At 36.0% G+C, this 144,179-nt stretch overlaps 3 protein-coding genes across 11 annotated transcripts; 2 read left to right on the plus strand and 1 right to left on the minus strand.

Annotated features, from left to right (window-relative positions):
- Window positions 1-9,727: 9,727 nt before the first annotated feature.
- MKP1 (mitogen-activated protein kinase phosphatase 1) lies at window positions 9,728-29,954 on the plus strand. Its single transcript, XM_011628178.3, has 2 exons — window positions 9,728-12,106; window positions 29,455-29,954. The coding sequence occupies exons 1-2, from the start codon at window positions 9,809-9,811 to the stop codon at window positions 29,524-29,526; spliced, it is 2,370 nt and encodes a 789-aa protein (XP_011626480.1). The 5' UTR covers window positions 9,728-9,808; the 3' UTR covers window positions 29,527-29,954.
- A 14,170-nt stretch (window positions 29,955-44,124) lies between these two features.
- Window positions 44,125-86,885, minus strand: LOC18442737 (sphere organelles protein-like protein). Of its 5 annotated transcripts, XR_016056742.1 has the most exons (14): window positions 86,614-86,885; window positions 84,395-84,459; window positions 74,788-75,051; window positions 72,675-72,980; window positions 68,196-68,262; window positions 58,549-58,626; window positions 57,254-57,401; window positions 48,631-48,718; window positions 48,377-48,417; window positions 45,844-46,047; window positions 45,438-45,509; window positions 45,188-45,340; window positions 44,900-45,080; window positions 44,125-44,500 (listed from the first exon to the last, which is right to left on the minus strand). XR_016056742.1 is itself a non-coding variant. In XM_006852952.4 (13 exons), exons 1-13 carry the CDS (start codon window positions 86,803-86,805, stop codon window positions 44,304-44,306), a joined length of 1,968 nt encoding a protein of 655 aa, XP_006853014.1. In that variant the 5' UTR covers window positions 86,806-86,885; the 3' UTR covers window positions 44,125-44,303. The 5 variants fall into 5 exon arrangements, 4 of the variants coding, with proteins under 4 accessions (XP_006853014.1, XP_020528219.1, XP_088724684.1 ...); XM_006852952.4 differs by lacking the exon at window positions 48,631-48,718; XM_020672560.2 differs by lacking the exon at window positions 48,631-48,718 and having other exon boundaries at window positions 44,125-44,515.
- Window positions 86,886-128,395: 41,510 nt separating this feature from the next.
- On the plus strand, window positions 128,396-141,818 carry LOC18442738 (putative methyltransferase PMT9). 5 transcript variants are annotated; one of them, XM_088868561.1, is made up of 8 exons: window positions 128,396-128,588; window positions 128,733-129,210; window positions 129,310-129,474; window positions 129,845-130,027; window positions 130,130-130,753; window positions 131,768-131,880; window positions 131,976-132,196; window positions 141,241-141,818. In XM_088868561.1, exons 5-8 carry the CDS (start codon window positions 130,159-130,161, stop codon window positions 141,557-141,559), a joined length of 1,248 nt encoding a protein of 415 aa, XP_088724687.1. In that variant the 5' UTR covers window positions 128,396-128,588; window positions 128,733-129,210; window positions 129,310-129,474; window positions 129,845-130,027; window positions 130,130-130,158; the 3' UTR covers window positions 141,560-141,818. The 5 variants fall into 5 exon arrangements, with proteins under 5 accessions (XP_088724687.1, XP_020528217.2, XP_088724685.1 ...); XM_020672558.2 differs by having other exon boundaries at window positions 130,159-130,753; XM_088868559.1 differs by lacking the exon at window positions 141,241-141,818 and adding an exon at window positions 140,072-140,322 and having other exon boundaries at window positions 130,159-130,753.
- The last annotated feature ends 2,361 nt before the right edge of the window (window positions 141,819-144,179 follow it).

Here is a 144,179-nt window from a genome sequence, read left to right on the forward strand (position 1 = left end):
CAATGATTTAATGTATACATACGATAACAACAACTCATAATCTTATAGTACATTATCTTGGGAAAATTACAAAAACCTCCCGAAATCATACTTTGTAGACAACTTACCTTAGATTTTTATTTTTTTTTTAGCAATTTTTACTCCAATTTTAACTTTCCCAGCAAATAGCCCCAAGTAAAAAAAAAAAGATAAAATGAAGACCAAAATACCCTTAGAAAAGCATTCAATCCAACACAAAATGGGCACGGTCCAGTACTTTGCTCCTTAAAAGTATGCAATGCGGCACTTTGGGCACGCAGTCTGGCACTTTGGGCTTTTGGAAAGTCTACGGTTCGACACAAAATATGAGCGGTTTGGCACTTTGGGCTTCTGGGGGCAGCACAAAATGGGGGCGGCCTAGCACTATGGACATTTTTGTCAAAAAAATATCATTTTTTAGGAAAAATTACATAAATATCCGTTTTAGTTTCCGTTATTACTACAATCCGAATACTTTCTGTTATTTGGACTTCATAACAATTTTTTAAAAAAAAATATGAATCTCCCCATTTTCAGTTTTTTGAAAACTGAAATCAGGCCAATTTCAGTTTTTGAAAAACTAAAAATTTTAAAATTTCGGTTTTTCAAAAATCAAAAACTTTAAATTTTCGATTTTTTAAAAACCGAATTTCTTTATTTTCCAGTATTTTAAATTTTTGATTAGGGATATTACGTAATACTTCTCTTCTATTGGGGTTAAGGTTTCCGCATTTTAGTTTTTACTAGGTTTGATTTGGGTTTTTAATTGTTCTTTTTATTTTCTATCACGGTGTTTGAGGGGTTAGGGTTGCTGCATTGTTATTTTGAATCTCCATTATGTCTGAATTCTCACTACTTAAATTCAATTAGGTTCCACTTTTATTGTTCACTAATCCTCTTATGTCCTTCCTTTTCTCAAATATGTTGTGCATTTACTGAGTAAATTTTTCTCCAAGCTTTTTATCCTAGGGTTCTAGTATTTCAGCTATTCATGGCTGCTTGACTTCACTTGCTTGATGCCTTTCAATTATTATTATTTTTTTAATAATCATAATCCTTACCATTTTCCCGCTTTAACTTACAGGTGTTCGTATTAGAAAAGGAACTACGAGATGTCAAGTCGTGGAAAGGGGGCGTATCTGCGGTCTAAAAAACCCGCGGGGTTCTAAAGATTTTTCTGGAAAATGTTTTTCGAGATGTTGTGACCTATTACTATGTGGACTGCGACCGCCATTTTAAAGTTTTCGGTCCTTGAAAAACCAAAATTTTAAAATTTTTGGTTTTTCAAAAACTGAAAATAGGTAGTTTGATCTTTTTAAAAAAAAAAATTTATGAAGCCCAAAAAAAAGACATATGAGTAATAATGGAAAGTATTTTTAATTTTGTAGTAATGAAAACTAAAATATGGGTTTATATCGGTACTATAAAAAATGCTATTTTTTTACAATCTTTCAAAAAAGTCATATTTTTTATGGATTTTGAAATTTGGAGATCTTTTGAAAGAAAAAAAAAACCATGTTTTAATTGGAGACTTGCTCAATGCGGTCCGGAAAAGTAATATCAAAGATGGTTTAATTTTCAGAGAATCTGATCTAAACTTTTACAAAGTTAAAATCAAAATTTATTTTTAAGGGAGTACTCATCAATGATTATAAAAATAAATTTCAAAAGTTCGAATTAAGAAAGTCCTCCTAAGGAGGTTTTTTGCTAGAGGGTGTAGATATACAGCATGCTCTTGCAAGAGCACACTGTACACGCTCAATGCATCATGACACTAGGCACACATGTACAGAAAGAGCCCCGGATGAAGAATACGTCCATTGCTGAAGAGGAAGTGGGTCTGTTGTTAATACATAGTGGATTATGATATTTGCATCATAGTATATTTTTCCAAGCTAAAACCATGTGCTCACCATTTACATTTGGTACAAGAAAGACCACAATCTTTCTTGTATGTAAAATGTGAAATCTAACGTTTCCGGCGTGTCGTAAAGTTTTGCAAAATTTTGTAGATTTTGAACCTAATCAAAAGCACAAACCCAACCCCATGATTTTAGCCTAATCAAAGGCACAACCCCAACCGCTTGATTTTAAATTTAAAGGCCAAAGTTCATTATGACAAACAAAGTAAATGGCCTCATTTGTACTTGCCCTTTATTTAACTTCAATGAAAGCAGTATATGGCGTACAAACATCCATTCCTTTGGGACACATACCTATCAAAGCAGAAAAATTACTTGCCGTACCAAAGCAAAAGAATTAATTGTTTCCAACATTATAGTATTTGACTTAATGTTTTAGCACAAAACATGTTATTTTCTCTTTCCTACTCTTATATTACTAAACGTGCATTTTATATGTTATGTCTTAGTCGGATTAATTTTAAAATCTTGAGATTTTAGATCATCTCTCCAAAGTTTTAATTTTGTGTTGACGTTGTTTCGGGCCTTATCGATCAAAATTGTGTTGTCTGCAAACAACATACACCACAGTACCTCATCTTGTATGTATCTAATAAAGTCGTCCATAACTAAAACAAAGAGGTAAGAGTTCAATATTGATCCTTGATGTAGACTTATTATCACTAAAAACTCATCCACCTCTCTACTAATTGTTAGCACACTAGTTAGTATTCCCTCGTATATATATCTCATCAAGTCGATATAGTATCTGTAGATTCATTTTTTTTCCAACACCCACCAAATCAAATCTCAAGGTAGTCTATCATAGGATATCTCTAGATCAACAAAGACCATGTGGAGGTCTTTTTCATATGGTCCTAAACTTCTCAATCAATTACCTGTGTAGAAAAATGGTATCAGTTTTTTACCTATCTGGCATAAAACTAAATTGATTTTCTGATACACTAATTTTATCTTAAATCTAGTCGTAAAGGTAAATCATTCATAATATTAGAGATTTCTCTAAAGTTTTGGAGGTTTTTAGAGGTTTTAAAGATGAGAATGGGTTCCAAAGGGACTATATTCATAGTTTTAGGGATGTGTCTTATTTTTTAGGCTTATAATTAGAATTTTAAAGAAGTATGGTGCAAATTATGCGAAATTCTGGCTTAACTGGCTAAGTAGCGTTTGGAAGCTTGTGAAATGTTTTTTTTTTTTTTTTTCCTGATGTTTTAAGGCCGAACATAGAGAATTGGCCATTTATGAGGGCCATGGAAATTTCTCCATTGCTCCTTGCAAGATGATGACCTCAGCTTAAGGACCTTTCTTGATGATGTAAGGGCCTTGCTATTTTGGCGTGAACTTCCTTGAGAGAACACCTTTACTATGACAATAGGTGCCAAATGACTCGGTCTAAGTACCCTTGCTTGAATGTGTAAACCTTGACTATCTTCTTCAAGGCATGATAGGCCTCTAAACTCAATTGGGCTTTTAAGACATTTCTCATCCAATGCTTCTAGCCTTCAGTCAAATGCAATCCTCCATGTAGATTTAGTGATGAACAAACCCTAAGGGATGGCATGTAGATCTCAAAATGTAGCACCACTCCTCTGCAAGACACGAGCGAGTAGGTTGTGGCTAATTGTAAAACCAATGTTAAAAAGTGCGACTTGGACTGAGTAATCGGTCCTAGCCCAAGCCAATTACTCGGGCCGAGTTTGAATAACTTGGTTGATTAGTGTCCAGTACCATAGCAGCAAAAAAAAAACTTAAAAAATATAAAAATATTCAAAAAACTAGGAAATGTATTGTCAGAATAAAGATTAAGCAACACACTTCAAAAAGATGGTAAAAAAAGTAGTGAAAATATAAATTAAAAAAAAAAAAAAGAAGTTGTGATTGGGGGTATCTTTTAAATAATAAGAAAAAGATGAGAAAATGTAAAAGAACATATCTCAATCTTTGCCAAAATGATAGAAAACATAAAAAATGACTTATCTCAAATGATTCCTTATGTTGTAGAATTTTTTTATCTGTTTTTTTTAATTTTTTTAATATCCCCGAGTTAGGCACCATCAGCGTACAAAATTGATTGGACAACGGTCCTACAAGGGAGCATGTATTTGGACTGGTACGGCTAGATATATCTGCATGCCTTATCCATTTCATTTGAATGACTTACACCTACATGGCTTCCCTCATTTCATTTGCATGACTTACACCTACATGGCTTCATTCAGTCCAACTTCCAATATCCCGCGGATGCCCGGCCTATTGTCAGCCCCGATTGTAAGTGCTCGTTGGAGTGCATTTGTAAAAGGGTGCGGTTTGTGAGGCTCTAAGCAATCAAAATAAAGCGCACCTTCAAATAGTATTGAGAAATGTGGTTTCAATACTATAAATTTTTGTTATAGTGAATTTTTTTTATATTTGGACATCAAAACAACCTCTTTTAGTGAATTTTTGAGATGGACTCTAATTTGATTGTTTAGAACCTCGGCTCTATATAAACTTTTCCTTTATAAAATTGAAACACTTACAAGCCTAGCAAGCACTCTTGAATGGAAATTCATAACACATGGTTTTCCAAGAGGTGACAATAAGCCCGGTTGCCCAGCGTAGCTTGGTCAAACCAGCCCTGAAAAACTATAGTCCTAGGCTATAAATATGGCCGAGGATCATGCTGACCCAAGGCAAGAGAGGCCTGGCCCATTTGAGCTAGGTGTAGCTCTTATTTTTTTTATCTGTTTACCTTTGGTTTTCTTTAATTTTACCCCGCCCTGGTGCGGTCACAATAGGGCAAAGGCTGGGTTTGGGCCAACCCTCAAGGGAATAGAGCTGGGCTGGGCCTAGCCCTTTGCCAGCCTTATTTGTCCCTAGTGTGTAGGCAACCCTAAGCTAGGTTGCGGCTTGGACCACTGGCCGTAACCCACGGGTCTGGTTTGGCTGACTCGGGCCTGGTTGAGCTTGTATTTACAACGTGGAACCTAGGTTTGGCGTGGCCTAATAACTCAACCTAGGACCACGAAGTTAATTATAAGATGGAGCTCATCTGAGCCTCGCTAGTTAAGAAAAGGACAAAATAAAAAGAAAAAGAAAAATGGAAATGTTGGTTTTGAATTTGAGTTGTAAGGTTAAAATGATCAACACTGACCAAGGACATCCATGTCCTAGTGTTCTACAATAACATTTATATTGGGAAAAAGTTTATATAAGGTTTCAACCTTATATCATACAGATAAGGTGCACCTGAAACCCCATTAGAGAAGGTTGTTCCTATTGTGGACAAATTGATCATCTCAACATCGAGATTCATAGCCATGAAAAAAAAAAGATTTGTAGTCCTAAAACTAGTTCGTCTTTTTACACATTATCTGAACTGTCTATTTTCAATATTTTTAAATCTATATAGATCTGCTTGATCATAAATTTTATAATTGGGGGGCAAAAATAGATTTTCATATCATTGTAAGGGTTTGCAGCACCAAAACTACATATTCAGGATAGTTTTGACGCGCACCTTATACAAACCTTACCCTTTATATAGTCAAGCAACTATGAACCTGGTGTGGCCCATTGGACATATGACGCATTCTCAGGACTGACCTCATAACCGCATCTATCAATCCATCACGGCCTGGTTTCTAGGCCGCCTGTCGCTATTTCAAGCGTAAATTTAAGGCAAGACGGTGCTCAACAAGTTTCTATTAGAACTTAGATCTAGCCCGCCTGGCATGCTCGAACCCTCAAGCCAAACCTAGCCCACTTGCAGCTCGGTCATTCAATAATGTACTATACGCAAGATGTGTTGGAATCCAACACACATCTATAGTCACAAGGGTTACCACCATCAGTCCAATTAGTGGATCAATGTTAGAGGGAGACCAATTAGAACCACCACCGAATTTTGATGTGTCCTTCCTGACCCCCTTCTACCTCCTTATCCCACATTTTATGGGATATTAATGAACCTCATGGCCATGGATTTCTTGACGGAAGCTGATAAGCCCCGTGATCATAGATGTTCTTATGGATGCTGAGTTAAATAAAAGAGAATTTATAAAAAAAAATATATCTTAATTTTTGGATTATTGGAAATAAATCCTAAACTTTTAAAACATCATATATATCCTTTTTTTTCACTTTTTGTGTTTTTTAATCAAAATGGCCTTCATGATAGTCTTAGAACCATGAACACATCACGGTAGATTTACTTCCATGATGATCATGGATGGTTTAATGTTTTGAGGCATTATGGCCTTCAAACAATCATGATGGTTGTTTAGAGGTATCATGACACTTAAAAAATAGTGATGGTCGTTAAGGCATCAAGGCACTTAAAAAGTTGTGATCCTAGGTAAGGGTTATAACAATTAAATTAGAATTTTGACAATCCAATAAACTATCATGGTTTTTTAAGTGTGGTGATGCTTCAAAACTACCTTTGACTTACAAACCGCCATGACCATCACAATCGTGATGCCTTCACAGTTCTAAGACTACTGTGAAGGCTATTTTCGTCTACTCACTCAAAAAAAAGGCCCTGAATGAGGTTTTGAAAAGTTTGGGGTTTATTTTCAATAATTCAAAGATTAAGGTACATTTTTTTAATTTCCCTAAATAAAAGAAATTTGTTCTACACTATTCGAAATTTTGGGAAACGAACAAAAATATCTCTCAAAGTTATGGATATTTCTAAAATACTAAAACCTCGCATTATTTATACTCTTACGCATTTTCTTGCATTTTTTGTTTAATGACTACATTGCCCTATTTACGATGCAAATCGAATAGATCTTCAGAGAAAGATCCCTCAGATCCGTACTACAAACTGATTTTTTAAAAATGATAGAGAGTGCCGAAAATTAAATTTTGATATGAGGCCAGATCTACTAAAAAACGAATAGATCCGCTCTCAGATCAGTGGCAGAGCCAATATCGATCCAAAAAGCACGAAAGATTGAATAAAATAAAAATAAAATCCTAGATCCAACAAAATAACTGAAAAAATAAAGGAAAAGGGGATGAAAAATCTAAAAGCACAAAATATTGGATGAAATAAGAATAAAATCTTAGATCTAACAAAATAACTGAAAAAAAAAAAGGAAAAGAGGATGAGAAATCCAAAAGCACGAAATATTAAATGAAATAAGAATAAAATCCTAGATCAAACAAAATAACCGAAAAATAAAAGAAAAGATGATGATGAGGAAAATACCTGGCTAGGGACGCTCGAGGCTTCAATGTCTTACCTGTATCAGAACCACGGCTGTGTACGTATGTCATCTGTTATTCTCTCTTCAAACTTGACCAAATCTTGGCTTGGTTGAAGTAGAGTTTTGCTAATCTAGGCTAAAAGTTGATTTCAAAGAAAGGGGACGGCTAGCGCTTAAGGTTGCTTATCTAGGTCTAGGGTTATTCTCTGGCTTTCAGATTTACCGCCCGATGGGTTAACAAAATCCACCCTAAATGGGTCACAAAATGTGTTTATATAAAGACTCAAATCATACTAAAATGGATATATATTTGCCAGCCAAATTTACATTTTGGGGTAAAAGAGAGCCCAAATCTGACCAAAATTAGCAATTACGTTTTTGTGATATTGCCTACAAAAAATCAGGCAAAAATAAGTTGTTTTGCTATTTTTACTTGATTTATTACTAAAACAATGATCTTATAGGATTTTGGATCACAGAATAGAGATCACAGACTATGATGGTCTATAGTTGGGGTGTTTACTGGGACAATGTGGTCTTAAGGGTTCAAGAGTATTACATAATTTGCCGGTTTTTAAAAATGTTGTGTCTACATGCCCTCATCTCAGATTAGATATAATTCATAGAGCTACAAAGCACCACGGTTTTCATACAAACCATGGTGCGCCACATACATTGTTAGAGTTGAAGGGTGCCTAAGGCACCATCATGGATATATTAGGTCCATGGCGGCACCACAATGGACCTACTAGCCTGAAGGTGCCTAACACACCATCATATACCTGCTAGATATGTGGTTGCTGAACGCTCCTCCACCTTCCAAGAGATGTGACGGTGCCAAAGGCATTGTAATAGTACCGCCAAAGACCTGCTCAAACCATGGTGGTGCCAAAGGGTCCTATGAGCGGGGAGATGCTTGGGGGTGTGGGTTTAAACAACCTCCACGGTTCTATAAGAATTGTAGGTGCTTTTGTAGCGCTACAGATGTATTAAATATGTGATGAGGACAATATAGTCATCAAACAAAAACATTGGAGGAAAAATGGGTATGAGTGTAATTTATATGAGGTTATAGCATTTTAGTAGGGTATAGATTTTAGTATTTTAGTCTATTAGTATATTTTAATAAAGGGAAAAGTTTATATAAGGTTGCTACCTTAAAATGTGGAATTACAGATGCACCTAAAAAATCTATTGGAAATGGTTGTTTTAATATTAAAAGACCCTCTAATTGATCATCTTGAAATCGAGATGTACAAATGTATAAAAAAAAAGATTTTGAGTTCTAACAATAGTGCATCTTGCAACACATTATCTAGGCCGTCAATTATCAAGATTTTCACATGTTTATAGATCTACATGATTTTAACCATTTTTGAAGTTTAAAATTTTATAATTAGATATGAAAATATATTTTTAGATAATCCTAAGAATTTTTTCCCCCAAAATTACATGTTATTATAAAATTTGAAAATGTGTCTTAAGTGGATTGTTTAATGTTGCAACCTTATAGAAACCGCACTGTTTAGTAAATCATATTATTTGATATCAAATATAATAATATGTGACGTGTTACAAATTTGAGATTTTTTTTTAATATTTTGACATAGTTAATCCTACACCTTCAGCCACACCAATTTCAAATCACGTCCTTTGATTTCAAAATTGAAGGCGGTTTTGGCTCGTTCTAGTTTTGGTTGATTTGGGTGGAACCGGTCAAGTATTTTTTAAAAAAAATTATATAAAATATCAAAAAATAAAAGATTTTGTTTGTAATGTATTTGTTAATGTTTTTTATCATGTTGAAAACGATTGGAAATTGTTTTGGCCTTTAATATTTATTTTTATATTTTTTTTGATCTTTTTAAAAATTTCAAAATTATCTTTGGGCACAAATCAATTGTTTAATATATATATATATATTTTTTATTTTTAACTTTTTATTTGGATATGTTTTGTTTAATCATAATTTAAATATATTTTTTAAAGTTTTTTAAGATTTTTTAAACCATCGGAAACTTGTTCGATTAAACGGGTTTATTTACCGATTCGGTCCGGCCCCATATCCGGTTAATCATTCATGTTCGATTTTTCTTACGGTTGTAACGTCCTCGTCCATGTACAAAAACTGATTTGGTTTAAGGCCAGGGCATTGCCAATTACGCCGTTGGGGTCCCACTTGGGATGTTTTTGCACCGCATTACGGCGGGCGCCTTTGAACTCTCTTTCCACTATTTCCATCTCTCACTTGCTCCATTGACCTGCTTACGCTCCTTCCGATTTCCAAACTAACTATGGTTAGTTAATTTCCCCCTTCCTTCCTCTCTGGAACGGGCCTCCTAGGGTTTGTTCATTTCTTCCCGTTCTCATCCATCCTCTGAACCCCACCCTTCTTCTCTGCCCTCTCTCTCTCTCTCTTTCTCTCTCTTCCTCCCGCCCCTTTTCTCTCATTTTCTTGATTTTCCCTCTCTCAAACCTCGCTCTTACATTTTCCTTCTCTCTTTTTAGCCCTAATTGCCGCTTCTCTCTCTGCCTCGCCAATTCTCTCTCTACAGGCAAACAAAGGTCGGATGGCGCAGTTTTTGTGTTGGTGGTCCAAGGGGCCTGTACTCGTACAGGGGGAGACAGCTCTAAATTAGGGTTTTTGGGGAGGGAAGGGGTGCTCTTGCTGGGATGGTGGGTGAAGAGAGAGATGGTAAAGACCATCAACTCCCTGCCCGCAAAACTTTCTGGCGTTCTGCCTCGTGGTCGTCCTCCCGCTCTACCCCTCCCTGCCCCCTCTCCCTCGACCCCAACGTAAGGCGCTCCCACAGCAACAACAACAACAGCAACTGCAAAGGTCGCTCTCTTCTCCCCCCGCTCCAACCCCTCTCAATCTCTCGCAAATGCCCCGACGAGTGGCCCAAGGCTGGCTCTGATGACCTGGGTGAGTGGCCCCAACCGCAAACACCTGGCGCCCCTAAACCTTCTGAACCTAATCGGCCTGCTAAGGCTGATTTTGAGCTTCGCCGGGATAAATTGGCCTTCTTTGACAAGGAGTGCTCCCGAGTTGCAGAGCATGTGTACCTTGGCAGCGATGCCGTTGCCAAGAACCGCGAGATCCTTAGGCAGAATGGTATCACGCATGTCCTCAACTGTGTTGGCTTTGTCTGCCCGGAGTACTTTAGGTCGGACCTAGTTTACAAGACTCTGTGGCTCCAGGACACACCCTCAGAGGACATCACCAGCATCTTGTATGATGTATTCGACTACTTTGAGGACGTGAGGTTGCAGGGGGGGCGGGTGCTGGTGCACTGCTGCCAGGGAGTGTCCAGGTCGACGGCCCTTGTGATTGCGTACCTCATGTGGCGCGATGGCCAGAGCTTCGAGGATGCCTTCCAGTTCGTGAAGGCAGCAAGAGGAGTCACCAACCCAAACATGGGCTTCGCATGCCAACTCCTCCAATGCCAGAAGCGTGTGCACGCTGTGCCTCTCAGTCCCAATTCTGTCCTACGCATGTATAGAATGGCTCCTCACTCCCCTTATGATCCATTGCACCTGGTGCCGAAGATGCTGGAGAGCCCGGTGGCATCGGCCCTTGACTCGAGGGGTGCTTTCATCGTGCATGTGCCATGGGCGATCTATGTGTGGGTCGGGTGCGTGTGTGATGATGTGATGGCAAGGGATGCAAAGGCAGCTGCATTTCAGGTTGTGCGATACGAGAGAGCAAGGGGCCCAATTGTTGTCATTGAAGAAGGAGAGGAGCCTGCTGAGTTTTGGGATGCACTCTTGAGAGGGCCAGTTTTGGCTGATGATTCAGACTTGAGACCAACTGTTGGAGAGGGTGTGGCTTTGTCATCGCAGAGGGAACATGTAGAAATGGTGAAGAAGTTCCCTATGGGGGCGAAGAAGGTGGACTCTTATGATGTGGATTTTGAGATATTTCGGAGGGCATTAACAGGCGGTTTTGTGCCTCCATTTCCATTATCAGGAAATGGTTCTGAAACCCGGCTTCCAGAGAGAGAAAATGGGTGGGGCAAGCTCAGGCGTAAGTTCGTTAGCGGGAATGTTAAAGAGTTGGGGTACGGATCAAGAATGAGCAGGTCACTAGACATTGATTCCTGTAAGGAAGAGGATGAACAGTCTCTCTCTGTGGATCCCCTTTCATTGGCTTCGCCGCCCTATCTGTCACCGAGTTCCTTCTCTACAGATTCAAGTTCAAGCTTGAAGGCTGATAGTTCGAAGTCACCCTCACCCTCTGAGTCTTCTCGTTCATCGACAGTGTCTCCTGCTTCATCGAATTGGTCTGATTATTCATTCCTTTCTTCGCAGTCCTCACCTACGATATCAGGTTTAGTGGAGCCTCTTGCTTCGAGGCACCCTCCAAAGCCTATTGCAAAGTCTGCTTCTCTTCCGCCATCAAAAGGAAACCTCCTATCTCTTGCAGCGAGAAGGGGAAGCCTTTCTCCGCCACTGATTTTGCCTCAATTGATTGATGAATCTTCTCGGTGTCTCTTCAGGGCAGAACGCTCTCTTTCTCTCTCCTCTTTTGAGGAGGACATGCCAAATAGAAGTTGTCAGTTTGATTTCAAAGGATTTGATAACTCTAGGAGAAGAGATTGGGATTTGGGAGCCAAAGAATTGGGTTCCAATGGAGACCAGGTGGTAGGTTTGACTCATCAGAAAGAGTTTAGTTTAAATCTAACAACACCAATATTATTACGATGGCCTGCTATCGAAAAAGTCGAAAGATTTGATATGGGTTTACTTGAATCAATGATGGTATTTCTTTTGTTAGTTCCAAATGTACAGTCAGGTGAACTTAAGCCTGAGTTGCTGTATGTCTGGGTAGGACGTGACATTGGAAATGTTAAAGAGGAGTTTCATTCAACTAGTGACTGGTCTTCATGTCACGAGGGTGAGATCAATTGGAAGGAGGTTGGCTGTAGTTTCATCACTCAGATGGGATTCCCAAGAGAGATTCCTGTACAGGTATGTATGCATGATGAAGCTATCAAGATACTATGTTTTCGTAAGTTCTGGTAAGATATGCTCATTAGGCATTCAAGATTCTGAGTTTTCATAAAGTACCGGTCTGACATAACCATTAAACATACGTTTTGGCTTTTGAAATTACCATTTCATTATTCTGGACTATCAATCATTTGTTTGATCATTGAAAGTTTGAGGAATTTTGCTTCTCCTTGCTTTTAAAAGTTGTTTGGTATGCACAGATATTGCATAGATTGCTGTTGAATTTACTTATGCATCCATTTATTTGAGTAATGCATTTTTGTATTGTCTTTTTTCCTCTGCATATGGTGAACGACTGAATGTAGCAACTTGTTGACAATGTTTAACACAAAATTACTAGCTGAATAGAGTCAAATGACCAATCAGGTGATTGACGTTGATTGTTTGTACGTATCTCATGTTATATCATATTTCCAGATATCACCATAGCATATCATGCTGATTAGCTGGTTATTTTGGTGAATTCCGGGGAATTGCTTAGGCATTTAAGCTCCCCTCTATCTGAAACTTCAAGTGCACTTCATTAGCTGCTAATTATTAAAAGTAATTCTGGAGCTTTTCTCACACGAGGCTGGAATTTAGTTGGAGCAAGTCTAGAACCGCATGCATCACATAGATATGCTCTTCCTGGATTATTTTTGTCATCAGAGTGAGTTTTAGTACTTACTTCCCTTAATTAAAGGCTGGCATTACTCTATATGGCCTATTGTTTCTCTTGTGGTGTCCTGTAAGCATGTCCCATAGATTTCCTTTTTTCTTTCTTGTGATGATATGTGCCTTGGATTTGTTACACTAGCTGCCTAAAAGAGGAGTGAAGTGGTACATTTGTCTCCTCATGTCTCCCGGTTTTAGGGTGAGTCCGTCATACTTGTATGAGAAATTCTCGATTGAACATAATCTTGTAATCCTTGTTGCAAAAGTTTACATTTGTCAGGATAAGGTGAGCTAACAAATTAGATTCCTTACAATGCCTATGATTAAATGGAGTATTCACAACGAGTTGTCATTTGTAGAAGTGTGTTTCCTAATTAAATGGAGTATTCACAACAAGTTGTCATTTGTAGAAGTGTGTTTCCTCCTTGAATTTGCCCACTTTGTAGCTAATAAGTGATAGATTTTCAATTCAGAAGACTAATTGCAATAGTCCTACAATGATAATGTGGGAATCAAGGTTGGAAAGTTGGTCCGCCTAGGCTGCCAGAGGTCTTGGGCACATCGCCCAGGCCTTGTTGCGCAGAATGGGGCCATGTCACAATGCACGCACCTAGGCAGGTCGCCTAGGTTCCTGCCTAGGCAGCTGCAAAAATTTAGAGAGGGGAGAAAATGGACCTCAAGTAGGGGCATATTTAGTCTTTTTGCCCCTCAAACCTTTGTATTAAAAGCATGGGTGTCATTTACACCCCCTCCCCCCCTCCCCCCCTCCCCCCCTCCCCCCCCCCCCAAACCAAAAAAAAAAAAAGAAAAAAGAAAAAAAAAAAAAAAAAAAAAAAACTTGGAGAACGAATTTCAAACCAAAAACACGTTCAAATCCAGATTTCTTGTGAGAAATCCAAGATTGAACATTGAACAAAATAAAAAAAATTCAATTTCTTGCAAAATAGAAAGGCATTTGCACCCAAACCTTTTGGGGCTGAAGTGGCTGTGAAAAAAGGCTTTTGAAGCGGTTGTGAAAAGAGGTTTTTGGCAACCATAACTCACCATTTTGAAGCTTGAAGGATTCCGTTTAAGAGGTTAGAGATTTTCAAGTTTTGGATTAGGGCTTTATGAGCAATTATATATTTCTTATGAGATATTTATACATATTATGTTTTTTCTTTTTAGTTTGTGGTATTTATGATTTGTTTTATCTTTAGAATGTAGATTCATATGGTTTTGATGTGTTTTAGACTTGTTTACAAATTTGGATTAGGATTTTAACTTTGTTTACAAATTTGGGGTTTGACTATTTGGTACAATTTATGATTACGAATGCATGGATTTACTCTTTGTTTCTTTTTTTTTTTTTTTTGACATTGGGTATTTTTAACTCATATCTAGGGGGGTTTGGTATTTAACCAAACCACTAAAAAACAAATTGACATTTGGGTGCCCATGTCTCTGGGTGCCCGACTGGATAGTTGCCTAGGCACCTAGAGGCCCCTCATCTCCAAGATGCTGCCAAGCGAGTTTTCCAACTTTGGTGGGAATTTAGTGATGATGAAACTTGAAAGCACTAGGTGAGGTATGTTCTTTCAATTCCCTGCAACATGGAAAAAAAATTGTTTTGCTTGCTGTGAACAAATTTTTTATGGTCAATTCGGGAATGCTGGTTGCTGAACTTTAGCTCGCTGGGCTACTATATGCAGTACCTTTTTGGCTAAAGTTGTTTCAGATGCTTGGGAGGAGTGCTTATATTATGTCACGAGAGCAATATACTTTGGGCACTGATGGTTTCTTAGGTCTTTTCATTAATATGTCTGTAGTTGGAGGTGGGAGCGGGTTCAAGAGTGGGATCGGTTCGGGGAACGTGGAACGCGGAACCGCCATATGGTGGAAGTTCCCTGGGGTTAGGATCGACATCCATACATTCAACAAGTTAATGAGCTAGATCCAAGGATACCTTGGAGCGATATCCCATGTCATTGGGATCAAGGTCTTGACTTGGAAGGATGTAAGCTCCACTATACATAAAATGAAATCAATTAATAGTACGTGATAAAATTAAGATCAAGCTATGCCCACTTGATCCATTATCATAAACCTTAGCTTATTGCCCAGTATTTCGAGACTCGACAGTGGTCACTTGTACTCGGCCGAGGTCATTCGGACTCGGCCTAGATCAATACACCTTAGCTTATTACCTAGTGTTTTGATACTAGACCGAGGTCACTCGGACTTGGCGGAGTTACTCGGCCTCGTTCTATGGTTGAGGCGAGTCTTTTTTCGAGTAAGTTGTACATCATGTATGTATCAATAATATATATAATATGTGAATTTTTATGTTGAATACGTTCAAATCGCCTGTTGGGCCCACTTGATCCATTATCATACACCTTAGCTTATTACCTAGTGTTTCGAGACTAGACCAAGGTCACTCAGACTTGGCGGAGTTATTCGACCTCGCGCTATGGTTGAGGCGAGTTTTTTTTCGAGTAAGTTGTACATCATGTATCAATAATATATATAATATGTGAATTTTTATGTTGAATACGTTCAAATCACCTGTTGGGTAGAATGTGTGGCTACTGCACGTCATGTTGTAGGTTCCAATCTCCTTGTGAACATTGCCTGATGTTTGTTTTGTACTTGGCCCTTTTTTTTACAAGATACAAAAACAGTTCCAAAACTCAAGTTTGGGGATCGAGCTCGAGATCTCTCGGACTGAGAGGCAAGCAAGGGCAGTAAAGATAATAAGTATGCCATCTTGGTTTTTATGTAAATATATTGCAGGTCGTAGATATATTAGATTTTTTTCTTGTTTTTTTATTTTTTTAACTTGGCTTGGATTGGGGCGAGTTAGTCAGACTCGTTTGAGTAACTCGCCTCAGCCTAGGGCTGAGTACCTTGGCGGTGCCAACTCTTAGAACACTGTTATTACCAATGCCATAGTTATAGTATTCCAATTTACTACAATAATACAATTTAAATATGGTAAATTGACTTACTATGATATTAAATTTTAGTTTTTTAATATCATAATTCTAGCATACCACGATGTGATATGTGTCGTAGTTTATCGTATTCTAAAGAAATAAATCTATAATACCGAGGAGCAATAGTTCAATTAATGCTATAGCTCCGGAGGGCTACAAGCATGTAGACTGAGATCCCATTTTATAGGGAGCGAGATGCTTGCTTCTCTGAACCTAGCTCCCTCTAAGATCCCTTAGAGGAACCGTGGGATTGAGTTCCCAAGGTGGGACTGTGGCCTTACCCCCAAGGTTCTTGCAACTATGGATATGTCAATTTGTTTGAGGTTTTACACATGTTGTTTCATTAGTACATGTCAAATATGTTTAAATTGAAAAAGAGTTTATATGTAATAACAAGTTCTTATATGCTTTACTTAATATTGGGTGTGTGTGTGTCTATATATATATATATATATATATATATATATATATATATATATATATATATATATAGGTGTATATATAGGGTGTGGTTTGCATAAGGTTGCAACCTTAAACAATCAATTTAAGTGCACCCCCAGAATTTTTCATGAGATGCAATTTTGGTGTTGAAAATTCTAGGATGGTGTGAGAATCTATTTTTATCTCAAATTATAAAATTTTAAGCTCGAAAATTGTTTCAAATCAAGCAGATCTGTAAAACACATGAAAATCTTGAAAATGGACGGTCCGGATGATGTGTTATAAGATGTACTATTTTTAGGACTTGAAATATCTTTTTTTCTCCATATCCATACATCTCAATGTCGAGATAATCAATTAGATGTTTTCTAACATCAAAACAAACTTTTGCGAAGGATTTTAAAGGTGCTCCTTAAATTCTACATTTTAAGGTGTCAACCTTACATAAATGTTTCCATACATATATAACAACATACCCATAGGATGAGTGTAGAGATAAAGATGTTGAGATGGATGAGTGGCAGGACAAGAAGGGATAGAATTCAAAATCAATGCATTCGAGAGAACTTAGGTGTGACTCCAATAGGTGATAAGATGAGAGAAAATAGACTTAGGTGGGTTGGCCATGTGCAACGCAGACCCAGTTGTGAGGAGGTGTGAGTTGGTTCAAGTGGAAGGCTAAAAAAGGGCAAGGGGTAGGCCCAAGAGGACATGGTTGGAAGTAGTGAGAACATATGTGGACTTATGGCCTCATTGAGGGTATGACCCTTAATAGAGCAGAATGGCGGACCAGGATTTGTATAGCCGATCCCTAATAGTTGGGAAAAGGCTCTGATATATATATATATATATATATATAGGAAGCCACTATGCAACGCCTATATGTGAAATGCTACAGTGGTTTCGCCTATAGGCACATCGCCATCCGATTTTTTCGGTCGGCAAGGATTAAAGACCGCCACGGTCTGAGCATGTCCGTGGCGTGGTGAAACACTATTCAAAATCGCCTATAGGTGTTTTTAAGAGTTTTCCATATATATATATATTTATATATATATATTTGTCTTTTGGATAAGAAAATGGATTTTTATGGAATTTTAGCCTGGTGTGCCTTAGAATGTTGTTGTTGGGAGCTTTGCATCTAAATTCTTTGTGGCAAGTATCATAATTTCTATCGTTAATTTGTTGATACCAGTTAATTTATACATTGCTTGTGAGTCCTTTTGATGGACATGTGCTTTTATGGGTAGTCTAAATCAATAGTTGGATTGAAAGAGTTAAATGTGGTTAAAAACAATTAGAATTTTCATGGTGCTTCATGATCCTGATGCACTGAAGATGGGGGGTCTTATAATTAAAAAAGAAAAGATATGGGAGCTTTAGCAATGTTCTTGACAAAGTTATCTGACTTTGTGCCAAGTATGCACTATTTTGTCACCTATTGAGAGCTTCTGATTATTCTTAGACATGTACTCAGCTGACCTGGCCTCAATGTGAGTGATGTATTTAGGGGTAGATAGATTTGTGAGCATATTTAAGAAAGCCTTCTAAAACTGATTTTGGAATCGTTGCCTCTAGTGTTGGACAGTGAACTTGGTAGTTGGGGTCACTCCCCATTATTTTTTCAATGATATGGCATGGCTTGGTGCCTTAATGATTTGGTAAGATACTGGTGAATCTATGGTTTTTCTGTTTTTTTACTTCTTTTTTTATTTTATTTTTATTTTTTTATGATTAACTGTTGGATGTCTTTTGGATGAATGAGCATGAGATTCTTTAAAAAGATCAGTTGTTAAAATTAAATCTTAAGAGTATATTAGGGAAGGCATCAATAGTGTGGGAGCCTGTCAAAATTGGTTTTGTCTACCACCACCACCCTAGGCAAAGGATTGGGATCCACAGTGCTCCAACAGCATCATGAAGTTGAAACTTAAAAGAATTGGCGTCCCCTCTCAACCTTGTTGGAAAATTTAGTCAGGCTCCCCAAAAGGATATGCACTTTCTATTTATTCTGTCTGAAGTCTATAATTACTCAGCTAGCTTAAAGTTGCTTATTCCTGATCCATCTGCCTTGGGTTGGATTGTCCTCAGTTTAGTGGAGGTTGCTGTGTGGTATCCATGACATTGGTAAGTTGTTCTTTCTTATACGTAGATAAGGGTTTATGTATTTCATCTTCATGGTGTATACTATAGGTGCTTTTCCATATCTCATCAGAGATCTTGACTTTCCACTTCCCATGTGTACATGTCCCTGGCTTCCCATTTGTGCAGGCTGTTGGATGGGATGACTGCAGTTGGCAAGGTTCTTCTTAGCAATCACCTTGGATCCTTCTTTCTTCAATTTCTCAAATTATTTGTCTTTTTGTGGGGATGCAGAGTTAACTCTGGACCATTTGTTCCTGCATTATGGTTTTGTTTGAGAGAATTGTAACATCTTTCTTGACTCCATCTCGTGGTTTATCATAAGCTTGTGTTGTGGTAATGCTGGTGACTTGGATCAAAGAGCAGATTTGGGCCAGAACTCGCAAAGTGTCTAACATAAAGTGCCTAGGAAGTGGGAGCTGTAAGTTATACAAGTGCCTAACCAGTGGAAGTGGTCTAGAGTTACTGCTGCCTTCGACGTGGCAAGCATCAATTCTGCAGTAGGAGCGTGACACCTGTCACAAGATTTTGATGATCATGTGGAAAACTCTCGCTACTAATAAAAAAAATTGACTAAGCTTCCAAAAGGGATTGATGATATCGGTAGGTATGACTGAAGTGACAGATGCGTGGAGTAAAGCTAGCTGGTCACATGTCAACATGAGACTTGTTGATGTCAAGAATCAAGTTGCTCAAGGAAGGTGGCCAATTCATTCATAAGATGGTTGTGGCGTTGTGGGGTCATAGCTGCCGGGATCTCCTAACCTAGATGGCAATGCCGGTCCAGAATCTTGCTCCGACGCTCGAGGAAAGGGATCTTGATTTTAAATTTTGGAATCTCGATCGCACTATTAGGGTTATCAATTCCCATGTTCAGGACCAAGATAACAACCAACTACTGATTTTATTTATTCCCATTAGCAATGTAGCTATACATTTAATAGAGTAAATAGAGTTGCATTGCTACTTGACTAGAAATAAAGTAATCTGTACTTTATGGAGTATATATACTATATATACTCTTCAAGGATGGCAGCAAGATCTCCAAGTGGTTGGGATCGAGATTCCTAAAAGGTTGGGATCAAGATCCCTAACAATTGTGGACCTTGATATGTGCATTTTACCGATGCCGCCTCCTATCATGGGGATCTTCTAGCCTTTCGCAATCTCCGACTCCCGAACTGAATCTGGATCCCAACAACTATCTATGGGGTTTGTGATATTGAAGCTGAAAGTGAAGTAGGTAGTTGTCACTTGTTTCCCACAATAGGTTGGAGGTCTTAATTGGTGCTCTTAGGATCATCTTCTTGTTGGATGACCACTTTGTTGGGTAGATGGCTCTTTCCCTAAGAATTGACTAGTTATTGTCAATCTTCTAGGGGCAATCCTCCTTTGTCAGACTTGTGTCTCTTGCTCTCTTTCATACGTTCTTCTGGTAATACAATCCCAAAGCAACTTCTTGGAGCTCTTCACATGTTCCGAGGTCTTAAAACAATGCTTCTTTAGGCAAATACCCCAATGTGGGAAAGAACTTTACGAATTGCTTTTTAATCGGTTGCACATATATAGGACTAGATACCTAGTTGATTGAATATTTTCATCAGAAAAAAAACACTAATTGATTGACATCTTCTTGCGTGCGTTGCACATCATACTTTGAGGCTTACTCCTTTCTTCATGGGGCACATTCCTTATGAGAAATGGATGAATTATAATTACTCAAAATTGTCTCTAGGTGTGGGATTGGAATTGGAGCACAGATGATTTTTCATGTGGATTTCCAAGGATCCTCATGGGAATGTAGATTGTGGAAGTGGGTATGACCTCCAAGTACAAGGTTCTTGCAATTGAGGGTTATCATGATATCTTTTGGGTAGTGGTTTGGGTCTTTTCGCTCCTCCTTTGTTATTCGCATATTTCCAGTTATTTTATCACTCGTCAAAACCACTCATATATTGCTTATTATAGTCAGGAGTGCATGTTTATTTGGATCGATGAATTCTTCATTTGGCCATTGGGTGGATATGGGTGCTATGGTTCATTTGAAGCTTCATACAAAAGCGAAGTTTTTGGAAATGGTGAAGTTAGAAGTGGGAAATTCTTTGGGTTTTGGGATTGGCACAACTTCATCTTCCCTATTTGGATTAGAGTTTGGCTAAGGCTTGCCTTTTATTTCTTCCTCACTGAGGCAAGGAGAACCTTTGCGATTGTTCAATGTCACCTAATTGTGGGAACCATAAGTCATCTATGTATGGATTGTGGATTCAAAGGGCATGGCTTGGGGCATTGTTTTGGTGAGTAGGTCTAATCTCAACCTGGCAAGGGTACTTACAAACCCTAATATGTGGTTGGCACCATAGTTACTCGAAGGGATTCGGAAACCAAATCGATTTTGGAATCGGAAGCGTGGAATCGCTGCCGGCTGGAAGATTCCTGTTTTAGGATTTGACTTCCGTACAAGAGGAATCGTGGGGGGATGAGATTCTAATTTTCAAGAATCAAGATTCGACCAAAATAAAATCAAATGAGATTCCTAGCTCTTTGGAATTGAGTTTCCCATTGAGTTGGAGACTTGGAATCGATCAATATTGACTCGAGATTCCTTCATTTGTCGAATTGAGATTTCGACATTTTTGAAATCGAGAGGGAACTAAGAGGGAAACAATACATGTCTTAGTGCCATTCATTGACTAACATGCCATAAATACATGTTTACATTATTTGTATTACATTATTACTAACATCTTGGAGTTGCAATCCCCCCCCCCCCCGATTGGATCAATACAATGCATGCTTAAAGAAGTATGTAGGGAACGTGGACCACCATTTTGGTTTCTATTGGTCATTTCATGCCAAAAATGATGGCTACACCTTGTAGCTTGAGAGTGAGTGTCTACCTCGAGTAGTTTGATGCCTTCAAAATTTCTAAAACATCACTAAAAAAAAAGCAAACAGAAAAATAAAGGGGGCGAAAGTGGTCGAATTTCGCTAAATGTGAGAAACACTTTCAACAACTGTAGCATTGAGATTCACCAATTGCAGAATTGAGAATCAATAAATATTTTTTTTTTGATAAACGTTAAGAAGCAGGCGAATGGAGCCAAGAGAGAGAGACTAAAGTGACTTCCAGTGGATAGAAACCAAGTCGCCGCAAACTTCCGCCACTTTCCTGAAAGTTGAGGGGGACCGTGCATGGAGAGAGGGACATGGTCAAGGATAAGCCAGAATCGCTGTTTTCTGAAGGACCCTTGAGAGGGGGACCACGCTTGAAGCAAGTAGGAAGCTCCTTGGAAGGTGGCTAAAGAAGGTTCGTGAAGGGCACGCGAGCCGTACTCAGGGGACGGGAAGGAGAAGAGGAGATCTCCACTAGAGATGCGTCTGGAAGTGAGAGAAGGTTCCCCCCAAATGCGTTTTGTCCATCGTTTAATGCCTCTTACATCGTCGCGTTTGGGTTGAAAACTGGCCACCAAGTGGGAAGCGAGTTTTTGCTTGAGCTGGACAGTTGCATCAGTGGGGGTTGAGATAATGCAAGGAAGGAAGGGGGAGGGAGAAAAAGAAATGGAACTCCTCCCTGGTAGATTAGGAGTGGCGAGGGGAGCAGAGGTATGAATTGTAGAGGTCACCGCCTTGGAGAAAGTGGCCTTGGGAGGTCGCTTAGTCGCTTCACTTGGATGCTTAGGACCCTCAGTAGGAGAGCGGGGGCCGTCGGGAGAGGAGGACTGGAATCTAGGAAGCGGGGGGAAGGTTTTGGGGTAGAGAGCGTAGATCTGGTCCCAACTGAGAGGAGGAAGGGAAGGAGGACGACGACGGCTCATTTTTTTTTGTTTCTATCAAGAATCAATAAATATTGGAACTGAGATTCTGTAAGTGTTGGAATCGAGATTCCTAAAATAAGGAATCGAGATTCTAGACTTCTCGGAATTGGGTTCTATGAAGATTCCTTGCTGGAATCACTGAATTGGGGTTTCGAATCAGAATTGTGACCTTCAATGAGAGATTCCGGTAACTGTGTTTGGCCCTAAATTTTTGTGGAGACTTTAGGGTACGCATGTGTTTGTTCTAGAGTCATGGCAAAAATAGTGAATATTAGGAGGATCATATAGTCCTATGTGACTTTAAGAGAGTCCATTGTTTGTGCGCTTATTGATGACAAGCTTTGTAAGTAAATTCCATAAGTTCTAGGTACTTGATAATGCTTTATCGGCTGAACTAGGTATTAGTCACCCATTGTAAGTGAGATATCAAGGTTCCAACTTAACCAACCTAAAAAGATTGATCAGTGATCAATTTGAAGAATTTTAGTTCAATTGTTTTGACTCACTTGAATTTTTAGTTGACCCGCAACTTGGAAATGTTTCCGGGTATACAAACTTATTTTTTTATTTTTTTTTCCAAGTGTCATACTGTGGTTGTTTTAGGTCATTCGAAACACTCATGATTGCTCCTAGGTATGGTACTGCCATAGAAAGCTCTTCTTCACCTTTGAAAAGGTTTACATGTGCAGACTCAGGATCATGTCATCGTGTCATTGATAAGCTTGGGTCCTTCAAGAATTGATTCAATACTAAGTTGTCTGTTTCTATGTTGTAGTTTTCAGACTATGGTGCAAAGTGTAAACAATTGTTCTAAAAGTCCTATTCATTTTAGTCCCAGCCAAAACTTTTGCCAACTTGGAGTTCTTCCTTCAAAAGATTGCAATAAAAATAATGGAGAAGATTCCATTAGCCAACAGGCTGATAGCTATGATATCGGCTAGCTTCAAAACACACAGGTAGAGAGGATTATGGCTGAACTTTTGCACATCTTTGATTCAAAAAATCAGCAATTTTTTTAAAAAAAAATCAATTTCGATCTCTTGAAGTCCTATAGCAACTGTCCACCACCAAATGGAGGACCGATGTTCAAAAGATTCTTTACTTTCTTTTGTACAAATTCTTTTAACAATTATTTTTTCTATTGATCTCCTCAATGAGATATTCATATGTGCAAAATTTGGGATCCAATGAACCCCCACGTTTCATAGTGACTTATGCTACAACATGAGCGAACTTCCTTATATAATCTATTTCAATACTAGTAGTTGGAGAAGTGCAAAAAATAAATATGATGTGTTTTGTATAATTTAAAGGAAAAGTAATTGGTGGGGCCCCTGCCTCAGCCGAAAACCCCCTTCATTTCTCTATATCATGATGATGATCATCATAAGAGCTTTTTTCCAACTAATTGGGGTTGGCTACACGAATCCTGGTTTGCCATTTTGCTCTATCAAGGCCATACACTAGTGAGATCATAAGTCTTGATATCTTTTCTCACTACTTCTAACCATGTCTTTTTGGGCCTACCTTTGCCTTTTTTGAGCTTTCCACTTGAACTAATTCGTACCTCTTAACAGGTGTTGTATTTTGTTTGTGTTGCACATGGTCAGCCTGCCTGCCTAGGTCTACTATCTGTCATCTTATCGCCTATTGGTGCCACACCTAAATTCTTCTACATGTATTCATTTCGAATTCTATCCCTTCTTGTCTTGCTACTCATCCATCTCAACATCCTCTTCTCAACTACACTTATTCTATGGGTATGTTGTTTCTTGACTGCCCAACCTTCCGCCCCATAAAGCAAAGCTGGTCTCACAGGTGTCCCCTATAGTACTTGCCATTCAGCTTCATTGGTATGCGGTGATCATATAAAACTCCGGTTCCACATCTGCACTTCGCTCGCCCAGCTCTAATTCTATGTGCAACATCTTATTTAAACTCTCCATTTTCTCGGATTATCAATCCAAAATATTGAGTGTTTTGGTATTTTTTGATCGTTAATCTTAACTTCTTTCTCATCTCTACACCTATTATTTTTAAACTTGCATTAGTTATAGCAAAGTTTTATGTTGGCGGCCTACCTAACACAGCCCACCCCTTTTACCCAGTCTTGGGACGGCTTAAGGGAATGTTTAAGGTCCTTACCTTTCTTAGACCACTTCATTACTCTATAGCTTGGATGATTAAAAACTGAAAAGCATGCAAATCCATTCCCTTGACCTCTGTAATCAAGGTCTTGAAAGGCTGAAAGACAAAATGAATTTGGAGCTCTGAATGTGTTGTGTCTGGAATGCCATCTTAACATGTGATTTGGATCGTCCATTTCAATGGACCCTAGGTGAGTTAGATATGCACATCCTAGGTGCGCTCCAAATCCATTTTTCTGGTGGAAATTGATTTGCAAGGGAATATAATGGTTTTTGGATCCTCAATCCATCAAAAAGAAGGATTTTTGTAAGTCTTATTCTAACACTGCCCTAATTTAAAATTAGTCCTTGATACATACAAGGCATTTATATGTCTTGTTTGGTATTTAGTTAAAGGATTATGTTAGGGTACACATACATGTGAGCATTTACTAAATGTACACAACATTTTTGGACATTAATTACCCTTGCTTTGCAGTATAAAGTTTTTTGAGCAAGGGTATTTTTCTTCATTAGGAGGGGTAAGATAGATATTTCTTTAAAAATTTAGTGGCATTTAATGCTCCATGTGGGTGATGTCACACACCATGTGAATACTGTTATTCTCCACTATAAGTAATTAATGCTCTTCTTTCTATCATGAATTTCTACGTCGCCCTTGAATAATTACGTAAAATACCCCTAGACGAAAAGTTGCTACATTATAGGGTAAGGGTATTGAGTGTCCAAAAATGTTGAGTACATTGAGTAAATACTCATATGTATGAGTACCTTAACACACCTTATTTAAATAGTTATAAAATAAGATAATTGATTACAATTTTTTTTTAAAGTTCTCAATTGGAATTTATTATCTAGCAAAGGTGCTTTTGCTGCAGATTTACTCCTAAGTTTTGCCATTTTGGAGGGTGATGTTTATGAAAAAATAAAAAAAATGTGAAGCGAGTGACTCATGTGAGTCGGACTTGATTTTGTAAAATTAGGGTAGTCCTAAGGTTTGGGCTTTTGTATCACCTTGCAATTCAAAGCTCGAAGTCGACCCACGTAGGATCGTGCTTCATTCACTGGTGTGGAAACATAACATGTAAAAACTATAATTTTTACTTACCCATGGAAGATTAGAAAGTTCTTAATAGTTTATTCCCAATATTTATAGATGGGAAATTATCAGAATTATACTTTAATTTTTGGTTTATTAGAAAAAAACCTACTTTCCTAAACCTCGTCCATACCTTTTTTTTCACTTTTCATATATTTTGACCAAAATAGCCTTCATGGTAATCGTATAACCGTGAAGGCATCATGGTACTTAAAATACTGTGATGACCATGAGAGGAATCACGTTACTTAAAATACTATAATGACCACAGGTTGTATCACGGTATTTAACTACCGTGATAGTTTCAATGCTTTGAAGAGGTATTTTATCACGGTCTTTTAACTACCGTGATGGTCTATCACGGTTTTTTTTTAGGAGGTATTTTATCACTAGAAATGTACTTTGCCTAGGTGGGGGTGCATAAATAAGCAGTGATGCTTGAACAGAAGGCGGTTTTTGCATTGACGGGGCGCTGTAAACAAGTGGCTGGCTTTGCAGTGGTGGGGTTCTTTGAGTAGGTGGCGGTGCTTGAACGGTAGGCAGCTTTTGGGCTAACTGTGGAAGAGGGGCATAACTAGGTGGCTGAACCAAAGGTGGCTTTTACTCTGGTGCAGGGCTATAAGCAGACAATGACACTTGAATAGGAAGTGGTTTTTGAACACGTCAAGGTGCAAAGGTAGGAGGTGGTGCCTTACCTCCAGGTGGGTTTTGAATTGGTGGAAGACTGTAACTTGGTGGCTCCAATGGAGGTTGTTCTTGCCTCAATGGAGGAGGATGAAAAGGGCCAGGTCTTGAAATGGAGGGACTCTTTGCTCTATAGGAAGGTTATGAAATACCTCCTCAAAAATACCGTGATAAAATGCACCAATAGTGATGGCTTGAGACCACTGCTGTAGTTAAATACCATGATAAAATACTTCTTCAAAACATTGAGACCATCTTGATAGTTAAAATACTATGTACACCATGTGGTCATCACTGTATTTTAAGTAGCTTTATATCTCTCATGTTTATCATGGTATTTTAAGTACCGTGATGCTTTCACAATCATACGACTACCGTGAAGGCTATTTTGGTTAAAAAAAAAAGAGGAAAAGTGAAAAAAAAGCGTGTGGACGAAGTTTAGGAAAGTATGAGGGTTTTTTTTCTAATAAGCCAAAAATTAAGGTATATTTCTGATAATTTCCCTTTATATATTTGTGATTAAAAGACTGCCATTCTGGTCAGGAAGCTCTTAGCAGTTCTTGGTCTAAATCGGCAATTAAGTTACTATATAATATATCATCACCGTCATCCGAGCCTTATCACAACTATTTAGGGTCTGCTTCCGCCATTTTGGATTGAGATTAATGATAAGGATGTGGCAATAGTTTTATGCTGGCTACCAACCGAACACAACCCCACTCCTTTCTCATTTGGGCTTGGGGTTGCTATGGCAGGTTTAGTTGCTATGTATTGTTTTGGGTAAGTAGTTACTACGTATTATATAACATATAGATCATACCGAAAAGCCTAAATGGTTCCATTGGCTAGAGCGCTCTGACCTTTGCCATACGTTTGAAGGTTTAGGGCCCCTAGCCTACTCTTCTCTTTAAACTTTTTATATGCATACCATATATCATATAATATAATATATTTAAATAGATTAAACCTTAAAAAGAAAGGGAGGACTCAAACCTTTAATCTTGTGATTGTTAAACCACAAGGTCTAGACAATTGGATTCTTCAAGTCATTTGTAGTAGTTTATATTATATAGCATATATATGTTTTTTTTTTCATGTTTCCTGCTTGCTGATCTAGCCAATCTGGATCAGGATCGATGGATGGGCGACCCACCCCACCTATCCGTTTTTTAAAGCAATGCTATATATTAAGCAATGAAGAATGATTAGGTGCGCCTTATGTTGTTCGCATGTGTGCTGCACATCTCTTTTATGAATATTCAGTGGTGGAGAACTAAACAATGGGTGTGGCCCCCAATAAGCAGCAGCCTCTGTTGCGTTCGTCTCCATCATTATGGGGATCGAAAATGGACATGATTCAGGTGCTTCTGATGTGCCTTAATATCTGTTGTCTACTCTTTTATTTATAATGTCAAATGGTAGTTGTCGGGATCTCCCAACATAGGTCGCGATCCTGCTCCAGAACCTTGCTCCAACACTCTAGGAAAGGGATCTTTAAGGAATCTCGGTTTTTAAATCATTTTGGGATCTCAATCCTAAGGGTGGCAATGGACACGGGACCCACCAGGCATACCCGACACGGTTTCGGGTATGGGTCCGACATTTGGGCCTGACGGGTTGGGTCCGGGTCCAAAACCTGGACCCGAACACTATTTGGGTCCGGGTCCAAAACCTAGACCCGAACACTATTCGCGTTCGGGTCCAATTGGATCCGACCTGTACCCGTAAACTATTGGAGATAAAATACTCTAAACCCTATTCGTTTGGGTGTATTAAGGATCATATACAATAAGAACTTGTAGTCATCTTTTTCTATTAAATGACAAATCAGACGGCTTAAAATCTAGTGGCAAGTGATTGTGACCTTGTTGGCAATAACATGGGTATATGATTGTAAAGAAAGGCGAAAAAACAAAAAACTCATAGTGAGGGTAGCAATGGACCCGAGGTCTTGACGGGTATAGGTATGGGTCCAACTTTTGGACCCAACGGGTCAGGTCCGGGTCCAAAACCTGGACACTATTCGGGTTTGGGTCCGGGTTCAGCTGGCCCCGACCCGTTTCCACCCCCACTCAATGCCCACTATGAAGGATCCCGATTCCTTCTTTTAGGGATCTTGATCCCAACCTTAAAGACCAAGATAAGAACCAAAATTGATGATTTTCTTAATTTATAGCCAGCTAACACAACTATACTTTAAATATAGTTGCATTACTTGCTGGCCATGAATAAAGAGATTCCTACTTAAAATATGATATAGTCCTAGACTATATACTCTTTAAGGTTGGGAGTAAGATCCCCGAAGATCGAGATTATCAAGATTTCAAAGGCTGGGATCAAGATACCCAAAAGGTTGTGATCTCTATCTCTTGACATTTGGGGATCTAGACCCCTAACCTATGCATTGTACAGACCGCGCTCCGAACCATAGGGATCTTCTGGCATTTCATGATCCCCCATTCCCAATCTAGATCCCGCTCCCCATCTCAACAACTATTATTGTCACATTCTGTTACAATTGTTTTATCTTTTCTTGTAATGTTGTATCTCTGATCATTAAGTTTTGGATATGGGATATTTTCATTTCTAACCCAATATGTTATACAGTATCTTTCAGTATGTTATACACATATACATCTGTATCCAGATAATAGTGGTGTAAACTAGATGTGTTCCCTTATATGTTTTAGTCAGTAATGAGTGTCAACATAGTTACTGCGAAGTGAACCTATTTACTTGTGGTGGTCAATGTTTTGTGAAATTGTAAACATGCAGTTGGACTACTGCATCCCCTGAGGAAGTGTGGAGACCCCCACATTCATGTTCGTACATTACATATATAGAAGAGCCAGATTATGGCTTATGATGGGGAGTTAAACTCAAAATCTGTATTTCCGCAAAAAGCAAGAAATATTCCTTGGTGTATGCTTTGGAGAACTGATCCATGGACGATTAGAAGTCAATATGTGGGCTGGGAAAAGATCCCATTTGCTAAGAATGTTATGGTAGTAGAGCCTTTCACTCCCAAACTAACATGCGCGTGAGTGAGAGAGAGAGAGAGAGGTTTCAGGTTTGATAGTCGACTGCTGCTTGGCTTCAGGTTTGATAGTTGACTGCTGCTTATTCTCTCGCAAAAATTATGCGCCAGTTGTTTTATCCTTTCTCTTAGTAGTGTTTGTGTTACCCATACTCCAGCCAGTTAAGTTAGTTTAGGCATTGGCTCTCTGTTGTCACTTTCATGGTGGCATCTATTCATAGGTGGTGTATCTGTGCTTTTGAGATCTATACTGCACACGGGGAACTGAAAAAGGAAATAGTTGTAATGTATCTTTTATTTGGTGAACAGGTAGTCAGACAGGCAGAAGAGCCAGAGGAGTTTCTTAACCATCTCAAGTCTCTTGCATCGTCAAGCTCATGAAAGCAGCATGGCATGAAGACAGAAAACGAAACAAAATGCCGCTCTTGAGGATCGGCGGGGCCGTTCTTTGTCCTTTTTGCCTGTTTCATTTTGAGCTCACAGGGGTAATGTATCTTTCCTATAATATGCTTTATTCTAGGAACCCTGTGGGGCCCAAACATGTACAGTTTAGCAGTATTCATAGACCTTATGTAGGACCCAGCTGAGAAAGAAAGAACAGGTCACTGATGTGGATTAAGAAAATTGGTAAGCAAACAAGGCAAAAATTGTTGAATATATAGTGGAGTTGAAAGCGAAAGTCTTCCAAGTGTAAGGAGAGAACCGATGCCAAAGTGGTGTCGGTGACTGTTACTCCAACAAATCAGAATTGTAGTTATATTCTAACTTCATCCTTCATCCTTCATCCATTTAAAGAAATGCTTTCTGCCTCTCTTTGAATTATGATGGTTTGAGAGCTGGGGAGTGTGCTTTGGTGGGTTTCTATGACGCTTGTCATTAGAAGTCAGAAGCAGTGATAACAGCAAAATACAGATTTTCAACTCTCATTCTATTTCATCAAATTTTATCTTGCTATTGCAACTGATATGTCAAATTGGATGATTAATGGACTGCTTACACATTGGGTTAAATGGACTGCATGCGCATAATTCCATTGATTGGATGGTTCTTTTAATTGAGTGATCCTTCTAGAAATATGAAAAAGGACTGCTGCTAAGCTGAGAGTGAACGCGCCTCATTATTTTCAGTAAAAATTGGAGTAATATGATAGGCTGTGTCATGGAAATTCAATGTGTGTTTATGGTTTTTTGCATCTTGAAACGAAGCGCGTAAGTGATACTTGAATGATTTTGAGATTTCTTTTTAACCTTTCTTCCACTTTTTAAACTTTGTGAAATTTTACTATAAAAATACTTGGGGTCACTTACCGCGCTTTCAGATATTGTAAAAAGATCCCTTTGTCCCCTGGAAAATGTCATCTCACGGTAATTTTAAATGCCATTTTTTGACACGTATATGTGTCTTTATAACAAAGATAATAAGTATCATATAGTCTTAGAAGGTTCATATGACTTGATTGTAGTTCCTAATTGAACATTCAAAAGTGTGGTCTTTTTTTACCATTTTTGATACATCGAGCTGGTTTTGGGATGATATGGATCTCGGGTTGGTTTTCCACTAAATCTTAATTTTTTGTTTCTTTTAAAGCTTCTCTAATGTTTTTAGATTCCCCTAAATGTCCACCTCATCGATCTCTTTTTTAATTTTATTTTTTTAAAATATTTTTTGAATCACTTAATTGAACGAATTTAGACTGGTTGGATTGTGGAACTAGCTATCCAACACCCACAAATTATATAAATTCTTTTGGTTGAACGTCTTATGATATGAACTTCACCTGTTATTCTATTATCATGAACTCACGAGTTAAGTAATCTAACACAATAATTTTCAATGAAGTGAGCCTCTTGAACATGCCTTATTTCAAATCAAAGATCATTTACGCTCAAAATAAAATAAAATAAAATCAATGCTTACTTATTATCCATGGAAGGTCAAATTTTCAAAGCCTGGGTTAAGACTAAAAATTAAGGCCCATGTAGCTTATCCGGAAGAAAACATAAAAGTGTGCTTTGATGGTCTAAAGTAGGCCGTAGACCAGCGGTGGTCTTATCCATTTATTTTTTGGTGACAAATGATGTATTCCGTCCACAGGTTGTGGACGCTTGGGATTGAACAAACCTTCCTCCAACAGCCAAAAATAAATTTAATTTTTTGTTTTATAGTTTTATTTAAAAATGATATTAAGCTGAAATTTGGGTCATAGTTTTTTTTTTTTGTAAGTAGAATTGAATAAAAATATCGGTTAAAATAAATTTAGAGGTATTTTGATTATTTATGATTTAAAATATTTTTAAAATATTTTTATTTACTTAACTCCATGAAAATAACATATATGTCAAAATTCAGATAAATATTTATTTAAATAAAAAATAAAATAAAATATAAAAATAATTTTTAGCTATTTAATTGGGTCATGAGTTGAATGCTTGTGCACCGTTCCACCCGTCCACATGATGTGACAGGATACTTATCCAAGATGGAAAAACAATGACGGTATTATGATTTGATACTCCAGGACTGAAGTGTATGGACAGAGACAGCATCTTCCTATTTTCAACAACAAAAATAAAAAGAGTAGGAAGTAACACGTCATACTAAGCATAAAAACAAAATGCAGGAGCCGCAAAGTTTGACTCGAATTCAATTAAGGGTGCGGTTTGTATCGATCCTAAGCTCTAAACATTGGAGCCTACCTTCAAATAGTGTTTGGGAGATGTGGTTTCATTATCGGAAATCTTTGTAATAGCTGTAAAATATATTTTTATATTTATTTATAAAATTTAAAGTTAAAAAAATAATGTAGATCATCATATCTACAAAAACTTGAAAATCTTGAAAAAGCACCGTAAAAATATACGTTACAAAATATACTATTTTCAATACTCGAAATCTATTTATTTTTCATGTCTATGCATCTTGATGTCGAGAAGATCAATTTGAAGACATTTAAGTATCAAAACAATATCTTCCAACAAAATTATTGAGGTAGGCTCAAGTTTGATTGTTGTCTAGATTCATTTTATACACAGAGATTGTGCCATCTTAAGGCTTGCAAATGACGGACGAAGGTCAACATACAGAGAGAAATAAGGCTAGCAACGGCCAGTCAGTCCAACCCTACTCAAGCCACAAAATGTGAGCACAAGGTCAAGCTTGACCTGGCCTGGGCAAGGACCACGACAACGTTACCCAACCGGGCCCCGACTGGTTCCTTTTCCCTTATTGTTTCTTTTACTTTCTCCATTACGACTATTAGTCCGGCTCTATGAGGCCCCCGACACTGGGCCAGGGCCTTTTCAAGTCCGGTCCAAGGGACCAAGCCAGGCTTGGCTTAGGCCCAACCCATTGCCAGCCTTAGAAGCAAACTCGTCTAGAGCTCAAAACAAACTTTCTTATTCATTTCTTTGAAAACATTTATTCACATATCTATCTAGACAAATGCAATTATATTCCCCAACACAAAAGATACTAGATGTCGCCAAGGAGAAAAGAGAAAAAATAGCCCATATATCTACGGAAAAAATTATATAAAGTTTCAACGTATACTATAAAAAAATCCAATACAAAAAAGTGTTTTGAAGTCGAAAACTTTTCAATTGATTATCTCGACCTATATATATATATATATATATATATATATATATATATATATATAATACGAGACATATTTGCATTGTTTAATTTATAAGGAGTAGCTACACTTTCATAAAGGACCATTTGGTTTTGAGAGGTTGATTCTTCGTACTCATTGTCTGTTTCTGTGGGAGTTTTTGATGGTGCTCCCTTGATTTTGAGGCTTTTTTCAGGAAGATGGATTGAAGTAATCGGTTTTCCCTCTGTTGTATTAAATACAGTATATTGAGATTCAAGTGTTTGAAGATGAAATTCTGGTATAGGAATAGAGTATTGGTGTAAAATATCTTTTAACCATGTGAAGAAACAAGTACTTTTGTTTCCTTGTTTTCGGTATTTGTTATATTTTTTATGAAATAAAGATATTAATTTTGGTTCAAATGTATCAAGATACCATTCTCTTATATCTGTATTTTCAACAGATAAATAGTCATTTTCAATATATTGATTATCGAATTGTTCTTGAAGTTGTAAGACTTGAAGGAAGTCAGATTCTTCAGGTTCTTGTTGGGCTTGTTTATATTGTGGAATAATAATATTATCTGGTGTTCTTCTTAATCCATCAATTTGTAGTCTCTGAGGAGTATTACTTGTGGAGGAAGGAATCCTTAGATGTGGACTATGGGTATACGTAGTAACAGATTGTCTTGAAGGTTCAATTTTGGGAGAAAATTGAGGAACAACGATAGAATCTACTATGGTAGTAGGAATAGTAGTTCTATTATTAGTAAATTGGATTTCGATATTTCCATCTGTATGTTCTATAATTTTATCTGGAATATTTTGTATAGATGTTTGGGATGGTTGGTTTTCATTATGAATAGACCATGATTCTGGTAAGATAATGTCTGACCAGGATATTGTTTTTGGTATGATGGTATTGGATCTTTCTATATTGGTTTGGAAAAATATAGTCTGTCCTCGTGTGTCTACTTGAAGTACATTAGGACATAATGTATTCATTACTTTGTAATAAATACGATAGACAATGGCTATATTTTGGGAACCTAACATCATATCAAATCCTTGAGTTTTCAAGTTTAGACTTAAAACATTTAAAATATTTGGATCTGTAAGTGATACAGAATAATTAGGAAAAAAATTAAAATAAATTGGTCCACTACATAGGCTAGATTCAACCATTCCGAGTAATGAGTTAGAAAATCTATTATGTCTAGTGTCACGTAGACATACCAGGATAGAATTAATAAGTCCTAAACGTGTTAAAGGTTTAACTGCAATTTGTATTAAACCTATATGGAGATATTTATAATTTTTTGTTTTATGAACTTGTAATATTTTATTAGATAATAATTGGAAATCCTCTTGGTTACTTGTAACAGATAGAGTCTGTTTTGCTATTTTGATAGCATATCCGATTTTAAGATCAAAAGTACCTTTTTTATAAACATCAGATATTGGAACCTTTGGTATGTTTCAATTTTGAATTTGGGCTTCTATATCATTTATGATAATTTCTTATTTATTTTTAATTATTAGAGTACTACTAGTTGAACTAATTGCTTTATCTGATAGATTCTTAATAAATTATTTCATTATTAGGTTGCGGTTGAGTGTTATCTAGACAGTCTTCTGTGACTACCTCTTATGTCTCTTTCGACCTCAGCGGCTCTCCTGGCCTTAACGGTCTTTAGACTGGGTGTCTGAGCGTCTCTAACCTTAATGCTCGGACCAACTTTATCTAATGGATTAATTTAATAAGTTTCTTTAGATACAATAACTAGTGACAACTATTAATTCTCTAAACAGGGTGTGGCTTTGATACCAATTTTGGTGCAAGATCTACCGTAATAAAATGTCTAGCATTTATCTTAAAAACGTAAAGATAGCAGAGTTATAAATTATTAATTGTTGTAAAATCGAAACATAATACAAGAAAACACATATGAGAATTAAAGCAGAAATCCAAGATATATCAAGAATAATCCAAGACGTATGAATGAGATTGTGAAGTTTAAAAGTAAATACAAATTTCAACTGCATCATATATTAGGAAAGAAACAGTCTAACTTACTGTTTGCATATACATAAACTGGCAAAGTATTTCCACTTGGAAGGATAGTAAGAAGGTAGAGAGGAAATATTACAATCACACATTTACGAAAGTATAAAGAGGTTATCGACTTTGATGTACAGACGGTTGAAGAGAATAAACCTACTATCTACAGAAAATAGAAAAGCAAAGGAGAAGAAAGAAAAGGAGAGAAGAAAGATGAGAAAGTAATATGAGTCATTATGCTTGCTATTGATGCTTCCTGAGTAGTCCCTGCGAAGCCTGTTGTTTTCAAAGGTGAGAAGGAGTATTTATATGCAGAAGGAGAGGCTCAGTGCCTTCGTTCTGAAGGAAAAGATGTGGCTAAGGAGGGTGCCGTATCGAAGACGGTAGCTGAGGTGAGACACTTGGCTGAGAGAGATGCCGTGGTGTAGAGGGTAACATGAAGTGGGACACGTGGCTGGCGTTTGGTGAAGGTTGCGCGTCGGTGAGGGGACACGTGGACGGTTGTGCGTCGGTGAGGGTGACAGTGCATCTTACTGTGGTGGCGGTAGCGTACGTGCGAAGGGAAAATAGGTCATGTGAAAGACACGTGGGCAGGAAAAGAGGTCTGATGTGACCCCAAATTAGTCACATCGGGATATTACTGTGCAAGGGTCTTGTCTCGACTGCTTTATACTGTGCAATGGCATCTTCTTTTGGAGCGAAGGGGACAAAGGGAATCATTTGCTGAGTGAAGTCCTAATAAAGGAAAAGGGAATCTTTCTTTTATAGGGATGCCGATATGGTCGTTGTCGACTTGGGCCTATCGGATCGGGTTATGCATTTGGATCTTGACTAAAATCTTCGAGAAGAGGGTTTCCTGATTGCACTGTTTCTTCTGATGTAGTTGGTCCTGGATTTGAAGAGGCAAAGATCTGCAAGAGATTTTCTTCGAGCTCTTCGAGAGTGGCATTTGGATGGGATAGTCTCATTTTTTTAAGATATGCAGAAAATGTGGGAAGGCTGACAGTATTATTTTCCTGGGTTTGAATTATGTCAACTTGAGGAGGCATACGTTTGAGTGTCAAAGAAGAGGGTTTAGTATTGTAAATATCCCACCATTTGATTTTGATGGTTTTACCAAGGCGAGGGACATATTTAAAATTATTGGTATTATTTTCAGAAAGAGTGTAATCCCATTTTAGAATCCATGAGATTTGATAGATAGCCATAAAGTATAGGTGATAATCATCTTGGGAAGTGCATGTATTATGAATGGAAAATTTTTCTTGAAAGGCTTGAAATTCATCTGGTAATATTTGAGTATGTGATCCCCATATCAGGAATCAATATCGGAACCAGCTAGGGAACCGTTCCAAGATAGGGAATTTAAATTGGACATACCAAGAATGAGTATTATTTGGATTTTGATATGCAAAGACCTTATGCCAGGCCTTAATATACTCAGCATACTTATAATATTTGTATTGAAATTCAGGATTGGCTAACTTTTTACCTTGCATAGGGTTATTACCCCAATCTTCATAAGATAATAGTTTTTTAATTTGTAACTTAGAATATGCATATAGTTTAGTATTGCCTTGATAGAAATGTACGATGGATACTGAACCAGTTTTCATGAGTACAACCTCGTACCATTCACGAGTCTTGGCTCCATTGGTAGGGTTCAAGTGATTAGTGAGATATAAGGGGGCTAATTTATTTGGGTCAATATTGATATGCTTGTAGCATATGGGTATATCAGCCAGAAATGCGGTTTCAACATATACTAACTTAGAAACAGAGGGAGTTTGTCTATTTGGGTATGCGGCTGGAGTGAATGCCGGATTAGGAGTTGGACTTTAAGGAAGAGTATGGATAAAATGTTCAGGCACATTTGTTGATCTCATAGGTGACATGCGTGTAAGTAGTACTACTCAGGAAGCATCAATAGCAAGCATAATGACTCATATTACTTTCTCATCTTTCTTCTCTCTTCTTCTTTCTTCTCCTGTGCTTTTCTATTTTCTGTAGATAGTAGGTTTATTCTCTTCAACCGTCTGTACATCAAAATCGGTAACCTCTTTATATTTCGTAAATGTGTGATTGTAATATTTCCTCTCTACCTTCTTACTATCCTTCCGAGTGGAAATACTTTGCCAGTTTATGTATATGCAAACAGTAAGTTAGACTGTTTCTTTCCTAATATATGATGCAGTTGAAATTTGTATTTACTTTTAAACTTCACAATCTCACTCATACGTCTTGGATTATTCTTGATATATCTTGGATTTCTGCTTTAATTCTCATATGTGTGTTCTTGTATTATGTTTCGATTTTACAACAATTGATAATTTATAACTCTGCTCTCTTTACGTTTTTAAGATAAATGCTAGACATTTTATTTGGGTAGATCTTGCGCCAAAATTATAAATATATATATATATATATATATATATATAAGCAATGATCCAATGCAATGGTTGTATTATAGTATAATGGAACGACACTTCTAAAAAACCACGTTTGTGGTATTTTTATGACCCTAAATTTTGCAGACACTCTCTTCATCTCAATAATCAATAAAAAAAAAAGAAGTTCAATTTGAACTCTAGATATAGTCAAAATGAATCCCTACCAAAAACGAATCTAGACTATTCATTTTGTGAATTTCAAGATCTTAGCTTTTATAAACTCAAAAACATTTTTTTCTTTTTTAACATTGTTTATCTAATGATAATAAAGCCATCCAAAAAAAGTGGAAATGAAAAAATCCTTCTAAGGCCTAGATCTAAGCATCTCACCAAAATGAATGGCCTATATTAATTGAGCTTAAAAAATACTTTATAGATTGTGTTTTCAATTTTTTTTTTTTTTTTTTTTGTGATTGTTCATTAGAATGAAAAGAGTGTATATTTCAAATTTTGGATCAAACAAATGGCAATAAGATGGTTTTTAAGGTCATTGCATCATATTAATATACAACGGTTGCATGAAATCATTTTTCTACATCTAATAATAATAAAGCCATCCAAAAAATTTGGTAATGAAAAATCCTTGTAAGGTCCAGATCTAAGCATCTCACCAAAATGAACGGCTTGTGTTAATTGGGCTTAAAAAATACTTTCTAGATTGTGTTTTTAATTTTTTATTTTCTTGTGATTGTTCATTATAATGAAAAGAGTATATATTTCAAAATTTAGATCAAACAAATGGTCATAAGATGGTTTTTTAAGGTCTTTTCAAGTGATTTGGATTTGTACAAAAAAATGAAAATTTAAATACGAAATAAGATTGTGATTTTTAGATCGGCCCAGATTCAATTTGGACCATTGACTGACACTGTAGTAGTCAGCCTGTGGGCTGACATGATCCTTTCCGTATGTATATATATATATATATATTGTTTATGTACTTTATTTGATTTGGATTTATATTTATCTTTTTTACATTTTTTCTTTTTCTTATATAACTTTTCAGATGTATTTTTCCTATCTATATGGTATCCAAATTGTTCACAGAAATCACCAAGTTCTTTACGCTTGGTAATTTGTTGTTTATCTAACTGTCTTTTGAGTTTAAGATCAATACATAAAACTAATCCTTCAGCACATATTTCTGCTGAGAGTTTTCCAAGTGTATAGGCGGAATATAATATAATAGTGATAATAATACTGACAATCACCTATACTTTGTGGCACTATATCAACTCCCATGGATTATGAAATGGGAATATACCATCTCTGTTAATAATATAGCCGACCATACCTACATTCCAAGACTGGGCAAAACCATCTCAGTCAAGTGGTGGGACATCTTTAATATGGATCCCACAACCTTAGTTCCCAAAAGAATACCTCCACAAAAACCTATATATAATCCCAGTCCAAGTGACCATAATACAGCCAATACTTCATTTGACTTTCCTACGTATTTACGAAATATGCTCCAAGCAAACCCAAATGCTTCCAAAGAAATGTTAGAACAACAAATGAAGGAGATCTTTACAGAAGCAGGAAGAAAACCGGTCTCATCAAATGAAACCATACAATCTTCACCATTACACACCAATAAATATTTCCCACTTGAAGAAGCAGACCCAGAAGAAGAAGAAACAGACCCAGAAGAGGAAGACCTCAATGAATTCAGCCAAAGACGATAAAGATGCTACACAGTACCAGGTCACCTCAAAGATATTATATGCCCTTCACATACGACAAAAGAATGATGCCTTTCACTGTGCTGCCGACATATACGACAAATGATTGATGCCCTTCACTGTAGCCGCCGACATAAGAAGACAAAATGCCACTATTCAAAGATGCCTTTTCACTGTAGCCACCGACATAAGAAGACAAAATGTCGCTGTACAAAGATGCCTCTTTAAGCATCTTCTTTTCCTTTTTTGTCTTTTTCCTTTTTTGCTTTATGTCTTTTCCTCTTCCTTTTAGTCTCATCAAGTCATCTCACTTCTTTACTTCCTTACGAAGTAACCTCCTCCTGCCTATAAAAGGGAAGCCTCTCCCTCATTCTAAGCAGGTCTCTCTCCGAGCTTCTTCCCTCTCATACTCCGCTCTATTCTCTCTCTCTCTGCTCTCCCTCTCTCTCTCTCTCTCTCTGCTCTCTCTTCATCTGCAAGCTCATTTCATCCCTCTGCTCTCTCATCTCCTTGCTCTCTACGCAAGACCATCGCAGCTGTCTCAACCTCACAGCAAGAACCTGCTTCATGCTATCCAGGTTTTCCCTATCTTTTTGATATATCAAACCAGGTTCTCACCTATCTTATTATCTCAGTTTTAGTAGTTTACAATCTTGAGAAAAAGACATCCGTATACCATTTATAATGGGATAATGTAGGACAACGAAGATTAGATAGCAGATCTTCTGATCTTGCTGCTAATAATGCCGTACTGCCTACAAAATGAAGTGTAATGGTATATATTAAGGTGTTTACTGCATCACTTTCAGTATAAATTATTTCTTGATTTTGTTCATTCCTGGCGGTCCATTGTCTTGTATTAGTAAGAATTTTATTTTGGGTTTCATCATCGACATAGAAATCCCACCATCCTCTTAATTAGCCTGTAAATCCATTGACTATTGCTTTAGCAACCTCTTGATCTGGATTGCCTGCCATTTTGTTTGCAAAAACAAACATTGTCATGTGTCTCATGACATATAATATTTTTAATTTAGATAAACCATCTATTGTCCAATTAACTATTGATCTTCCTGAATAAGAAACAGCTTGTTGTATGGCATCTTCTTCAAGCTGGACATCAACAGGTGTAGGTCTTTTATAATATAGTAAAGCGGTAATTGGTTTCCAAGTTTTACCATAGGTTATTCTATTTATGTCAATAGGTGTAGTATCCATAAAAGCATTTTCTTGGTTTTGTATGGTGTCTTCGATAATTGGTTCTTCTTTCTAGAGCATCATTGTTTCATGCTCTGGTATTTTTGATTTTCTTTTATCTGAAGATTCTGGTAATGGAACAGGTATATTTGGCATAGGAATACTGAGTTTGGGAGAAGGAATTCCTTTTATGTCTAATTGAGCTAATTTGGCTATTAACTGATCCATTAAGGTTTTATTATTGTCACCAATATGAAATTTATTTTTATTAAGTTCTGGAGGTGGTTTAAACATGACTGCTTTAGGAAGGGAATGAGTTACCTCCTTCGAAACTAATCTTTCTATACGTTCTGCTTGTTTTCCTAAAGACTGCATATATAAATTAGTATAATTATTTTGTTCCACAATATGGGGAATAAGCTCTTGCTTTTTACCTATTTCTTTGGGTAAGACTTTATATGGTGTGGCTATTATATCATATAAAGATTGTGGTGGTTCTCCTTTACTTGATGGGGTTACTCCTTTGAGTATTATACTTTTTTCAGGAGGGTGTGTACTAGCAGTAGTAGTACCATTCGTGCGGATATATATTTTTTCTTCTAAAGTTTGAAGATTATCGAATGAAGGAATATTAATTTTATATTGCATACATATTTATCTTAACTTGATAAAAAATCATTTTGTTTCTCTTTCTTTTTTGAGAAATTTATTGTATTTTTTATGAAGTAATTCTATTAACCTAGGTTGGAAGGTTTGAAGATACCATTTCGTAATATTTTGATTTTCTAAAGAAAGATAATCTTTTTTAAGATAATCAATATTAAGTTTCGTCTTTTTTCGTTCTAATTTAGCGGCTAAATATGTTGCTATATATTCATCATCATATGTATTATTAGTATTTATCTCTTCTTCTGTATCATCTTCTATTTGTAATGTAAGTATTTGAAATTCCTCTATATTAGGTTTAGAAATGTATGTAGGAAGAACTACATGATCAGCCGTTCTTCTTACTCCTTGTAGTTGAAAATCTGAAGATGGTGTAGGTTGTGAAGCAGAAGGAAGTATGATGACATCAGGAGTAGTATGACAGGATTTTCTAGGAGGTATTAATGGTTTTTTATTTTTTTTCCTATTAATATCTATATCATCCTTGACCCTAGATTGTTAGAATTTTATTTCAATATTTCCATCGGGATGTTCGATTATTTGGTTTGGAATATTATTTCTAGGTGCTTCTTGGGGTTGGTTTGCATGTTGTAATGCCCAAGATTGAGGTAAAGTAATATCGGACCAAGTAATTGTTTTGGGTACAATTGTATGTGATTTTTCTATATTTGTTTGAAATAATATAGTTTGATCTTTTTTATCAACTTGCATAGTATTAGGACAAAGGGTATGGCATACCCGGTGGGACATAATGGAATTATAGTATATTCTGCCTATACACTTGGAGAACTCTCAGCAGAAATATGTGCTGAAGGATTAGCTTTATGTACTGATCTTAAACTCAAAAGACAGTTAGATAAACAACAAATTACCAAGCGTAAAGAACTTGGTGATTTCTGTGAACAATTTGGATACCATATAGATAGGAAAAATACACCTGAAAAGTTATATAAGAAAAAAATATATATAAAAAAGATAAATATAAATCCAAATCAAATATATATATATATATATATATATATATATATATATATATATATATATATATATATATATATATATATATATATAGTACAAAACACCTATAGGCGAAAATAAATAGTGATTTCGCCTACCCTCATCACCGTCTAAAGTTCATCATACGGTCACGATTATCCAACAGTATTTCATAATTCGCCTATAGGCACATTGGGAAGACTCTTCCATATATATATATATATATATATATATATATATGGAAGAGTCTTCCCAACGCCTATACGTGAAAATTAACAGTGATTTCGTCTATCCTCATCACCATCCAAACTTCATTGCATGACAAAAATTAACAGTGATTTCACTTACCCTCATCACGATCCAAACTTTATCGCACGGTCACAGTTGTTCGATAGTGTTTTAATTTCCATTTGTTTTTACTAATCGGAATTATCTGAAATTTGGAGCGTGTGTACATCTTAATGAGGCACACCTAATTAAAATATAAAAAAATAATTCATAAAATACAAATTGACCAAAATATCCCCATAAATTTTCAAGGGGTATTTTGGTCAATTTATATTTTACAATTTTTTTTCATATTTTTATTAGGTGCATCTCACTAAGATATACACATGCTCCAAATTTCAAGTAATTTGGATTTGTAAAAAAAAAAAATGAAAAATGAAACACTACCGAACAATAGTGATCGTGTGATGAAGTTTGAATGGTGAAGAGGGTAAGCGAAATCACTGTTCATTTTCATCTATAGGTTCATCGCACGTTCACAGTTGTCCGGTAGTGTTTCATTTTTCATTTTTTTTTTACTAATAAGAATGATCTGAAATTTGGAGCATATGTACGCCTTAGTGAGGCGCACCTAATAAAAATATGAAAAAATAATAATTTGTAAACTATAAATTGACCAAAACATCCCTATAAATTTTGGGGTATTTTGGTCCATTTATATTTTACAAATTATTATTTTTTCATATTTTTATTAGGTGCGCCTTACTAAGATGTACATATACTCTAAATTTCAAGTAATTTGAATTTGTAAAAAAAAAAAATGAAAACATAAAAAACTACCAGACAACTGTGACCGAGCGATGAAATTTGGATAGCGATGAGGTTAAGGTGAAATCACTGTTCATTTTTTTTCATATATATATATATATATATATATATATATATATATATATATATATATATATATATATATATATATAGTAATGATCCTATAAGACCCTCCCCCACTCATATGTGTAGGACCCCAAAAAATCACCATTAAAATTGACACAGATCTCTAAAAAAATCAAATCCCACACCCATATCAAATAAACCTTGAGGCTTGAGCTATACACTCAACCCAGTGATTGAACATGACCGGTTTTCAATATCTTGGAAACCCTGATATGATGAAATTGAAAGCCGTTACAAGAAAGATTATTTGGTTCGAGAAAAAAGAGTTCCTTGAAGCCTTTCTCTACCATAGTAATTGTGGCCTCAGTCTCCACTGGTTCAGCGTAAAAGAGGGTGGCTTTCATTCAAAGAGGGTGGGTTTCACTCAAGTTGACCCCACATGAAAATGAATATTAAATTGTTTGGATTCACACTAATAGATCTGAACAGAAATGTAGGAAAAGTGTGTATTTCCCAGTTAGGAGTTTCCTGGAAAAAATGGTCATATGTTCTGATTCCAAATGAACCTACAAATGCACATAAAAAATCCAGAACTCGTGGCTTAAACTGCCTTTTCCCCTGTGGAATCATTCAGGAACAAGAAGAAGACAGTCGCTCTGCAATCGTGGAATTAGATGTACTAACATCAAAATATACTATTACTTGTTAGTTCACACCGGGGGTTCTAGACTCGACCGATGTGACTTGGACACGGCTTAGTTACTCGGCCTACCGTGTTTCGATTTTCTATATATCTTATTATTCATGACTTTACTTAGCCTGCGTCTAAGTAGTCTTTTGGCCATCATACACGGCACCGCAACCTCACATCCTCCGTCCGAGGCCTCTCATGCACGAACTCTGTTTTAAATTAAAAAAATAGACCTCTTTTATGTTTTATTAAAAAGAGCAACGTACTACTGTACTAACGTGCAAGGGACAGGAATTGAGGCCACGATACTCTTAAATTAATGTTAAGATTAGGTATTTTATTATATATAAACTTTATCTGCTATCATTATTCTCTTTGAACTCGTTCGCCTTGGCCAGGGTCCGAGTACCTTGACCACATTGATTTTTTTAACATAAGTTCACATGAATAAATCCTTTCTTCATGCAAGATGATTATGTAACACATAAAACATACGTAAAGAGCAAGATGCAAACATTGGTAGAGAACAGATTACATCAAATATAATAAGAGCAGGCCATAACTAAAATTTACAAAACACTGGGAACACTACAAAATTCCCATTCTTCCTATATGAGAAACAGCATAATGGATTTAACTGGTCTCAACAACTGCGCCCAAACATATTGGCGAAAAGTTCTCGGCATTTTCTACTGTCAACATGTCAGATGGTTCTGTGCCCTCAGGAAAGAAATTGTAGGGCCCAGTGCACTGCTCCTTAAGGCCTTATAGGACCATGCATTTCTCTGGGTTGTCTCTTTTGGGACCCCATTCTCCCTATGCAACAGTTGTGCCTTTTTCTCCTTCAATGCCTGAGTTATTTCATCCCAAACCTTTGTCTGCTCGCCATTCTCTGTGAAAGGAATGACTACACGGCTGAAGTAAATTCCATTCTATGTAACCAGCCTCATATTGAAACAAAATTTAAGAAGCCATGGAACTTGCAAACTTAACATACAATATGAATTAAGCAAGGGTTCAATATCAATACTTGCATACTGCAGGCACTCACACAAGCATCACTCATTGGGAGAGCTTATGAGCAGTTGGGGGGTTGAGAGAGAGAGATTAGCCAAGAGACACTCTAAATGACTCACTCCATGCATACTATAGTATTTACATTTCAAGAACCTTGAAATTTTAATATATTTAGATAGCATGTACTTAAATCATACTTAAGCTGTAGACAGGACCGTTCAGTTTCACAAGGCTAAAATTAAAAAAAATTCAGTATATTTTCAGAGATGTATACCATGGACAGGAGAAGGAAAATCTTCAACTCTATGTCCGGAATTCGTAACTGAGACAGCTGCTTTGTTGTTCACAGCATCCTTGTCTGTTGCCCCACTAAGAATTTGATCCTTTGGCTTTTGTAGTTGATCTGATCTTTGATGATTGAGCAGGCGGACATCAACAAGGGATGTAAACTCAATCTGTAACATGCATCAAAGCATCTTTTATTAGTCAAAATTGTATATCACAAAATGTCTCTATTGCTTTCTCGCAATCAAGAGTTTCCTACGAACAAACCACTAAGTACCTCTAATGAGCCATCTTCATTATAATTTGAGGAAGAATAAGATGGAAAACCATCATCTTCCTCTGTTTTATTTTCACCTAATACGATTGGATGCTCCAGAAGAGGCAATAATTTCACCTTTCCTGATGATGGAACACAGGAGAACTTCCCTACCTATTTAGCATAAGCACACAGACATGTAAGAACCCAGATTATGTGCATAAAGCACAAAAACCTAATCAGCTAATATGTAGATGCACAAATACAGTACCCGGAAAGGAGAAAGCTCAGGGCACCATGAAGAAGACAATTCTACCAGACGATATGCAATGACATCACCTTCCTGCAACCAAATGAAAGTTAGAGTAGGTTCTGCCATTTTCTACTTTGAATTACCTCGATAAAATATCATACCAACCATCCATGTGTGCTTTAAAGGAGAATATGGGAACATGAGCTTCAGGTTCAGGTCAACTTTGCAAAGGATTATTTTATAAGTTTCTAGAGATAATCTAAAATGTGTCGAATACTATTATCTGGAACTAAGATTCAAATGACAGTGGTAGTGCTAATTAGAAAGTTCTGGGGATGGATGCAGGTAATAAGGACATGTTGACTAGAGAACTGAAAAAAGCTTCTGACCACAACATTTTATAAAGCATGTGTAGTTCACATACCTGAGGAAAGCGAGTTATGGGCTCAAGCTTTTCAAAGTCCACAAGTTCTTGTGTTGGCTCACCTTCAACATTCATCTCTCTCTCTCCTGAATCCTGCCAATCATTCAGGTTATCCCAGACCTTTTCTTTATGTGCTTGTCCATTCTCCTTGCCCCACTTCTGACCCTTCTTCTTGCTAGTTATTCCATTCCACTGAAGAACTCCCTAATGCACCAAAAAGATATATTAAGGAATCTATGTGCTATTTGAGTCATCCATATTATCCTCATGACAAAAGATGTTACTTGCCAATGTCACAAAGGGCATATGTAACTATGCCTATCATGTATCAGGTGACAAGAATATACTCCTTGGAAGTCCATCATGAAAAAGTTTCTATTATATATGGTGGAGAACTCCCTCCAACATTTCATATATGGAAAAAGTTTCTACCATATATGGTGAACTCCCTCCAGCATTTCATATATGGGAAATCAAAGTTCAACGCTATCATGCCAAAGTTATCTGAAAAAAAATGGATAACAGAAAATGGATCTGAACAAGTTGCCAGATGATTGTTTCAATCGGGAGGATAAGCAGTACATACAAGTTACAACACTTTGACTATAACCTATTGTATTGTACTTTTTGTATTCATGCTTAATGCATCACCTACGAAGCATTTCTGAGTTTGTTACACAATGAATGAACTTATAGGGATGCAGGGAAGATGCATATTTGTTTCCAAGAACGTATTTGCCTATGGAGTTACACTAGTACCAATCTAATTTCTTAAAGTGCGAAAAACTCAACATTTGGAATATATTATAAGAATATAAAAGTAAATGAGAGGGATACTAGCACACTTATGCCAAAAGAAAGAAAACAATAAAAACTTAAGAAGAATATGGAGAAGGCACAACAAATTTGCTACAATTTTTAGCATGTTTGAAACATAAAAACCAGCTTAGACTACTTTCCTTAGTCATGACTTTTTCACCAGAGGAATAATCAGAATGATCATCACAAATGGCCTCTTTCCATAACTTTTTCTGAGGATTCCAGGGACAGAATTTCCTACAAACAATTTTCGCACTTGAGATCTAATTATTCCTAAGTTCCTCATTGAAGCTTAATCGAGACTTCCCCTTGTTTATTTCTCCATTAGAAACACAAAACATATTTCCAGCATTTGCAATTTCACAGGCTTATAAGAGAATATTTTATTTCCTCTTCAGTTGTAACATTTCTTCTCCATATTTCCCCTATTTATAATGGAAAAATATCTGTCTGTCCACATCATCTGGACAGGTCCCATGGTGGAGATTTCACAAGGCCAAATCCAACGGCGAAGAATTAGTCTCATAGTTTATTTTTTACTTTTTATTCAAGTAAGATATTTATCTAAATGTTGTATTTTTATAAATATAACTAAATAAAATAATCGAAAATATTTTAAATAGAAAAATGACCAAAATAGCACTAAATTCATTTTGACCAAGTTTTTATTTAAAATATATTTTTTTTATATAATTTTTATTTAATTCTACTTATAAAAATGAAGCTAAGGACCAAATTTCGTATTAATATATTTTAAATAAAAACAAAAAATAAAAACAGAACTCAATTTTGGCCATTGGATGGGGTTGGTTCAATCTAAACTATTAAAAGGTGCTTGTGCACCACAGCCTGTGGATGCAATACCAACCTATTTATAATTTCCTCTAATTCCCATGATCATCGAACTTGATGGCAGCAGCTTCCTTTCTAGAAGGGTCAAATCGTTTTAATGATCTGCGAACTTCTCCAGAGTTATCTGAATGTAATCCGTTCCATATCATAATATCAAATCCCTATTCTCAGTGCTGCAGAGAAATTCTGCTAAATTATTGCTCTATCTTAAATATATGACTTAAGTCACTATGACGACTTTCTTTAAAGCCGATCATATCCACTTAGTCTTTCAAAGTTCTGGCACAAATTCACTCTCTCACTCTTACTAAATTACTGAAAAACCTAATATGCCAGTTTGAAATCATACATCGCAGAAATAGATCACAATCCATCAGTCAGCACTTTCAGTAAATTGAACCTCTCTGTGAACGGCTACAAACCACACAACATTTCTCAATGCCAGTAAAGTGCCTTTTAATCTCATGAGACTCAGTCATGCTAAACAAACTTTTGGATGCTTCAATCACCATTCATTTTCTAACTAGTGCCAATTTATGGCCTTGCATCAACATGGAACCACTATCTTTGCATTTGGATGATGTTTTTGAACAACTATTGCAGAGTGACTTGGGTATAAATAACTTCATGGTTTTTCATTGATAAAGTTTACTCTCTGGTTCATTTTCAATAGATGTGAGAAACCTCCAAACTGAAGTTGATACAAATCTCTCTCTGAAAGCCATGGGACTCAAATGACCTCATAAAACAAATGGAAAAAAGTGGGTAATATTACATCCGGATAATGACCTATCATGCAGGGAATGGGTAACGTTACAGCAGTAGAAGAGAAAAACCTAATAGCCAAAGGATGGAAGCATACCATTGTTTCTTGAACCTGTCGATCCTCTGGATCTGCAGTAACTGGATAGAAAATGCATCACAAGGTTAGACAGTTTCCACAATACAACAAGCAAATCAAGGACTTTAATCAGATCACCATCAACACATATTAGAGTCACAGCATTTCCACTAGCATACAAGAACATATCTGCTCCATAAGACTAACACAATAATTCATAAAACCTTTGATTTTATGACATACATATGCATAGAGGTACGGGAAATCACGTTTACTTGTAAACAGTAGATCAGTTCACCCTGCAGTCTAAACAGCTGTTCTGCCTGTTTAGTTGACTTTTATAGTTCTCCAGAATTTAGTAGTCTGAAAAGAGAGAATAGGAATACAAAAGTAATATGATACCTAGCCAAAGTAATTGAAATCCATAAATTCTTGCAAGTTAACACACACTTCTATGAGATTATTATCATATAATAGCAGTTTAATATGCAGTCCTATGTGATCTTAGGCATATCATCATCATCATAGCCCTTTCCCAATTAATTGGGGGATCTTAGGCATATACGTTTGGAATTTTAAAGTTAAATACATCGCCATTACGGGATAGCAATTAATCAACATACTCAAAATGTAAGCAGCAACTTGTTACCTGAGACATAAGCAAGCAGACTGCATCAGTGACCAACTCTTGTCTACCATATACATATAACACGGTAAAGTAAATAAGAAGCAGATACAATTTCCAGATACTCCTGTTAAGGCAGCTATTTAGGGTTTGGGCCATGTGTTTTAACATGAAAATACGAGGCCATTTGCACTATTCAGATTCCAGCAAAGATAGTTCCTTTCACAAGCAGTGGACAATATTCGAAAATGAACAACAGAAAACACTCAAAATCATATGGGACCCCATCTAAGAAATATAGGAACCAACGTGACTGCATACAAATGTAGCTTGGGATTAAGTATGCGTATATTTGGGAGCTCCTTGCTTGGTATTGCTCTTCACGTTAAGAGATCCATTCATTCCAGTCTGCATGTTGTCTCCACATTCTGTAAAGAAAGGAAGATCAGGTCCACTGCCGAAGTCCTACTTAGTGAGGACTCAGGACTTACGATGGGGGTCAATCCTGAGTTGAGGTGCCAAGGCAGACATTCCAAAGCAGAGAGTGAGATTCCTATGGATATGATACGATGATACAGATCTCACAAGATCCCAGATCCATCAATTCCTGAATATATTTCTGAGCAAATCCACCAGTGACTACAATGTCACAAGGCAGAACACAAGGGCACAAAACTTAGGAATGTGTGAAATAAACAAGCCTGCTTTATTTTTCCCTGCCAGTAAGTTAGTTATTTCATGCTTCAACTAACTTTTACAGGATCTATGAGCATGCTGCATAGATAATTCAAGGAACAGAAGGAACTAGTAATGAATCATTGGTGAGGACACAAGGAGGAGGCTTGAAGGGCTTGGCATGGATATGAAGTTAGTTAGACTTTCATCACCCTAATCCCTTACAGGGATTTGAAGACACCCCTTGTAATCCTGTAGGTTGCATGCAAGAAAAGACCCTAATCCCTTACAGGGATTTGAAGACACCCCTTGTAATCCTGTAGGTTGCATGCAAGAAAAGAATGAGGTCTTGCAAAAGATAAGATTGCAAGATTATCGGCCAAATGATGAATTAAGAAATTCACCATGCTTCATCAAATTTCCCATTTAGAGTCTGTGGTTTTTGAGCTCCTCTCTCATAGCATTTCCAGTCTCATGTGCTATGGTTTTTGAGCTCCTCTGTGGGGTGCAAGTACTTGGACTCTAAGGTCATGATAGCATGGCGGGGGAAGGGGGGGGGGGGGGGGGGGGGCGGGGGTGCTTGAAACTATGAAATTGGGATTATACCTGGTGTTGAAATTAGTATAATACTTTCGCCCCTGGGTAATTCTGGAACCAAGGAAACTGTTCATATCCTTGTATATTACCATCGCTGTGGGCCTATCAAAATTGAGGAACTCGAGGAACACTTAGCCGACATAAAGAGATGGACATATCCTTTGGGCAAAAGATATGTTACTAAAGTTGAGCAAGTTGAAAGTTCTAAGCAAATGGGAGCATGTTGAAAGGATGCTGAAAGTATGGTTGCTTTGTTGGACCTGCTTATGCTAAAGGAAATGAACTTTTGGTAGAGGAAGTGGTCCCACTAATATGTCAAACTGGGGGTGTGGCTGCTGTTGCACATTCATGGGATTTGAAGAATTCCATTTACGTAACCAGGAGTTTGAGAGTGGTTGTCTTGATACAATGGAAGTCTATAGGAGTGGTGCCTAATTAGCTGCATTAGGTGACTTGGCAAAAGTCGAAGTTTTGCCGTTCAAACTTGAAAGATGTGGCCGTTCTAACTGGTAACCACCAGGTTAGATTGGAATCGACCACTGGTCAATTCCGATTTCAGCCGGTTTTGGAGACCGACAGAGTATTTTAAAAAAACAACTTTAAAAAATTATAAAAAAATCCCAAAAAATAAGGGATTTAATTTGTAATGTATTTTTTAATGATTTTCATCATTTTGGAAAACATTGGAAATTGTTTTGCCCATTAATATGTATTTTTACATTTTCCCATCTTTTTTGGAAAATTTCAAAAATACCCCAGAGCACAAATAGATTCTTTAAAATTCATTTTTTTTCATTAATTTTCAACTTCATTTGGATGTGCTTTGTTTAATCATTCTTTGAATATATTTTTCATATTTTATTAGATTTGTTTTTGTATTTTTTTAACACTTTTTTGACCGCCCGGGACTTGCCCCATTAGAATGGTTGAACAGCTTCCAGGCCCATGTCTGGTTAACAGTTCCGATTCGATTTTTCCTACACTGATCTGAGTTAGGCAGCGTGAAGCCATGACCCTACTAGTTTTGGCAGTGTGCAAGTTTCTTAAGCTCATTCAACCTATCCGTTAACACAAAATAAGGGGCATCCTTTTTAGGTTTGCAGAACAGGGTCCAACTGCCCAAATAAAATTTCAGAGGTTACTAGTTCAAAAACCATATCACACACAGGTAATGCCAATTTTGAAAGGGGGGCAGAGAGGGACAAGGTGGCAGAGAGCTCATCTGTGGTTCAAATCTACACAGGACATGGCACTTGAAGAATTGAATCAACTCACACAGTAAGATTGGACCTTATACTTTACTGTTTGGTGTTATATTATGAGATTCTCATCCAATCTACATGATCTTGTAAACTTGCAATCTTGCTTTCCATGAGATCATCTCAGAATTGAGCACAATGCGCGAGAATTCTGGCACTGTGGACTTCAAATCAGTGTTCATAAAGTCAGCCAAGTCATTTGGGCTCAGACCCTTGCCAACCCGAGGTGGAGGTCCAACTCGGAGATCTAATCAAGTTTTTTTAAAAAATCCCCAAAAAATAGGTATTAGTTGTAATATATTTATAACGTGTTTATTTATGTTTTCTATGATTTTGGCAAAGATTGGAAATATTTTGGTCATGAATACTTAGTTTTACTTTACATTTTCCCATCTTTTTTGGAAAATTTCAAAAATACCCCAGGGCACAAACTCATTTCTTAAACTCTATTTTTCACTACTTTAAGCACACAATTAGTTGTGTTTTGTTAAATTTTATTAAATTTTAATTTGAATATATTTTTCTTACTTTTTGGGATTTGTTTTGTATTTTTTTACTAGTTTTCAGCTGCTATAGTTCTCGGCCCTACTTGGACTGCATTACTTGGACTCGGATGAGTACTCAGCTGGGGCATGGGCCAAGTAATCAACCCGAGTCGAATTTTCGAACATTGCTTCAAATAGACTTCAAATATACAAGGAGCAGGAGATGAGATCAAAGAAGTTGAAATGGGCATCAAGGCACACTACATAGGTGGAAATCCTGAGAATGAGAAATATATGAACTTGTGGACAGAGTTGTCGATGCTGACCAGATAAAAGAAATTTTTCACCCAAAGAATCGGGCAGCTGATGCAATTATATTTCATGTGCAGATATTTTGAATGTGTGTGGCTGTTTTTCGTAGGAGTTGCCTAGTGCATGTAACATCTCTTCAATCCTGAGTTTCAAGATCTTTGTATTTGATGGTGAAGCTGAGCCGATAGAGTTGAGTCTTCTCCAACATGGGGAGGATAATGCAAATCAATAGATGGGCTGATTCAATATTTTTATTCATCTAAATTTTAGGGGGACTTAGTCATTTCTTCTTTTTTTTTACGGGTTCATTTTTAGGCTTGGTTTGCGGGATTGAAAAAGGATTTTTATTTTATTTTATGGGCATGCTTAAGGGTGCAGTTTCTTTAGCATTGGCATGAATGACCTAGTTTCCAGGATTTCATGGCCCTATTTTGATGGGAAGAGTTCCTTTTTGTTTTTTGAGTTATTGTCAGGATAGGCAGAAAAAGGAAATAGGCCTAGGCCGTCTCGAAGCCTAGAGTGTAGGATTTTGATGGGGGGATTCAAAAAACAGGAAGTAGAAGGGGAAGCATGGGATTTTGAAGTCCTAGGATAGTGGAATTGGCGAGGGAAAGTAGGAAAGTTATAGATGAATAGACATAATGTTTCCAAAAAAGGCCAAGCGGCGCCATGCAGCCAGGGAAGTTTAGGCCGCCTAGCGCCTAGGCGGGCGCCTAGAGCTTAGGCGGTCCTGTAGAATAAAAAGTTGTTTTACAATAAGATATTGTGGAAAAAAAAAAAAAAATACATATTGAAACATATTTTAGTCTATAATCCAAGATAGACATCGATTCATTCATCATCAAGAAAATGAAAAAAAAATAATAATAATAACACAAAAGTTAGGGGGCACATCAAATGTCTGTAGTCCACATAGACTCCATACTCCATAAGTCCATATCCATAGTCCACATATAGTTAAAACTTAAAAGTTTACAAACCACTACTGTACACAACCAGGAGGAAGAAAAGAAAAATGAAAGAAATTTAGACTTGAAGACTCAAAAAAGTCCTCAATCATCAATCATCATCAAGAAAAGCAGGGTCCCCTCTTATTTTTATAAAAAACACCCAAAAATGCCCCTCAACAAGGGGAATTTCGGCCTCTGGGTGGGGCACAAGCCTTGGCCATTGGGCACCCGCCTAGACGGGTGCCCAAGCGCCTAGGCGTCCGCCTTGGGGCAGGCTGCCTATTCTTACCGTCTAGGCCTGAGCGAGGTCCCCAAGTCCTCTGAACCGCTTAGGCGCTACATGTGGAACAACGAATAGAAATTTATTACATGCAGTTCTAGAATGTTGTGTTTGATAGGAAAGGGGGGGAGGGGGAGGAGAGAAGGGAGAAAGAGCAAGAGAGTGAGAGAGGGACGATTTCTTTGGATGTTTTCTTTTTATTTTGTTTATCTAACCTATGGGATGCCTATACTCATAACTCATGGCTTTTTTGTATAGCATATCCACGCTATGGCTAGTCCCAGTTGGTCATGCCCGTCCCAAGCCTAAAGAAAGGAGGAGGGTTATGTTAGGTGGGCGGCCGATGTAAAACTTAGCCACATCTATTCATGAATCCTACATTAACGTTATATGTTCATGCTAAAGCGTTCACTATAAGCGACGCACTGTATCGGCACTTGGGTGCAATGAGAAATGAGTAAGGGTTAGCTAAGGTGTCCCCTAGAAGCGACGCACTGCAACATCACCCAGCTGCAGCAATAAGTAGGCAAGAGTTCCCGTGCCATTTTGGACAATTGCAGGTAAAGAAGCTAGTCCAAGAGAATAGGATCCATTTACCCGCACGGAATGTAGGAATTCTAACATGTAAGAGTATGGAGTTAGTGGACACAATGACGAAGGACTTAACATAGCTTGCCTATAAGAAACTAAACAGAAAAGGGTAAAAGCTAAGGAAATCAACAAATATAAACTTTAGAATATAGGAAAGGATAATAATATAAGTGGCATAGGCATAATAGCAGACAAAGATTTCAAGGATAAAGTAGTAGATGTCAAGAAAGTAGGTGATAGGCTCCTATAAATTAAACTTGTATTAGGGAAGGAAATAATTAATGTAATTAGTGCTCACGAGTTAGGTTAGGACTAGAGAATAGCGTTGAAAGACAATTATGGGAGGACATGGATGGACTAATTCAAGGGATACCAAATGGAGAAAGGACCTTTCTAGGAGGGACTTAAATGGCCATATAGGAAAAGATAAAGGAGGATATGAAAAGATACATGAAGGATATGAATTTGGTGTAAGAAATGAGATGGGTGATGTTATTATTGATTGTGCTATAACTAGCAATAACAAACACTTATTTTAAAACACGACATGAACATTTAATAACTAATAAAAGTGGATCATATAAAAGCCAGATAGACATTTTTCTAGTAAGAAGGCAGATCAAGCATCATGTAGAGATTGTAAGGTTATCCTAGGGAGAGTTTGACCACACAACATAGGCTCATAGTTATGAATGTTTGCATAAAGAGATAGAAGAGGAATGAAGTTGATAGTTGTCCAAGAATTAGGTGGTGGAATCTAAAAAAGGAGAAAATAGACTTATTTACGAATAAACTGATAAAAGAAGGGAAATAAAATTCTGAGGATACAGTTAATGTTATTTAGAATGAGATGGTTGATAGTATCACGAAAGTGGCTACATAAGTTTTAAGAGAATCTATAGGGAAAAGACATTCAAATACGGAAAATTGGCAGTCACGTGATGATGTTCAAAAGGCCATTAGCGAAAAATGATCATGTTATAAAACTTTACAATGGAATAGAAATGATCAAAACTCAGAAGAACATTAAAAAGCTATGAAAAATGCTAAAAAAATGGTACAGCTTAGCTTAAGGAATATGATGGCCTATACAACAAGTTAGGGAAAAAAGAAGTTGAAAAAGATATCTTCAAATTAACAAAAATGAAAGTGAGAAAGTGTAGGGAGCTCCATCATGATAAATGAATTAAGAGTAAAGATTAGAGTGTCTTAGTGAAAGATGATGAGGTCAACGAAAAGTGGAGAATTTATTTTTAAAAATTATAAAATGACAAACACTATGGGAGCACGACACTAGGAGGAGCATTTGACATAGACGAGGCTAGAGGTTATAGATACATTCGTAGGATTAGGATATCTGAAGTGAAAGAAGCTTTGAGAAAGATAAAGATGGGAAGGCTTTAAGACCAGATGGTATCCCAATGAGGCTTGGAAGTGCATGGGAGATATTAACATAATCTGGTTGACCAAGTTGTTCAACAAGATGATGAGAATAAAGAAATGCCAAATAAATAAAGGAAAAGTATTGTGGTACCTATTTACAAAAACAAAGGAGACATACTGAATTATATGAACCGTCGAGGGATCAAACTTATGAGCCACACTATGAAGAGATAGTGATTGAGCAATGACTAAAACATGAAACGAGTGTATCAGAAAACCAGTTTAGTTTTACGCCAGGCAGGTCAACAATTGAGGCTATTTTCCTACTTAGGCAATTGATTAAGAAGTTTAGGGAGGAGAGACATCCACATGGTCTTTACTGCCATAGAGAAAGTATACGATAGGGTACCTAGAGAGTTAATTTGGCAAATGTTGAAAAAGAAAGGAATCTCTAGAGGATATATCGACATGGTGATAGATATGTATGAGGGGGCATTTTTGGAGGGATGTTCTAGAATCTAAAGGTTTTAAAATTAGCCAGACCAAGACAAAATATATAGAATGTAACTTTAGTAATATTAGGAATAGAATGAGGTAGTAATTAAGATTAATTGTCAATAAGTACCTAAAAGAAATTATTTTCGATATCCAGGGGTCGATAATCCATGAGAATTGAGAGATTGACGAAGATGTTGTACATAGAATTAGAGTTGGGCCGACGAAGTGGGGATGTACTTCCTGAGTTTTATGTGATCGCCGCAATACCGCAATACCAATAAAACTTAAAGGAGTTTTATGTGACCAGCCATTTGGGCAGTCAAGAAACAATATATCTATAGAATGAGTAAAGCTGAGATGAGGATGTTGAGATAGATGAATGGCAAGACAAGAAATGATAGAATTCAGAATGAATACATCTACGGGAACTTAAGGATGGATCTAATAGGCAATAAGACGAGGAAACGTAAACTTAGGTGAGCTGACCATGTGCAACGTCGACTTCGAACAACATCGGTTCGGGGGCAATTTGGTACAAGTGGAAGGCTCTAAAAAGACAGAGAAGACCCAAAAGGACATGATTGGAGGTAGCAAGAAAAGATCTGGTAACTTATGGTCTAACTAAGAGTATGGCCCTTGATAAAACGGAAGCGTGGAACATGATTCGTATGGCTGACCCCAAATAGTCGGGCCGATGATGATATATATTTACTTTTATCAAAAAGGGTGACGTCCATGTGAAGGTGTATGTTTTTCTTTTTATGGGAATGAAAATTTTTAAGAAGGGAAAGAAGAGTGCTTCTCTCCTTTGGTCTAAGCGAATTTTCAGATTCTGGTTTCATCAGAAATCAAGTATTCTGGGGCACTATATTTCAGACCTGTTTGCAAGTTTTCCTAAGGCAAGTTATATTTTTCTTATTTCTTTTTGAGTCTAGAGTCTAGTTTCTTACGGTAAATCTCAGAGGAGGTATGTATGAGTTCAGGGAGATACATGGGTTATAGTGGAAGATGCTCTTCTGATTTTACAGAAACTGCTAAATTTTTTTAAAAAGTAGTACCTTATAACATCTAGACGAAGTATCCCACACTAACAATTTTTCGTGGATAATTCATAATTGCATGGCCATACTGGTATTGCAACATAAGAATTGCAAAGGATGAAGCTGAAAAACTTTATGCAAACCTGCTCTCAGACACCAATATTATGCTAACAAACTAGGGAGACAAGAAAGCACCATCACACCTTTACCAGCAGGCTTAAAGCGAACGTGTCCCGGTTTAACCACCACAGGAACTATTTCATCCTCATCTTCATCCTCAACTTGACCAGATTCCCTTGGCTTCGAAAATTCTATTTGAATTGCCTTTTCTGGTGAATGGCTCTGAAGCTCCTACACATGCCAAAGACACTAGCAAGTGAGCACACACAGAACTAGAATGATTAGAAAAGGCAGACCAAAAAAAGATGCATCAAGATAAAATATTTCATAAGCACAAGACCACGAAAGAGGCATAACAACTAGACAGTTCAGCAACTCCAGTTAATGCATGTAACTGCAGAATGAATAACCCAGGAAGACAATTTCAAAGATCACTAAGGATCATTTGATTGCAAAATTCTATCAAATAGTGTTTTCTTCAAATTGCAATTGACCAAATAACAATTTAGTTGAGTTATAAATTGTTATTATGTGATGTGATGGAGGCAGCGTGATGGTGATGGCACAGTGCAATAGTTGTGCTGGTCGCAACGAGATGTTAGTGGTGGCGGTGGGGGTGGTCGTGCTAGCGGTGGGGATGGCGGTGGAGAATTGGTGGTGGTGCAGGTAGGTGGTGGTAAGTGGTGGCAGCGGTTGTGGCAGCGGTTGTGGCAGCGGTAGTTGATAGGCTGTGGTGGTGGAATGGTGGTGGCTGTAGGAAGTAGTGGTGGGGCAGTGATGGTGGTAGTGGCAAAGTGATAGTGATGATAGCAGCTAGGCAGTGGAGCTAGGTGGTGGCAATGGTGGTTGCTTAGTGGTGGTGCGGTGGTGGCGGCAGCGGCAGCAACGGCAGTGGTGGAGGTGGGGTGAGTGGTGGCCACAAAATGGTAGTCAAGTGGTGGCGGTAATGGTGATGATGAGAGAGAGAGAGAGAGAGAGAAAACCAAATTGAATTTTTTGCAAAACAACTTGGAGTAGTTTTGCCAAAAAAAAAAAAAAAGAGAGGACGGGGACGGGGGAGGGGGAGGGGGAGAAGGGGGGGGGGGGGGAGGGGGGTATTGCAATTGGGAATCTTTTTTTTTTTCGAACATTGACTGTTAGTTTTTGAAATTGTTAGTAGTTTTCAAAAGGGGTTAGCATTGGTAGGAATGGAAACCGAGACTGATAACTGAGTCACAGGTGGTGCTACCACCTTGACCTCAATTCAAATTTGCGAATCAACCATCTGCTGAGATCAGATTACTAGTGAGATTTCCACAAAATGCCCAAATTGCAATTTGACTGGGAAAACAAATGGTGTCTAAACATGCTTGCTAAGCATCAAATAGTAAGGTAGTACCACTTTGCTGTTGTTTTTAGCTAGCTCCCGCAGCCATTGCCTTTTGGCTTTCTTACGACGAGCACTTCTGCTAGGAAGCTGAAAGATAAAACCAAGAAATGACCAAGATTATTTACTTAGTAGTAAAACACATCAAGTATAATAAAAATTAAGAACGCATTTTGCAAAAATTACTAAAAGAACAAGTGAGAAAGAACAGAAACATGCATTCCATTTGCCCTTTATGTAATATCACTGCAATGATGTGCAGATCTGGAGAACAATTTGAACAATTGTCTTTTTAGGTTAAATTTTTTTGAAAATGGCTAAAGAATTATGGAAGTCACAACAAAGTGCCTCAAGTAAGATTACTTGTAGTGAATAATCTTACATGACAATCGAGACTGCAAACAGTTTTTTCTTTTTGATAACAATATTTCATTAATTGTGTAAAATGTATGTGTATAGCATTGTGGATATTAAAAGCTATGCATCTGCTGCGCATCTAAAAAAGAGATATGCATCTATTATTCTATACAATTTAGGAGACAAAAAAATCAAAGAAAAACAAAGACAACGAGCTAATGAATTATGGTGACAGCCAAAGCCAATCAACTCTCGCTATAGCAAGACTATCTGCTATCTCGTTGGACTCTCTATAGCTGTGCTCGAAGGGCACAGTCATTGATAAGCCTAAGTTGTCTCTTAAAAAATGTAGTCTTAATGGGCAATGGGCACTCTTGTTTGCCCATGGAAGCACATTTGCTGAATCTTCTGCGACCAAAATGGGGTTCCAGTCCGTTTTCAAGTTTTGTAATCCAATCAAAAGAACTAGTGCCTCTGTCATTGTTTGCATTGCAATGGCCTGCTAGACTTGAGAGAGTCGTTAGCACTGCCTCTTGTTGGTCCTCACAACACCTCCAATTCCCCTCTAGAACTACCTTCAAAATTGAGTTTACTACAAGATTTGAAAACTCTCATCTTTTATGTATGGTTCACAAGAGCCCCAAACAGTCTGTCTATGGCCCAAGTTACTCCCAATCATTTTCATAGTTCCAATGGCAAAAGGAAAAATGCTCCACAGTGGGTAAGGCAGAACCATCTAACAAAGATGATCAATTATAATAATTTTGTCCTAGTAAGCTAACCATATAAAAATCCATAACATAGATTTTTTGTGCTTGCCTTTCTTATTAAGTTTAAATTTTTAATAGGTTAGGATATGCTAGTCAATCAATGTATGAGAAAGGAAAATTTTCAACAGATTCTAAGTCAAAAAAATTTCTCTGAGTTGAGATTTGCAGTTTTCTTTTTTATAAGTAAATGTCCCTTTTCCCTCGCAAGCCTTCAACATCCTTTTCCTGGACCAAGTGTAACCTATTCACCTGGATCCCAAGAACATGTCTCTGTAGTTTCTTATATTAATTGTTCAGAGCCTAGAGGATTCATATAGAAACATGTAGTGGGCTGGCATACTGGCCTATGCGCGTTTTACAAGAGGGATTTTTGGACCACTAAAGCCATTCATGCAGCTAGTCCTGTTGCTCGCTTCAACCCATCATGTCCCACGTTTGTCTTCATCATGTTACAACGATTGCGAACAATGGCATCACATTCCCCCTCCAACATGTTCAACACAAAGGAATCAGACTAAACATGCACAGAGTAGGTCTTCCATCCATACGGAGCATGATATGGTCCCCTGTTGGTAAATTTTCTATTCATCCTATAAAATCAGTTTCTCAAAGTTAACTGTCTGGTCCAAGATCTTTCCCATAGCATCACCACATAAACTTTAGAGCCACACTGAGCTAAACTGAAACCCTCGAAGATGATAGTTTCGCTTTCGACAAACCCTCCCTGACATGAGCTCCTCAATCCAACATAAAGAGAAAAATCTTCCTTTTTTCCATAATCAGTATGTAGATATTGTTTGGTGAATTCCCACAAAGTAATTTTGTTAGGTTAGTAAACAAAAAGGTAGAACCCCATTACCGAAAACACCTAAAGATCTTAAATAAGCACTCTAATTAATAGATGCCATGGATATACAGACATGCATCAATAAACCACTGCATCCCAAACCCCACTCGCTTAACCATAAACTCCAAAGAAAGACCAGACAATATAATTGTAGAACATTTTAGTCAACCTATATTCAATCCAAAGGTTCCTAGGTCCATGCAAAGAGTTAAGAGTCCATAAGCTATCGATGCTCTGTCTACAATCTAGCTCGCTTGCAAGAGCCTTTTTGCATGGACCTAGTTCCTGAGTAATTCTCGTTTGACAGATATCACAATTCCCAAATTTGTACGTGAATCAAGATCGAGGAAAAGGAAAATAAGTCTTTGAATCACTGACTGAAACTCATTGTCGAATCTTACTCACCAGAATATGGAGGTAATAATGATATCAAGCCATGCATATTTAGACAGAGGAGATGGATGAAAAACAGAAAAGGTTCCAATCTTTCTTGATTGGATATATTGTTGGTATTGAACCTTAATGGAGATTGACAGTTCCAAAGATCACCTAAATATGGGTGCTCAATGGTAGCCTCCATATAATTGGGAGGAGAAGAGTGGGGGGGGGGCGGGAAGGGGTGGATGGTAAACTTCCTGAAATTGCAACACTTTCAACCATTCCCATATGTGTTCATTTTCTGCACCTTCGTCATCATTCTAAGTGTACGCCATCTCTTGGACACATAGCACCAGCAGTTAGGAAACCAGACATACTAGATGGTTCTCTAAAGCAGAGAATGCATATTGCTCAAGTATGTGTCAAAGTGAAGTACAATGCACCCTTACCAAAAGAAGTTCTAAACTTCTAATAGATATAGGTGATGGAGATGCATTAACCAGGTTATTGAATATGAAATATTCATCAAAGTTCTGTGTTGACAAATATAGTAATTTCTTGCTTAAGGTTACCTTAGGTAATTAATCAAGGGTAAAATAAAAACTTTCACTAGAAAGACACAAAAGCACTAATTGATTATAAAATCACACACATTGGTTGTTGTTGGGGGTTTGTGGCCTTTAAAGGCTGTGAGAACATGTAAAAAGGCATTTATAGTGGATTATACACTTCAGTGGGAGCTTATGTGTTGTTTGACTGACCAAGGGTTAGGCAGTCTATGGCCCTCATCATGTCCAAAGCCTTGCGCATATGGCACTACTAAAAAGGGTTTTCAGAAATTCATCCCTTATTAAGGTTAGAGAGAAAGGTGAGATCTTGTGTTGCCAAATTGATGGTGGCAAAGGAGATTGTCCCAAAAGTGATCCCGCCCATTTTCAGATGCCCTTGTGGTCATTACGCTTGGATTGGAAGTTGAAAAAAGTAAGTTTTGCAGTCTATAAAGTTTTTCGGCGACGAAGCCACCTTGAACAAGGGGATGAAAAGGGTTCCGAGGGTTTTGTGAGCTGGGTTGAAGATATGTAAAAGTTGCACTATGGATGGGTTCAAGGGGTGTTTAAGACATCTTGAAGGGTTAGTGTTGGGTGGTTGCTATGGTGTAGGGGTGGTTTGAATTCAAGAGCAAGATCTAGTGGCACCAAGTTTAGGAGGTTTAAACCTAAAAAATAGGGAACATATTTTAGGGGAGCACTTACATTAATTTTAGGAGAAGTGATTTTAAAATACAAAATTTTAGAAGAGATTACTCCCATGCAGATGAGAGAGAGAGAGAGAGAGAGAGAGAAAGACTGATAGAGAGAGAACATGTAGATGGTAGAATAGATTGTAGAACCTAAAGAAATTCAAGTTCCACAATAAATTAGGATGCAGAGATTGATAAAGAGAGAAATTTTGGGCAATGCCCACAAATTTTACGATATTCATTCTATCCTAAAATAAGGGAATCAATTTACCTACATGGGGCCAAAGACTACTTTTTAATTATCACCTGACCCTCCTTTATTCTTGCGAGACATACCCACCCTTTAACTGTGGCTTAATAATACAGTACAAATAACCAAACAAGGATAAGGATACATACCTTCATATGAAGAGCCTAGATACCACTTGAAATTTCCCAAAATTCAAAGCATGGTTATAGAAAGGAGAATCCTATGCAACATATTGATACATATTTAGTTTATCAATTGTGGCATATGGTACATGTATAAAAATATAACAGATCTTTTTTTATATTAATATCATATTCGTATTATGTTCCAATCAATGTTCAAAAAATCGACCCGGCAAAGGTACTCGGGCCCTGGCCGAGGCGATTTACTCAGCTGAGTCTGAGTAACTCACTTAAGTTCAGCTCCTTTTTTTTTAAAGAAAATAAAGACAAAATATAGTTATATATAGTTCAAGTGTCAGTTTTTATCATTGAGCCACATATGGAAATCGACCTCTTAACAAGAGGTTGTGGGATCCACTCTCGTGGAGGCCACATTTTTTTAAAAACTCCAAAAAGAAGGATGTTTTAAAACTTAAAAGTTGCGTAAAAAAATGCCAGCAACGGGATTGGAACCCTGATGGGTTCAACTTTACGTGTACATAACAACCAAAAAGCCACTTTAAGCTATTTGATTCAAATTGAAGGTTTTAATATATTTAAACTAAAAAAAAATGGTGCACAACCAAATCGCCCAAAACTTGCCTCACCCATAGGGCGTGGCCGAGTTACTCAGCTGAGTCCAAGTTACCTCGGCCGAGTCTATGAACGCTGGTTACAACCATATCACTTACAGGTTCTGAATATATATTTAGACACATTCAGACATGAAATAATTTAGGTGCATCATAATTTTCGATATATCCTATCATCATGCAATTTTTCTTTCTTTTTTTTGACAAAGCATCATTGCATAACTTCCTATTGCATTCATATTCGAATTTATAACTGATTTCATTCTAAGTTATAGGTATCCAAGAATACCAGTTGCAATATTGATAATCACACCATGTTGTCATCAACAAATGAAACATATGGAAGCACTTGGGAATCCTAGTGGCACTCTTGAGGGGCCACATCAAGGAAAACCACTTCCTCGTTTTCTTTCTTATTCTCTATACGATAAATCCATACATCTCCCATGCTTAATAAAATGACAGGAGGTCCCCATTTATTTTATTGGCATGTGTCCGTATCCTTTTCCAATTGTATCCTACTAATTCTTAGTTTCTTCCCATTTTACGCTTCTATTTCTTGGAATTGTCCAGCTCTCCATATTAATGGTTGTCTATTAATCTCTCTCCATAATCACTCACATCCTTAATACACCCCAAATTTGAAACTCCCAACATTATTTCCTAATTTAAAGCTCTTTACTTCTCTCTACCTTTGTATGTGATCTCTCTCCCACCTTCTCTCTCTACCCCACGCCCTCTCTTCATTTGAAACCAAAACCCACAATAACCCATTTTAGAGAGAAATAAACCTCAAAAAAACTACATTTCATAGGATCAAAGTGTTTCTCAAAGTTTGGAGTTCGAGCAATCAAAGTAAGTGCAAAACTTTATTTTTTAGATCGTTTGTTTTATTTTGAGATGTCTTCTTCAGGAGTTAGTCGGAGTGGAGAGTTGGAAAGATGGATGCAACCCGAATCCAAATGACAAAACTTACGTTAGATGCAATTTTTGTGAAAAAGACACAAAATGAGGCATAAACCTGTTTATGAAACATCTTGCCGGTATTAAGGGAGATAGTGCCCCTTGTAAAAATGTTCCTGAAGCTATCGAAGAGGAGATTAGGTAATATATAAGTTGTGTAAAATAAAAACAATAACAAAATCCTTGTCATAGATCTAGTTCTGCTACTTCTAGAAGAAGTGCTCCGGGTTGGAAGTATGGGTACAACCCAAAACCAAATGATAAAAATTATATAAGGTGTAATTTTTGTGAAAAAGATACCAATGGGGGTATTAGCCGATTCGAAAAACACTTTGCTGGTGTTAAAGGTAATGTTGCTTCTTGTAAAAAGGTTTCTGAAGCAATTCGGGATGAGATTAGACAGCTTCTGAATTTAGAAGAACCAGAAAATAATAAAAATGAGCCTTGTTCTATGGAAATATCTTCTCCGGGTTCTTTTAGAAGTGGTGATCCGGGTTGGAAGTATGGTTATAACTCGAATCCAAGTGATAAAAATCATATTAAATGTAATTATTGTGGAAATGATACTAATGGGGGCATTTACGATTTAAAAAACACCTTACCGGTATTAAGGGGGATGTTGCCTTGTGTAAAAATGTTCCTGAAGCTACCAGGGAGGAAATTATACGAGAAAAAGGTAGAACAACCAAAACTCCTAGGGCCTCATCTGCACAGTCTGCACATACCAGTAAGAGGAAGGTAGAAGAAGAGAAGGAGGAAGAGGCAAATTCAGAAAAAACAGAGGACGAGCGTTATATTGAAGAGGGAGATGACTCAGATGATGATGGCCACGACTCTAATGCATATGATGAGGCTTGACCCATTGATATTCCTTCTGATGATGATGATGACGACGACGACTGAAGACTCTTGCCTCTTGGTGCTGAGTGTTGAGTGTTGACTGTTGTATTGAGTGTTGGCTTTTATATCTTAGACTGTATATTTTCTAAATTTCTGTATATTTCTATTGTGTTGAGTGTTGACTTTCGTATCCTAAACTTGTATGGTTTTACAGTTTACTGTTTTAACAATATGGATTATCAAAATTCTCTTCTCGACTTCTATCTTCTTTTTTTTCAACTTGGAATCTGGGATTGTGGTTATTTCAACTGGGCTACCGCCCAGATTCTGGGCGGCAGCCTAGGCGCAGGGCGGCCTGGACCCCCCATGCCACCTAGGACCCGCCTAGCACTTTTTGATACACTGGGTACCAAACAACACGATGGTGGAAGATGTATTGAAGAATTTAGACAACAAAGAGTACATTTTGAAATAAAGCTTCAATTAATAACTTATATTCATCTTTGAATTTAGTTTAGCAATCTTTGCAAGATCCATCTTATATTATTCCGGGGAAGGTCAACAAACAATTAGCCTATTTTTTTATTTCATACTTTTGGAAGTGACACTAGAAACTGCTGCTTTCCTTGGAATGATGGTGAATTTATTTTGTTACAGTTCTAATCCAATTCCTTTCTACCTCACTGTAACCAATTAAAACTTTTTAGAATATAGTCAACATTTATTTAAGTTTGAAGACGTCTAGCCATTAATATGGAGAGTTCGATAATTCCAAGAAATAGAAGTGTAAAATGGGGAAGAAACTAAGAATTAGTAGGATATAACGGGAAGAAAAAGGACACAAGTCAATAAAATATAGGGGGGCCTCCTCTCGCTTTATATATAATAGATAGATAGATGGATAGTTATTTAAATTTACATATAACTATTCTATTTTTTATATTGTAATTTATCAATAATTATTTAAATTATTATAACTAATTACTTTGTTACAATAATTAATAGTATAGTAATTGTTATAAAGTTCACATGATAGATATATATATGCAATTAATTATACCAAAAATATAATTGGAATAAATTACACAAGTATTTAGAATCCTAATTAAATATTTTCAATAACTCATAATCATATAAATATAAATTTGTAATTATGTATTAATAGAATAATTTATTTGCTAATATTATTTTAAATTAATTTTAATTATTTTAGAATTTAGAATCCTAATTAAATGTTTTCAATAACTCATAATCACATAAATATAATTTTGTAATTATGTATTAATAGAATAATTTATTTGCTAATATTATTTTAAATTAATTTTAATCATTTTAGAAAACATTATAACTCATAATAGAAAAAAAACACTACGGTAACTAACCAAAATTACAAAAAGACAAAGAAAGAATAAACCCTTCTATGTTTTTCTTTTTTGCATTTTCAGTTTCTCCAATTTTAAAAATAGTACTTATAAGTAAATAATACATTTACTAATATACGTAAAAATAATTTCATTTATATTAGTGAATGATATAGTTGGATATATATTAAAAAGGAAAAGTAATTAACCGTAAATGCAAAATACAGATGTAAATAATGTAATTGAAATTATTTTTAGAAAAATAATTACCTCAAAATGTAACATAAATAGAATTATAATCATATTTTGAAATTTATTTGATATGTTGTTGCATTTCTATTTTTTCTAATTCTCTAGAATAATATTTTCTGACAAGTAAATAACAACTTTACTAATATGATTAATAATAATTTTAAAGTTGGTTATAGAATAATATAATTAAAATATAAAAAAATTATTACCTAATAAAAGCCCATACGTGAAGATGGATCCAACAAATTCTCTCTTTTTATAACTCTCTATAATCGAATATGTCAGTTTAAAATTAAAAATTTATTTATTGATTAATATTTAGTACACGTGCATATCACTAGTCTCAAATGATGCATAAGCTTGTGCTTTTTTACAACAAAAAAAAAAGAAAAAGTACTGAAGCCACTCCACAGAAGAAGCTGACATATCATTAGTATGGAACTCCATCCCAACCTTCCAATCCCACCTTGACTCCCCTTCCCTCCCCACCCCAAAACAAAACAAAAAACAAGAGAAAAAGCAAAACTAAAAGAAGAAAGAGGGCGAGGGGGGGCAACCTCACATTTTTTAATTAAAGCCACACAAATTTGGGGGAATTCATGGTGAAGCAAAGCCAAAAAACCCTCGAAATCGCTCCCTTTTCCACAAAAATTTATATTTTGCATAAAGAAGACATAAGCTCCTTGTCTATGAAATTATTCATATTCTAACGAACAAGGGCAAGCATATCAATATCATGCAGAGACCTAAAACTACAAGGATTTTTTTCCCTTTTTTAAAAAGTATAACCATAAGAGCATCTCAATCTCCAGATATGTACTGCTGAGATCATGTGGGAGCTAAGCCATAAGAATAAGAATTAAGATGAGTTTCTCCAATTAAGTGCCATTTTATAAGGATTCCTCCCTTTGGAGCTTAGGAAGAATAGCACACATGCTAATTGCTCATGACTACTGTAGACAGCATGGCACTAGGAGAGAGCTTAGATGCAGGACAGAGATATGTCCCTTGAGCGAACAAAAGAAAGGCAACACATTTGGATGGCTATTTAAGCACAAGTGCAAATTTTTTTCTTTCTGCATGAACATGGATGCCCAACGTCTAATAAAAGCATTTTGTCATCCTAATAACATATGCATACATATAAGACTACCACTAGACCACACAAAAAGGCATGGACCCCTATTAAAGGCAAATTTGTCATGTGCCTCAATTTTTTCATACGTGACAATAATACAGACTTCACTGATAGTTACATCAAACAAAGAAGCATCTGTAATAGGAAAATATAAATTTGAAGTGTGGTGAAATTGTGCCATATTCACGTCAAACAATAACGAGTGGACTTTTTCTAAAGGAACTGACAAATACATTGCAGAACATGATTCAAACCAACTGGTACTATATACATTAAACTTGCAGCACAAGTTTTTCTCTCAAAAATATCAACTAAGCATAGTCCCAACATGTGCCAAATGTAACTTTTCAAGTCTAGCCGCATAATTGCATGATTGAAAACTCATCCTATGGTAGATATCTCAGTAGAGAACTAGTGAAACTGAGCATCATAGCCATCATTTTTATAAAATAGGAAATAAGTACGAGGAACTTCACAACTATTTATAATAAACAAGGTCAACAGCAAACCTTTTTTGTACCAGGCACTGAACTCAAGGTATTGACATACTTTGGACTGCCTTCAGATTGATCAAGCCTGGAAATAGAATATGCATTTCATAAAGATACTCCAAAGATAAACTAAAAAATCACTCAAATATTGATAGTATGAAAGCAGGAACCGAATTATGATAATTCTCAATATGTAGGCCAATAATACAAAGCTTGTGAGAAAAACTATTGAAAAATGTAATACTAGACTAGAAGATCAGAATTAATGGTTCTAGAAATTGTTTAAATTAAAATTTCCAACATTGTCAGGATTAATGGTTCTAGAAATTGTTTAAATTAAAATTTCCAACATTGCCAGGATTAATGGTTCTAGAAATTGTTTAAATTAAAATTTCCAACATTGGAAGGAGGGGACATATAACTCTAGAAGTAACACTAATGTACTTTTCCACTAACCAAAAGCACTACAATTATGCTCCATCAATTGTATGAAATTGAATTGCATGAATAAGAACAGAGGAAATACTTTCCATTGTATACAACTAGTACATTGGATGAAAAAAAGATTAATGTACGCCCACAAAAAATACTAAGCAATTCCCACGAGTAGATCCATTCAAACAAAATTAAATGAAGGAAACAATCATGAGAACAAACACAACTTAAGAAAAAAAAAAAACAATCATGAGAACAGAAATTATGCTCTAAACTGTTGGTGGTATAAGACCAATAGGCTAGAAATGCAATCTTTTAAAAAAAAATTCCATTGTATAAAAACTCAATGGTTTAAATGCATGAATATCTCAATACAAAACCATAACACATATATTCCAGCCTACAAACCTAGTTTATACATATTTCAATAATAAAATTGAACCCTAATAGGTCCCCTACAAATCCCTTACTAAAAAGTATAATTAAACTGAATACAATATTCAAATATTCACATTGTACATCTCTACAACATATTGTATGACTTGCACTCGCAATTCCTTATTATATCAAAATTATATGATAATTTCATCTTCATTCTTCATCCTCATAATATCTCATACACATCATACACTTGATCATAATAATTCAATAAGATTTCAATTCGCATAAACAATAATGCATAGCATTAAAGCTCATACCGCAAAAAAAAAAAAAAAAACAATCTCAATATTTATACAGCTTACTCAACTTAATCAAAATCATGAATCCATTTAATAACTGTAAATACATCAAATTAACATGCAAACATACATGGGGAAACCATGGTTCGAACCCCTTGTGCCCGGGCCATGAAAGGGCCTTTTGAGGACTTAATTTTGTCCCATTGTCTAAGGCACGGGTGATAATAATAACTCAAGGAGATCAATCCAATGGGAAGCAAATGATCACATTTATATCACTTAATGGGGATCAAATCATGAGAGAGATTGTATCAAAATAGCCTTTCAAAGTTTGAGAGAGATACTACACAAAATAAAGAACTTATGGTAAAACTACACCGTGTGGTCCATAAGGGACCACACCAACTTTTCAACGTTAAAAAGGCAACTCAATGGACTATTTCTTATGCTCAAATATGATGAAATAAACATCTCATCAGTTGTATATTCTCAGTAAAAAATTCCAGAAAAATAAGATCAAGAAATCAAGTTGAAACTACTCAAGATCATGGAGTAAGCAAGCTAGTCTACACATACTATGTGTATGGACTACACTATTGCTTTGGGACTCTTCAAATATCAAGTTTTCATGACCAAAAACGAAGAAAGCTATCGTAAATTAAGAATTACAACAAGCTTTGATAATGGAAATGAGGTAGGAATTAAAAATATGAGAAGAAAAATCAATACCTTAATGAAGCAATGATATGGGCTTGATCACATAAATGATGGATTACTCCATGGAAGGGTTTCAAATGAAAGCCCAAAGAAGAAGATAATCTCATGGGTGACCATATTTTTGTCAAGGGCTCTCTCTCTCTCTCTCTCTCTCTCTCTCTCTCTCTTTGAAGTGAATACTCAAGTTAGGGTAATAATTGATCTCATAAGCTACTTTTATACTTAGATCATAAAGATGGATTTGATCTTGATCCTTGATGCCTTAGATCAATGGCACATGAGAGGCTTTTATCCAAGCCACTCATCCATATCTTATTACCAAGATCAATGGATAAGCTTTTGACACCCTTCACTCCTCAAAACCTAGGTTTATAGTCATTTTACCTTGAAGCCCTTAGCTCTATGTTTTATTTCTCATTAAGTCCAAATTAATGTTTACAATTATACCCATGGTTTTTGAATAATTTGTGAGAGTCAATAAAATACAAGGACATGGACATAAAGGTAATATGAGACATCTACACATGAATAAAATATCTTATGACACTACCAACAGGATTTTACAACAGTAAAGTTTCACATGGGTCAAGCCCATAAGGTGGTGTTACATAAGATATACTCACATGCTACAAAATCATATGTGGATAATAATATGAATTAAATTAATTCTCAAAATCCCATGACTTCACACATGCCAAAAATGACACATATGAGCTAAAAAAAAACATGTGACTTAAATCAAACTTAAGTCATAACAAAATATAACCCTTTAAATAACAAAATAATCATGTTATAACATAATACCAACAAAAGATTTAATGACAAATAGGTCCCCACATGGATATGATGTCAGCATGATGTCATCCACAAGTGGGGAGGTCAGGGTTCCACGTGGCATCCCTATGGCCACTTGGGATCCATGTGGCATCCCCATAGGATGTCCTTGTTTGGTATTTACGTCAAACAAATTGAAAATCACATTTTTTATTGTTTAAAAAATCTGAAAAATTCTCCAAAAATCTCAAAAATTCTCTAAATGATTTCTCAACCTTATTACACAATTTCTCATCAATATAAAATATTTTCTCGTCAATTTTAGATTAATTTGGGCCAAAGGTAAATGAGATCTCTAAACTTATAACACTAGTCGGAGTCTTCCAATGGGCTAACCCGAATGACGTTCCACCGGTGTCTCGAGCCAACCCAATAGACCTATGCTCCACAGTCTATGGCAGGGACACATAATTGGTTACATCAAAGTCGCTGAGCCAGAGCTTACCATCACCGAGGGTTCAATGGATTACTGGTGCACCCCTGTGGGACATGTTCCTATTCAAATACAGGGGTCCTCTTAAAGCACATGTAACTAGCTCTTCTAAGTCGAATAATACTATAGAAGAGTGGCTTCCCCATACGACTGTGGGTGCACATGCCATGGAAAGGTCTCGTGTCAGGATACGGGCTCATATCCCATGAATCGACCATTCCATACAGGGCGAATACTCTTTTAAATACTCGGGTTCTATTATTCTCAATTGGATTCTCCAAGCCCTGGCTTATCACAGCAACTATGAGGCATTCTAATCAATATATTTCAGACTGGGAGGTGACCCTCACACCTCTCCGAGAGTTCACACTCTCAAAACGTATACTCTCAATGCCTCAAATATGCGGGGTATATGAATCTGTGCCCCAGTGCTCCAAGCACCCAGATTCAGTCTCTCTCTAACTCCCACTGAGCGTAAGACTATTGGCTTTAAGGCCTTGAAAGGCCACATAGCCAACATAGACCACAAGTACACAAACTTCCTACCCAAACTACTCAGAAAATCCAAAAATTTCGAAGACCCCATGGTCCCAGCTGGTCCAGCAAGTTGAATCCACAGAATATAAAAAGTAAAATACAAAATAAAAAAGTATTTGGAAAATAAAAACTCAAACAAGTAAAAAGATTTTCAATTAATAAAACTGGCAATGATTAATGCATTCAAACTCAAAATTTCAAAATTTTAAAACTCATAGCTTCACCGTCCCTCCAGAGTTTCTTGCAGATGGGCCCATACGAGACACGAGATAAAAACTAAAATATGGTTAACTCCAAAAGACAGATTAAATTACCCAAGGTGAATGATCACAAATAACACATCGCAAACCATACCTGGTGATTCCCTTCCAGACATATCGATGTGTAAGATTTCCTTCCCAGTCTCGCTGCAAAAGATAACACTGCTTCCCCAAAAAAGTGGGTTGTAGGTATTTTTAAAACACCAAATAGTTTCTAAGGGGATAGATGATGACTAAAATCTGATAACAGGAAGACACCTAATGGTTTTCTTCCTGATTACAGGAAGAAAACCATAAGTAACTCCAGTACCTTAAGCATAGGTAAACAACATGCAAAGCAAAACAAGATTTCCGGAAACAGCAAGTGTTAAAATATAATCTACATATATCTTCTATACATGGGTTATAGCAAACTTGGCTCAAAAGATAAAACATAGAAAATATACAACTTATTACAGTGGAAACATGAAATTAATTTTTTTATAGAATATTTCAAGACCAATGATAGCATTCAGAAGAAACTAAGAAAAAAAATAATTGTAAATGAGCAGGAACATAAGGAAAAACTTAACAACAATAATGAGACTAAGTTTGATTCAACCTTTCCGAGGATTTACAGACAACACTATCACAAGGTTGAATCTCCCCATCCTCTACAGGAGACAACTGCTGTTTTGTCTTTCGTTTGTTAACTTTCACACCACTACTCTTATCAGAATCAATGGGCGTGGCTTCAGCAAGATTACTGCTATCCCTGGTAACACCTTTTAGGACATTTATCTTAGGCCTATGTTCGCAAAGGGAGTCACTGCCATTTTTAAGAAAATTGTTTCTCAATAGACCTTCATTTTCTTGAGAACAATCGATCTTATTTTGCACAAGAGTACTTGATCTTCTTTTCTTCTTCCTGTAAAAGAAACAGAAAAAAATTGTAAAACTTTCAAAGGAAAAACAATTCTAAAAGGCAGTTGATAAGTGCATAGAAAAGTTATTTTCACCATCAAACATAACAAGTCTTTGACTATTTGAATGAAAGGGCTCCAGGAAAGGGGGGAAATGGAGCATGCAGATAGTGAAGTGACCACACTGGGGGGAAACAAATGATACATATGATATAAATATAAAAAAGGAATGTGCAGTGTCAGAAGGGTCAAGCATCAGCAAGTATATCTCCGAGCTGAAACCAGTAGATGGAATACAACACAAGCTTATGCCCAAAACCAATCAGGCCTGGCACCCTAACAAACCTAGAACCCCACCAACTCGAGGGAGTACTGAAGTGCTACAGTACTCAGCGAGTACTATAGCAACTTGCCTGAGTATACTGTATAAACTTGACGAGATTTTGACTGACTCGATGAGTTTGTTATAACTCGGCGATTTCTATAAAATTTCTGAAACACAAAGGAGGGTGGAATTCATCCACCTTTTTTCACCATAGAAGCAACAATTCTCCTAACACACTTTTAGTTATCAAAAAAAAAAAAATTCTCCTCACACACTTTTGCAGGATCCACCGAATTGATAGATCAGATTTAATTGAAAAAATTGAAATTTTATAAATTTGTTTAGTCAAAATTTTGACCATAATTTTGGCCGAACTCGAAAAGCCATGAATTCGTTGCAACTGCTTTTCAAAATATTATAAATTTGTTTGGTCAAATTTCGACCATGATTTTGGCCAACCTTGCAAAGTCGTGAATTCTTTGCAACTGTTAGTAGTTCTTGGACGAAATTTGTTTCCTAAGCCTGCTATTGGGTTCTTCATTGAATCATAGGCTTGCTTCTCACAAAAAACCACAAAAGACTTGGAATTTGAGATATTTGTTTCAAATTTACTATTCATGAAAATTTAAAAAGCATGGATCAACTAGATCTGAACTTTAATCCCATATCTGATTTGGTGGGTTTCAAATTGAAGTTTTTGAGGATGCCCGACAAGAATTGAAGGCACTGAATCATATTGAGTGCAAAGATTGGAGGGCTGAACTAAGAAATTTAGGGTAACTTTCAGTTTTTTTAATTAAAACTCATACTTTATTTTTAATTAATATTGCTCGATCTAGTAATATTTTCAGTTATAGTTGTGGTTTTGTCGCATTCTATAAAAAAATTAGTAGCAATTTGAATTGGCACTAGAAGAGTAGAAAATTATAAATAAATAAAAAATTATAAGTTATAGTATGATTTAGTGGCACATCAGAAAACCAACAATTTCAGCGAGTACACGCCAATAAGTTCATTAATTCATTTTTTATCATTTTTCATATTGTATATATTTTTCTATTTTTATTTTCCTTTTTTTTACAATTTTTCCCAGATTTTGGGGATTTTTCTGCCCTTTTTGGCCTAGTTGGGGCAAACTCGTGAGTCAACTTGGTACTTGCTGAGTTGACTCGCCCACGCCAAGCCTGAGTTTCGCCTACATGCCGAGGTTCCCAACCTTGAATTAATAATTCACTTATGATAAGACCTACTATAAAGAACTAAAATTTGAAGGGAAAACACTATACATAATGAAGTAGCGGAATGAATGACAATTAGAAAGGACATATAGTAACCAATCACAAAATATATATATAAAAAATAAAAATAAAAAATAAAAGAGGACATGTAGTATGATATTACTTTCATCTTAAATGGAGGTTTTGTCTTAGTTTGTCCCCATTACCCAACCATATGAAAATAGTCTTCATTGGAAGGGAAGAAAGTACTTTGAGTTCTGAAGCTTATCTGCACGCTTCCTTTTCTTCAGAGAGGTCCCATCTTTACTTGATGATTTTTTGGGGCGCATTGTATCCTCAGGAGGATCTTCAGATTCACTCTGGTATCCTCTGGTCTCCTTTTCAAACTCCTCCATTGCAGGGAGTTTCACTGCTGAAACAGGTAGCTTCTGCATGATCTCAGAACCTTTAACAAGATCTTTATCACATCCCATCCCAATTTCCTTTGTAGAGGTCTCTAACGTCCTACTAACCCTAAAGTACAACACAAATTTAAGATGTTAAACAGAGACACCTTAAGCAGTTCATACAAAGAGAGAAGAGGAGATGCATGAAGTACTGCTGCATAGTATACAAAATGCACCATACCATACATGCAGACAGACAATGCAGTTTCTGTGCATTACATTATGCACTCACATCATTAGGTCTTGATATGTACATGAAAATTGAAGCAGATGAGAGTCATTCTACTGACGCCCTCATATGGCCCCAAATTTCAGAAAACTAAATATCCAAATTTATGAATTGTGCACACTGGTGCAAACTCTAATCAATACATACAAGAATTTATGAGTGGGAGAAGTTCGGCACAACAAATCTCTTACATAAGTAGACAGTGGTATATGTGAAGGCCTGAAGGGCATTGGTTGAATCAGTAGGAATAATAGGGATTGTGGAAAGGGGAAGCAGAGATTTCCTAAGAAATATTATGTTGGCTTCTTGTTATAATTTCATGTCCAGTAAAAATTCTCGATATCGCAGTTATACCAGTGATCAAAGCCACTGGCACCAGAACACAAAGTTCAAACCACAATAAATTTGATCTGTTGACAGAGTATAACCTATTAAGAATTTAAGATTAGTTGTACTTCAGCAGAAAAGCCACATTCATCAACTTGGTCCTCAATTTCCTCGAATCTTAGAAAAGCCACATACATCGCATATTCATACACAAATAAACTTGAATACATATTACATGTCTTCCCTTCGACTACACCTTGCCCTTTCACCTAGCAAACAAGCACACTGTCCATCCCACTTCCAAGCCCAAGAGACACAACAATGCTTTAGAAGATTCCCATCGCAAAGATGTAAGCCCTGCAACACAATCTTTTGGTGCAATTCAACAAAATATCCACAATGTCTGCATAAACCTACGACTTTTTCAAGTCATCATTTTATCCCAACAATCTCTCAAACCAATCCAATATATCATCATCATCAGAAAAACAATCCAATATCTATCTAAGGCAAATATTCCTTATTGACACCCCCATAACAACTAAAGTGGCATCCACAAAGTAAACACTAGATGCGAGTGGCTTGGTTGGAGGTGGTGGTCCCCCACAGAATCTCGCTGCGGCGATTCAAGAGAACTCGTTCCCTATCTTATAAGAATCCCAATCACCGACTAAAAGAGATCTTGATTGCTTTAGAAGGGATCATGACCACACTGAAAATTGGGCACGATCAAGATTAGAAAAGTACAAAGCTAGATTATTAGCTAAAGGGTTTACCCATAAAGAAGGAATAGATTATGATGAGACTTTCTCTCCTATAGCTAAGTTCACCTCCATTAGGATCCTAATAGCCATAGCAGGCCATTTTGACTTCGAACTCCACCAGATGGATGTTAAGACTGTATTTGTAAATGGAAGCTAGAAGAAGATGTTTACATAAAACAACTAGAGGGCCTCATAGAAAACAGAAAGGAAAACCTAGTATGTAAACTTAGGAAATCCCTTTGTGACCTTAAGCAAGCATCGATACATAGTACACTAAGTTTCAAGAAACTGTGTGGAAAGTTGGTTTTGTGCCTAACCAGGATGAAAATTGTGTATATGTCAAGGTCAGAGTGATGTCGTATTCATCTCCCTATATGTGGATGACATGTCAATTTTTAGTAGTTCAATGACTCTTATAGTGGAAACAAAAGCTTTCTTGTCACAACACTTTAATATGAACGATCTTGGAGAGGCTTCATATGTTTTGGGAATCAAGATTGCCAAAAATAGAAGAGAGAGAACCATTTAGTTATCTCAAGAGACATTGCTAGAAAATACCAGAAAGATTTGAAATAGAAAATTGTCAGTCCCTATATTGATAAGAAGACCAAGTTCAGCCTAACCATATGTCCCACAAGCTCAGAAGAAGAAGAGGCCATGTAGAGAATTCCGTGGGGAGGTGCAGTTGGGTCACTAATGTGTGCTATGTTAGGGACGAGACTGGACTTATCATTTGCTATGAGTGTGATTAGCAGGTTCCAAACCAGAGTAATCCAGACATAGACCATTCAATGGAAATCAAAAGAGTATTATGGTATTGAAAGGGAAAGGTTAATCACGCCTAATGTATGGAGGAGGCTCAGACATACAGATAAAAGGATATTTAAATGCGGACTACCAGGGCAATCCAAATGAGATGAAGTCCACATCTGAGTATATCTTTACGCCTGCCAAGGGAGTTGTACCCTGGAGCTCAAACAAACAGGACGTTGCCGCCCTCTCGACTATGGATTAGAGTATGTAGCTTGTTGTCTTGTAATAAAACAAGCAGTCTGGTTGAAGTTCCTGAATCAACTAAGATTTAATCCCAATGAATTGCTTGTGTGTAAGAACCTTCTGTGATAACCAGGCAACAATTTGTGTGGCCAAAGAGCCACGATTTCACAAGAAATCAAGGCACATTAAGACAAACTATTATGACATTTGTAACAAGATCTGAGCAGGAAAGATCGAGAATGTTTATCTCCTGACAAAGGCTATGTTAGGAGATCCTTTGACAAGAAGGACTGGTGGCAAATGTATTTGCCAAGCATGTACATGGGATGGAGTTCAAAGAGACAGCGAGGGAATGATTGTATGGCCTTCAAAGGTCAAGTGGATATGTTGGGGTTCTGTGGCTTTGAAAGGCCATGAGAGCAAGTAAATATGAATTATAGTGGATTATACACTTTAATGGAAGTGTGTGCGTTTGTTGACTAACCTAGGGTTGGGTAGCCTACGGGGCCAGGTCATGTCCAAACTATCTCTCATACCAATCCAATATGTATTTAGGTTAAATATTCCTTATTGACACCCCCATAACAACTAAAGTTGCATCCACATAACAAGCGCTAAATAGTGCTCCTCTATAACCTAACATTCGAAACCTATAGATACGGGGAGCTTGATAGGGGGGTGGCAATCCCCCTTCAGAATCTTGCTCAGGCAATACCAGAGCCACAGCTTGAGTGGAGCTCATTCCCCCCATCAAGATAACTCATTCCCTATTCTTTAAAGGCTGTGAGAGTATGTAAATATAAATTATAATGGATTATACACTTCAGTAGGAGTGTATGTGTTTCTTGACTGACCTAGGATTAGACGGTCTATGGCCATGGTCATGTCCAAAACCCTTCAACCTGGGCATGTGGCACTACTAAAAAAAGTTTTCAGAGGGTCATCATTTATTGAGGTTGGAGAGATACCCAGGATGGTTTTTAGGCTAGGAAAGCTTTGTGGTTTCTTGTGTGCGGAAGGAGGCCTATGAGAGTGATGGCTATATCCTCAACATATTGTATGCATAACAACTACATTATTTAGAAGCAACCTTGAAAAGGGATATGTGTACATGTGCACAAAGAGAGCCCCCCTTGCACTATAGTGATATGTGCGTATGACTTACTCTTAAGGGGGGAAACCTAATATCCACATTCTGAAACTGTGGCGATATTATTTATTGGCCAACTTTGAAGAGCCAATCATGAGCCCCTACATGAGATTGTGGGTCATGGGTCTAGTTGGGTCGGTTTGAGAAGATAGTTTAAGATCATGATTATTGGGTCAGGTGGAGTGCCTCGATAGTCACTTATCTTGCCATTGGTAACCAGTACACTTCTACATTTTTTTTTTCAATGAAAGAAATATTTCTGCGAATTTTAGAATTTTTCATAATTTTAAAAATTAATTTCAGCTGTGAATTGCTTGAAAACGATATTTCTAAAATTTAGGTCGTGTCGAGGGGAATGTGTGGGGGGCCCTTGGATTCAGCCCATTGTGTGCCACACCACATGGGTGGGGCGTGGAGCCCATGGGGCCACAACTCAGTCATGGAGGTGGCACCCCCCCCCAACTCCCTCTATTATATTACTTTTGTTTTTAATAAAATTAAAAAGCATCTTTTAAGTTAAGGAATTATTTTGAAAAAGACTATGTGCTTATTCCGTGGGAGTTAGTTGTTTATACAAACTTTGACCATATATTTATTTATTTAAAAAAAAAAAAAATTCCTACAATCTTAAGAGATATGGGAAGTTTTAGAAGATTAGGTTTAGATAGGTCATATCCTAGTTTGAATAGAAGTGGATATGGGTCAATGATTCAAGGATTAACGTTCCTAATATTCCTCCCTAAATCATGATGGCTGATTCATGAGATGGATGGCTCAAATTTAATTCTCTCACCTCTCTGATTTCCTAAAATCCGATTGGTCATGTCACAACTGGATAGGCATCCTTAGGGCCTTTGAAGCCTATATAAGGAGGGGTTCCCCCCTCATTTTCTACACCTTTTATTTTCTAGCCTCTCTCTCTCTCTTTACTTTCTATCCCCTCCATGCTCCACTCTCTCTCTTGTTCTCTCTTCTCTCTCTAGGTGGCAAGCCACCCCCCATAAGTCTTTAAGGATTGCATGCACCAGTAAGGAGAGAAGGGGGCATGCCTAGCCCTAGATTTGGTTAAGGGGAGGTCAATGTTAAAAAAAACGGACCGCCTGGCGTCTAGGCACCCAAAAACAATTTCCGCTCGCCTGGACCTGAGCGCCCCAACACGGCGGCTGTACCTGAGCGGGCGCCCAGCACAGTTTACGATTTTTTTTTTTAACTTCGCCTTAAAGGGCAAAAGGGGGTCATTTTGACCCCCAAGTTTGTATAAAATAAGTTTAGGGGTTTATTTTTCAACCCCAAACTCAAAAAAAAACAAGAAACACTCAATCTTAAACTTATTTATGAGAATCTAAAGCAATTGCTGAGAATCAAAAGTACTTCTTGTGGATTGAAAAAGTTTGTTTTTCTAATTGAAATTATTTTTAGGGTGTTATTGGTGGTATTAGAAGACTTTTAAGTTATTCGTAGCTCGACTGAGATAGCCAACACCGAAGATCAGAGATTTGGTAAAAAAGGTCAGTCTGTAATCTTTATTTGAGATTTATTTTTTCAAGTACTTGCACCCCACTGGGGCGGAGATCCGGGATGGAAATATTGTGTTAACCCGAATAAGAATGACAGAAATACAATTATGTGCAATTTTTATGGACATGTTTCTAATGCCGGTATAAATAGATTTAAGAAACATCTTGCCAGTATTAGAGGCGATGTCACCCCATGTAAGAAAGTCCCAGATCTTGTAAAGAAAGAAATTTTGGAGTACATTGAAGCTGAAAAGAGTAAAAACGTTGCAAAAAAAAAGGATATAGCAGAATTAAAGTCAAGGGTTTATATTTTTTATGATAATATTGAAACTGAAGAAGCGGGGAAAGAAGAGGTAGCCATGGTTGGTATTCAGAGCTCTAAAGACCAAGAGGGCCTTTGGGTCTAAGAAGGCTCGTACGAGAGGGCCTATAGATAGTTTCTTTACACCTAGCCCTAAGACAGTAATTGAGAAAGGCAAGGGAAAGGGGAAAAAACAGGTGACAATTGAAAATAGGTTTAAAAAGGAAGATAGAGCCTAGGTGATTCAGTATATTGCTCAATGGTTTTACCATGCGGGCATTTCTTTTAACACTGCTAGTTTGAATAGCTTCCATACAATGTTGGTAGCAATTGAGCAATTTGGGCCAGGTTTGAAAGCTCCAACTCCTTATGAGATTGCAGAGCCACTACTGAAGAAAGAAGTCGAGTACACTAATGAATATCTCAATACTCATAAGGAGGGATGTGTTAAATTTGGGGTTTCTTTGATGACAGATATGTGGAGTGATAGGAGGACGAGGAGTAACATGAATCTATTAGTAAATTGTCGCCGGGTACAGTGTTTTTGCGCTCAATCAATGCTTCCAATAATGTTCATGATGTGCATTATATATTTTCTTTCATTGATAAGGGTATTGAGGAGGTTGTGGAGGAACACGTAATTCAAGTGGTCACAGATAATGTTGCTCCCAATCTAGCTGCAGATCATTTGCTTCGACAAAAGAGGCCTCGCATATTTTGGACTCCTTGAGCTGCACAATGTATAATTTAAGACCATTCACTTTTGGTAAAAGAAGATTACAATCATGCGTAGCCATTGGATATGAAATCCGACATATTGAAGTGGGTCACAGCATTCGAAAATTTTTATTTTGGACTTCATGTCCAATCAACGACAAATCGCCAACCACCTGATTTCACATTTGATGGTCAATAATGATTGTGACTTCCTTATATGAAAAGTAAATGTTGCCCAAGCAATCAATATACATATAGGATATACATCTATAATAAAATGTTCTCCAAGCAATATATATACATATAGTATGTGTGTCAAGCTACTTCTAGGTCCGCTTCCTAAACAATGCTCCTAAGGTAGGGAGCTTCAACCATGGCTGGATCCCAAGCTCCAGCTCACACTCTTGCTCCCAACAACTATGCAGAAAGCCTGAAACCTCACCTAGCAAAAACCAATTGTTTTATAACTCAACTAACTTTACAAAAGGGTGAGTAGTGTTTGACAAACCAAAGTCCAAAGCATAAATTGTTGGATTCCCGTATATACGGTAGGTTTTCTGCTTCTGATCCTAAACCTCATTCCCATTCCCAAACCTTATATCTCATTGTGACGACCTAACTTTTGGAACAAAAAAAAAAAAAAAAAATTTAAATTAAAAAAATTAATAATACTAATAATAATATTAATGGTGTTAATAGAAATAAATACAAAATAAATAAATAAAATAATAATTATATATTAGTAATGATAATAATAATAATAATAATTTTATACCATTAAGATATTGCTACTTTTATATTAACAATAAATAAAACGATACTATTGTTAATATACTTGAGGGTTCAATTCTATTGGGTGGACCTTAGGTCTACCATCTTAAAACTTTATGTTAACACTCCTCTTATCTCGTTGTAAAACACCTTGCATCTGAGGTGTTTCTACTTTATTCGACTCTCTCTCTCTCTCTCTCTCTCTCTCTCTCTCTCTCTCTCTAGCATGGTTACTGTTTATGTTTAAGAATGATAAATATGTGCTTCCTTTTAAAGAAGATTGGGGATGTGAAAAAGTAGGAGATTGTCGATTTGGTATGCAAGGTAACTTTTGCATACACTACTTTCATTTGCTCCTGTAAATCACAATCCCTATTAAGTTGATTTTATATGCTTTCTTTCCCTGGAAAAGATTCTTCATTCATATCGAGTCTCTGAATAAAGTACCGATGTTTTTGTGTGGGATGGAACTGATGCTCCCCCAATTTTGGAGTTAATGTACGTGACTTCATTATCTTGAAAAATAATCCGTTCTTTTTAAAAATGAAATGAAACAATTACTTCTGCTTATTGTCATGAATTTTAAGCGCGATAAATTTTATGCGCAAGCGACCTCATTATTTTGAAAAATAATCTTTTAATGAAATTGTGATATTTTATCTATGTTAGAAATTTTAAATGTTGTAAATTCTTAAAAATAAATTTATTTATTTTTCTTGTCTATTGTTAAAAAATTTTAGATACTGTAAAATTATTAGAATTAAATGTGATATTTCTGCTTTTAGTAAAATTGTGAGATTTCTTTCTACTGTTTTTTAATATTTAGACATTGTAAATTTCATGTGCAAATGACTGCCTTATTATTTGAAAACTGATATTTTTGCAATTAATTATAGCATTGTCTGTGAAATGTTTAATTGAAAATTGACATCCCATAAATTGTGATAATTCCGTATTCTTGAATTTCTATAAGAGTTTTTTTCTATACATATTAGATTGGCAATTATGCTAGAATGTCTTTACGAACTACTACTTTTCTAAATTTGAGCCCAAAATATTTGACTGGTTATTTTTGAAATGTTATTAAAAGTGACTATTATAAATGGTTTCAATGAAATTCATATTAATAATTTCAATGATATGTTGAGTACATGATATTGCTGCTTTCGAATGTTTAAAGAGATTTAGAAATACTTTAAGTATGCAAGTGGACTAATCCGGTTCGCCGGTGAGGTATAAGTGGACCTATCCGGTACGTCGGTAGGGATTATGTGGACTCATCCGGTACACCGGTGACGTATAAGAGGACCTGCAGGGATTAAGTGGACTTATCTGGGACGTCAATAGGGATTAAGTGGACCCATCAGAACGTTAATGGGGTATATAGGTGACCTACTTGGGATGCCAATAGGGTAATTTGTGAAATCCCTTGAATTATGGACTGCCATTAAAATGTTATATGCATTTCAATTATTCGGATTATACTTAATTATGCATTTTTTAAAGTGAAACTGTTAATGAATTTATGTTAATAGATCTCCTTTTTGAAAATATTGATATCTTTGAACCATGATTATTTTTAGGATTATGATGATCACTTACTGAGTAGCCAAACTCATCAAATTATGGTAAACATTTTTTTCAAGATAACTGCAGTTTCATTTTGAGTGCTCGTCAGGATCAACTCTGAAAGATATTGTAGTTGTGCTTAAACTTTCTTTTGTTACTTTGTAAGAATTCGCCACTGTAAATTTGTCCTATCAAGAGATGTATATATGTTTTGATTGTCACATCTCAGGAATATCAGTATTGTAAATTCTTGGGGCGTGACACTCATTCTCCTCTCTTTTGCTTCTCTTTCTAAATGTAAGCGTTCCTTGACCCCCACTTCTGTTCCCTCTCCTTGGCACTTGCTTTCTATACAACTATAGTTCAAACGAAAAGTGATGGCATTCAAATATGGAGGACAGGGTCAAACTGTGGAGCTAATGATTACTAGATTGCAAATACACATTAGGTAAAATAAGACTACAACGACAGTGTGGATGACAATTACGTCCCATGAAACCTTCCGCAAAGCCGACAATTCATTCTGCAACTTAGCTTTCTTATTGAAAATGAGATAACCCATATTAGGGATATCAAAGTAAGCAAATAAGGCATGTCCTAGAAGGTAAAACATTTTCAAAAGTCGAGTCACAATGTTGAATTGATGGTTGCGTGGCTTCAAATTCATACTGATGAAAATATTCAAAGAACATACAGCAAGAACAAGTTCTCACACCAATGAAGTTCTAATTTCCCAGTAGAAACATTATGCATTGTGGTGTTTTGAAGAATCTATAATTCTTAGAAGCTGCACCCACAAGTGATCCGTGTAGAAATGTTTGGTGGAGCAGAAAGGTAAGTTACTTAGGATGGGACTATATGAGAATATTGATACCTAGGAGTAGGAGCATCAACATTGGATAAACATGCTATGTTTTTTTTTTTTGAGAAATGTTGACTAAATAAACATTCTATGTTTTAATCATCAAGAGTGTGCAGGATTAGATAAAAAAAAAATTGAGTTATGGGAGAAAAAAAATACTTGAATCAACAAGCACAAAAAGAAAAGATGCAGAAAAAATGAACTAACCTGATAATATCCTTATCCTTTAAAATAGCACTAGATTCAAAAGATGGTAGAACAAAACCGTCCATCTGCAAAAGCAAAAGCCAAAAAAACAAAAGGGTTAAAAGCAGCAAAAGTGTGTCGGCTAAGAAAACTCAGCAGCAAGAATGAAGCTAAAGTGAACAGCCAAAGGAATTCAGTCAGCATAAATCACAGACAAAACAAAACATGTTAATGATCATTAAAAAGAATATATGATATCATACAATATATCAAATGAGATAGATGAAGGAAAATAAATTGAAAACAACCTGTCGTTCTTACAAAATTGAAAACCTAGGAGTCAATTGAAACATGTGTTTCGTTGTTAAAGGCCTAGTTTCTACAAACATATCACTATCCCCCAAAATTGTCCCAAATTAGTGGTGATATTTCACAAAAAATGCAGCCATGTTGCTCACAAATACTGAATAAAGCCTACTAGAGACTATTCAAATGTCATTTCAACTATCTACTAAGTTAAGTTTGCAGATCTGAGTAACGGCAAGACCTCTCATTGTTCAGATAGATGTAGGCATTTTTATTAACGGATCAAGTTCCAGAACTTCTTGCAAGCACTTGAATGGGAATTTTGGAGAAAGATTGCCAAAACTTACTAGCACTTGATCTTGCCAATAAATTATTGCCACAACTTCTTGCCAGACTTTTTTAGTGAAAGATTGCCAAAAGGTTTAAGAATTTTTCAGCCAAACATCTTGCCAGCACTTAGGGGATGTAGTCCCTTGTAGAGTCAACATAAATGGCCAATGAACCAAGTTTCTATGGGAGTACCCACCAAAAAAGAAGAAAGAAACAAAAAGGCGATGATGAGGCTAAAAACCATTATGGGACCCAATTTATAACACAAAGGGATGAAGAAGAATCTAAGCCTCTCAAATAGGCAGAAAAGAAAGGGAAGTCGAAAACTAGCACTGCAAGTAAAAAAAGGTAAGAGAGAATTCTTGCAAAGTTTTCCTCTTTCCCTAATCACATCTAGAGAACAGACTAATCTAAAAAGTGCCTACATCTATATAAACTCTGCAACAGTCTCCAACTTCATGTACAGCATAGTCATGTTATTAATGGAGCAAAGTCGTAAGATGTAGTCTCAACACGACGTCAGGGATGGATCTTCGGAAAAGAGATGAGCTGAACAGACATTTGCAATCTTTTATGAAGTCATATAGTGTCTCAAGGTGCTCCATCATGCAGACGTATAGACACATAAGCTCTCTCTTTCATTAGACCTCAAATCCACCCTAAAGATGCATGCATTTCATCCAGTTCCACTCAACAACCATTAGTGGGAACACTCTTAGAATCATTAAAGATGTCGCAGTCAAGTGAGGAAACTCCCCCACAATAGATATGCTTTTACCTTAAGCGCTTTAAATATCCTTTAAAAAATCATACAGATATAAATTGATTTCTAATCTATATTTACATATGAACAGATCCATTTTAGGGAAATTTTTTAGCAGTCTTTGTCTCGAATCAATAGTCATCCTTAATTCTCCATATGCAAGTGTTAAGGAAAAAAGAAGTGTTAAGTCATATCCTTAGCTCCATATTCACACATCTCATTAGAGAAGAAATACCTTAACTACCTAACAAGAATTCAACATTACCAGCAAAGGCCCCCACCTTCTATAGAACCACACAATCCGTGTTAATCAGCTAACAAGTTAAAGGCTATTCAAGTAAAGACTTGCACCAATGCTTGATTTGCACTACAAATGCAGTAACCACTCTACCCTCATCACAGAGGGCCAAGCATAAGAATATTTATCATCCACTAAACATGCATGCTTAACACCTCTTACATATATGCATCTGAATGTCCATTCTGACCACATAAACTCCACATTTAACAGCTTGGCACAAAATTCCTCCAACCACATGCATATATGCTCCGATAATTATCACTCAATTAAATTTAGAGGCAACAATGCGTGTGGCATTTCCATTCTGCGCATTGCGGCAAGACGCTTGGGAGTAATCTCTCCCCACCCTGTCGATGAACAAATGAATTTGAACAAAGACAAGCAGGGGAAAAATAATAACCCATTCTATTTCATTTATAAACCAAGAATTTACCCATAATGTATAATAGGTCCTAGGATAAATTTACAGGGAATAAAGTTCCATGCACTTAGATAAGAATTGCAGTAGCTGAGAAAAATGTGGAGAGAGAGAAAATATACTGAAAGGAGCAATCGATGAGGACAAGTATTTTGGAGGTTGAAAGTATGAATGAGATGATGAGAGAGGTGGGCGATGGTGGTGAGGTTTGGTGTGAGAAGGAGCCAACAGCGTTTCAGTCCCTCTGCTTTCTGAGACTTGCTCAGGAGACGGTGACCTTCGAACAATACACGGATCCGCACTGCTCCTTCCATTTCTCTCTCCTCCCTCTCTCCTTCGCGTGCGTGTTTGAGCTCAGTAAAAACCCTGTTAAACCCTTACGGTGGAGTTCAACGAGAGTGAGACCTGTCAAGGGAACGCTTTTATACCGGACATTTATCAAAAAACAAATTAACTTATGAACTTCTCAGCGTCTTAATCATTTGCGCTTCGTAAGTTTCTAAGTATTTGACCCTTGGTAATTTTTGTTTTTTAACGAATTTTATATGAGATCATTTATCTTTGTTCCAAAATGATGTCACAATTATTTTTAGAGAAATTTACATATGGACATCATTGGAATCAATTACAAGGTGGGATCACATTGGTCCTAAATTACAGGAGGCACTCCCCTCTAGCGTAAGTTGTCCCTGTCCACAATGCCTACACCAAGAGGTTTCTTTTTTTTTTTTTTTCAAGTTCTTTCCACTAGTGTCCAACAATGAGGGCATTTCTCATTGCCGGACAGCTGCTCTCATTTGTAAAATAAAATAAATAGAAAATAAAAAAACCCAAATCAATTTTTCTCTTTGGAAAAAAAAACCCCAAGTTCATAAAGTTTGAATTTTTTTTTTCGAACTTTAAAGGTAATTAGTGGCACTCTTATAACCATTTGGATTTAAAATCGGACAACGGTATTTGTGACCTCCTTGTACTAAAAGTAAATGATCTCTTTGTATATATTTTTTTTTATTTGTAGCTTCTTTAAATTAAAATGTTCAATCTTTGTATCTAAGGTCTTGTTTGGAAGAAAATTAATTTTATGTAGACTATATTATTTTGTTTGAAATTATTAGTTATTAGTTATAAGGGGGAAGGTTATAGTAAGCGAATGAAAGTTCAATCCCGAACTAGATCGCAGTTACTGGTGAGGAGAAGGGCCAATCTTTATCAACTATTGGTGATAGAACTAAACTTTTAATTTTATTTATGTCAGTTGCAAGCTGGAATGTCATGGGCCTTTAGGGCGGGGTGGAATCTCAGATATTGGGGTTTTAAAAGGTCAACATAATCTTGGTCTTCTTTTCTTATTGGAAACTAAGCTTCTTGATGAGTTGAGCCATATTTGGTCTAATAAGTTGGGATTTTATAATAACTTTATTGCCAATGAGATTGATGGTAGATCCAGAATTTTAGGTCTGTGGAATCCTTAATTTACTCAATCAAAGTGATGGATGTAAATGACCAGATGATAACTGTCAAGGCTACTCGTATACGTAATGGAAATATCTCAGTTGTTTCAAGGGTATATGCATCCAATTTTGTGTCCCAAAGGGCTATGCTTTGGGACAATATGAGGGTTTTAGGAGCATCTATTATTCTTTTGTGGTTGGTATTTGGGGATTTCAATACCTTATTGGATTCCTTGGAGAGAGTGGAGGGTAGTAGTTCGTTATCTCAAGATTCAGGTGATTTTTCTCAAGTTATGTCGGACCGTGCTCTAGCTGATCTTGGTGTAGTCAAGGGGTGGTTTTCTTGGTCTAATAGCCAGTTGAGCAGGCGATGCATTAGAAGGAGGTTGGATCGAGTATCTTTGCATGATAGTGTACACATGGATCCTTCTAATGAGACATTTATGTCAAAGGAAAAGGAGTGCTAAAAAATTATAGACTCTTCTAGGCTATGAGGAAAGATTCTGGAGACAAAAATCATGGCAAAACCGATTAAAGCATGGGGACTCCAATACTAAATATTTCCATTTATCTGCGGTGGTTAGAAGAATGAAGGACATAATTATCTGCTTGAAATATTAGAATGGGAATTCTTTGTCTACTAAGGTTGACATTAAAAATCATATAATTGGCTATTTCGAAGATCTATGAGCTCATAAGAGCAATATTGACCTCCATATGGTTGATCATTTCTTACCACTATCTTTTCTCAGTTCTTCTCAAAAGGAAAAATTGGTGGATGTAGTAAATACGAAGGAAATAAAAGTGTGCATTTAGGACATGAAAAAGGAAAGTGCCCTAGGATCAGATGGGTTTTCAGTGGAATTCTATAAGTTTGGATGGGAAGTCATTAAAAATGATATGTTTTTTACTCTTAAGGAGTTCTTTACTAAAGGTAAGATTCTTAACCAAATCAACTCCACTTTTATATGTTTAGTTCATAAAGTGGATACACCTAGAGTGGTGAAAGATTTTCGACCTATTGGATTATGTAATGTCTTGTACAAAATTATTAGCAAACTAATTTCTAATCATTTTACGAGTTGTTCTTGCTAATATTATTGATCCTAGGCAGGTTGTATTCTTGAAAGGTAGCTTATTACAGATAACATCCTTATGGAAAATGAATTCATGTCTCTTTGCCATAGGAATTCAGTTCGGCCTAAAATGTGTCTACAAATCGATTTAAGCAATGCTTACGATAAGGTTTCATGGGATTTTATTGTGGGTAGAATGCATGCTTTGGGTTTTCCTGAACTATTTGTTTCATAGGTTCAATTATGTATTTCCACAACTTCTTTTTCTATTTTGATGAATGGATCTCCCAAGGGATATTTGGAGGCAAGGGGATCATCTATCCCTATATCTATTCTTGTTGGTTATAGACTTCTTTAGTAAGAAGCCTGATTGTGTTATTTTTCAAGGTATTGTTCCCAGGGCGTTTCCTTTTGGGTGTGACTATGGGATCTCTCACTTTATTTTATGCTGATGATGAGCTTATTTTCTATGAGCCATCTATTTCATCTACCATTGTTATGCGAGAACTTATTTCTAAGTTTGAAAATAATGCTTGTTTGATTTTGAATTCTTCTAAGAGCAAGGCTTTTTTCTTTGCTGCACCATGGGGAGGACAGGAGAGAATTATGAGGGAGTTAGATTTCCTCGAAGGATCTCTACAAGTTCGTTATTTGGGGCTTCCTTTATTTCGTGGACATCTGAGGCATAGCTATTGCCATGGTCTAGTGGGTAAGGTGTTCGGTAAGATTGGGTCATGGTAGCCTTTATGCCTCTCATAGGCAGGTCGTCTTCAGCTGCTTAAATCTGTACTCGGAACATTAGCGGTTTTTTTATTGTTATCTTTCATTCTCCCAAAGAAAACATGTAATATGATAGAGAGACTACAAATGAACTTTTTATGGGCCGGTGAAGTAGAGAAAAACAGTATTCATCATGTCAAATAGAGGACAGTGTGTCTCACTCAAGCTAAAGGAGGTCTCGAACTACGAGAAATGGTGGATTTTAATATTGCATGAATGATAAAGTTAGCTTGGAGGATCTTGGAAAACCCATCCTCGTTGTTGGCCCGGTTCTTCAAACATCGATATTTTAAAAATTCTTCTATATGGGAGGCTGAAGCAGAAAGATGAGGTTCTCATGCCTGAAAGGGGATTTTACTGGGCTTATCGCATTTGAAAGATAATGTACAATGGAATATTGGTAATGCTCAGATGGTGGATTTTTGGGTGGATCCATGGTTAGTAGGTTTGTTACTATCCGAGTTATATGGTAATGCCATTCAGGAGGACATGGGGGCTGCTACTGGGAGAAGGGTTTCAAACTTTATAAGAGGTGCACCTCAATCTGGGGACTTGCCACCTTCCACATCTGACTCTTTGATAAATATATAGAGGGAGGTTGAGAATTATATTCTTCCACTACAGTCCAACAAGGATTTATTAGTTTGGATTCACTCTGCTAATGACTTATTCTCTATTAAAGGGGCATGGGATTTTATTAGGTACCAAGGTTCATCACAGCCTATTTTCAGTGCATTTTTATCTTCTAAATGCCACCAACAAGTAAAATGGTTCTCATGGCTGGCCTTGCATAACCAGTTACACACTTGATTTTGATTGCAGCAGCGGGGCATGCAGCTGGATTCCTTATACCCTTTTTGCAGCAACCAAGATCACAACCTTTTCCATCTATTATTTCAATGTACTATTACTCATCGAGTATGGAGATCATTAGCCTGGAGACGAGGAAAACGGTTTGTCCCTAGTATTTCTGCCCCTGAATTACTTAGGTGTTAGTTGCTTTTCAAGTTTAAATCTAATGGACTCCGTAATATCTGGTCTTCAATCTTTCTTACTACTATATGGTTTCTATGGGAGGAGCGCAACATGTCAAGATCCACCAGGAGGAAGCACCTTGTGAAACATATTACCCTACATGTTCAGGCACTAACAGAAGTTAAAAAGTGGTATTTCCACTTATCATAAAAGGCCATCCTTAGTAATCTTCAGATAAATTGGCGTCAACAGAAACCAAAATCCCTTATTCATGTGGCATGGTCAATTCTTGAGGCTCATAACTATAAGCTCAATATCAATGGTGCTTCCTTGAGAAATCCAAGATTAGCAGGTGGTGGTGGAGTCCTCGGAAATAGAGAGGGTGGTTTCATTGCTGCTTTTACAAAGCATTTTGGTTTTGTATCTAATAACCATGCAGAGTTCTTGGCCCTTGAAGAAGGAATTTAGTTGGTTCACAAGAGAAATTGCTTTCCAATTCAGATGGAAAGCGATTCGGCCCTGCTTGTGGATCTCATTCATAATCGATGTCGTGCTCCCTGGCGATTATAGACGATTGCAGATAGTTATCGTTCCAGACTCTCTACTCATCTGTAGTCCATTGCATATATTTTTTGGGAGGCTAATATAGTTGCTGATGCTCTTACTAAGAGAGCATCTGCTAGCCCCGCTGCTACTGTGTGGTGTCGTCGACCAACATATTTTCTTTCTTCTCTTTTACTACATGAACTGGCACAACTACCCCATTATAGGGTTGTACGTTAATTGTTTTTCCTTTTTCATTTATTAATGAATAAAGCTGGTAGGGGCCTTCTCCCCCACTGACTTACCCAAAAAAATCTTGCATTGTATATAATATTACTTAAGTATTTATCTTTGTAATGATTTACATCTATATCTTTTAGTTATTTTTGGCTAAAAACATATGATGTAGAGCAAATTACTTTGAATAAAGTAAAAAAAAAGTTTTTAAAAAATAAAGTTATATGTAAAACTTCCTGTAAATTTAACTTATATAACTTTATAAAGGACACAATTAAAAGAAGAAGAAGAAGAAGACGAAGAAGACCCAAGGGAATAAGTATGCAATATTGTTATTGTGAGAGCATGCTAGTTCAGTGCATTGTTCCACGTTACATTTGTTCCCAAAAGATTATATGCTCCTGCATTCACTCTCTTGAGTAAAACTCATTTGATGAGCACTCTAAAGACCCCAAATTTTGGCAATAGAACCTCCTCAACCTAGAAGCCAAACTTAACAACATGAGGTAAATTTATTTGCGCTACCTAAAAAAAATAGGGTATGGTTTGTATAAGGTTGAGGCTTTAGACAATCAAAGTAAGTAAGGCACAACTTCAAATAGTATCGGAAGATGTAGTTTCAATATCGAAAATCTTTATGATGGCCTAAAAATTTATTTCCATATCTAATTATAGAATTTAAAGCTTAAAAAATAGTGTAGATCAAGAAGATCTATGAACACTTGAAAATCTTGAAGTTGACAGTCTAGATAATGCATTAAATAATGGAAAAAGTTTATATAAGGTTGCAACCTTAAAATGTAGAATTACAAATGCGCATCAAAAATCTATCGAAAAAGATAGTTTTAATGTTGAAAAACCCTTTAATTGATCATCTTGACATCGAGATTAATGAATATGAAAAAAAAAAAAAAGATTTTAAGTTCCAAAAATAGTGCATCTTGCAACATATTATCTAGACCGTCCATTTTCAAGCATTTAATATGTTTATAGATCTACTTGATTTTAACCATTTTTGGAGTTTAAAATTTTATAATTAGATATAAAAATGGATTTTCAGATAATTCTAAGGATTTTTTACACCAAAATTATATGTTATGATAAAATTTGGAGGTGTGCCTTAATTGGATTGTTTAAGATTGCAACTTTATTGAAACCACACCCTTAAAAGATACGCTATTTCTAAGATTTAAAGTCAATTGATATTTTATGTCCATGTGTCTCAAGGTTGATGATCGCATTTGAGGGTTTTTTGGCATCAAAACAATTTCTAATGGGTTTTTGAGGTGCATCTTAATCTGATTGTTGAAGGCCTCAAACTTTTTCCCAAAACAATGATATCAAAATATTTAGGAGCTCAAATTCCTATTTTAAAAATACCCATTTCGCGGTTCTAACCTGTCCCAAAATTTTATTTAATGAAATCCTCTCAAGTAGGTCTTTTACCTAAGGGAGCAAATATATAATATCCTCCTACAAGAGCATGGTATACTAGTCCTCATCCCGCCCTCAAGAGCATACTTGAAGCTTTTGATTGTGATTTAATTTGAATCAATAGAGCTAAAGCTTGCATTTGGGTTTCAACTTTACATGACCTCCAACATTTTTCATAATTATCGTAAGTATATCTTACTTTTTGTTTATTTAGAAAAAAACCATCAATTTTCACAGAAAAAAACCATCAATTTTCATAAACTTCGCCTACACCTTTTTTTTTTTTTTTTTTTCAATTTTGGCTTTTTTTTTACCAAAATAACATTCACGGTAGTTGTATTACCGTGAAGCACAATTACAGTACTTAAGTACGATAAAAACTGACCCATGTTATACGACATTACCTAAAAACTAACCCATCTTATAAAATTAACCAATGTTATACGGTATTTTAGGGCCAGTTTGGATGTCAAATAAAAATACCTTCACATTGAAAAAAATTGTAAGTTTTTTAACCTTAATTGAGAAATATAATCTCAATATAATGACCTTTTTTTTATTATTCTGTTGGATTGTTTGGATGGTGTGTGAAAATACAATATTTCATTTGCTCAATATCTGTTTGGCGTTTGCGTTCTACCCTTCCAACACTGTCACTATGTTCCCATTCCAAAAGGTTTTCATGGGGGATCCCTCCCATCAGTCAAAAATCTGCGTTCTACCCTTCCAACCTCTCTCTCTAAACCCTCCGGTAACTTAACTCTCTCTAAAAATGGGCTCTGTTTTCCATAAGATAGGGGATGGCACTGCTAGATTTTGTGCCACCACCATCTACTCCATCCTCAACGCCATAATGCTTTTCTCTCTCCTCCTTACCAACGTGTTAGCTCTCTACACCTTCCCCTTCCCTGCTAATAAAACCCCCTCTCTCTTTCTGTCGCCCACCACCAGAAGAATTTCTCTCTCATCTCTCGTCAAGTGTCTCTCATCCTCTCTTAAATCAACTCCTCTCAACACAAGCTAGCTTAGATGCAGAAGGAGCTCATTGGGTTCGAAACCCTAGATGTCTCTCCTCCTGGTTTGCCCTTTGAGCTCAGCCTTTGCTTTTAGGTAAGGACTCGAGATTGGGGATCACATAGATAAAAGAAAGACTTATATGATCTTTTATAGGGAAATATATATATTTTTTTTTTTTCACCCCATTTTTTTGGCAAAAGACAATTTACATGTGGTCTTTATTATAATAAGATAAATTTTAAAATAAATCAACATAACAATAAAACCAAGATCTTAACAACTTGTTGCTATTGAAACAACTATATATTATACTTGAGAATAAAAGATAAGATTGCAAGAAACTAAAAGAAGAGTGCCGGAGATTACCTCAATCAGGCTTATTATACTCCAGACCAAGTCACCATCATCCGATAGCACGGGATCAACGGTCTAGCTTCAATCTCGAATTGAGAAAACAAATTTTGGCCAAGCCACACCAATGGAACATGAGCCCCTTTGATCACAAACTTAAACCCCAAGTGAATTCTCTTAGCAACCTAGTATGAGAGAGATGGATTCTCTTTTTTGCTAAACCTTAAAACCCTTAGCCATAAATCCATATTTGAGAGATATGATAGAGAAGAACTCCATTACCTAAACCCTTAGGTTCTTTCACAATGTGGGAGAAAGTGATCAAACATGAGAGAGATAAACTTTCTTAAGAGAGAGATAGAAAAATAAAGTGTAGATATTTTTTGGTAGAGACAATCCCTTTTTATAGGCTTTGAATAAGATTAAGGTTTTTTTTGACTTGCCTCTTATTGTGAGATTAAACATAGACCGTCGATCAAATGTGACTTGTGGGGTGAGAGATCTGAGTCATCCGTTCCATAGATAGGCCATCAACATTATGGAAGGTGCCTGGACCATTATCCTCCATTCCTTAACCATTTTTCCATAAATAAAAATTAGATAAATTAAATCTAATTAAAATATAATGCAATCCATAATTTTTCACAAAATATTTCAAAGATATATCAAATCAATATACATTTTTAATATTTGGTCAAAATATTCCATATCTCATTTGACCACATGCAATAACATCATATTACCAAAACATAAAATAACTTAAACTCCAAGAAAAAATCCAATGGGTGGGGCGTGCCACGCATGTGTGGCACATGTGGGCCCCACCCACTTGACACATTGTGGGCCCATGTGCACTATGGGCCCGTCCATGATATTTTATATAATTTTAAATTATCAAAAAAAAATCTAAAACATTATTTGAATTTTACAATTTTGTAAAATCAATATCTTCATTTTTATAAGTCCAAAAAAAATTATAAATAAAATATCAAATAACTCATAAAAATTCAAATAATAATTCTAAAATAATTTTTATCATCCCTGTCTCTGTAGGCCACCATCACACATAAGGATCACATAGTCCATCGGCTCACCCATTCGGGCATATTCTCCGACCTCATCAAGGGTTAACCCATCAAAACCCTTCTCGGTTTGTTCTTTATGCCCAGGTAACATGAGTTTTTCCTAACCAACTGACCTAGATCGTTAATTACAGATCGGTATCAAAAAACCATCGTTTGTTTAATATGGTCTACGAGGGACCACACTCCCACTGAATTCATGTTCCACTATATCATTTCATTTTACAAGCACTCATAAGACCTTGAAAGGCCACATAAACCCAACAATAGATGGTTTCAGCAGTTGGGCATGCCTACATAATTCCATTGATCTTCTCTCTCAGCACATGAATTATAAGTCAGGCCACCAATGCCCAGATGACTGGGATCTTGCTCAAAAGCTCATGCTTAGAGGCTGCGAGCCACTACCAAGAAGGAGATGCTTTTAGGGAACCAAGATGCTCTTGCTCAAGGTGTTGATATATCCTCAAAAGTTTTGCACACCCACGTTGCAGAAACCCTAATTCGTCTTCTTTTTCCTGATGAAGTTGTTGGTTGTGGCGAGAATGGAGAGATTGAAGGCCATGGCCATTGGGTATAGAGAGAGCAGGGTTTTGCAGAGGAAGTTTGGGGTCATGGCCATTGGGTGTAGAGAGAGAAGGATTTCGCAGAAGAAGTTTGGGGGTGAAGGGAGAGAGGAAGTTTGGGGCCATTGGGTGTAGAGAGCGAATGGTTTTGTATATGAAGTTGTTTGGGGTGATGGGAGAGAGAAAGTTTGGGGCCATGGCCATTAGGTGGAGAGAGCGAAGGGTTTCGCATGGAGGAGAGAGAGAGAGAGGCATGAAATGCGACTCAAGCCAAAAATATTCAAGTCTAACTTGAATTTGTTTGAATTGCATTTTTTGCCATGATGAGATTTTTTTTCTTTCAATATAAAAATATGGCAATAAAAATCTGGTAAAAGCGTGTAGTTGTCAAAACGGTCAAAACTCATTTTAAAAGATTTTTGGATTGTAATCCAAAAATATTTCAATTTTAGGTACATCCAAACTAGCCCTTAAGTACTGTAAAAACTAACCTATGTTATAAAGCACTCGAAATGCGGTAAATCATTTTCTCCTTTTGTTTAAATTTATCTCCTTCATCTCTCGTTCGTTTTATGTTTATCTCTTCTTTCTCTCTCCAATTCTTTTTAATATTCATATCTTCTTTCTCTCTCTTTGTTATTTTTTATCTCTTATTTCTCTCTCTAATTCTTTTTGTATCTCTTCTTTTTCCCTCTAACTATCTTTCTTTCTCCAAGGAATTTGTATAACAACTTGTGCGTACCTTACTCTCCCCAATAAAAACGCCTTTCAAATCCATCCCCTATGAAAATTAGATGGAGTTAGATTTGTATCGTGTTGGAATCGTGATGGAATGTATATTTCTGTTTATTGAATCACATGAAACTTTATCCAACTCCATATACGTATGAAGGAGGGATAAAGAGAATTTTGTACTTCAATTCGAATTGGCTACAAATGCAAATGGAAATGGTATTCCAGTAACAAGGATTCTAGCACTTTTTGAGTTTAGCTTTGTTTTTGAAACTCCATTCAATCCCATCCCCTATGAAAATTAGACGGAGTCATAATTGTATCGTGTATGTTGAGTTGATGAAGTAAGTAGAGAGAGAAAGAAAAGATAAAAAAATTAGAAAGAGAAAAAGAGATAAAGTAAGGAGAAAAGGGTTTACAATATTTCAAGTGCCGTATAACATGATTTAGTTTTTATAGTACTTAAAATGTCATATAACATGGTTAGTTTTTACAGTACTTAAAGAATCGTAATTGTGCGTGAAGTTTATTTTGGTAAAAAAAAGCCTAAAATTGAAGAAAAAAAAGTGTGGGCAAGGTTTATGATAATTGAAGGTTTTTTTTTCTTCTAAATAAAACGAAAATTAAGGTATATTAGTACTAATTTCCCTTCATTTTTTAATTAGAAAAAAAGAAACAAAATAAAGAAAGAAGGAAACCACAATTATTGACCTCCTCGACCATTCGTCCGGGAGAGCTCTCATCAATGGATGCATAACCAAATAACTAAAAGTAGTATTTTGAGTTAACAAACAAAAATAAATAAAGGGATTGTAAGCTACAAGACTATTTACTTTTTGTACAAGGAGATCACAATCACTTTTAGTCATTGGATGTGAAATCCAATAAATAAAAAGTGCATTACAACATTTGAGAAATTTTATTTCGGACTTTGTACCCAAATAGTAACACATTCTCAACTACCTAATTTCAAATCTAACAGTTAATGATAACTGTAACCTCCTTGTTTCAAAAGTAAATGGTCGTCTACATTTCCAAAAATCAATAGGGATGAAATATGAATAATATGTAAAGTGTATAATTTTATGCTAGCAATGGTTGGTTAAAATCCCTGGCTTGATTTCTTGGTCTTTAAAAATGCAACAAAAACCTTACTATTTTTGGTAATTCTAGAGAAATTCTTTTAGAAATATCTTGCCTCCTACATAAGCCTATGTATATTGTTCACCCCTAGAAAGACCATCCTAATAGTTCTCCAGGCCACCCTCAATATTTTCTCAAACTTATATTTTTTCTTTGATTGTGTAGATCACTAGTGTTCTTTCATGATTATATGGTTATGAATTCATATATTAGAATATTCATCATCTTACATGTTCATATGAGAGCAAGGACATTTGCACCATTGGGCAGAACCCTAACAAGAAGTACTTGTAGGACCTCAAATTTTGGAAATATGCCAACCAATAAAGAAAGATGTGAATACATCATTGTATCGACTTAAACAAGAGTAATGATCTTATGAGACCCTCACACATCCATGTGTGTAGAACCCCAAAGTATCACTATTAAATTTGATATAGGTCTTTAAAAAAGTTATCACATGGATGTAGAACTTGACTTTTCTAGAGATCTGTGTCAAATTTAATGATGATCTTTTTGGGGTCCTGCACACATGGGTGTGGGTGAATCTCATAGGATCATTACTCCCTAAAAAATAATGCCCTAGGCATGTATATAGACTACTCAATATTTAGACGCTCAAATCTAGGTTTTTTTTGTGCTTAAAGTTATTTTATATTTGGGAAATTATCGAAAATATACCTTAATTTATGATTAATTGGATAAAAAACCTCAAACTTTCGTTTACCTCATCTACATTCGTTTTCCTCATTTTTGGCTTGTTTTTTTTACCAAAATGACATTTACAGTGGTCTTACTACTGTAATACATATCATTTTATATGGTATTTGAAATACGGTAATAACTTCAAGTAATATTACGGTACTTCAAGTACTGTAAAACTCTGCCCATGACCGTGAAGCCAATTAGATAATTTAAGTACCGTAAAAACTAAAATCTATTATATGACATTTTTTGTACCGTAAAAACTAACCCATCTTATAAGGCACTTAAAATGTTGTAAATCATTTTCTTGTTCTGTTTATATTTATTTCTTTCATTTCTAATTCTTTTTGTGTTTATCTCTTCTTTCTCTCTCTAATTTTAATATTTATCTCTTCTCTCTCTCTAATTCTTTTTTTATCTCTTCTTTCTCTCTCTACAATCTCATCATCGTTTCCTTAAATAGATCATGTCCTCTGTTTTGCAAAGCTGAAGTCAGTGTTTGATTACTCTCTCTAAGGAAACGATGATGAGATTAGAGAGAGAGAAAGAAAAGATAAAAAAGAATTAGAGAGAGAAAGAACAGATAAATATTAAAAAAAATTAGAGAGAGAAAGAAGAGACAAACATAAAAATAATTATAGATGAAAGAGATAAACAGTATGAGAAAAGGATTTACCGTATTTTAAATGCCGATAACATGGGTTAGTGTTTACAATAGTTAAAATGCCGTATAAGAGTTAGTGTTAGTGTAAATTTATGGTACTTAAAGTACCGTATAAAATTCTCTAAGTATTATGGTACTTAAAGTACCGTATAAGATGCACTAACTATTACAGTAATACGACTACTGTGAATGTCATTTTGCTAAAAAAAAAAAAACTAAAAATGAGAAAAAAAAGGCGCAGACGAGAAAAACAAAAGTTTAAAGTTTTTTTTCCAATTAAACTTAAATTAAGATATATTTACAATAATTTCCCTTTCTATTTTTATTGACCATTGTCATCTGATTGCAAAGTGGACAGAACATTTCAAATCAAGAAAATCCTCCAAAGTAGTTCATTTTCTTGAGGTGGTATGTGGATTTTTTGCCCGCATTGGGGCACAATACATACTCTCATCAAATAAAAAAAAATACAAAATAATTATTTATCAGAATAATTGGCCTTGAAGCATATTTTATGAACTTTTAATTAAATAAACAAATAAATAAATGCAAATGAAATGATTGATTGTTAAAAATAAAATAAGGAAATATATTTTGTGTTCCCATGGGAGCAAATTGTAAACATGGTCTCAAGGGCCAAACACTTTCAAAGGGCATTTTAGTTGATCCCAAAACTTTCATATGATATTTATTGATACGAGTGATCATCATGATAATTATTTTGGTAACCAATCTAAATAATAATTACTTTCATGCACTAAAAGCGATCTAGTTGAACATCTGCTCTACTACTAAATTGCGGGAATCCATTTGATAGATGGTGTCAAATCTTCGTTTTAAGGGTACAAAATCAATTTCTATTTGTAAATTAAGTATTTTACAAAATATTGGGTTAAAAAAAGAATCCTCCTAATTTGTAATTTGTCAGTGTGTATCCTATTTGCTCCTACAAGATATGCTCATAAGATAATCCTATATTGATGCAATTTCAATTTTTTTTTTTTTTTATATTGAAATTTAAGTTTAGGGTTATTTGGGTTTTCTAGTTTTCTTTTAGGATATTGGTGTCTTATTTTGTCCTAAAAAATTGAGGGAAGGAATTAGAAGCTTAATTTATAAAATATGATAGGCTAGGATTTAATATTGATTAGGGATTTTTTAAAGGAAAATTGGGTTTCAGGGTTTTTCTTCTATAAATATCTAACTATTGGACAACAAAAAAGATGAGAAAGAAGAAACATATGTTATGGGTCTTGTGAAAACTCTTTTTGGTGTGAACTACTTTGAAAATCTTTTGATAGGGTATAATCTCTTTCTTTTATTTTTATTTTTAAATTTTTGATTTATTTGTTTTATGTTCTTATCTTACTTACCTCAATTGTTATTAGAACTTAGAAGATCCATCACAATAGTACAAAAATCCACTCTTACGATTAAGGATATATTCCTACAAATTATGGAGGGTGTGAAGCAATAAATTAAAGAGGTATAAAAATAGCTATAAAAGGTATTCATGTTTATCATCATCATTATTATCAGATCATTTTCCCTATTAATTGGGATCGACGACATGAATTCTGGTCTGCTATTCTGTTTTATTAAGGGTCATACCCTTAGATAAAAGGTATTCGAGATGAGGTCCACAAATTTCAAGGAGAGATTTAGTGAAAGTAATCAACAGTTGTAACAATTAGAAATTATTTATTATCAAGAAAAGGGTACTCACAATCCCATAGATTCGGTACTAAATCTCATACTAGGGATAAATCGAGTTCCAAGCTTAACCATGGATGTCGATCATATATGTAATTGGCAAATTTTGAGGTAAAAATCACGATTTGAGGAACATCAATGTGATTCCTATATCAAAGTTTATCTTCCAGTATGGCATGAGGACCTTGAAAGAGAAAACAAAATGATCTTTGACATCCCAAAGTTTCACTTGTTAATTGCACATAAAATGTTTGATTAATTAATTCATGTTAAAAAAGACAAAGTACCCAAATAAACGGTGGGAATTCATCACCATTATTCAAATGGCCTTTGAAGAACGTGATGAATGCAACAAAAGCAAGGTAAAATTTCTTCCAACCCTAGGAGAATGGGAGAATCAATTGTTTTTTTATTTCTTATTCTATTATTTTTTAGAGATTAAAATTTGGATTTATTTTGGTTTTCTAGTTTTATTTTAAGGTGTTTATGTCTTCTTTTGTTTTAGAAAATTGATGCATAAATTGAAAGTTTACCCTCTTTTTTAAGGCGGAGGATTATAGTTTAATATTATTTAAGGTTTCTTACAGAACGAGTTAGATTTAGATTTGAGGATATTTCCTCTATAAATATATAATTATTGGACAAAAAAAAAGGAGAAGAAACAAAGAAGATTTATTTTAGGTCTTGTGGAGGAACTTTTTAGGGTGGACTACCATGCAAAACCTGAAAGTTGGCATAATCTCTCATCGTTTTACTTTAGTTTTAGTATTTGTAATTTTCCCACCTTTTTTTTGGGTAAGTCAGTGGGGGAAAATACCCACATCCGTTTTTCATTAATTAAATAAGAAAGGAAAGCACATTTACCATATAATCTTATAATAGAGCAGTTGCGCCAGATCATAAAATAGCAACGAAGAAATAAAATCTGGCGGACGACAATGGCAAATAGTAGCGTTGGGGCCAAAGGATGCTCTCTTAGCGAGGGCATCAACAACCATAGTTGCCTCACGAAAGACATGTGTAACAGACTATCTATGTGTAGTAAGTCTAGTTCAGCAATTATCAGCGATCGTTTGTAACTGCCATGAAGCACGACATCGATTTTAAATGACTACCTACATCATGCATCAACACCACAATTTTCCCTACTTTGTGTAAATAATAAATAAAAATAAATAGCAAATGATAAATCAACACAAGAAAAAGGAAAGAACATTGTTGGTTTCGAGGATCCAAATTGTCACCGGGACTTATCCGACTCCAAAGCTCTCAATTATTCTTTATTCATCTCTTTTTAATACTAAAAAAAATGACTTGAAACTAACAAAAAGCTTCAAACCAATGCACTTTATGACATTAAATTTGGGCCATCAATTTGGTGTCGATCAGATCTATAATTTACTCTCAATTATTTTTTATATATATCTTTTTAGGGCAATGATTTCATGCAACTTTTGTATAGTAATATGATGCAACAACCTTAAAAAACCATCTTATGGCCATTTGTTTGATCCAAAATTTGAAATATACACTTTATTCATTCTAATGAACAAAAAAACAGAACCTAGAAAGTATTTTTTTAGCCTAATTAACATAGGCCGTTTATTTTGGTGAGACGCTTAGATCTAAGCCTTAGAAGGATTTTTTCATTTCTAATTTTTTTGGATGGATTTTATTATCATTAGATGAATAATGTTAAAAACGAAAAAAATGATTTTGAGTTTATAAAGGCTAAGATCTTAAAATTCACAAAATGAATGGTCTAGATTCTTTTTTAGATGGGACTCATTTTGACTATATCTAGGGTTCAAATTAAACTTTTTTTTTGGGGGGGATTGATTATTGAGATGAAGAGAGTGTATGGATGAAATTTGAAGTCATACAAATACCACAAACATAGTTTTGTAAAAATGTTGTTGCATTGTACTATGATACAGCTGTTGCATTGGATCATTGCTCATCTTTTTACTACTAAAGAAAAATAACTTGAAACTAACAAAAAGCTTCAAACCAATTCACTTTATGCAATTAACTCTGAGTCATCAATTGATGTCGATTAGATGTATAATTTCAAGATAAAGAATTTATTTTTCTCGTCAATAAATGTTTACATTGTGAGATTATTTAAAACTTAAAAGTCACAAAAAAACCCCAAAACTAAGTTTATGATGGGAAAACGTACAATTTGGTTATGCAGAACCACCACATACATGCTCCACTGAAAAATTGCAAAACTCTCAATGAAGTGAAATGACTTACCTTCAAATACAAATTATATTGTATTGCATCACTGTTTTTTTAATTTGGATTATCCGAAATAACTACTTTTAGGTTTTCTAGATATATGTTGCAAAAGAAATAAAAATGACAATGAAATATGTTTAGATAAATAAAAGGGGGGATATTTTGTTGGAGGACTTTTCTTTGTACCAAATATTAATAAAAAGATATTAACGTCATCTCTTTTAAAATAAGAAAAAGTTTATATAAGGTTGCAATCCTATATGTAGAACTACAGATGCATATCAAAAATCTATCGGAAAAAGTAGTTTTAATATTAAAAAACCCTTTGATTGATCATCTCGACATCGAGATGTATGACCATGAAAAATAAAAAGATTTTAAGTGTCATAAATAGTACATTTTACAACATATTATCTACACCGTCCATTTTCAAGATTTTCATATGTTTATAGATCTACTTGATTTTAACCATTTTAGAAATTTAAATTTTATAATTAGATATAAAATAGATTTTGAAATAATCCTAGGAACATTTTACATCAAAATTATATACCATTATAAAATTTGAAAGTGCAACTTACCTTTACAACTACGGATGCATCTGTATGCCAACTGCACCCTTTAAAATATAAATGAAAATTCATATTCTTTTGGTGAAGTGCTTAGAGTATATAAAATAAAGGCTGAACAATATAATTTAGCCCGTAAAAATTCCTTTGTAAATTGTCTAGAGAGGAAAAAAGCAAGACTCATGGATTTGAGTATTTTTTTATTTAAGGGAATTTGGGGAATAAGACTTCAATGTACTTGTTAAGAAGATTCATGGATTTGAGTCGTGCATGCAGCGAGCTTTGTTTTATTCACCAAAATCTTTGATAGCAACAAGAACCTGGCTTTCTCTCAAACTAAAAAGAGAACCCAAACATGTGTTCTCTAAGATTGCCTATTAAGAAATTCAACCTCTTATTTTGGTTAACTTTTGGCGTTATCGTTGTTGAAAGAGAATAAAAATTAATATTTTTCCTCAACATTACCGCTATCTTGACTTTATAACAATTCCCATTATCTTACTCATCACCCTTTAAATTTGTTAAATGTTTGAACCCAATTACCTTCTTTCTAAGATAATATTTGTCTCATTTTCCTACAAGCCCCCCATCAACATTTGAATATGCAAGCTCTCAAGGGAACTTATTGGAAATACTTTCAGTGAAAGTATTTTCATATGTACCAAATTTGCCCACTGCACATTACCATCAAGAAAAAGGGGAAATATACCGCCTCAAAAACCCCTCTCTTTAATAGTTAATGGAATGGATAGGAAATCGTGTGAATTGCACAAATCTAGTTCCTTTTTTTGTCATGTCTCGATTAGTTGTCACGAGTGAGGGACATGGTTAATTTAAAATCAACTTTTCTCTTGATTTGGAAAAAACTGCGTTAATTGCTTCTTCCCACGTCCTCTTTACGCATATTTGTTATGTTTGCTTGTTCTTTTTGGTTTTGAGCAAATCTTCTTGATCAATGTTTGGTAGATTAATTAATTACTCTTGTTCATACTGTTGATGTTGATTTTGTAAGTGATTTTAACATAAGAAGATCTACCACATGTTATGTATTTACAATTGTAAGAATTCTGATAAGTTGGAGGTCAATGCTATAAACCGTGGTTCTTGAAGTAGATTAAGATGTGGCTTTGAGTCCACATGGCTTTAGGAAAGCAATTGAGTCTCACATACTTACCTCTTTGGGATTCCCTTTTCTATATAACATTGGATTCTCTAGAGAGAAACTAACGGAAAAATAGGGGCCATCACGTGGATGGTAGGTTTGTTTCTTATCTGTGTATTAGGATATTTTGTAGAGAGAGAAAGAGAGTGCATAGAAAGAAGATGATCTTTTTAGATTCTTGTAGAGAAAACAAATTGTAGAGAGAAGGCGTTATGAGCGATTGAGTTTCTTCTTTAGTTCTTTCAAGTAAGTGTTTTGTAAAAAAAAATTTCCTGTTGATGTAGTCACATTTGTGACAAACCACATAAATTTTGGTATTAATTTTTTATGTTATTTATTTATTGCTTATTACATGTTCTATTTTTCTCGTACTTTATTTGCCAAAAATTAACCCGAGAGCTTCTGTACACAAGTGGTATTAGAGCCTGGTTGATGGTTGTCGTTATAGTGGTAAAGGTTTTGAATACAAAGTTCGAGACGGAGAAATTTAATGCCAAATACTATTTTTCCAACAAGAATAATGAATAAATTTATTTTACAAAATATGATGAATTTATGAAGCTATCAATTGGATGTTGGCATGATGAGCAGTTGATTTTGATATCAAGGTAGAGATTATTAAATATGATAATATCCAAAATCACCCCCATAAAAAAATCCCATATTTTGTGAGATTGAGATTAATATTGATAAGTTTCCTAAAGAAAAAAAAAAGAAAAAAGATTAGAACTCTTGAGATATCTCTTGGTTTTTTGAGATATATGTAATATCTATAAAAAGTTTCATATTTAGTGTAATTCCTAACCTTATGTATATGGGATGAAAGATGAAAGAATATGTGTACTCTATTTGGGTCACCATAAGGGAAAAATAGCTTCTCCTTAGAGAGAAGAGAGCTTCTTATGCTAGTTTCTAGAGAAACGATTTCCATAGAAATTTTGGGTGGTTTTCATTTTTAGTGAGAGAGAAAGTCATTTTTTCGTTGCTCTTGCGTCTCTTTCTGGTATTGTCGGTAATGGTTGCCAGAAGTAAATAGAAGGAAGAACAACATATCGTATCGATCGAGAGAGTGACTTAAAAGGGTGTGCTCGATTGGGTTTTGTCGAGGGTTAGAGAGACAACTCTATGTCTTAAATCTATGATTTAACTTTTATTTATATAGTGGATTTCAGTTTGTCGTGCCCATGGATATAGCCCTTTTGGGGTGAACCACGTAAATATTTTATTCTTATGATATGTGTTTCATGCTTTATTTGCCAAGAATCAACCCATTGGGCTAATAGCTTTCGTGCGCAACACATACTTCATGGATTTGCCCTAGAAATTGCATATTCGACCATTTTACCCTTTTTTTTTTTTTTTTCTTTTAAGCTTGTTTTGTGAATATCGTGGCTGTTAATCGAGAGAATTGGGGCTTTTGTTTCTCCAATTTATTCCATGACAAGAAGTGAATTTTTTTAAGCTCAATTCACTAAAAATAGTTGCATTTGAAAGGAAGACCTATGTGATCTTTTATCGGGGAATACATTTTTTTTTGTTTTTTTTCACCCCTTTCTTTTGGCAAAAGATGACTTGCAGGTGGTCTTTATTATAATAAGATAAATTTCAAAATAAAATCAGCATAATAATAAAACCAATAGCTGAACAACTTGATGCCATTAAAACAACTATGCATTATGCTTGAGAATAAAAGATAAGCTTACAAGAAACAAAAGGAAGAGTGCTGGAGATTACCTCAACAGGGCTTATTATACGCCACACCGAGTCACCACCATCCGATGGTGCGAGATCAACGATCTAACTTCAATCTTGAACCGGGAAAGCAAAATTCGTCCAAGCCACACCAATAGAACATGAACCCATTTGATAACAAACTCAAACCCCAGGTGAATTCTCTTAGCAACCTTGTTTGAGAGAGATGTATTCTCTTTTTGCTAAACCCTAAAACCCTTAGCCATAAATTTATATTCGAGAGATAGGAGAGAAGAACTCCTTAACCTAAACCCTTAGGTTCTTTCACAATGTGGGAGAGAGAAACCAAACATGAGAGAGATAAACTTTCTTATGAGAGAGATAGAAAGATAAGGTGTAGAAATTTTTTGGTAGAAACAATCCCTTTTTATAGGCTTTGAATAAGATTAGGGTTTCTTAGAGTTTTTTTTGGCTTGCCTCTTCTTGTGAGATTGAAGATAGACCGTTGATCAAGAGCGACTTGTGGGGTGAGAGACCTGAGCCATCCATTCCATAGATGGGTCATCAACATTATAGAAGGTGCGTGAACCATTATCCCCCTTTCCTAAACTATTTCTCATCAATAGAAATTAAATAAATTAAATCTAATCAAAATATTATGTATACAATAAAATAGCACAAATCTACTCAATCTTTCTACAAAATCTTTCAAAGATATATCAAGTCAATATCTTCCAACCATATGGCCACATGCCATATCACCAAAAAATAGGAACGAGAATGAGGGTGGGGCGTGCCACCTAAGGGAGGCACTCATGGGCCCCACCTTCTAAAAATATCGCTGGCCCATATGTACAATAGGCCCCCACGATATTTTTATATATTTAAAATTAATAAAAAGATTTTAGAATATTATTTGAATATTTAAACAATTGTAAAATCATTATCTTTAATTTTATAAATCCAAAAATTATAAATAAAATATCCAGGGGTTCATAAAAATTCAAATAATAATCTTAAAATAATTTTCATCATAAAATAAATACAATTAAATTAATTTGATGGGAAAATGATCCATATGGTTTAGAAATCAACAATCATGAGGCACTCCACCTTCAACTGTAGACTAGTGACCACACTTGTTTTATCAGACCAACCTAGTATTTCCCATGACCCACAGTCCAAGTAGAAGCTCTTTAGCGGGTCACCAAAGTTCGGCCGATGAGCCAAGGGTTCGTAATCACAGTTTGTGAATTTCATGTTCTTCCTTAGAGACAAGTCAAGGTCACCAAGATTTTATGCGACCACAGCTTTATGGTGCATAGGGGTATCTTTCGCACATGCATACACTTCACCTTAAAAGGTGGATTTCTAGCTTTTTCGAACAATCTATCGATATGCATGTCATGTGATGGTATATGGATGAGGTTTTGGCCCCTATCTCTGTTTGCCACCATCACACACTAGGGTCACACAGTCCATCGGCTCACTCTTTCGGGCATATTCTCGGACCTCATCAAGGGCTAACCCATTAGAACCCTTCTCGGTTTGTTCTTTATGCCTAGGTAACATGGGCTTTTTCTAACCGATTAGCTTATATCGTCAAGCACAGTCCGATATCTGCAAACATCTTGTGCTTAGTATGGTCCACATGGGACCACACTCCCACTGAGTTCATGTTCCACTATATCATTTCATTTTATATGCACTCATAAGGCCTTTAAAGGCCATATAAACCTAACATCTCCCACTTGGCCTTTGAAGGCCTTACATCATCTCTTTCTTACTTTCTCTCATTCTCATCTCTCTCTCTTAATTACAATATCTCTCATGCATTTTTACTTATTCTCTCAATACATTAATCATTGCTTTCGTCCTCAATCCTTTCACAAAAAGATTTATAGAGGCAACATATTTTTATCTTTGCTGCTCGGATCTCATCCCAAAAATGGTCGTAGCTCACCTTTCACATCTCATCGTGAATCATGGACCTGTTGTCGCAAAAGATCATCATGTACCCTTATCGCATGGGGTTGTATGTTCATGGGCTCAAAAGAGTTCTTTAAATAAGTTACTCCCTTTTGTAGCCGTACAACTAGCACCAAACATTTGGGTTCCATGAGTGAACAACATTTTATTCTGTTCTTCTATTTAGCATGTCAAATACTAGTAGGTGCTCCCACTGAAATATTTAATTTATCTAGATCTCGATCTTTCTCAATCTCACTTCATTCCTCTGGTGATAAAAACATGCTATTATATGCTTGGAGTTCTTATGGAATCGTGGCTCATTTGACACGCATATTGTCACTGTGCTGTCGCAGAAAATTATTACTGGCTCACAACACACGAGATGAAAGTCGAGTCGATTAAGAAATTTCTTCATCCATACGGTCTCCTCGATCACCAAACAACATGCCACGTACTCTGCCTTTATGGTGGACAATTTCGTCACATCCTGTTTCTTTGATTTCTAAGAAATTGTACTCCCTCCAAGCATGAACACATATCCAAATGTAGACTCCGCATCATTCGGATTTGTGAGATAGCTTGCACCTGTATATCTGAATATCCAAGCAGCTAAAAAAATGGTGGGACTGTAACAGCTCCCACTCAATCATTGCACATACAACATATACATTCTCAACATTCTTATGCATATATCATGATGTAGCATATCAAGTCTCATGTAATATGTAATTCAATACCTGTTGGTTTCACAATATGCAAAAATCTTCATAAACCACAAATGTTCAACTACACTAGACATCTTGGTAGTAAATTCATACAAATCAAGTTATCTAATCAACACAATATGTGTTAGGGAAGCCCAACATGATAGCATTCCTACAACATTTCCTGTAGTTCAAAGTCTTAGGTAATCGAGGATTCTAAATAACTAGAAACATGGGTTAAGGCATATAGGTATTTTAAAAAAAAAACAGTGCATAATAGTTGTTCTCCCACTTTTATAAATACCTTCAAGACAGAATGTTTTTCTTTTTAATAAAAAAAAATTGACTTGGTATATATATATATATATATATATTATATATATGCATTTACAAGCAATAATTATATAATAGTATGACAATTTAAAATGATTTTCATAAACACTTAATGGACCTTGCAAGACTATGTGGTTTTCTCAAAACCATTTTCATAGACCTAGGTGGGACTATAACAACTCCCACTCAATCATTGCACATACAACATATACATTCTCAACATTCTTATGCATATATCATGATGTAGCATATCAAGTCTCATGTAATATGTAATTCAATACCTGTTGGTTTCATAATATGCAAAAATCTTCATAAACTACAAATGTTCAACCACACTAGACATCTTGGTAGTAAATTCATACAAATCAAGTTATCTAATCAATATAACATGTGTTAGGGAAGCCCAACATGATGGCATTCCTACAACATTCCCTATGGTTCAAAGTCTTAGGTAATCGAGGATTCTAAATAACTAGAAATATGGGTTAAGTCATATAGGTATTTAAAAAAAAAAACTGTGGTTGATAGTTGTTCTCCCACTTTTATAAATACCTTCAAGACATAATGTTTTTCTTTTTAATAAAAAAAAAATTGATTTGGTATATATATATATATATATATACATATGCATTTACAAGCAATAATTATATAATAGTATGACAATTTAAAATGATTTTCATAAAAACTTAATGGACCTTGCAAGACTATGTGGTTTTCTCAAAACCATATTCATAAACCTAGGCTTTTTTCAAATCATCCAATTTAATTATAAAATACATGCTTAGCCTTCATAAATCATTTTACCGTATTGACCTTTAATTTCCTACCAAGTCAAGTTTATAGCCATAAAAACAAATCATATATACCATCTTATAATTTTATCCAAAATAAAGCGCGACTAAATAATGTCTATTAAAGCCTTGACAAAATACTTCCTTTTTGGCAATTACGGAGAATTTATCAAGAGATCATCATCACCTGCAGCACATCATATTATGGACATCATTGAGAGGATGGTCACCAAGACCAAGTTTCATCAGAACTCTCCCTTTATGCTTACATATTTGAATGAGCCACACCCATCTCTCATGTTTAATCCTTAAGGCTCAAAGTCGTTGATCAAATCACATATCCATGTGTATTACTATCTTAAGTAGCACAAGGAGGCACAAAAATACAAAGTATTCAAAATCAGCTCTTTCAAATTTGTTAATACTTATCACTTAATGTCCATACACTCCATACATATTTATAAAACAATTAGCCAAAATTTAATCAAAGCATATTAAATAAAGTTATTGAATCATCTTCCCCTATATGACCTTTCCCTATAATGTGGGATAGATTTCATACTTCAAAACCATGTAGTGTGGTACCTGGGCTTTCTTGATTCATTACTTTTACTTGTTTGACAAGCTTTTGTGATCTTGGAAGTACATGCAACTGTTGGAGAATATATAAGTCATTGGTTTCACATGCTACGAAGTGTCCATTTCTTCGGCACTTGGATTCTCTTGTCTTACACCGTAAAGAAAATCTCTTCTTCATCCCATTATTTCAAATATCACAATTTCGATTCTCTCACTGATCTTTAGTATTTCTACGCTTCCACCAAGTCTCTCTCTATATCCCTTCATTTCGTGGAAACCAAGATGCTTTTATAGGTATTGTATTTCTTCTTCTTTCTGCTATTTTCAGATCGAATACGCTTCTCATATAGTCTTTTATCTTGCTAACTCTGCATTACATCTCTCCGAAAGTTGTACTATAATAAACCATACTCATGAACACTATAAAGCCTTTTAAAATAAGTCTTAAAAGTTTTCATAATTGGGAATTCAATGATGTATCTTAACATGCCACATCTTTTAATTTACTTCAGCATAGAACATGAGCATCCCATGATAAAAATATGATATCTGTCAACTCATAAAAAGTTTATTTCCGAATCCTTTTGAGCATTGAAATAACCTAAAAAAATATAAAATAATGCTCAGTTCTATTCTTAAATCATACCATATAGTGAGTCTTCGTTTCAGTGACATTTAGGTCAGAATCAATTTTCTATACAGAAAATCAGATTGGGCACCTCTCAATACAAAACTGTTTCTCTTAATTCTCAAAGAATTTCTTCCTAAAGTCTTTAGTGTTGAAAACTAGACTCAAAATAAAATCACAACATCATAGTTTGAAACCCAAATCATATTTTTCTTCAGAGAAATAAATAAGTGACATTCACGTAACAAAATAAATCATACTGCAGAATTTCAGGATAAACACTATCTAGTAAAATTATCTTTTCTCTCTACCATCATGGAGTTTCCCTTTCAAACCAATTTTGTTTGAAATTAGACACATAATGATAACACATATATTTCTACAAGCCTCATATGACTTTGCTAAGTAGGCTTGATAAATATAGTTATTCATGTTTCAAAGAAGAACATACCAAATTACAGAAAATACAGGATGACATCTTTTCAATCTAAAATTTTTATTCCTCTCTTCCCATAGATATTTCTCTTTCAAATAAATTTTATTAGAAATAGACTTAAAATGGAAGTCTCAAAATTTAGTGTGGGCCATAAAACATTCTGTTAAGTATAGAAATAAAATTATGACTTCTAAGTAATAGAAATAGTTTTAGTTGCAGAAAATGGTACTTGCGTACCCTTCAATAAATTGATCATATCTTTCAAACCACATAGAATTTCTCGATGAAGCATTTTTTGCTTGAAAGTAGACTCAATTTTGTGAGTTACTTTAACATTTTCAACAAGAAATAAAATCATATGATTGGTGGAAAAATCACGGAACTCAATGGATAGTTCTTGGATTTTACAGGGTCAGAACTGACACCCTTCATTGATGATTCTATAACTCTTAATTCCCTTGGGATCTTTTACTAAAAATTTTCAGGTAGATCCTACTCTTAAGGACACAAAATATCACTGAAGTATGTAATAGAAAAATACCTCATTATAGTAATCATATCAGTACTCCAATATAGCCCAGAATATTCATTATGCAGAGTGCCTTTTCGGTGTTGGAATATTTGCAATAAGTTTTAACCGTGGGTGTATTTCTTGACCACAAAGGTCATTAGCTTTCTTATATCTCATTCCCAAGCTTGATCTAACCCAATAAAGAGAAAACATATAACTAATGGCATCAAGTATCAATAGCTCTGATACTAATGAAAAAAAGACCTATTGATTTTTTACAGGGGAATACATTTTTTTTTCACTCATTTCTTTCGGCAAAAGATCACTTACAGGTGGTCTTTATTATCATGATATAAATTTCAAAATAAAATCAGCATAACAATAAACGAAGATCTTAACAACTTGATGTCATTAAAACAACTACGCATTGTGCTTGAGAATAAACGATAAGATTGCAAGAAACAAAAGGAGGAGTGCCGGAGATACCTCAATCGGGCTTACTATACCCCACACTCAGTCACTACCATCTGATGGCACGGGATCAACGATCTAGCTCCAATCTTGAATCAGAAAAGCAAATTTCGGCCAAGCCACACCGACGGAACATGAACCCTTTTGATCACAAACTCAAACTTTAGGTGAATTCTCTTAGCAACTGATTTAAGAGAGATGAATTCTCTTTTTGCTAAACCTTAAAACCCTTAGCCATAAATTCATATTTGAGGGATAGGAAAGAAGAACTCCATAACCTAAACCCTTAAGGTCTTTCACAATGTGGGAGAGAGAGATCAAACCCGAGAGAGATAAACTTTCTTTAGAGGGAGATATAGAAAGATAAAGTGTAGAAATTTTTTGGTAGAGACAATCCCTTTTTATAGGCTTTGAATCAGATTAGGGTTTCTTAGGGTTTTCTTTGGCTTGTCTTTTCTTGTGAGAGTGAACGTAGACTGTCGATCAAGGGTGACTTGTGGGGTGAGAGATCTGAGTCATCCATTCTATAAACGTGCCATCAACATTATGAAAGATGTATGAACCATTATCCCCTTTTCCTAAACCATTTTTTCATTAATATAAATTAAATAAATTAAATCTAATCAAAATATTGTGCATACCATAAAATAACACAAGTCTACTCAATCTTTCCACAAAATCTTTCAAAGATATATCAAGTCAATATTTAGTCAATATCTTCCAATCATATGGCCACATGTCATATCACCAAAAAATAAGAAAGAGAATAAGGGTGGGGCGTGCCACCCAAGGGAGGCACTCATGGGCCCCACCTTATAAAAATATGGTGGGCCCATGTGCACAATAGACCCCAATGATATTTTTATATATTTAAAATTAATAAAAATATTTTAAAATATTATTTGAATAATTAAACAATTGTAAAATCAATATCTTTAATTTTATAAATCCAAAAATTATAAATAAAATATCCAGGGGTTCATAAAAATTCAAATAATAATATTAAAATAATTTCCATTATAAAACAAATACAATTAAATTTATTTGATGGGAAAATGATCCATATGGTTTAGGAATCAACAATCATGGGGCACTCCACCTTCAACTGTGGACTACAGACCACACTTGCTTTATCAGACCGACCTAGTGTTTCCCATGACCCACAGTCCAAGCAGGCCCTCATTAGCGGGTCGCCAAAGTCCGACCGATGAGCTAAGGAATCGCAATCACAGTTTGTGGATTTTTGATCCTCCCCTAGAGACAAGTCAAAGTCATCAAGACCTTATGCGACCACAACTCTATGGTGCATAGGGGTATCTCTCGCACATGCATACGCTTTACTTTAAAAGGTGGATTTCTGGCTTTCCCAAATGATCTATTGATATGCATGCCGTGTCATGGTACATGGATGAGGTTTTTGGCCCCTGTCTCTGTAGGCGACCATCATACACAAGGGTCACATAGTCCCTCGGCTCACTTATCCTGGCATATTCTCCGATCTCATCAAGGGCTAACCCATTAGATCCTTTATCGATTTGTTCTTTATGCTCAGGTAACATGGGTTCTTCCCAACCGACTGACCTAGATCGTCAAGCACATTCCGGTATCTACAAACATCGTTTGCTTAGTATAGTCCACGAGTGACCACACTTTCATTGAGTTCATGTTCCACTATATCATTTCATTTTACAAGCACTCATAAGGCATTTAAAACCACATAAACCCAACAACATTCAATGTCTTTATCCCTTTTTTGTTTTTAGCCTTTAGGTGCTTTATTCGCTCCTCCTCCCCCATATTTGTACCCGTACTCGAAATGAGGATTTAGGACTTGGGACCCGATCCGTATCCGTGAGCCCATAGGTTTTTGTCACACCCCATAAATTTACAATACAGATATTCTTGAGATGTGACAGTTCAAAACATATATACAACTCTTGATAGGACAAATTTACAGTGGCGAGGTCTTACAAAGTAAATAAAAAAAGCTAGCACAACAACAATATATTCCAAGTTTGATCTTGACTAGCACTCAAAATGAATCCGCAGTTATCCTGAAAAAATGTTTACCATAGTTTGATGAGTTTGGCTACTCAGTAAGTGATCATCATAATCCTAAAAATAATCATGGTTGAAAGATATCAATATTTTCAAAAAGAAGATCTATTAACAGAAATGCATCAACAGTTTCACTTTCAATAAATGCATAATTAAGTATAATCCAAATAATTGAAATGCACATAACACTTTAACGGCAGTGCATAATTCAAAGGATTTCACAAAATACCCTACTGGCGTCCCAAGTAGGTCACCTATATACCCCATCAGCGTTCTGATGGGTCCACTTAATCCTTATCGGTGTCCCATATAGGTCCACTTAATCCCTGCAGGTCCACTTATACCTCACCGGCGTACCGGATGAGTCCACTTAATCCCTACCGGCGTCCCGGGTAGGTCCACTTATACCTCACCGGCGAATCGGATGAGTCCACTTGCATACTGAAATTATTTCTAAATCTATTTAAACATTCAAAAGTAGCAAATATCATGTACTCAACATATCACTGAAATCATTAATATGAATCTCACTGACACCATTAATAACAGTCACTTTCAATAACATTTCAAAAATAACCAATCAAATATTTTGGGCTCAAATTTAGAAAGGTAGCAGTTCGTAAAGACATTCTAGCATAATTGCCAATCTAATATGTATAGAAAAACGCTTATAGAAATTCAAGAATACAGAATTATCACAATTTATGGGATGTTAATTTGCAATTAAACATTTCACAACAATACTATAATCAAATGCAAAAATATCATTTTTCAGATAATAAGGCAGTCATTTGCACATGAAATTCACAATGTCTAAATATTTTAAAACAGTAGAAAGAAATCTCACAATTTTACTAAAAGCAGAAATATCACATTTATTTCTAATAATTTGATAGTATCTAAAATTTTCTAACAATAGACAAGAAAAATAAATAAATTTATTTTTTCTAAGAATTTACAGCATTTAAAATTTCTAACATAGATAAAATATCACAATTTTTATTAAAAAGATTATTTTTCAAGATAATGAGGTCGTGTGCGCATAAAATTTATCGCGCCTAAAATTCATGATAATAAGCAGAAATAATTATTTCATTTTATTTTTAAAAAGAATGGATTATTTTTCGAGACAATGAGGTCACTTACACACAAAACTTATAAAATAAAGATCCTGGACGGAAATATCATTATTTATTAAAAACAGACTATTTTTCAGGAAGATGATGTCACTTACACAAATATTTGAGAGGGAGCTTCTGATAACTATTCGCCTCGAGAGAGGAGTTCACTGTGTTTCAACCAGAGAGAAAAATCTCATAAGTTTTCTAAGGTAGGAGTCTTCACCGTTCTGAATTTAAATTCTACTAACATATTATTTTATTCTTTCATTACGTTACAGGTGTGAGCGTTAGTTTACGCTTTAAACACCTAAAGCTTTTATTACGTTACAGGTGTGAGCGTTAGTTTACGCTTTAAACACCTAAAGCCCACGTCCTTTAGTGGACGTGGCAAGAGCAAGGAAACACAAAGCTTTTAAAAGTAACGATGGTCCTTAAGGACCTCATGTTCAAACGAATTGTCATGTATTAATAGTTTTTTTTTTTTTTTTTTGAAAGTTTAGGATTGTTACATTCTTCCCCTGTTAAAGAAATTTAGTGCTCTAAATTTGTGTACCTGATTATTGAAAAAGATAGGGATATTTTTCTCTGATATCGTCTTCTGGTTCCCAAGTCGACTCTTCTCTTGAATGGTACTGCCATAATACACGGACGAAAGGAATCTCCTTCTTGCGCAACACTTGCACCCTTCTATCCAGTATCAAAATTGGCTGCTCATTGAAAGATAGGTCCTTCCTGAACGGTAAAGGTTCATATTTCAAGATATGGGATGGGTCGGGCTGATATTTTCGTAGTGAAGATACATGAAAGACATTATGGACGTTTGCCAATTCAGGTGGCAAGGCAAGTCCATAAGCGACACCTCCGATTCTTTCTAGGATTTCAAATGGTTCGATGTAACGTGGGCTCAACTTTCCTTTCTTACCGAATCTCATAATGCCCTTTATTGGTGAGATTTTTAGGAAAACTCGATTACCTTCCTCAAATTCAAGATCTCTCCTTCAGTTATCGGCATAAGTCTTTTGCCGACACTGAGCTGTCCTGAGCCTTTCACGAATTAATGCTATTTTATCTGTGGTTATCTGGATAATTTCTAGCCCCAAAAGCTTTCTTTTACCAACCTCGTCCCAACATATGGGTGACCTGCATTTCCTTCCATACAGGGCTTCATATGGTACCATCTGAATACTGGCTTGGAAGCTATTATTATAAGCAAACTCAATTAGGGGTAAATGGTCATCCCAGCTTCCTGTAAAGTCAATAACACATGCCCTCAGCATATCTTCCAAGGTTTGGATGGTCCTTTCCGATTGTCCATCAGTTTGGGGGTGAAAGGCAGTACTAAAGGTGAGTCTCATCCCCATGGCTGACTGTAGTCTAGCCCAAAATTTAGAAGTAAACCGAGTATCCCTGTCCGATACAATACTGATAGGAACTCCATGCAACCGCACTATTTACTTAATGTACAACTGAGCCAGTCGATCCAAAGTGTACGTCGTGCGAATCGGTAGAAAGTGGGCAGCTTTGGTCAACCGGTCCACAATGACCCAAATGCTATCATGTCCTGAATTTGTTCTTGGCAAGCCAGAGACAAAATCCATAGAGATGTGCTCCCACTTCCATTCTGGCACGGGTAAAGGCTGCAACAACCCAGCGGGCCTTTGATGTTTAGCTTTTACTTGCTGGCATGTTAGGCATTTAGACACAAATAGTGCTACCTCTTTTTTCATATTATTCCACCAAAAGATTTTCTTCAGGTCCTGATACATTTTAGTACTTCCGGGATGTATCGTATAACGAGAATGATGTGCTTCTTCTAAGATAGCTTTCTTCAGACTCTCATCATTCGAGACACAAACCCGACCTTTGAATCTTAGCAAATCCTCACTACATATAGAGAATTCATCTCTCTTTCCTTGCTTCACCTCTTCTATAATTGTTATAAGCTGAGGGTCTTTCTTTTGTGCCAATCGAATCTGTTGGATTAATTGGGGTTCCGCCTTAATGTTGGCAATCATACTTACCACACCATTAATGGATGGAGTTGGATGTCAATCCACTATTTCCTCTAACAATCTCATTTCTTGGATCATTAGATGAGCTAAGACTCCCGTATATTTTCTACTTAGAGCGTCGGCCACAACGTTAGCTTTTCCTGAATGATAATGGATTGTACAATCATAATCTTTTAAGAAATCCATCCATCTTATCTGTCGCATATTTAAATCTTTCTGAGAGAAGAGGTATTTCAAACTCTTATGATCCGTGTATATTTCGAATTGCTCACCATATAGATAATGCCTCCATATTTTCAAAGCGAATACTATTGCTGCTAGCTCCAAGTCATGAATTGGATATTTTTTCTCATATTCTTTCAACTGTCTGGATGCATATGCCACTACTTTCCCATATTGCATTAATACACAGCCAAACCTTTATGTGAAGCATCACTATAAATCACAAATCCCCCACTCCCCTCAGGAATAGTTAAAATAGGTGCTGAAGTTAATCGAACTTTTAGTTCTTGAAAACTCTCATCACATTCACTTGTCCACTCAAATTTGACATTCTTTTGTGTCAATCGAGTCAATGGGGTTGCGATTCGAGAAAATCCTTCTATAAATTTTCTGTAATATCCTGCCAATCCCAAAAAGCTTCGAACTTCAGTCACATTACTTGGTTGTTTCCAATTAACAACGGCTTCAACCTTGCACGATCAACTGATAGACCTTCCTTTGATATGACATGTCTTAAAAATGTCACTTGTTCAAGCCAAAATTCACATTTACTAAGTTTGGCATACAATTTCTTCTCTCTTAATATTTGCATTACCATTCTTACATGCTGCTCATGTTCCTTCTGATTCTTGGAATAAATTAAAATATCATCGATGAATACCACAATAAATTTATCCAAAAAGGGCTTAAAGATCCGATTCATCAAATCCATAAATGTAGCCGGTGCATTGGTTAATCCAAAATGCATGACTAAAAATTCATAATGGCCATACCTTGTTCTGAAAGCTGTCTTGAGTACATCTTCACTTTTAATCTTAAGCTGATGATATCTAGATCTAAGATCAATTTTTGAAAACACTTGTGATCCTGGTAATTGATCAAATAAATCATCAATTCTAGGTAATGGATACTTATTTTTCACTGTCACTTGGTTCAACTGTCTATAATCAATACACAATCTCATAGTCCCATCTTTCTTTTTGACAAACAGTACTGGAGCACCCCAAGGTGACACACTGGGCCTGATAAAACCTTTATCTAATAATTCTTCCAATTGTTGTTTCAGTTTTTTAAGTTCTGCAGGAGCCATTCTGTAAGGTGCTTTAGAAATTGGTGCTACCCTTGGCAATAATTCAATGGAGAATTCAATTTCCCTGTCAAGCAGTAATCCTGGCAATTCTTCTGGAAAAACATCGGGAAATTCTCGGATAACCGGAGTGGTATCCAAATTTATTTCTTCCTTCCTATCTTCTTTGATATAGGCAAGAAAGCCTTGACACCCTTTTCGAAGGAGGCGATTAGCTCGAATACAAGAGATTAAATATGATGGGGAGTCTTCTTTGACACCATTGAATTAAAATACTGGTTGATTTGGAATACTAAAGGTAACAATTTTCTTATAACAATCAATACTTGCATGGTATGCAGAAAGCCAATTCATGCCTAAGATTACATCAAAATCTTGAATTTCCAGGAGTATTAAATCAACCAACAGTTCCTTTTCTTCTATCTTTATTACACAAGATTTGTACACTATATTGGTGTTAATTGAATCTCCCATCGGTGTGGCTACCTCTAGAATGTATTCTAATTGTCCTGGTTCTACCTTTAAGTGGCATGTAAAGTGTTGTGACACAAATGAATGAGTAGATCCAGGATCAATCAAAACATGAGCTACTTTTTGGAAGATAGTAAGAGTACATTGGATCACTGATTTTGAGGCCTGAGCGTCTTGCTCGGTAATCGTAAATACTCTTCCCTTCATCTGAGGCTTTGAAGCTATCTCTCTCTGCTTTGGAAACTGTTGTGTCTGTAAGCTAGGACATTGTCTAATCTGGTGTCCCAATTTTCCACATTTAAAACAGGCTCCGGTATTCCAATAACAAGGGCTTGATCCATGATTTTTCCCACATTTTCTACATGGTTCTATTGGGTTTTGAAATGGCGAGGGCCTTGGCTTCTTGTTTGGCCTTTCAAACTGTTGTCGATTAGATGATGTAGGTCTAACATGACTGTTCTGATTTTTCGTCTTTTGGTAATCTTCAAAATCTTTTTCAACAATTTGGGCTCGATCCATTATTTCAACATAAGTTCTCAATTTCAAGACTGATATTCTGCTTCTAATAGCTGGCCTGAGACCCCTTTCAAATTTCTTCACCTTTCTTGCCTCATTGTTAATCATATGTTGTGCAAACCTCGCCAATTCAGTAAACTTGGCCTCGTACTGTGCTACTGTCCTATTTCCTTGGATTAATTCTAGAAATTCTATTTCTTTTTGGTCTCGAATAAAATCTGGGAAATACTTTTCATTAAATGCCTCTAGAAATACTTCCCAAGTCAAGGGTTTATTTTCTTTGACCAATACTTCTTTTGTCATTCGCCACCAGTGTTGTGCCTCACCTTCTAACATAAAAACTGCCAAGGCCACCTTCCTATCATCAGGACATTCCATAACCTCGAATATTTTTTCCAATTGCATAATCCATCCCTCGGCTTCCAGTGGGTTTACAGCACCCTTAAAAGAAGGTGGGTTTAATTTATTAAATTGTTCGACATTACTCCCACCATTTCCTGTAACTGACTGCCTGGGTGGATTGTTGTTTTCCATTTGATGTTGCATTAGAGCAACCATATTTTTCAAGGCTTTGTGAATTCCTTCCATATTGGCTTCAACTATTCTGGATCTTGACAGTATCCCGGTCTGTACACACAATAAATGTGATTTTAAGTACATTCTTTTTAAAGTTCTATTCCTAAGAATCTTAAACCTATTGCTCTGATACCATAATTGTCACACCCCAAGAATTTACAATACAGATATTCTTGAGATGTGACAGTCCAAAACATTTATACAACTCTTGATAGGACAAATTTACAGTGGCGAGGTCTTACAAAGTAAATAAAAAAAGCTAGCACAACAACAGTATCTTCCAAGGTTGATCTTGACTAGCACTCAAAATGAATCCGCAGTTATCCTGAAAAAATGTTTACTATAGTTTGATGAGTTTGGCTACTCAGTAAGTGATCATCATAATCCTAAAAATAATCATGGTTGAAAGATATCAATATTTTCAAAAAGAAGATCTATTAACAGAAATGCATCAACAGTTTCACTTTCAATAAATGCATAATTAAGTATAATCCGAATAATTGAAATGCACATAACACTTTAACGGCAGTGCATAATTCAAAGGATTTCACAAAATACCCTACTGGCGTCTCAAGTAGGTCACCTATATACCCCATCTGCGTCCTGATGGGTCCACTTAATCCCTATCGGCGTCCCAGATAGATCCACTTAATCCCTGCAGGTCTACTTCTACCTCACCGACGTACCGGATGAGTCTACTTAATCCCTACTGGCGTCCCGGGTAGGTCCACTTATACCTCATCAGCGAACCGGATGAGTCCACTTGCATACTTAAATTATTTCTAAATCTCTTTAAACATTCAAAAGCAGCAAATATCATGTACTCAACATATCACTGAAATCATTAATATGAATCTCAATGACACCATTAATAACAGTCACTTTCAATAACATTTCAAAAATAACCAATCAAATATTTTGGGCTCAAATTTAGAAAGGTAGCAGTTCGTAAAGACATTCTAGTATAATTGTCAATCTAATATGTATAGAAAAACTCTTATAGAAATTCAAGAATACGGAATTATCACAATTTATGGGATGTTAATTTGCAATTAAACAGTTCACAACAATACTATAATCAAATGCAAAAATATCATTTTTCAGATAATAAGGGAGTCATTTGCACATGAAATTCACAATGTCTAAATATTTTAAAACAATAGAAAGAAATCTCACAATTTTACTGAAAGTAGAAATATCACATTTGTTTCTAATAATTTGATAGTATCTAAAATTTTCTAACAATAGATAAGAAAAATAAATAAATTTATTTTTCTAAGAATTTACAGCATTTAAAATTTCTAACATAGATAAAATATCACAATTTTTATTAAAAAGATTATTTTTCAAGATAATGAGGTCGTGTGCGCATAAAATTTATCGCGCCTAAAATTCATGATAATAAGCAGAAATAATTATTTCATTTTATTTTTAAAAAGAATGGATTATTTTTTGAGACAATGAGGTCACTTACACACAAAACTTATAAAATAAAGATCCTGCACGGAAATATCACTATTTATTAAAAACAGACTATTTTTCAGGAAGATGATGTCACTTACACACAAATATTTGAGAGGGAGCTTCCGATAAAAATTCGGCTCGAGAGAGAAGTTCACTGTGTTTCGACCAGAGAGAAAAATCTCATAAGTTTTCTAAGGTAGGAGTCTTCACCTTTATGAATTTAAATTCTACTAACATATTATTTTATTCTTTCATTACGTTACAGGTGTGAGCGTTAGTTTACGCTTTAAACACCTAAAGCTTTTATTACATTACAGGTGTGAGCGTTAGTTTACGCTTTAAACACCTAAAGCCCACGTCCTTTAGTGGACGTGGCAAGAGCAAGGAAATACAAAGCTTTTAAAAGTAACGATGGTCCCTAAGGACCATCATGTTCAAACGAATTGTTATGTATTAATAGCTTTTTTTTTTTTTTGAAAGTTTAGGATTGTTACAGTTTTCAAAGTCGAGATGTCTCTGCAAAATTGTGGTAGATCACTTTATCTCTGGAAGAGCTAAAAATAATGATAAAATCTCTTTCTCTCTCTACTCTCTCGTTGGATTTGATGCGATCCAAATCACCCACGTAAAAAAATCTCATATTATGTGAGATTGAGATATTCCCATATTATGCGGGATTGAGATATTTTCTTATGTGAGATTGTTATTAAACAATTAGGTATTCTTTAAGAGTTGGTTATTGGAATAAGGTTCTATTAGATTAAGATGGTCTTGAGAGTTCATATTTAATGGATAAAGTTAAGAGTCCTAAACGTTATAGAAAAGAATAGCCTCACGTAGCACTTTATGGGGAGTTGTTTTTTCTATTTAAAGCGGCTCTTATAGAAAGAGAAAGTATGCCCTATTTGGGTCACCATATGAGAATGGTGGCTCCTCTAGAAAGACAGGGGGGTAGGCTTATTGTGCATAAGATGCAAGGTTTCATCTTAAGGAGAAGATAGTTTTCTATGGAGAGAAATATTGATGGTGCCTATTGTAGACTCTTGAAGATTGAGAAGTTGTTTATTGTAGCAAAGTGGTTCCCATTGAGATTTTATTGTAGACTTTTGAAGATTGAGAAGTTGTTTATTGTAGCGAAGTGGTTCCCATTGAGATTTTGAGTTGTTTCTCTTTTTAGTGAGAGTAAATCTCATCTGCTCTCAAGGTTCTCTTTCTAGACAGTGGTCGTCAGTAGTCGCCTGTCTAGTTATAGTTTCTTCTAGACATTAGTCTAATTATAGAATAGAGATAAGAGACTGGCGAAATAAAGTCTTGTTTGCTCTCAAAGTTCTCTTCCTAGACAGTGGTCATTTGTCTAGTTATGGTATCTTCTAGATATTAGTCTAATTATGGAATAGAGATGAGAGATCAACAGTAGTGCCGTTTGGGAGAGCATGTCTAAAATGGTTTATTCAACTGCGTTTTGTAGAGGTTAAGAGAGGCAACTCTATGTCTTCGTGCTATTTGTTTTTTAATGATATGTGTTTCATGCTTTATTTATCCTACTTTATTTGTAAAAAATAACCCAATCAGGTTTAGCGCTTTCGTGCACAACATCCCTCGTAGTGATTCTCCATTTGCTCTTTCCGTGAATGATAGTGCGAAGTGAATCTCTCTCTCTTGTTGCTAGGAGAGAATTCTCATTCTCTCTCTTCAAACAATGCAAAGGAATTTCCCTCTCTTCGATAAATGAGAAATCTCCCTCCCTGCAAATGTCGGTGAGAAATCACTCTACCAAGTTCTCTCTCTACTTGTTATGGGATCGCATGGGGCCTGGGCTCTCTGGCTGCTCTCTCTTTAGGATTTTGAAGGGTTTTCGGGTGCATATAAAGAGGGGTGGGGGTTTTAGAGCGTCATAATAATAGCGTCAAAAGTGAAGGTTTTCGAGGTGAGCTTCGTTGAGACTTAGATTCTCATTACAGAGCTTCGTCGAGATTGAGTTTATCGATTTTGTGCTCGTTTTTCTCTAAAATAAGTAACAATTGCTTGAAAAAACCCACCTCACATAGAAACACCAGACCGTCTTTGAAGTGAAAATTGTATTCTTCAGAAGCCTGTAAAATGGGGCGGAAATCTGACTACGACCAAGTAGCGGTTGATCTTTTGGGGTTTAGGCTCATGGTTTGCCATTGCTTGAGCATCTGCTTTAGCCTCACTATTTGTTGAATTTTCTCTTCCTTTTTCAAAGCAGGAGCCGAGAGAGAGAGTGAGAGATTTTGTCTTCCTTTTCAAAGCAGGAGCCGAGAGAGAGATCCGGTCGGTCCACTATAACCTGCACCTGACCCGTGCCTATTTTGGGTTCATAGAGATGGGCTCGGACTTTACTTTTTGGGTCCAAATGCTGGATCCATACCCAGACCCGACCCGTATTGGGTCTATGTGATGGATCCTAGGTCCGGTCGGGGTCCTTTGCAACCCCTAAGTACTTTGCGTTATTATAATTGGAGACTTTGATGATCATGACTTCCATGAAACCTTATTCATGAGCTAGGCTTTAATGGATTTTGGAGATTTTAATGAGTGGGTTGGGCTGCATATTGTGGATTTAAATTGAAGGTGTTCTTTAAACCCTGGCGTGGGACTGGGTTTAGGTTATAAGTTTTCCAAAAAAAGAGCAAAGACTAGCCAATATGTTTGGCTCCAGGATTCGGCTTCATCATGGGTCGACTTGGCTTAAATGTAGGTTAAGACCAACTTCTAGATTTGACAGGTAGGATTTGGGTTCAAAGGTACGACTCGATTGTCTAGTTGGGGCCCATATATATTATCATATATTAGTGTTTGGAATTTATGACTCGATTGTCTAGTTGGGGCCCATATATATTATCATTTATTAGTGTTTGAAATTTATGATCTTATCCTTGATTTAAATTTATGATTTTATCCTTGATTTAGATAGGAATCACTTGGGCTGAGGGAGTCTTAGGATGGTATGGGGTCGGTTTTTCCCTAAACCCCCTTTTTATATATTTTTTTTCTTTTTGTTTTTAAGTTTATATGATGTTTTTTTAGGTCTTTTTAAATCCTGCCCTATAAATCCAAAAGCTAGTAACTTCTTCAACTCGCTTTTATTTTTATTTTATTTTATTTATTTTTCATACTTTTTGGATCATATCCGAGTTTTAAAATATTCTTATATATATATATAGTGGCTTAACCCTCATCTACGCTCTATATTTTGTTTACATTTATATATAATGGCTTAACCCTCATCTACGCTCTATATTTTGTTAACATTCCCCTATATATATAGTGATTTGATCCTCATCTACGCCCTATATTTTGTTTGGCCCAGGTCGTTTTTTAAACTATTAGCCTTACATCATTTCTCTGTCTCACGCTCATGTAATAGCATTTCTCTGTCTCACGCTCATGTAATAGCAAAATGATTACACGAGTAATAGATTATTAGGGCAATCTCGCTTTGAGTTAGGCTATCTGGCTTTGAATTTTGAGCCGTTGCATAACCTTCTTTTACCCCAATTGATAATGCAACGGGAAGAACTATACATTAATGAGAAGGAGGGAGAGCATGCCATGGCGAGGCTAAAGTGGCCATGGTGGTAGTTTGTTGGAAAAAAAGCAGAGAAAGTTCGAGCTGGCTTTAGCCCGGTTCCTAATTCTACAGGGGTGGCCCTGCCATGGTCAAGCCCTGATACAATCCAATAAAAAAAAGTAAGAAAAGAGGGCCGGGTCGGCCTTATGGTCACCTTAGTTCAGGCCTGGCATGGCCTGGCTTGGTCCTATCCTTGAGTCGTGGTGGGAACCGGTTCTCAGGCCACATCATGTGGCGGGGCCCAAGCCCTAGATTTTTAGTTCCCATTGCTAAGCCTACAAGACTAAATTGGCCGAGTCCTGGGAGCTAGGTAAAAAAACAGGCCGGTGAAAAGCGGAGTTTGGGTGGAAAAAACAATCTCTCACGAATGCTAGGGTCTCGCTCCAAGTCGGTGGGAGTTGAAAAAGTGGGGAGCTCTCAGACTCAAGACGAAGCAGAGAGTTCAAAGTGGAAACCGCGTTGAGGATCCCAAATTAGCGGGCTCCTCAACAACCACAATTGAGGATCCCAAATTAGCGGACTCGAATAAAGCCTCGACAAACACAACAGTCTCTATTCAAGAGAGTGAGACTACCACTAGTGGTGGCAATGGCCTGGGTCTAGACCTGGACCTGGGACTTGGGTCTAGACCCGGACCTGGGTCTAGGTTTTGGACCTAGACTCGACCCGTCGAGTCCAAAAGTTGGACCCATGCCTGTACCCGTCAAATCCAAAAGTTGGACCCATACCCATACTCGTCGAGTCTTGGGTCAGGTCGGGGTCCATTGCCACCCTTATGGTGAGCTTCTTTTTTTATAGCCTACAACGGTGAACAACATAGAACTGATTTTTGAGGGGTGGATAATTAGAGAGAGACATTCGAGATCTTGAGAGGGAGATATATCTCTAAGAAACTGAGAGAAAGAATTATAGAGAGGAAGGATGGAAATGGGGTTTGGCTCTTTGGAGATCTAGAAGAAGATGAAAAGTATTGAAATAATTTTAGGGTCGGGGCTTTGGCCTTTGGGTAAACTGAAAATTTGGGTTCGGGTACCAATCGAGTCGGGAATAGCAAGACCCATACCCTGACCCGAGACTATCCGGGTATCTTTTATTGGACCCGAACCCCACCCACGGGTCCAAAACTTCGACCCATACCTAAACCCCTGTCGAGTATACCTGACGAGTATGAGTCGGTCTAGATCCATTGCCACCCCTAACCACCGCAATAATTATTATTATTATTTTTTGAAATAGTTAGTCTGCCAGAATATTATATGCTCTAGCATGAGCATAGCTGGGGTAAAACTCTCCTAAAGAGGTTTTGAGGTATAAGCCACCAAATATCACCTTAACAAATAAGAGAAATATTGACGTTATTTGACAATCAAATAGTTGTTTACAATTTAATTTTCCTTTTAGTTATTTTAACATTAATTTTATTTCCTTGATGTGATTTCTAAAATAAATTCAAAAATTTCATACTAAATTAGTGTCCGAAACTGCATGTATTACCTTTCAAAAAAGGAAAAAAAGAAAAAAATTCATAAAAAGTAGCAACCTTAAAATGTAGAATTAAAGATGCATCTCAAAAATCCTTCGAAAAAAGTTGTTTTAATGTTGAAAACCTCTAATTGATTATCTAGATATCGAGATGTATGAATTAAAAAAAAAGAAAAATAAAAGATTTTGATTCTCAGAATCAGTACATCTTGTAACATATAATCTAGACCATCCATTTTCAAGATTTTCATATGTATATAGATCTATTTGATTTTAATCATTTTTGGAGTTTAATATTTTATAATTAAAGATGAAAAAATATTTTTAGATAATCCTAAGAATTTTTTATACTAAAATTACAACAAAATTTGGAAGCGCTTCTTAATTGGATTATTTAAAGTGACAACCTCAGAAACCACACCAAAAAAAAAAGAAAGAAAACTATCATACGAGGAAGTAAATATATAATATGACCCCGCAAGACCACAAGATACGCGGTCACAATTCCATCTAGGTTGTCGCACGCGATTCCCAGATAATGACAGAAGCCTACTTATGGATGGACGCACCTTGATGAGATCATCTTCCATAGTTTTAATTTAAGTCCTGCGCTCCGATCCCGGCGCCCACTCCACTGTGCCCAAACACAATAATCACTGTCTCTCTCTACACTGTCACATTCTTAACCTCTCTCTACACTTTCTCTCTCTACCCTTCCGCATTGTTACTGCAGAGTAAATCTCTCTGCACTTTCTCTCTTTGTGCAGTCACATTCTTAACCTCTCTCTTCACTTTTTTTCTCTAAACTTTCACTTTGTTTGCTTCTCTCTGCACTGTCACGCATTGTTAGCTTCCAAAATATGAGTGCTCTGTCTTCGTTTCATTGTTCGGTTGGAGTGCTCTCTCTCTCTCTACTTGACAGGCTTTAAAATCGTAAATATCTTGACTAACTGCAAATCGCACACGCCTCGTCCCTGTTTGATTTATTGTTGACACTCGTTATAAGCAGTTTTCTGTCTCCTTTTCAGACTCATCTGTGTTTCATATTAACGACTCTGCTCTCCCCCCTTAGAACAGCTTGCTGTTCGTCTGCAAAAATGGCTCTCCAAACCCACGATTAGTTACGGGATTCTGCGTTGTTCTTTTGCTGCTCCATGAAAGGGCTCTTTCCTTTCTCGTTTTTAATGGAAATTGAAGTCGAATTAGGGTTGTGAGGTCCAATTACTGTGTGGTGAGAGTTCTCAGGATGAAGTATAGAGGAGATTATGTACAGAGCAAGAGAGTTGTCGCTTCTTCGATTCTCGCTGCTCTGGTTTTTGTTGGGTTGATATGCGTTTACTATGGGTCTTTTTTTGCACCTCAGTTTCGAGAAAAGGAGGATTTTGATGGTTTCGACCCTGTAATTGGGAGAGTTAGAGCAGGAGAAGATGATTCTGGAGAGGGAGTGAGAGTAATTGATGCTCCATCTAAAGATGAAGAGTCTGGGTTTGATTCTAGTGACTTTGATGGCCTTCTTCCTGATCAACAGAGTTCTGAGACCTATAGAACCATACCTGTAAGCTTCTTCTGTTCCCTTCTGCTTTCATTTATTCACTGGAAATTGATATTTGGTTTTTAAGATCTGATTTTGAGGAAATGATGATTTTCTATGAAGGTATGTGTTGCAAGGCTTTCCGAATTGATTCCTTGCTTGGATAGAAATCTCCATTATCAGCTTAAATTAAAGCTGAATTTAAGCTTGATGGAGCACTATGAGCGCCATTGCCCTCCTCAAGTGAGGCGCTACAATTGCTTGATTCCTCCTCCTCCTGGTTATAAGGTCAGTCATATTTGTCTAGGCGCTGCCATTAATTGGTAAGGTGCTGGTTGGTTGAATTGAAGTGTTTCTTATATTACTCCCTATCTAAATTTCTTTAAATAAGTGCTCAGAGCAATATGGAATGGAATTCATGAAGTAAAGAATAATACAAATTATATATATTCTCTCTTTGGATGAATTCAACTATTTTGAATGGTACCTCTGATGATTACTATACACATGCAAACAAACCCGTGCATACATAAGTTCATCTCAAAAACTTCAAAAAAAAAAAGAGAATTCAAAAAGAAAGAAAATGATTTATGATTGTAATTGCTATTACGAGCTGGTGATAGGAATTGACAAATGTAGCTGACTTTGTTTGTTGTAGCCTCTTATAAGATGGCCAGCAAGCAGGGATGCAGTGTGGAAGGCAAACATACCTCATACACATCTTGCCACTGAAAAATCCGATCAGAACTGGATGGTTGTCAATGGAGACAAGATAAACTTTCCTGGCGGGGGCACTCATTTTCACTATGGCGCGGATAAATACATTACATCATTGGCAAAGGTATGCAGTGTCTTGTCCGTTTATTTCGATACGTGTAAGCTCTTTCCCTGTTTTAACGATTTCAGGTTTCGAAGCATGTTGAATTTGATCCCCAACTCCCAGATGTATAAATGGGCATTGTATTCATATAGATGCTCAAGTTCCCTGATGATAACCTCAACAATGGTGGAAACATTCGCAATGTTCTTGATGTTGGTTGTGGGGTTGCGAGCTTTGGGGCTTATCTTCTACCCCTCAACATCATAGCTATGTCACTTGCTCCAAATGATGTCCACGAAAATCAAATCCAGTTTGCCTTGGAAAGGGGGATACCTTCAGCGCTTGGTGTTTTGGGTACAATGAGATTGCCTTATCCAAGTAGGTCATTTGAACTGGTTCATTGCTCTCGGTGTAGGATCGATTGGCTTCAGAGAGATGGCATTTTGTTATTGGAATTGGATAGATTGCTGAGGCCTGGAGGCTATTTCGCGTATTCATCTCCTGAGGCATATTCACAGGATGAGGAGAACCTCAAGATATGGAATGATATGAATGATCTTCTTAAGAGGATGTGCTGGAAAGTTCGGTCGAAAAGAGACCAAACTGTAATATGGGTCAAGCCAATGAGAAACAGTTGTTACTTTGCGAGAGCTCAGGGAACTCAACCTCCTTTGTGCACTTCAGATGATGACCCTGATGCAGCTTGGTATGTTCCCATGAAGGCTTGCATTACAGTATACTCCAAAAGTAAGTTCTTTCAAGTTCCACCATTTTAGAATAGTCTAGGAGAAGTCGCCTTGGTTGAAGAATGATTATTTTTACCAAAATTATACTATTGAATAAGTCTCCAATTATTGTAACCCATGTCCTTGGTTGAAGAATGATTCTTTTTACCAAAATCATACTATTTAATAAGTCTCCAATTATTGTAACCCATGCATCGAAGAGTTTGTGTGGTTGAAAATTGGAAAAATTGCCATGTTAACAATTAAAAAAAAAAAAAAAAGAAGAAGAAGAGAAATGATTGATGAATAGTAAAACTTTAAACTCAGATATTTATTCTTATCCATTAAACGTGTGTCAGTGTCCATTGTCGTAATATTCAAATGGACATGCATGTATTTCATCTTGATACACTTGCGTGCATGCACATGTACAGAGATTCATCATCTTCTGTTCATGCATGAAAAAGAATATTTGAGACAGAGGAATGGACATGGATGCATACTCATGCACACTCACAACAGCACAGAGTGCATGGGCAGATGGATAAAAAGTTTCCATACACCTTTATATGAATGTGAATGGCACTGCTGATGCCCAATCGAGTATTTATCACGACATGAACTTTTATGGCATTAACTTTTGAGAGTAGTTTCATATTTTCATCTAGGATAGCTTCTGGATCTCCTGCGAATAACATAGAACAAACTGTGCAACATTGTGCTTCAGTTGTTCTTAAGTATGATTTTCTGGGCTACATTTTTGTTACTGATTCCTGATTTCTTCTGAAATATCTAGCAACCAGGTCTATTGCTGTTTCATGGAATCCATATTTTCATGCATGCTTTCTATTTTTTATTTTTGTTGTATATTGTTGTTGGCTCTTTTATTTCTACCATTTGGTTGGATTGACAATAAGCTTCAACCTTATGGTTGATATTAATAGCTCCCAACCATATGGCTTAAGTGTTTCATCCTGAATGCATGCCTGTTTGTAGAACTTGCCTTCCTAATTGATTTCTTTGAGTTGGAATTCAGACATGCATCGTGCAAAGGGTAGTGGTTTGGTTCCATGGCCTCAAAGACTGTCAACTCCACCACCTCGTCTTCAAGAACTTAATATCAGCAATGAAGAATATCTTGAGGACATGGTTTACTTCTCAAACATTTCACATGTTCTTGTTTCATCCTCATGATTTCTAATCTGCAAACTCTGATGTGGTTTACAAACCGCTATGCAATGCAGGAAATATGGCGTTGGAGAGTTACACAGTACTGGAAGCAGATGAAAGCAGAAGTTCAACGTGATACGTTCAGGAATGTTATGGATTTGAAGGCTAATCTTGGTGGTTTTGCTGCTGCCCTGAATGATAAGGATGTTTGGGTAATGAATGTCATTCCTGTCAATGAGTCAACCAAATTGAAGATTATTTACGATCGAGGATTGATTGGGACAGTTCATGACTGGTATGCCTCTGAACCTGCTTGGTAGAACATATAATTGGATAATTTCTTTCTTGTTGATGGCTTGATGCTTTATGACTTCTCCTTCTTTATCTTGCACTGACTGATGAAATTGCCAATTAATTACTCCCATGTGTTGCATGGTTGATTTGTAGCGAATTCTTTCCAATGTAGTATTAGATATATCCTGCAATATATCATAAAAATTCGATGATCATTTTTTGATGTTGATATATAATACATATCAACCAGTGTTCGGAAAACCGGCCGGTCGGAACCAGAACCGGCCGGTTAGCTCGCTACCGGTGGGGTGGCGATTCTGGTTAGGTCTGGTTTTAGTGTACTAGTAAAAAAACACATCGTCCTGATAAAAATCGGCTAAAAAACAGGCCGGTTTGGCCTCGAACCGGCGAATTTTTGACAAAACCGGCTGGTTTTGTAAAACCTGTCCGGTTTCCGGTTTGGCGTTATATCGGGCGATATAACAAAATAACGGTGCCACAGAAAATAACAACCGTTATTTGTAACAATGCCTGTTATTTGAGCAGAACCTGTGATCTGCCATTTTTTGCAGCTTTTTGATGCTTTTTCCTGCCTTTTTTTGTTTTTTTGGCTCAATCATTGTACTATACCTTCAAATCTTCTATAAATTCATCAATATTGAATCAAAAACTCCAAGATTAGATCGATTTTGGCGAAGTTTTGGTGCGTTTTTTGGTGTTCTTCAGTTTTTTATGAAAAATCAGCCATTCATTTGATTTTGGCTTGGTTTTTCAGTTTTTTTCAATAAAAAGTTGGGGATTTTAATGATCACAGAGATACATATATTTCAAGACTCCTGATTTCATTGAAATGGAGAGATTTGGGGCTTGATTTTGAGATTGAAGCAGACAAGGTAAGCCCAAACCCAATTTTTTTTAATTTTTTTCTTAATTTTGCAGCTTTTTTAGGCTTTTTCAGATAATATTTGACTAGTATTATTTATTGCAATAAATAAAAGAACGATTTTAGAACAACAAAAAAAAAATTTGGAGCTCAATTTTAGGATTTTAGGGTTTTTTGGAGCTCGATTTTAGGGATTAAGGGTTTTTTGGAGCTCGATTTTAGGAATTTAGGGTTTTTTTTGTTTTTAATGTTATATAATATATATATTTATAAAAAAATGTTTTTTGTGATGAATATGAGAATATATATACACAATATTTGTATGAGATTATTGATTGCATAAAATAAATGAACGAATTTTAGAACAAAAACAAAAATTTGGAGGTCAATTTTGGGGATTTTAAGGATTTTCGAGATTTTAGGGTTTATTGAATGAAAAATAAAATTGATAGTTTTTTTGTGAGGATTGTTTTTAATGTTATATAATATATATATTTATAAAAATATGTTTTTTGTGATGAATATGAGAATATATATAACCAATACTTGTGTGAGATTATTGATTGCATAAAATAAATGAACGAATTTTAGAACAAAAACAAAAATTTGGAGGTCGATTTTGGGGATTTTTGGGATTATTGAATGAAAAATAAAATTGATATTTTTTTTGTGAGGATTGTTTTTAATGTTATATAATATATATATTTATAAAAATATGTTTTTTGTGATGAATATGAGAATATATATATATATATATATATATATATATATATATATATATATATATATATATATATATATATATATTCAATAAAAAATTTTTTGTATTCCAAGTGTTCTTTAAATTTTAGGGAGACGTCTTTTATGAATGATTTGATTTTGTGGATTCATTTTGATTCAAAAAATATTAAGTATTCCAAGTCTTCTTTAAGTATTGGGCTACCTGTTGGCTATACTTCATTATGCAATTGTGTCATAAAGCCGTAATATTTTATATCTTTATTTATGCAGCAATTAAGATTTTATATATTTATGTATGCAGCAATGTTATGAAAAATGGATATATTTAGTTGTTGAACTTTAATTGTGTTTAAAGCCCATTTTTATAGAGGTTTCAGTTTTGGCAGCATATCTTATCAGATCTTCAGTTTTGATCAACATACAGAATTGATCTATTGTACTAGCTTGTAGAACTCCTTGGAGCAATGCATGCTTTATAGTTTAAACTTATAGCAAGGAGTGTATTAAATTCCACTTTTGGAAAGTGGATGTATTTTTCCCTTGTGATGCTCCATTTAGAACCTTTTGAGAAATACTTTTTACCTTGAATATATATTCATGGCAAGGGTCACTATCACATGAAATGCAAACTGCTCATCAGGAATTGAGGTATCTTTAAATGAATTACTTCTTGTTTAGTAGGTTGCTGCTCTTATTCAATTTCATGGTGTACCATGTGCTTTGGGAAAGGTTTGGATACTTATTTTTGTTCATATTCCCCATTGAAGGATTTACTTGACCTTAGCCCTCTAGAAAACATATTTCCTAGTATTGTTAGTTGGACTTTGTAAATCCTAATAGTGAAACTCAACAATATCATGATCCCCCTCGCCGCTCTCATTACTGCTAGCATTGTTAGTCGAATTAATGTCAAATTCTAAATTGTCTTGCATATCTTCATAGTATTCAAATATTAATTTATATAAAAAGTTGTTTCAATTTTTTTTGTAAGATAAATGTATGTAATATAATAGTATACACTTAATCTAAGTTTTTTTATTTTTTTTCAATTTTTTTTTAAATTTTTTTTGATGTTTTTTACCTTTTTTTGTTAAAAAAAACTACTTGACCGGTTAAAACGGTTAACCGCCCCGGTTAGTCCGGTTCTAGTTCAAACCGCTCCCAGCCCCAAAACCGGTTAACCGTTCCGGTTCAATTTTGCGAACATTGATATCAACAAAGACCCATATTTGAATTTGATCACAAAAAGGGTGATTTATGAACATTTGGAGGTCTTTGTAGGCCACTCAATTGTTAATATTTTGGAATTTAGCCAGTGAATTAGGCGATTGCAAAAACTTTCTTTCCCTGCATTGCATGTTGTCCATCTACTTACATAAAGATACACGAAGTTGTAAAATGAATGATAAACTTCTAAGCATGTCAAGAAGTTTGTTCAGGAGCACTCTGATATACTGATTTCCAAGAAGATTGTGCACTAAGAGTGATCCAATGACTTCATAGTAGAGAGGGATTTGTCGACAGAATCTTAGATCATCTGTTTGATATTGAAACCATACTTGCCATAAAAAGTTTGGCCTGGATCGAAGTTGATTTAGGACAATGACATTATTTGGGAAATAGAGTGATAGGAAGTGGGGCCCGTGGCCGTTTCTCACTATGTGTGCTGAATAATTACAATTGGATGGAATACTCTCATAGAAATGACGGAATCTATATGTTGCACACGATAAATAAATGATGACTCATTGTCCCAAGATGCATTAATCACACCAATACTTCTCAAGCTAGAGCATTGACACCAGTCATACTCAACTTGGCAACTTTATGACCTTGTTCAAGGGCTTATATGAACATATACACAAGCTGGTTCTTTTAGTTTGCATGAGGGGGGTGTGCTTCTTTGGCGACCATCCCTTCCCTCACAAAGTGTCAATTAATCTCTTCGTTGCCCCCAAGAAAGGTGCAATACCTAATGGTCAGGCGTACAATGTGACCAGCGTAGTGAACATCAGAGAAAGCATGAGGTCTGCTACAACATGTGGACTGTTTCTACATTAGGTCTTGTAATAGCATGTGAGAACTGACTAATTATGACTACAACATGTGCCAGTTCACTTTGACTGAAAATGAAGTGAATGACCTTTCCACCAGTGTTGCTTGCCCTTAGTCCTTCATTGGTTCTCCCTTAATTGGATCCAGGTGCCTCAATAGAGAAGCGAAATGGTATTACACCCATTTCCTCCTTTTGTATAGAAGACCAAATGTGTACTTCTGTATGACACATGAAATGCTTTATCCCCTTTCAATGCGTGGGAAATGCTTGAACAACATAGTGCAAAAACAAAGTACTTTAGAAACGCAGGACTGTAAAGATTGAACATGTTCTTTATGTTCTCCTTCTGTTATTGGATTCCTTAGCATCCTTTTCCATGATAAAATTTCATACAAAACTATTTCCCCCCCAAAAAAAAGGAAAAAAGAAGAAATGCGCGACCAGGAAGAACAATTACCCTTTCGTTCCTTTTGTCTGCCGACATTAAGAAGTCATTAGGCCCTCCTCCTAAAACTATTCCAGTTTTCCATCTGCCCTTTTAAAGTCTATTTGAGCTTTGCACGCTTTTGCCTGTCCACCTATTGTACAAAACCATTTACACTTTGTACTGCAAGCTGGAGGTAAGAAGGGCTTGTGATATGTTGCTAAAAAGAGGCTAGTTCTCATTCAATGCCTTCTCTAATGGAAATCATCTGTTCCATAGGGCAATCGTCTGTATGTAATCCGTCTCATATTTGTGAGTGAAACCCTTAGCCACAACTTGAGTTTTGTAACTCTCAATAGAACCATCATGAGATATGAAAAGAAAGGTGTCCACCTGCTTGCAACCAAGTGGACGTTAACCTCTTGGTGCTGTGGCTATGCCAGGTTCCATTTTTCTTTAGATGTTGCATTTCTTCAGCTTTTCCTCACTTGAGGTATGACAATATCTCTTCAAGGCTAGCATGAAGCACTATATAGGAAGGGCACCATGCATGACAGGAAACAAACAGTTGCATTGGATGATTGGTACAAGACCTTTCTTTTATAAAATCAGTGGCAAGTTTAGGTTAAGTCTTGATAACACAACTGTTTTTCTACTCCTTGACCTGATGGATCTTGACCTTAACCCTGTTTGATTAGTGGCATGGAGCTCCTTTTCCTTAATTGACCATATCTTCAAATCCAAAGGAAGGCCCCTGCACTTTCCTCCCTTGGACATATTTGAAAATTATAGACATAATATTCTCTGCACGAAATCAAACTCACATGATGAGGTCAATTAAACAAAAAGAAAAAGAGGCTATAACTGTAACATATTTAGAAGGAAGTTTATTTTCTATTCTAATCTTGCAAGTTTCCTTATTGAAACTGAAATAGCTTTGTTTCATTGATTATAGAACATCAAATCAAACCGTAAATAGAAAATATGACAGACTACCAGATTGGGTTAATCTCAAGGGCACATGACAATCACCAAAGTCCTCTGGAATTATATCATGTAAAAACAACATGAACTTGTTGACTGTACATTAGACTCTCTCAACTGCATTCCTTGGGTTGTATTATTTGGAATTCAAATTATTATAACTGCTGTTCTTTGGATTCTTACAACTAATATTTTCTATTTGAGAGGTGAAATTGACATGAATAAGATTGATCCAAAGTAGGGCCTAGTCTTTATGAAAAAGAAGTAAAGCCTCTCCTCGAATCCCAGTCTGGAAAGCATTTTGGGCATCAGAAATCTCCATGATGGCTCTAAAATCAATTTTCAACACTGACTATGAAATTTGAAGCTCAAAAAATGGTACAGATCTTGCAGATCCATGAATGCTTATTTTTAGGACAAAATGGACGGTCTAGATAATGTTTTATAATTTACACTACTTTTAGGGCTTGAAATCCTAATTTTTTTTCACAACCATATTGGTCGAGGCCGAGACAATCGATTTGACAGTTTTCCGATGGCAGAACTACAATTTTTGTGAGTTTTGAAGTGAGGATTTAGTTATTTTGATAGGCTTTCAGCCCTATCAAAACATTTTCCATTATATACATATTGTATGGACCTCTGAATTTGAAAGAATATTACTGAGTAGGACCACTGAGATGCTAGGATTGTGACTGGAGTTGAATACTGAACAACTATGAACATAGGTGAAGGGCACTAATTCTTATTCCAGAGTTGTGGCATGCTTGAGCCTAGAAATAAAGTTACAACTGTGAGAATCATCTATGCACATTGCCAAGTATTAGAAAATGTAAATCTATAAAGAGGGACCTTATGCCCATGATACATCAAGGATGACCATTTGATATTTATGTGGATGCCAGTATAGCTGAGTATAATAACCTGATCTAGACATTATAACATTGGATCTGGAAACAATGGAACAGGAAAACTGTGGCATTTGAAACAGAACAAGGGCTGATAAAGCCACTACCCTGGACCCCAACGGTCGACCTAACCCAATTCTAGATCTTGACCTGAGCATTAGACCTGATGAGGTGGGTCTGGGTCCTCTTGACTTGGAGCTGACCTTGATTGGATCCGGGTCCGGTCTAGCGTGGACCATATCAGATTAGGTTGGGCTTGGGTCTTGGTCGATCCTGGTACATGTATATATAATATATATGAACCATATGTAACTTATATATTAAGAAATGTATGGGAAAGTGTAGCTTCCACATCACGTGGATGATTGAAGGGTGCATAAGCATCCTCCCAATGTTTTATATTAGATGAAAAGAAAATGGATGGTTATGATTTTTTGTAATATTTGATTTATTACATTTTTTTTCTATGATTTTGATTAATTTGTAATTTTGGGTGTCCATAATCCTCAATCAGGTGCACCTAAAAGAAATATAAAAAAATAATTCGCAGAAACTGAATTGACCAATATCCCCTGAATGTTTCAAGTGTATATTTATCTTTGAAATATTTCTTTTTATTTTTTTAGGTGTGCCTAAATGTGGCACAAACACCTTTGAAATTTGAGGTCGATCTAGTTAGTGGAAAAAATTAAAATTAAGATACTATATTAACTCATGGTCATCTATGTTGTCCTTCTAATTTTGAGCTGTTGAAGGGTGGTTGAGCACCCTTTTAGTGTCCACATGGTATGGATGCTATACTATCCCAAACAATATCATATCTTTATGTACATTGTGTCATCATCATCATCGTCATAGCCTTTTCACAATTAATTGTGGTCGGCTACATGAATCTTGGTCCGCCATTCTCCTCTGTTTAAGGGCATAGCCTCAATCAGGCCATAAGTCCCAATAGATTTTCGGACTACTTCCAACCGTGTCCTTTTGGGCCTACCCCTTGCCCTTTTCAATCCTTCCACTTAAACTAACTCGCACCTCCTAACAGGTGCTGTACTCGGCCTGGCCCACTTGGTCGGGTCCTGGTCCAATTGACTTGGACCTGATTTGGGCATGGTTCTCACCTAGAAACCCGTCGAGTCAGGGTCGAGCCAAACTAATACTTACCTACAACAACCTTGTTGAGTTGGAGTGATGACCCTATTCTTTCTAGCAATAGTTGTGGCTATTAATAGTTGAGCTTATTACTTTCTTATTTTGTGGTCCTACATTTTGTATCAAGTGTTGACTAAATTCACTTTGGAGGCTTCTTTTGTTTGGTCGGGCAAGGGAAGTGTTTTGGTACTTTGGCCGATTTGGTGGACGAGTTTGTTGGTTTGGTTTGGTTTTGTTTGTTTGTTTGTTTTTAATTTTATTTAAAATAAGAATTATATAGAAAAGACAAAAATAGAAACAAAAAGAAGAAGTAAAGACTAAAAATTTAAAGTTCTAAGCAAAATATGGAAATTTTGTTCCACAAGTTTGACATCTAAAACTAGACTTTCATTACTTATAGTATTAAATGCGTGTGATCAAGCCATTAACCTTGCACAAGCCATAATTATAAAGAATCATGGTCTCCCACTTTCATCATTTCGTGTTTGCCATAACCATGAAAAGTTAAATTTGTAACCATCTACCATTTTACATTGTGGCCAGGGTTTCGTAGTCAAAAAATGAAAGAACCCTAAAAAGATTGTGAGAGTTATTTTTTTAACCTTATAATTTTTAGTGACGAGCCATTTTAGCATTTTATATCCTTTACAATATTTTCTCCTTTAATTTTTGCTTAAAATTGCCCACAATAAATAATCTAATATAAAATTTACCCTGCTGTGATTCAGCTGAAGAGGCCAAAGACGCCCTTTCTTCGGCTGAAGCTAGGCAAAGAGGTGGAAGGTGCAGGAATCAACCTGAAGCAATATATCTGAAGCAAAGTGAATCTGATAACAAGGAACTAAAACATATTGGCAATTTAGATATAAATCAATGGAACGCCTCTGAAATTAGTTTCTTATTGAGTGCAACACTTGCTTCCATGTGCCAATTGAGTTGCACTGGATATCTGATCATCTTATTGAACTTTATTTCAGCATCCCAATTTTTTTTAGTAATCTTCTCATAGGATTAGTGAAAATCAAAACAAATTCACATCTCTTAAAATTTGCAAATTCCATGCCAAATGTGAATTTTATTTAAACTAGTTTAAACTATTCCTTCCTTTTAGGGCTTTGGTGCCATATCTGCTTACTAATCAGATAAAAAACAAGACACCAGAAAGGAGTCTGATGAACACCCAGCTAAACAACTTAAATTTAGCATGCAGTTTAATCAGGTTTGAGTTTGAGAAATGAGAAAAATCTTGAAAGGAGGAATCTTGTGCTACATCTGATTTCTGGTTTTAAAGGCCCCAAGATTAATATGCAGTATTAATGGATGTAAAAACCAGAACTTCCTATTAGGATGCAAAAAATCTTGAAATTAATTTGTTGATGAGCTGTATATCTCATGAATCCTCTCTTTCTATGGTGCCTCTTCTCTAGAAAGAAGTCAATTGCAAGAAAGAGATGTAGACTAGAAGTATTACGTGGTTTAAGAGAGAGATCCTTAGGGTTCTATTTTTTTTGCATTTAACGTTGGAACGCTACCCTTCGAGTGAAACATCGATTTTTAATGAGATTTATTTTTTGGTGAAAGGAGACTTTTGTTTTGGTGAGAGCTTTTTTTTCTATGAATGAAGAGAGTGCTTCTTTGGGAAGCATAGAGATCCTTCTTCTCTTTTCTTGATGTACAGCTACTTGCTTTTCTCCTTGTATTAATGAATTATGTTTGTTTAAAGAATAAAAAAGTAGGGTTTAACTTCCCACCCTCCTTTCACATCAAAAGTTACTACAACTTGATATATTGGAGCAGCGTTCTTTTTTTTTTTTTTGCCCTTTTCTTGATCTAATTTGGATGACAAAGTTTCTTCTGCTAGAAATCATGGAAGTCCACTTCTGTCATAAATATGCAGGTGTGAATCATTCTCAACCTATCCTCGCACATATGATCTTCTCCATGCTTGGAACATAATCTCGGACATTGAGAGACATGGATGTAGTATTGAAGACCTACTGATTGAAATGGATCGGATTTTGCGGCCTCTTGGGTTTGTCATAATAAGAGACAAGGCATCGGTCGTGAACTATGTCCGTAAGGTTTTACCGGCCCTTCGGTGGGATAAATGGGTCTCAGAAGTGGAACCAAGTGTAGATGCTCTTTCTTTTGGAGAAGAAAGAGTTCTAATTGCAAGAAAGAAACTATGGAAAATTAACGATGTTGATGAATGGTGAGATCCCCTTTTTTTGAGCTATAGTCAGTCTTTTGCTGCTTAGCAGTTCTGTATATTAAAGGAGTGGGGGCTAAGCTCTGTCTCCTTTATCTTTTTCTGTACTAGTTTCTCAATTGGATCAACATAGTTTCTTCTTTTGGGTAAGTTTGGATGTAGGTTATCTGTAATTATCTCATGTTTCTATTGGTGTTCGAGTTTATGTAGCAGGTTTTAAATCAGATTTTTAATGTGATTTTGTATGATTCTTGTGCTTGATGAAATTTGTGGTTATTAGAACTACACATGTTTTTTCTTTTCAAGAAAAATTCAGTTGCTCGTCGGAGTGATTAGGGTCCCATGGCTGCATGACATGTCCAAAATTCAATTCCCAGCTTACCAATGGCTAAGTAGACTAATGGTCACCTTCCAATACATGTTGTCTTAATTGCTGTATAAATCCTTTGTTAAAAGTTGAGTCAAGGTATTAAAATGGGCGTTTGAATGTACGGTTTAATGGGTTATGTGGATTTTATTTTCAAATATTGCCTTTTATTGGCTTTCTTTTCTGTCATGCCGATGCTTATCGGGCTGTAACTGTAAACACTGTTATAATGTGAGAACCCTGTTTCTTAAACCCTGATTTCAGCCACTGTTACATGTATTTTGGGAGTCATTATCATATTCAGTCTTCTGAGTACATAAAATGATCCCCCCAAAATTATGTAAGATTTTGACAACTTCCAAAGAATAATAGAGAAAACGACATCTGAAAATCTTGCTCGATCAAAATTTCAGATATCCAGTGGATCCCCACTTGACCTTCCCAAATAAAACAACAATCAATTAACCATTTTGAAATGCGCAGCAATTCATCTGTCTCCCAATTGCCTGCCCCTTGCAAATGAAATCGTAAATGTATTTTTCTCAAAACGCGAATGGTGACCTGTTGGGTTTTTTATTGCATTATCAAAGCAATTCAATCATTTTGTAATTTGGGGTGGTTTGACTGCTTTTTAATTTTTGATAGCTCGATCGGATATGCAGCTTTAGGTTGTTTGGCTATCCTTTGCATGTTGTAGATTATTTTAAGCAAATGTACATCTAGGACTCATATATGTAATGTTGTTGACTTGCAGATCTAGTGAAGTAAAAAAAGAGAACAATGAAGACATGTGACTCATATGTAATGTTGTTGATACATATATCTATTGAAGCGAGAAAGAGAGAAAAATGAAGAGATGTCTGAGTTTTTGCCATTATTTATACCTATTTTTTATTAATACTTTTAGAATAAGATTCTTATGAGGAAAATTGCATTACATAGGAAAGTAAATTGCTAGATATTTTATGAAACCAAATAATATAAAAAAGTAAAAAGGATAGGAACTGTAAAATACAATGGTAAAAGTTCTCTCTCATACCTGGGAGAGGTGTAAAATACAATGGTAAAAGTTCTCTCTCACACTTGGGAGAGGTGTATTGCTGAGTTTTATGGGAAGATGGTAAAAGTTTCCACTCTCACACTTGGGAGAGCTGTATTGCTGAGTTTTTATATTAGAAGTTACCTCTCAACTGTTTACAACAATGTTTAGAAACCTGGATTGGTAGGGTGAACCAGCCATCTTAAAAATCAGTTTGGATCGGTGAATCGTCGATCTAGATTGGTTATCTGGCCAAGAGAATCAGCAAATAGAAAAAAAAAAAATTGATAACAAAAATAAGAAATTGAAAAAAAAAGCATAAAAAACATGGGAACTGGTCAATCTGGTTTCCTGGTTACCTGATAAAACCGGCCATTTTTTGTAGAAACGATCGGTTGTGTCGGGAACTTGTCGATTCCTGATTCAGAGAATTGGATCGATTCTCATCAATTCATGATCCAAATCAGTCGATTCCAATCTGGATTGGCATTTTTTCAAACGCTAGTTTATAGTAAAACTTATAAACTCAACTACATACAACATGATGCTTATCATATCAACCATACAAAATGATAACAACCCCAATGCAGAGAGCAACGGGAAGAGCATAGTAACTCAAGGACACTGTCTCTCAATATGCCCCCCTCAAGTGAATTGTCCAATCATCGATAGTAAGCTTGTCGCATAAGTAATTAAATCGAACAGCACTAAGTCCCTTGGTGATATCGGGGGTTGGTGATATTGGGGATTTGAGCACGAGTGCTCATATAATGAACATCACGGTCATTATGAGCCACCTTTTCTCAGACAAAATGATAAATTTCAAAATTTTTTGCCTGTGCATGAAAGGTTGGGTTGGTGGTCATATGTGTAGCACTGATATTATTCCAGCATACGGTGGGAGACTGTTTAAGAAGGGCTTCTAGACACTTCATACCGTTAATGAGATTGCATCCATGTAATTTTTGTTGATGTGTTGGCTAGAGCAAGGTATTCGGACTTAGCATTAGATATTGGTTTCTAGAAATATAAAGTGGCCAGCAGTGGACTGTCGATCATATAGACATTTGGCCCAGGCAGCATATGGAAAGGCAATATGTCAAAGAGGGGAGGAATATCCAAGAAACAACCCATAGGATACAGTGTTCTTAACATAGTGCAAAATGCGTTTCACTGCAGACCAATGATCAGAAGTGGGCGAATACAAAAACTGGCAGACAT

This window comes from Amborella trichopoda, chromosome 6 (assembly GCF_054954075.1).
Source record: "Amborella trichopoda isolate Santa Cruz 75 chromosome 6, AtrichopodaSantaCruz75HAP2 v2.0, whole genome shotgun sequence".
Taxonomy (NCBI): domain Eukaryota; kingdom Viridiplantae; phylum Streptophyta; class Magnoliopsida; order Amborellales; family Amborellaceae; genus Amborella; species Amborella trichopoda.

What these genes read in the sequence shown, in the direction of transcription:
- MKP1 (XM_011628178.3), top strand. Translation starts at nt 9,809, where the DNA reads ATGGTGGGTGAAGAGAGAGATGGTAAAGACCATCAACTCCCTGCCCGC. An exon ending in CAAGAGAGATTCCTGTACAG is followed by an intron (nt 12,107 to 29,454) that starts GTATGTATGCAT and finishes TTTGGTGAACAG; the next exon opens with GTAGTCAGACAGGCAGAAGA.
- LOC18442737 (XM_020672560.2), bottom strand. Translation starts at nt 86,805, where the DNA reads ATGGAAGGAGCAGTGCGGATCCGTGTATTGTTCGAAGGTCACCGTCTC. An exon ending in GATAAGCTTCAGAACTCAAA is followed by an intron (nt 72,981 to 74,787) that starts GTACTTTCTTCC and finishes TTTCTTTTACAG; the next exon opens with GAAGAAGAAAAGAAGATCAA. An exon ending in CTAAAAACAACAGCAAAGTG is followed by an intron (nt 57,402 to 58,548) that starts GTACTACCTTAC and finishes TGGCATGTGTAG; the next exon opens with GAGCTTCAGAGCCATTCACC.
- LOC18442738 (XM_020672558.2), top strand. Translation starts at nt 128,902, where the DNA reads ATGAAGTATAGAGGAGATTATGTACAGAGCAAGAGAGTTGTCGCTTCT. An exon ending in CTCCTCCTCCTGGTTATAAG is followed by an intron (nt 129,475 to 129,844) that starts GTCAGTCATATT and finishes TGTTTGTTGTAG; the next exon opens with CCTCTTATAAGATGGCCAGC. An exon ending in CATTACAGTATACTCCAAAA is followed by an intron (nt 130,754 to 131,767) that starts GTAAGTTCTTTC and finishes GTTGGAATTCAG; the next exon opens with ACATGCATCGTGCAAAGGGT.